The sequence below is a fragment of the Phyllostomus discolor genome, chromosome 6, assembly GCF_004126475.2.
Source record: "Phyllostomus discolor isolate MPI-MPIP mPhyDis1 chromosome 6, mPhyDis1.pri.v3, whole genome shotgun sequence".
NCBI classification, from domain to species: domain Eukaryota; kingdom Metazoa; phylum Chordata; class Mammalia; order Chiroptera; family Phyllostomidae; genus Phyllostomus; species Phyllostomus discolor.
The window spans coordinates 51,881,228-52,025,406 of record NC_040908.2 but is presented as its reverse complement, the minus strand read 5'-3'; the positions used below and the strand labels follow the sequence as shown (position 1 = coordinate 52,025,406).

General features: G+C 45.4%; 2 protein-coding genes across 2 annotated transcripts; both read right to left on the bottom strand.

Annotated features, from left to right (window-relative positions):
* Window positions 1–17,403: 17,403 nt before the first annotated feature.
* On the bottom strand, window positions 17,404–28,278 carry POLE4 (DNA polymerase epsilon 4, accessory subunit). Its single transcript, XM_028516021.2, has 4 exons — window positions 28,019–28,278; window positions 27,230–27,314; window positions 26,510–26,551; window positions 17,404–17,721 (listed from the first exon to the last, which is right to left on the bottom strand). Exons 1-4 carry the CDS (start codon window positions 28,232–28,234, stop codon window positions 17,708–17,710), a joined length of 357 nt encoding a protein of 118 aa, XP_028371822.1. The 5' UTR covers window positions 28,235–28,278; the 3' UTR covers window positions 17,404–17,707.
* Window positions 28,279–66,224: 37,946 nt separating this feature from the next.
* Window positions 66,225–130,572, bottom strand: HK2 (hexokinase 2). The gene is made up of 18 exons (XM_028516202.2): window positions 129,911–130,572; window positions 113,345–113,507; window positions 95,163–95,311; window positions 87,714–87,833; window positions 86,998–87,093; window positions 86,049–86,148; window positions 85,577–85,760; window positions 82,745–82,900; window positions 81,241–81,474; window positions 79,613–79,917; window positions 77,458–77,606; window positions 77,091–77,210; window positions 74,396–74,491; window positions 73,833–73,932; window positions 73,550–73,733; window positions 72,119–72,274; window positions 70,219–70,452; window positions 66,225–68,476 (listed from the first exon to the last, which is right to left on the bottom strand). Exons 1-18 carry the CDS (start codon window positions 129,971–129,973, stop codon window positions 68,332–68,334), a joined length of 2,754 nt encoding a protein of 917 aa, XP_028372003.1. The 5' UTR covers window positions 129,974–130,572; the 3' UTR covers window positions 66,225–68,331.
* Window positions 130,573–144,179: the final 13,607 nt, after the last annotated feature.

Sequence of the window (144,179 nt, the reverse complement as noted above, 5' to 3'; positions counted from 1 at the left end):
CCCAGCTGAAGCATCCTGATCAGAGTCCCTCTCACCATCCATCCCACCTCCCTCATTCCAGACCCTCCTAGAGTGCTTGCCTCCTCATGCCCAAGCCCCAGGAAGGATCATAGTGTTCCCTGGTGGCCATCAACTCTTCCTCTAGCACAGCCACGCTCACAGACCCAGAGCACCATCTGACACAGCCTTCTCAGCTCTGTTGGTCACCAGGGGCTAAAGCGCACCAGGAGCATCTCACTCCCCGGGTGCCTTAGCCTTCCTCCACCTGGGCCTGAGTGCCAACATTATCAAAGCACAGCCCTCAGGGTGCCTGCTCTAGGGGCAGTGTGGGGCCCTCTTGGGCATAGCTAAAGGCTCTAACACCAGTCATGGCTGCTGCTTAACCACTTTTCTTCCTATTTAGGACCTACTGGATACAATGAGGCACAAGGCACCTCTGTCAGCCAAGGCCCCAGCATACTAAGCTGAGATGGTGCATGCTGTTTTGGATAATTTACAGACAGTTTACTCAACGGACTGTTTACAAATGTGCAGGCAAGAAGCAGGGACCTCACAAGGAATATTGCAGGTCCCAAAGTCAGAAACAGCATCCATCTCACCCCTAGGCCTGAAAGGGTGAGGAAAGTGTGGTTAAGGGAGCTGGAAGATGAGGAGGCCACCCTGAGAGGAGGCCTCCCAAGAGCTGAGACCTTTAGTCAAAGGATAAAGCTACCTGTGTCAGTCCCTCAGGGAGGGAGAAATAAGTACACTGCCTTCACTCCCCTGTCCGTCTGCTGTGGGGCTCCTCGCTATTGAACACAACCAGCAGCTGGGGGACGGGAAGCCCGCTGAAGGGAGGGCATGCGGGTCAGCTTCCCAGAGCACAGGGCCGAGTGGAGGGTGGAGGGTGGATGGTAACCAGCACAGTGCCCCTGCCTTCGGAGCAGAGCACCACTCACGGGGATGGTGCTAGCTAACATGCACTGGGTAGGGTGGGGAGAGAAGACGAAGGCAACCTATGCCTTACAGAGTTTCAAACCCAGACATCTGGACACAAATCCAAAGAAGAGAAGGAAGGAGAAGAAAACGGATTAAAGATCTGAGCATGCCAGAGTTTTCTGCCCACGTTCTCACGTCGCTGGCATGAGGTACAGCTCACTGTCTCATTCTTTGGTCACTCACTACTGGCTGACTTCCCCCAAGAAAACATAGCTGACAACACAAATTTTTTTAAATCAATCTGTAAAGACATAACTAGGAAAATTTATAGAAAAATAAATAAAAATGACTTACAAATATATGAAAAGATGCCAAATCTCATTTATTATATATGAATTGCCAAGGTAATTTTTTTAACGTCACATACTGGAAAAATTAAAACATCAGATAATATACAGTATCTGCATGGTTATGAGGAAAATGTTGATAGCAATAGAAATTGGTGCAATTTATTGGAGATGTATTTTAAGATTTATACACTGGTTGATTTAGCAATCTTACCTCTAGGAAGGTATTCTTTTTTAAAATTGAATATAGTATATTCATTGTGATTAAATATACATAACATAAAACTTACGTTTTAACCACTGTTAAGATTACAATCAGCAGCATTAAGTGCGCTGACAGCGGGTGCGGCCACCGCACTGTTCATCGTCTCGTCAGAACTTTTCACCGTCCCAGACAGAAGCCCTGCCACCACCTGAGCACGCACAGTCTCAATGTAAAACCTTCCCGACTTTTCATGTTTGACCTTTCTAAAAAGTCTCCTAATTAATTTACAGCAGTTCCACCTACCAATGTTTCAGAAATATTTACATATGCCTGACCTTCCATCATTTATTTTATAAGACTTCAAAATATTCAAAGCAAGGATGTTAAGCATTTCGTTGCAAGTAACATAATGTGATTTTAGCTGAGTCCCTTTAGCTATGCGAAGATTAGTGATTAAATATTCAGTTGGGAAGTAAACTAGCTATGCCACGTGATCACTGGAAAGCCGGTGCTCCATTTACTGCAGCATAAATGTTTTACACGGTATTGTGAAGTAAATAGAAAATTAATAATGATGATTTAGGTTTCAGCTAATTAAACTCTCCCTTAGCATTTATTGATTTGAGGGTCTAGAGTAAAACTTTTCTTAAAAGATTTTATTTACTTAGTTTTAGAGAGAAGGGAGAGAGGGAGAAAGACAGGGAGAGAAACATTCACTGGTTGCCTCTCACATGCCCCCAGCTGGGGACCTGGCCAGCAATCCAGGCATGTGCCCTGACTGGGAATCAAACCAGCAACCCTCGGGTTCACAGGCCAGCACTCAATCCACTGAGCCACACCAGTGAGGGCTGAAGTATGACAACTTTGACAGTGATAACAACTGTTGTGATGGTTTCGATGCATCAACCAAGGAAGGACAGAATTGTGAAAATAAAATGTGTGTAACCAGTTATAAAGAAAAAAGAGTCCATTTCCAACTGTTTTCTTTCCCACTCTTTGTTCCCCTCCACCCAGCCCCGACCCCACCCCCATCACTACATTGTTGCCTGTGTCTGTAGGCTTTGTATATGTGCGCGTATGCTCTTTGGCTAATCTTTCCCAGTCCTGCTCACCCCCTCCCCTCTGAGATCTGTCAGTCTGTTCCATGTATCCATGACTCTCATCCAATTTTGTTCATCAGTTTATTTTGTTCATTAAATTCCACTTATGAGTGAGATCTTATGGTACTTGTCTTTCTCTGACTGGCTTATTTTACTTAGCATAAAAATCTCCAGGTCCATCCATGCTGTCCCAAAGGGTAAGAGTTCCTTCTTTCATATAGCCAGTAGTATCTATTGTACAAATGTACCACATCTCTTTTACACAAATATATTCATACAGGTACGCTCCCATGTGCATCCAAAAAACAACAAGGATATTCACTGCAACATTGTGAGTAAAAGCAAGAATTGGGAAAATCCTAGTTGTTTTCTATAGAGAAATGGCTAAATAAATATGGTTTGTTCATACGATATAACTACATATGGAATACTACATAACAGACCTAAAAATAGGTACGTTTGTGTGCTGGTAAGGAGACATTATCTCTAAGATCTCTATGTTACTAAGTGAAAAGCAAAGTACAGGATAGTAGGTATAACGTGGCTTTGTTTATGGCAGTTCTGGTGGGGTGGGGTGGGGTGGTGGCCAGGGGTCATAATCAGCTGGAATAGGGCACATGAAAAAAGTCCATTTTTCCCCACCATTTCTGTTTAAACTTACTCTATGGATTTGTTCTTTCCCTACTTGAAGATAACAGTACTGGGCGGCCCTATAGTCCTTCAGCCATTCCTAGATCATTGAAAAGCCCTCCATCACATTCAATTACAAGAAAACCTCACATGGGTGATTTAACAGTCCATCCAGTGTAATAGCTAAACTCCAGACTAGTCCAGGGTGAAACTCCTCCCTTCCCTGTCAGGCTAGGCCTGCTGTCTGGAGTCGGTGCTGTTGAGTAGGGGTGCGGCAGGGCCAGGTTGGCCCCTCCTCTCCTCCTCAATCACCCCCTCAATTACTCGCTGGCTTCGTGTTCTGACCCACCCACCCCACACCGGGGTGCAGGAAAACAGGGCCTGTAGAGAGAGGGTGGTCTTCTTTACGGAAGGGAGTGAAGTCTTGTTCTCTGGGTGTAACAGATGCAGAGTTTCCAGATGTTGGTTTCACAAAGAGCTGTTACAGCTTTTAATTTTTTCCCCCTGCCATTTTATAGTTTCTCCCGCTGGGGACTGGTGGCTATGCACCTTTGCTGCAGGAGCTGTCTGTTGTCTGGCTGTGGAAAACCTCTCCCTCAGGCCCACAGACTCACTCTGTTGGAATCACCTGGTCCCACCTGGAGATCCTCCTGGGTGAGATACAAGGCAACCCCAGGCTGCTTCCCAAACCTGACAGAATCCATATCTGGTCCCCCAGAAACGCACACCTTTGCCCCACAGCTACTGAAAACATAGCTCAATACAGGGTAGCCAACTCTCCTCACTCAACCCCAGGTAAAAAGTTTTAAAATAGCCTTTTCACCTTCTCCTGATGCCAGGCAACAGGGGTCAGCTTTCTGGGAGATGGTCTTGAAGCGCTGCTCACCGGGACAAGCACCCTGACAACACACTCCAAAGAAATCTCTCGGCCTCTGCACCTCCTATCGGCCAGAAGGAGGGTTGCTAACACATCCAATCCTTTCTCACAGTCAGCACAACCTACAAAGGTGGTTGAGCTGGTGGAAGTATAAGGCATCCACAACGTTGTTGCATGCCTTTGGCCTCACGCAAAAGGAGAAAGAAAACCATTTCCACCTCTTATTGCATATATATATATATTTCCATGTATAAGCAAAAAAAATAAAAAAGAAAGCTCTGGGAGGATTATACAAGAAATAATACACATGATAAATTCTGCAGATGAAAGGGAAGTTTATTTTTCATTGTATGCCCTTTTATATTTTAATGATTTTTATAATGTCATGTATTACCTTTTGAACTACTCAAAACTCCAGTTAATATATTCTAAAATGTTAGGGCTAGTATAATAGTGTACATCAACAGTAATTGAAAAACAATTTTAATATAAGAAAATAAGAGGGAAATGTATATACTTCGAGATCAAAAAGACTTCATTGATACAATAGCAAGAGAAACACCAAACAGTTACAAAGTATATTAGAAGACATGATCTCATTTATAATAGAAACCAAAGAGATAAAATATAAGACATGGGTAAAATCTGTCAGAACTAAACTTTAAAATTCTACTGAGGAACACCCTGGCTGGTGTGGCTCTGTGGATTGAGTGCCGGCCTGCAAACCAAAAGGTCACCAGACTGATTCCCAGACAGGGCACATGCCTGGGTTACAGGTCAGGTCCCCATGTGGGGGTGTGTGAGAGGCAACTGACTGACTGTCTTTTGCATATGAGGTTTCTCTTCCTCTTTCACCCTCTCTTCCCCTCTCTCTAAAAGTAAATAAATAATATATTTTTAAAAAATCTACTGAGGGATATAAAAAAGTAATTGAATAAATGAAAAAAACATATCTTGAAATCTCAATAATTTAAAGCTGTCAGTTCTCTCTAAATTGAACTATACATTTTATATGATCTCAGTAAGATGGCAGTGAGTTTTGGGGAGTACAAGGGGAGACACTAGGCAAGCTAATTATAAGTTCATATAAAAAATGAAGAATGGGCTAGGAAAACTCTTTTAGACCCACCAGACAGCAAAACATTTCATAGTATTCCGGAAATTAAAATCAGTTGGGAGACTTTTGAGCAAACACAACCATCAAAACACCATAAGATGACAGTGAAATAATAAACAAAAGTGTAAAACAAAAATCCAAACAGAACGGGAGGAACAAAACCATAACCTAGGTATCCTTTTCAAGTGGAGGAAGGTAAGAATGAGGAGGGGCTGCCCCTGCAGACCCCAGGGAAGCCGCGGAGCCCAGAGGCACGGTGTCTGAGAAGGCGGGGACGGGGCCAGGGGCCACAAGTGCAGCACTTGGTCGGAAGTCTATTTACAGGGAGGCTGAAATCCTGAGTGCCTGACCAGCCTGCCAAGGTAAATAATGTCCCCTGCTCTTCCACCAGATACTATTGATTCATTCTCTGGGAAAACAGAAATTGAAAATTAAAATGACTTTCAACCTAGCATCAAGCCTATACCCAGCCAAACCATCAAGTCAACGTGAGGCTCAAATAAGACATTTTCAGGAAAGACTCAGGAAACACATTGCCCTGAAGAAGTGCTGCTCAAACCCTCCTCAGCACAGGGACATGTGAGGACCTCATTAAACTGCCTGTTGTGAGTCAGAGGGCCTGGGAGCCTGAATTCCTAATAAGTCCCAATGATGCTGGTGCAGCTGGTCCCTGGATCCCACTCTGAGCAGCAAGATACCACGCACAGTAGCAGGATTCAAAGTGCGGCTGAGGGACATCTGGGGCCCCTGAGATTCTCTCAGGGATCAGTAAGATCTTTGCTTTTCCAACCACATGTCTTTGTCACAGCTAGATTTTCCTCATATATTTCACCTAATACAATACGTTGCAACAGGCATGAGCACCCAGCTGTCTTCTGTTAAACCAGACTTCAAAGAAATAATACCTCTCTTCTTAGCAATTTTTGTTTTAAAAATATTTTCTTCACAAAGAATGTTAGTTATATTAACATGTAATGTGTTTTATTATTGTTATTTTGAAATGAAGTAATACATATTTTAAAGATTCTTCAAATTTCTAACATGGTAAGTATCAATGGATATGCCAACAAGTGTCGTCTGGGGTCCCCAGTCACATTTAAGAATGCGAAAGGTCTAATGGGAGACAGGGAGCCAAGCACTGACTCAGCAGTGTGGAGAGCCCTGTGCTGGGAGCGATGGGCCATGGGGGAGCGCAGAGCAAGGGCACCTGCCCGATCCAGAGCGTGGCCAGGAAAATGAGTGGAAGCCAGGAGGCGAACTGGGGAGAGGAGAATGAGCAGAAAAGTACAGCAGGCAGAGGGAACTGCATCTGCCAAGCCCCAGAGACCTCGGCTCCCTCAGGAAATCCATAGTAGCTGGAGCTCAAGGAAAGGAGGGAGGGGAAACAGGAATGGGGAAGGGAAAACAGGAATAGAGAGGGGACAAGGTCTCACCACAAAGGCCTTGTGAAGTCTTGTTAAGCAGGTTGGACTTTTTACCCTAGGGACCAATAGGTAGTCACAAAGGATGTTAAGCAAAAAGGGATGATTGGACTTGACCTTTAACATGATCCTTCATCAGCATTTGTTCTGCCAGATTACACCAGCTGTGAAGCAAGGTATTCTTATTCTCAGTGTCTCACAACTGCAAGATTTTCTTTTATTTTTGAAAACACTGGGCAGTGTTTTCCTAGCATCAGCTGAAGGAGGACCATCCATCCATCCATTTGTCCTAGTTTGTGACACCTGGCCCTCACTGCCAACTTGAGTAGACTTTCCCCCAGAGCCGAACATGCCATCATTCCTAAACCACTAACTTTTTTTTTAAAGCCCTGCTGGTGTGGCTCAGTAGATTTAGTGTCAGCCTGAGAAGCAAAGAGTTGCTGGTTCGATTCCCAGTCAGGGCACACGCCTGGGTTGTGGGCCAGGTCCCCAGTAGTGGGGAGCTCAAGAGGCAACTACACATTGATGTTTCTCTCCCTCTCTTTCTCCTTCCCTTCTCCCTCCCTTCCCCTCTCTCTAAAAATAAAGAAGTAAAATCTTTAAATTAAAAAAAATAAGAATCACATACCAGGAAAAACCCAGCCCTTTCCAGAAACTTGGTATGGAGGAATTCCCTTGTGAAATACTGCTCATGCAGGTCTGTTCAGCCACTCTAGGCCTTACAGGGCCCCAGGTCTACATTCATGAACTTTGGGGCACACCATCACCAGAGCCTCAACTCATCCTTGTCAGCACAGTTACAGATTTGCTGGCACCTGCTACCTTGTTGGCTGTCCTCCTCCCATCCCCCAGTGACACCCGCTTAGGGCTTCCTCTTGGCTTGTTCCCAAGCATTTTAGGCCTCTGTCTATCTCTCAGGCTCTGAGCTTAAGGGCGTCGAATAACAATAAGCTCTCTTGGGAATTTTCTTTCCCAATTTTATGTTTGACATTTTTCTCTATTAGGACACACACTCTTACAGACCTTTTCATTTTTACAAACTGCTTGGTGAAATCACTGTGATTTACATCACTCATAATTAGGAATGACAATTAGCAGAAAATCAATTTTACTTCTTGCTTTTAACATGTACCATATAGTAACAGTGGCAAGAGGAGGAATCCTGAAACCATCCCCAGATTTTCATCCAGCACTCACCCGGGTGAGTATTTTACTATTTTGAAGCACTGAAGGCACAAAGTTTCTTTAAGCGGGTAAGACAAATAAATGTTATTGTCTTGAAATACAGTTTCACAGTTGTTTATTGTCAAATGATGTATTTCTTCAAAATTCACTTCACATCTTTAGTGAATTATCTTTACCAGTATAATTTAAAAAGACAGCATGGATCTCTGCTTCGTGATACTCCAAGTGACATCCTTGAGGTGAGGACAGAAGATCTCACCGGTGCCCTGTGGCACCCTGGTCAGTTTCTATCTTCTCTAATAAGGTAGAGCTGTGTTCATTATCAGTCTGTCAAGAAAACACCAAGAACTGGTTGGGCATAGACATCTTTTTAAAATCATGTCTTTCTGTGTTTGCTATACTAGACTCTAGTGGGGAGTGGGGAGTGAAAAGGGACACATTGTTCATCTCAGGCAAAAGCTCTCCAGTGTCTTCAAAAAGGTCCTCCATTAACAATCTCAGCGAATATGTCTCAGGCTAAGAAAATTGGGGTTATAGGCAGGTAAGTATGAACCTTTCTCTCAAAAGCAAACTCTTTTGAACTAAACTCAATATCTGATGCACAGGTGCGCCTCCACTTACAGTGTTTCTCTTCTGTGTGTTTGAAAGAGTCTTGATTTCAGGGCTCTGTTGCCGTAGGCGAGCCACATTCAGAACAGGAAGAGCTACAGTGCTCAGTGAGCACTACTGAAAGCTGACACCGGAGCTGACAAAAGCTACAGGAACCAGGCCCACTGTTGAATCAGCTCAGCTGACACATATGAAGGACCCATGAGCCTACGGTTTCTCATTTGTAAAAGGAAGGTAACAATAGTGTCTACTGCACAGGGTCGTGGGAGACACAATGAGATCTGTGCGCAAAGCACTTGGCACAGGGCCTGGTACACAACAGCTGCTCCAAGCGAATCCGCCATCATTACTTTGTCTCCCTCCTCGTTTTAGAGGAATGGTGGCCTAGGAAGGTTGACCGTCCTGCCCAGTGTGAACAGCTAGGAAAGAGAGGAGTGAGAGAGTTAACTCCTATCCGTAGAGCCCAGATTCTATGCTGTTCTGCCTCAGCCTGCTGCCTTCTTCAGTACACCAGACATGAGACAAGGAACACAAAGACAAAAGGGCAACCTACCCCAACCCACCTGGGTACCATGCACCTTGCATAGACAAGCGAGAAGAGAAGATCCTGTGGCTGGAAGCAGAGATCCTAGGGAGAATGCTGCTGAAACCACGGAATCAGTTCAGCACTTAGGACCTGAGAGAACTTTAGCTCTCTTAGTATCTCTGGGCCTAGTTCCTCTTCTGTGAAGTAGGAATAATCATGCATGAGTGCCTAGTAAATTGTAGCTGCAAGTAGGTCTTGTTGCCTTTGGGACCCCAGCTCCTGTACTGGTTGGTGCAGGGACGGATCTTAGCCCACAGAGTAGCTGTCACTTCTCAGTGCCCAGAGAATACAGAGAAGATGAAATATAAAGTGACTTCCAGGATATTGGGAGATTTTTATCACTCCTGGGAAATCAATAGGCAACTGGGGCAAGCCATCTCAAGTCCAGGTCAGAGATTTTAGTGGCTAGTCCTGACGCAATGTCAAAAAAACTTTTCAATTGCCTCCAAGTGCTGGTCCCCACCTCATAAAAACAACTTGCATCAGATAATAAGCAATGCCGAAAGAAAGAGGAAAGAAGAAAGAAAGAAAGAAAGAAAGAAAGAAAGAAAGAAAGAAAGAAAGAAAGAAAGAGCAGATGAAAGCTTTAAAAAAATTTCCACCACCTAGAAACAACCATTAACAACATTAGGTAAAAAATCACCCTATGCATATTTTCATGGGAGAAAGAAGGATAAGTAGATAGGTAAACACAAATACTTATATAAAATACAACTTCTATTTTAATTATAAAATACTAAAGCTTCTTTTGTTAAAATTTAACAGGAGGTGAAAACTCAAGTAAAAATGAACTTTAATTATGCTGGTATCAAATATTTCTTCAGCATAATAAAATCACTTTATTAATGTTATCATTTTACATAGTATAGATTGATTCCTGGCAATTAAAAGTGAGATCTGCAAGCTCCCCTTCATTTCTTTAATGTATTACTTAGCTTTTAAACTTATTCAATATTTTATTAAATGTATGTTTTATGTTAGTCTTAATCCAAAACACGAATGAGCAATTTTCTTCTGTTCCTTGAGCCATGTTTTCTTCTAGATGGAGCTCCTTGTGTTTTCAACACTATGTTTCTGGTTTTTGTTTGTTTGCTGTTGCTTTTTATACAGTTGTGCTATTTTCATTCTGCTCATGCTTGGACCTTTCATTTGCTCTGATATAATAACAACACTTAGCTACACAGCGCTTACTATATGTCAGTCAGTTATAAGTGCTATATTAATCAATTTAATCCTCACATGAATTCTGAGATATTACTACTGTCCCCACTTTACAAATGAGGAACTTTAGGCATAAAGAGGTTAAGCAACTTGTTCAAGTCACTTGTAAGTAGCAGAGGCAGATTAGAAAGTAGGCATTCTGGCTCCGGCGTCCATTTCCTTAACCACGGTATTTCCCACCATTTGTTCTCCAGGGAACTCTAGTTGCAGGGCTGGCTACTAGTTGCAGGCTGGCTACTTCCTTTCTGTGTACTTTCCCTGAAGCCTGAAGGTATAGTGAGTGGAGAGGGAGTGCTCAGCTTAGAAGGGGAGCCAACTCGGAGGGCTGACAGTCCTAGGATTCACTCCACCTCATGGAGGCTCCATGCTGATCTCCTTAGACAGAGTTCCCCGCCTTGGATTCATCCATCCTCTAGCTTAGCCTAGAGCCCACATAAAAAGAAAGGGTTCACTTGCATCCACCTCACCCACTTCTCCCAGCTACCGTTTCACTTCTTTCCAGTCAGAAAAGGAGATTCCTCCTTGGTTTTCTTTTCTTCTGAATGAGGGTATAAGTAAGAATTCTCAGAACTTTGGTGACTACTCACAGTTATGACTTCTGGAAGATGGGGTTCAAAACCTTTCTCTGTGATGCACTTCCTCTCAAGTCCTGGGTCCTCTCTGTTGTTCCTTATCGGCCACTTTCTGAAGCCTGTCGCCCTGCAATGTACCCTATTCCTAGTTGGATTATTGCGGTAAAATTTTTTGCTAATTTGTATGGACTTGGAGAGGGCAGGGTGATTGTTCATTTACCTAATCAGGTTGTACTAAAGAAGGGAGACTCTATGAGGGGTATTCACTCTGCCACCCTGGACCAGTTATGCATGCTCACAGTTGAGCATTCATTGTTTTTTTGTTTTTAAGATTCCAAGGTACCTAAATTTTGTATATCTGATAGGGGAAATAAGGTTCCTATGGGAAAGAAGAAAGATAAAACCCTAAAAAGTAAAATGATATCCAAGATGAGGTAGAATATTCTGACCCCATTAGTTGGGGAAATAAAAAATGCTTTAAGCACCGGGATGCTCAGAGATTTAGACTCAGATTAGCAATGTCAGATCCCTGGTTCAAACATTGAGGAAGAACAGGAACAAATTTTTAATTTTTCTGCTTTTTTTGGCAAGATTTGCTCTTATTCTTTTTGAATATTGGGCCTTCACACTGTTAACATCAAGTTTCAGTAGCTTTAGGTCTTCAACCTCCGTCATACCTGGTAACAGTCTCATTTGCCTTTCTCCAGCCCCAAAGGTATCTAAGGAAGCCACCAGGAATCTGGAAATGCAGCTTCCTATCCTGAACCCCTAGTGCATGACTGATAGACAAAGAAGGAAGGAAGCCCTGCTCCCCCTCAGACTGTATACAAAAAAAACTTAAAGGAGCAAGGGTCCCCTGGGAGCCACAGGTGCTTCATTTAAGTCATTTCACCAACACTACTGAGTGCAGTTAAGACTTATTTATAGGATTAGACATCACATCAAATAGGGCTTGGAGAAAATATTTGCATAACATGGATCTGATAAAGGACTGATATCCAGAATATATAAAGAACCCTCAAAACTTACTTTAAAAATCAACCTAATTTTAAAAATAGGAAAAAGAGCCCTGGCCAGGTGGCTCAGTTAGTTGGGCCAGTGTCCCGTATATCAAGAGATTACAGGTTCAATTCCCAGTCAGAGTATATACCTAGGTTGTGGGTTTGATCCCTGGTCAGGGTGAGTACAGCAGGCAACCAATCGATGTTTCTCTCTCTCTCAAATCAGTTTTTAAAAAAATAGGAAAAAGATGAGAGCAGACACTTCACCAATGAAACTATATAGTGACAAATATGCATGTGAAAAAGTGTTTAACATACTAGTCATTAGGAAAATGCAAATTAAAACTACAATGAAATGCCAGTACATACTTATTAGAATGGTTTAAAATAATTTTTAAGTAAATACCAAGTGCTAGCAAGGATGCAGAATAACCAAAATTCTGAAAAATTGTTCATGTAAATGAAAAATGTATAGCCATTTTGTAAAACAATTAGGCAGTTTCTTTAAAAAATAAACATCCAGCCCCAGCTGGTGTGGCTCAGTTTGTTAGGCATCTTCCCACAAACCAAAATGTTGCTGATTCAATTCCCAGCCAGTGCACATGCTTGGGTTATGAGTTCAGTCCCTGGTCTGGGTGCATACAGGAGACAACCAATCAGTGTTTCTCTCTCACATTGATATTTCTCCCCCTTTCTTTCTCCTCTCCTTCCCCTCTCTCTAGAATCAATAAAAGAAAAAAATAATAGAAGCAAAATAACCATTGCATTTACCCTTCAGCCTGGCAGCCCACTTCTAGCAATCTGTCACAAAGTATACTTACCTGCACAAGGACAAAATGACCCAGGCACATTGTTTAAAAAAAATTAAACATCCATTTATAATAAGATCCAACATTCCCATTCCTACATATTTGCCCAAGAGAAATGAAAACTTATGTTCATACCAAAACCTGTACAAAAATGTTTTAGAAGCTTTATCCATAATTACCAAAAACTGGATACAACCCAAATGTCCTTCAATTGGGAAATGGATAAACAAAATAATGGTACATACATTCTATACAATGGAATACTACTCAGCAATAAAAAGAAACTATTGGTACATACAACATAGGTGAATTTCAAATGTATTATGCTAAATTAAATTTAGTCAGACTCAAAACTCTACACACTGTCTGATTCCATTTAGGAAGGCAAACAATGAGGAACAGATCCGTGGTTGCCAGGGGCCAGAGCACCAGTGCTTTGGGAGAGGACCGCAACGAAGAGGCAGCAAGAAGAAATGTTTCTGGTGATATAACTGTTCTATACTTTGAATAACATGGTGATTTTATGCATTTACCAAAACTCATAGAACTGAACATTAAAGAGGTAAATTTTGCTGAAAAAAAAAAATAAAGCAGCTCATAAAAGAAAAATATGTCATGTGGGAGAAACTTTAGAATAACCCACTCAATTGACAAAACAGAAAACACCCCTGGATGGGGTGATTAACACAGTGTCACCTAAGGCAGGGGAGTGGCTAGGTGGGAATGGGTCTCTGGACCCCCATCCAGGATCCTTAACATTGCAGCAGTCTTTTTGACTTTTGTAACCTTGATGCACAATAAAAAATACATCATTGTCACAAATTCTGCAGGTTAACAACACATTTGTTTATTTATTTTTATTGAATTGGGATTACACTTGTTAATAAAATTATATGGGTTTAAGGTGTACAATTCTATGATATATCATCTGTGTGTTGTATTGTGTTCTTCACCCCAAGTCATGTCTCTTTCCGTCACCATTTACCTCCCACCCCTTTATTCCCTCCTGCTTCCCCCACCCCCGTTTCCCTCTGGTACTCACCATACTAAAACAACACTCCTTTATTATCTCAGTTCTACAGAAAGTCTGTCACAGGCTCCAGTCTGTGGCTGGATCCTGTGCCCAGGGTCTCATAAGGCCAAAGTGAAAGAAAGAATCACCTGACCTGGGCTCTATCTGGAGGTTCGAGGGGAAAAAAACCCATTTCCAAGACCATGGAAGTTTCTGGCAGAATTCAGTTCAAGGCAGTTGTGGGACTAAGGTCTTTTCTTTGCCAGCTGTGAGCTGGAGGTTGTTCTCAGTTTCTAAGGGCTTCCCACACCCCTTGTTCCAGGGCCCTCTCCATCTTCCAAGCCAGCAACAAAGTCTGTGTTATGCTTTGAATCTTTCTGGCAATCTCTTCTACACTCACCCAGGAGAAGGCTCTGCTTTTAAGGGCTTGTGTGGTCACTTTGGGGCTGCCAAGGTAATCTAAGGTAAACTTTTTTAAAGTCAACTGATTAGTAACCTTAATTACAGGAACACCTTGTTTTACTGCTCACTGTATTGCATTTCAGATATTACATTTCTACAAATTGAAAGTTTGTGGCAACATCATGTGGAGCAAGCCTCTGGGCTCCATTTTTCCAACAGCATTTGTTCACTTCATGTCTCTGTCACATTTTAGTAATTCTCACAATATTTCAACCTTTTTCATTCTCATTATATTTGTTATGGTAGCTCTTAGTGGAAAAAGTAACTGCAAGTATGGTGGAGATCACAAGAGAACTAGAATTAGATGTGGAGCCTGAAGCTGTGACTGACTGGCTGAAATCTCATGAAAACACTTTAACGGATGAGAAGCTGCTTCTTAGGGAAGGACAAAAAAACGGTTGCTTGAGATGGAATCTATTCCTCATGAAGAGGCTGTGAAAATTGTTAATATGACAACAAAGGATTTAGAAAATTACATAAATTTGGTTTGCAAAGCAACAGCAGGGTTTGAGAGGACTGACTTCAGTTCTGAAAGCCCTATTGTGAGTACAATGCTGTCAAAAAGCATCATGTGCTGCAGAGAAATCATTCATGGACATTAGAGTCCATCGATGCAGCCAGCTTCCTTGTCTTTTTTTAAAGAAATTGTCACAGCCACCCCACCCTTTGACAGCCACCACCCTGATCAGGCAGCAGCCATCAGCATTGAGGCAAGACCCTCCACCAGCAATGATTAGAAAGTGCTGAAGACTCAGATGCTAGCAGTTTTTAACAGTATTTTAAAATTCAGGTATGTACATTGTTTTTTAAATATAATACTATTGCACACATAATAGACTACAGCATAGTGTAAACAAACATAACTTTTACATGCCCTAGGAAACCAAAATCTTCATGTGACTCACTTTACTGGCAGTATTTGCTTTATTGCAGCGATCTGGAACTGAACTCACAGTACATAAGGTACACCTGTACATCATCCACAACATCCCCTTTGCCCCACTGTTATATGTAACATAACATATTCACAGGCGTGATAGCACAGGTGAAGGTCATGGAGGCCAAAATCCTGCCCACCACATGCACCTTACACTGACTTAGTATACACACATATACATGAAGCAAAAATTAAAATGCCCTTAATCCACACTCGGGTGCTTTTATTTTCAAATGCCAATAGCAACACACTACATCAACTCATGTCCTACTAATGGGCTGCAACCTCTAATATATCTTTTAAAAAGGCCAGTATGCCCTTTTAAATTCCCATTTGTGATATTAGGCTAATGAAAGGGCCTCAGGGGTCTGTGTAACCCCTGAAATTTTATGAAAAGTTACGGGACTAAATAATCATGAGAAAAACAGACAAACCCACATTGGGGACATTCTACAGGATACCTCACCACTGCAGGTCATGACAAATGAGGAAAGACTGAGAAATTGTCACAGCTCAGAGACTGGGGAGACATGACAAGTGCATGTAATGTAGTATTCTGGTTTGGATCTGGGAACAGAAAAATTGGGAAAAGCCAGACTGGAGTTTAGTGAATAGTAACATATAAATGTCAGTTTCTTCACAGTAGCCAGGATTTGGAAACAGCCTAAGTGCCTATCAGTAGATGGCAGATTAAAAAAAAAAAAACAAAACTGGTACATCTACACAATGGAATACTATGCAGTGGTAAAAAAAAAAAAGGAATTCTTAACTTTTGTGACAGCACAGATGGAACTGGAATCTATTACGGTAAGTGAAATAAGCCAGTCAGTGAAAGACAAATACTATATGATCTCATAAGTGGAATCTAGTAAACAAAATAAACTAATGAGCAAAATAGAACCAAAGGCATAGAAACATGGAATAGACTGACAGCTGAAGAGGGGAGGGGGTGGGAGGAACTGACTGAAAGACAGCAAAGGGATTAGTCAAAGAACATATATAAATGACGCATGGACATGGACAACTGTGTGCATGGACAATTGTGTGGGGATCAACTGTGCGATGGGCTGGGCAGAGGGGTAAAAATTGGGACAAAAATAGCATAGACAATAAAATATTTAAGAAAAGCAAAAATAACAAATAAGTTTGAATTAGTAAGAAAAAAATGTACTTGGTGACGTAAGATGTTAACGAGGGAACTAGATAAGGGGTATACAAGGAATATGCACTATCTTTGCAACTTTGTTGTAAATCTAGTGTTATTCTAAAATAAAGTTTATTTACAGAACATTCCAGGACTGAGTATCTGTGCATTTTTTGTGGGGATCTATGAACTTTCTATCTCCAATCCAAGATCCAAATACATGTAATTCCCACTATCCAAGGCTCCCTGCTACTTTCCTTAACCACTACTTCCTACACATTCTGCCTCCTTCCTGCTGTCACCCACACCTTCCTCTCAAAACAACAAAATTTGGCCAGAGACTGGAGAAGGGGAGAGTGGGAAGCTATTGTTGACCGGGTACAGAGTTTCACTTTGGGAAGATGGTAAGTGTTCTGGAGATGAATGGTGATGGTTGTACAACACCGTGAATGTACTAATGCCACAAAACTGTACACTTAAAAATGACTTCAAAGGGTTCTGGATGGGTTGCTCAGTGGCTGAAGAAGCATTGTCCTGTGCACCAAAAGGTGGCAGGTTCAATCCCTGGTCAGGGCACATATGGGAAGCACTCAATTAGTTTCTCTCTCACATCAATGTCTGTCTGTCTACCTGCCTGTCTGTCTCAGATCAATAGACATCCTCGGGTGAGGATTTAAATAAATAAATAAATAAATAAATAAATTTAAAATGGCTTAAATGGTAAGGCTTTAAATTAAAAGGCTTAAGTGGTAAATTTTATGTTATATATACTTTACAATTAAAAAATTAAAATAATGGAATTTATGCTGATACATACTATCACCTAAACACTGAAAACATTATCTACATGAAAGCAGTCAGACACAAAATGCCACATAGGATGATTCCACTCATATGACAATGTTCTAAAATTGTGGTGATAGTTGTGTATCTCTGTAAATATACTAAAAACTATTGAAATATGTACTTTAAAAGGGTGAACTGTATGGTATATGAATTATATCTCAACAAAGCTATTAAAAGTTTTAATTAGTTTTACATCTAGGATCACATTTATTTGAACTTACGAAGACCTTATGTGGTATCGAGTAAACTCTGGAACCAGATTCTGGTGGCAGGCTGGAAAAATGAAGAACAAATAAAAGACTGAGCTTAGGATGGCTGGCAGAAAATGTCAGGAAGGTCTGTGACCAGGCACGCTAGCTCTCCAGTCAGGGTGGTGAGAACAAAGGCAAAACCGTAAAACACACGAGCTTGATCAGACACCTTTATTCTGGTCCCTACCATTCATTAAGCAACCTACACAAATTATTTCCCTTTTCTCTGCCTCAAGCAGCAGTAGCTGCATCGAGGCCAGAAATGGAAGACACAGCAGTGGAAGACCTTGCAGAGAAAAAACTAACAGATGAGATCTGTGTTTATTCCGGCTTAGGTGAAGTGAGAACAGGAAAAGTATGTGTGTGACTTTCCAAGGACTCTTCTTCAAAGCTGAGGCCTGCAGAGGGCTAGCTGAAGGATGCAGGTAAAGGCTCACAAAAGTCCCCAGCTCAGCAATCAATCCAAAGTACCTAAAAAGACAAAGAGCAATGTATAAGGTAAGGTGCCTCAAGAAATGGATGAGTGTAATAAACTGGGCAAAGTTAAAGTGAAAGCTGCTTTGGTGCTGGCAGTTCTCTAAGACCAAAACACTTATTTTGAAGAATATCCATCCAAAAGATCCTTGGGGAAATCATGTCAGCACAGAGGGTGGGCAGTTGGGAATTAAGCATGCTGGTCTGGAGAGTTAGAATCAGACGTAGGAAAAGGCCTAAGAAATTGTCAGGTTAATGAGCATTTGTAGACACTGCACAAGGGATGAGTGATAAAAAATACATGAGAAGTTCTCTAAGCAAAGAGTTTGTAACTTTTTGAGAAAGTTCCAGTTTAAGATGTAATACCAAGAGCACAAGTTTCCATGCCCTCCCATCCAAGATTCCATTCAAAAGGAAAAATGGCTTAAAAATATGTAAATCTACAACGAAGAATGTGGGGACAGGCATCAGCATTAAGAGATTTCAAAAAAGTAACACTTAAGTATGTTAATAATAGTGTGGAAGAAAAATGAGCCCAGAATGAACAAAGAAGGAACTGCAGCAGAGGTGGGAGCCCATCTGCCTAGGAGCCCCGTGCAGAGGCTGCAGACTCAGATGCGGGGAATGACGGAAAGAGACAGAAACAGCTGGCCCCATCTCCCCACAACCCTCCCTGAGTGCAGCACTACCAGGAAACAAGGATTTAAACCTAATTTGGCAGGAAAGTATCAGAGGGCTCTCTTCTAAAAAACTAAAGGAATTATCTGGAGAAGGAGAACAGCTTCTGAAAATGCTAGCTCCCCACATAAAGCCTTCTGCATTCTGGCCTTTTGGGGACCCCACCATAACATCCAGTCCCACTCCTGCACACACTAAAATAAAACTACCAGACAAAACACACACATATACATACAGTTTCCAACAATGGCCATACTCCCTCATTTTAAAATAGGATGAAAATTACCAGGCATTTGAAGAAATCCTATACAGTGAGAGACAAAAATTTACTTTTTTAAAAAAGTGAGAATGTTAAACATCCAGGATTGCTCTATCCAGCAAAGCTTTCATTTAGAATGGAAGGGTAGATAAAGTGCTTCCCGAATGAGGTCAAGTTAAAGGAGTTCATCATCACCAAGCCCTTATTTTATGAAATGTCAAAGGGACTTATCTAAGAAAAAGAAGATAAAAAACAGGTGTAGTAAACTGACAACAAACTCACAATTATTAACAACCACACCTAAAACAAAAACAAAAACAAACTAAGCAAACTACTAGAACAGGAACAGAACCACAGAAATGGAGATCTCATAGAGGGTTAGCAACAGGGGAGTGGGAAGAGAGAGGGGGAAAAGGTTCAGAGAATAAGTAAAATAGATTGTAGGTTGAAAATAGGGGGAGGGCAAGAATAGTATGGGAAATGTAGAAGCTAAAGAACTTATGACACATCGACATGAACTAAAGGTGGAGAATGTGGGTGGGGGAGGGTGTGCAGGGTGGAGGGGAATGTAGGGGGGAAATGGGACAACTGTAATAGCATAATCAATAAAATATATTTTTTAAAAAGTGAGAATGTTAAATTCCTGCTGCGACCAACTGAAAAAGCTGATTAAACTATTTTTTTTAATCCTTTAGGCATTGAAGAACCATCAAGAAAATCAGATCCAAAATCCACAAAGCAAATCCAGCCTTCAAAGCTGCCTTTGCACTGAAGGTATCTGTCAATCCAAAAGACAGATTTGAGAAAAGCCGTGATTCTGGCAGGCTCAGTGAACCAGGAACTGAATCCCAGAGTCTCCCCAGGTGTGAGGGTCTAACAATCTGTCCCCAATCCTGCTTTTTTTTAAAAGCTGGAGTCCCAAATAAATGACTACACTCTCGAGTGAGGCAAAACCAGAATTAAATTAGCCCCTCACAGTCCTGCAATCAGGGTTTATATCACCATGGTGATCCAAGGATCCTCAAATCTTGGATTTGGATTAAGGAGATCCTGCACTGATAAAGCCTACTAGGTGTGTTGCAGAAGCACATGAAAATCTTTGAAGATTTTATAACATAAGCCTCAAATTATCCAACAAATAATTGTATCAAGTTCAATGAATGATGTACTGATATGACTAGACATATAGAGAAAAAATACCTTGAGACAGTACCAACAGGAACCATAGACAAAAAAAAAAATGCTTCAAAAGGCTTAATTAAGTATTAGACTAGACACAGACCATGAAACAATAGTGCTTACTATGTTTAAAGAAATAAAATACAAGCCTCAAAATCCCTGCAGAAAATACAGTGACAAAAATATATTTAAAAAATAACCAAACATTTTGCAGAAATGAAAAATATAAAAACAAAACTGAAACTAAAAAAATCAACAGAAAAGTTTAAAGGAGGTAAGACCACTGAAGAGAGAGCAAACTGGGAGGTCAAAAAAAATAGACAGAACACATCATGGAGGCAAAATTATGGCTGAGTTTTAATACCTGTTTAATGGGAATCCCAAAGAGAAAAGAGATAGAAAAAAACAAAGCACAGCCAAAATTTCAACAATTACTGGCTAAGAATTTTCCAGGACAGATCCACATATTTAACCCTAAGCAGACTATGTAAGAAATCTATACCTAAATACATCAAAGTGAAACTACAGAAATAGCAAACGTAAAGAGAAGATCTCAAAAGCATACAGAAAAAAAGGATGAACTAATTCCAAAAGAATAACAGGTTAACAGGTGATTTCTGAACAGAAACAACAGAAACTGCAGAAAGTAGGTAATAGCTGCAATGTGCTAAAATAAAAAAACAAGGCAGCTACCAGTAGACCCAAATTTAAGGAAGTTCTAAAGGATTTACTTCAGGAAGAAAGAAAATGATCACAAATGAAGGATCTAGGAATACAGAATGAAAAGAAGAGCAAGGATAGTAGTAAATATATTGGTAATTTTATATTTCATTAACTGTATAATATAGCAATGATAATGACTTATGTGAACTGACAAAGACAAAAGATGAAACAAAAATACGTGACAATAACACATGTGCGGCAGAAGAGACTTATAAATGGAGTTAATATATTCTAAGATCCCATTCTGCTGAGGGAAAAGGTACTAACAACAGACTTTGGTATATTAAGGATGCATGAAAGTATCTGACAGAGTAACAACTAAAAGAAAAGAACTAACTAGATCAACTAACTTCCAAAATAATAGAGGAAAAAAGTGGAATAATAAATTACACTAAAAAAGGGGGGGCAAAAGATGAAGAGAAAAAAATAAAACATCAGCAAGACAAACAGCACAAAATGAGAGATTTAAACCCACACACATCACTAATTACATCAAATATAAGTTACCTGTGTGTGTGCCAGTTAAAGACTGCCAGTCTGAATTTTTAAAAATAATCCAATTACACACTATTTGCAAAGATATAAAGGCAAAAATTAAAAAATTAAAAAGAAAGCTGGTACACTTTTATAACATTAGACTGAATAGACTTTACGGCAAAAAGCACTGCTAGAAATAACAATGGTCAATTTATAAATATAACATTCAAATACTAGTAATATATAACAACATTAAATGTATGTATACCTAATTTTATGGTCTCATAATATACAAAGAAAAACAGACCCAGAAATATAAGTGGAAACAGTCTACAATCATAGTAAACTTTAACACACCATTCTCAAAAACTGATTAAATAAGCAGACAAGAATTCCATAGAAACACAAAATCTGAACTCTGCAATAACCAAACCTGACAGTGCACCCAACAACTACAGAATACACCTTTTCTTTAAGAACACACAGAACATTCACAAGGTGGCCCATATATTGGGGCCATAACTCAAGTTTTGAATATCCCAACGGACAGAAATAATAAAGTACGTATTTTTAAAACAATGCAATTATTATTAACAACAAAAAAGTTAACTAAAATTTTCATATTTTTGGAAATTAAAAAATATTCATCTAAATAATACACAAGCCCAAAAAAATGAATTTAAAAACATTCAGCCCTAAAAACAAAAAGAGAAAGAAAAAAGCTCAGCCCTCGCTGGAGTGGCTCAGTAGACTGAGCACCAGCCTACAGACTGAAAGGTTGTTGGTTCAGTTCCCAGTCAGGGCACATGCCTGGGTTGCAGACTGGGTCCCTGGTTGGCAGCCTGCAAGAGGCAACCGATCAGTGTTGCTCTCCTTCTCTTTGGCTTTCCTTTCCCCTCTCTCTAAAAATAAATAAAATTTTTACAATTAAAAAATGTCAAACCAAATACTAATAAAAATATCTATTAAAAAGTGAGATACATTCAAAGCAAAGACTAGTGGGAAATTTATACCTTAAAATGTATAAGGTAGAGAAAAGGCCTAAACTTTAACAAACTAAAAATCTGTCTCAGAGAGTTGGGAAAAAACAGCAAACTTAAACTCCAAAAAAGTAAAGAGAAGAAATAATAAAGAGCAGAAACTAATAAAATATAAAATAGAATTATGTGTTAGCATCAACAAAGCCAAAGGTTTGTTCTTTGAAAAGACTAAGAAAATTGATAAACCTCTAGTGAAAGTGATCAAGGGAGAAAGAGAAAAAGTTCTGATAGCACAAAGAATAAAAAGGGAATGTTAATAAATTCCTTATAGACTTTACAAAGATAATAAAAGTACATTATGAAGAACTTTATGCCAATAAATTTGAAAATTTACATATACAAATATAAAATTCTTAGAAAAACTGAAACTCCTTGGGGAAGGAAGGGATGTCTCACAAAAATAAAGAGGAATAGAATAGTTTTAAAACCATTCCAAAAATTGGATCAATAATCAAAAATCTTCCCACAAAGAAAATTCCAGGCCCAGATGGCTTCCTTGGTTAATTCCACCAAACAGTCAAAGAAATCAGTCTAAATTTACAAAAAGTTTTCCAGAGAACATAGACAAAAGAGGTATATTCTCCATCTAATTTGAGTGGGGCCCACATATAGTAATATCAATCTCTCTCATAAACATGATGTAGTATTTGCATTCTGATAATCTATACTCGCAAAAAAAACCTACAGTAAGCCTAATTACTGGAAAAACACTAAAAGCTTTCTCTTTGTTGTCAAGATATTTGCTATCACTACTTCTACTCAATACTACTGGAGATTCTAGCCAGTGCATTATGGCAAGTAAAAAATTAAAAGATAAGAATTAAAAAGAACTTTGCAGAAATGTCATTACGGGCAGATATTACTGTGTGATTAAGGAAATCCAAAAGAAGAATAAACAGATAAATTACAATTAATAAAGCTGAGCAAGAGACTAGGTACAAAGTTAACATATGAAACCAGTTATATTTCTATATACTAGCAATATTTTAAAAATGATATTTTTAGAAAGATGTCACTAACACAATATTAAAAACATTAAGTACTTAGAGGAAAACATTTAACAGTATATGTCAAGATTTCTTCATGTAGTATAAAAACTTAATTAGAAAAAATTAAAGATCTAAATAAATGAAAACCATATCATGTTCATGAACTGGAAGATTCACTATAGTAAAAATATCATTTCTCCCCCAAAGTAATCTATAGACTCAATGCCATCCATATCAATATTTCTTTTTGTGAAATTTGACAAGCAGATTCTAAATACACATGAAAATGCAAAGAACCAAAAACACTTCAAAAACAAGGTGGGAAGAGTTGCTCTCTTGAATAAACTACTATAATCGAGACAGTATGGTGCTGCCATGGGAGTAGAAAAACAGATCAACAGGAGAGAACAAAAAGCCCAGAAACAACCCTGATTTACAACGAAGATAGAAATGTGAAAAAATGATATGGACAAGTGGATATCCAAATGAGAAGGAAAAAAAAGAAATTAGACCCCCACCTCAATCCAATAAATAAAAAGTCAACTCTAGTTTTATAAAAGACAAACTATAAATATTTTAGCACACAGGAGAATGTCTTCATGACCTTGGGTTAGGGAAAAATTTGTTATTAAACAGATCACAAATAGCATTAACTATATGGAGTAAAAAGGAAAATCATAAACCAGGAAAATACATTTTTCTCTCATATCCTGAACAAGATTCTATTCGGAATATTTATGTATTATTATAAATCGATAATAAAAAAGACAAAATATCCAAAAGAAAAACAGGACAAACATGCAAAAAAAGAAATGGACATGCATATGAAAAGATGCTCAACGTCACTTGTAATCAGGGAATGCAAATTAAAACCACAATGCAATTTACACTTACATTCCTACCAGATTGACAAAAATCAAAAACTCTCATAATATCAAGTGTTGGCAAGAATGAGGAGCAATGAGAATTTTCCTATATTACTAATATTAATGTGAATCAGGTTTACAGGAATTTCAGCAGTACCTACAAAAGGGAGCTACGTATAGCCTATGTCCTGGCAATTTTACACATACACATACACACATACCCCCCAAAGAAAAACATACAAGAATGTTCATAGCAAGTTGTTCATAATAGCACAATATCCAAAAAGTGATATGAAGATGGTTATAGTATTGTTATATAATGGCATGCCATACAGCAAAGAAATGAACAAAATAGATATATGTACAACCACAAAAATGATTCTCATAAATGAATTAACCTAAAGAAAAAAAACTATTGATGGATGCATGCTTATGTAGTAAAATTATAAAGAAAGTCAAAGAATTACCAAAAAATCAGGATACAGGTATGTCAGGACCGGTCATGGGAACACATATAATAAAGAGGGAATATATCCAGAACTTCTGAGGGCTGACAACATTCTACCTCTTGGCCTAGTTGTTGGTTACAATACTGTTCATTTTATTATTTATTGACTTTACATTTGTTCATGTTGTATTTCACAAGGAAATACTTACAAAAGAATATACATATATTAATTTATTTGCATAAAATATCTAGAAGATTACAGAGCCTAGTAAGAGTTGCCTGCAGGGAGGGACCTGTATGAGGTAGTAAGGGACAGAAAGCACAGAGGAGGGCTGTTTTTCAACTTCTACACTCAACTTACAGATGCAACACAGAAGATTCAATTCTGATAAGATGATATAAATGTTACCAGCCTCAACAATGTGAAAGAATAAGTATAGATGACACAGAACAAGAGCTGGAAGCTAAAAACAGGAAAGGAAAAGACAGGTGCAATAATAGTCACACCTTACAAAGTGGGGAGAAAAAAATATGTTAAAACTTGGGTACAATAAAAAATACACATTTTACTGTGTTATATAAACTATAAAAATAATGATACAACTACCAAAAAACAGGAAAGAGGGAAGGGACTTATGGGGTAGTATAGGTTAGCCAAATCTTCATTTATCATAGCAGGAACTGATAACAACTGTAGCTGGTAAATTAAGGAGGAAGCATACTACCTAGAAATATAAGTAACCTCCTGAAAACTAAAAACAAAAACAAAAGGGTGAAGGGCAACAGTTATTATCTCATTATATGCCATTAGATAACTATTTGACTATTAAGCATGGATATATATTACCTTGATTCAAAAAGAAAAAAAAAACAATTTTCTACTTAGAACATACACTTGTAAAGACATAAGAACATTTGCTTTACCAGCTACAAAATAATATAATACTGACTAAATCCACAAGGGCTAAAATGGCCAAAATTCTAATCTGTTAATGTGATACAGTACAGAGCATTCAATTACTAAGATTATTGAATCAGAACATGAAAGTGAACACATCTACCCCTCAATAAACGGCATTTATTAAAAATCCAAGCTAAGTACTATGCCATGGCAGAGACTGGGATAGAAAAGTGCATAAGATCTCTCCACTTCTATTCCTGGCACCCTCCAATTTATTATCTGAAGGACACTTGTGGTATATCTTTAAAATACAAATCTGATCATATTACTCACTCTGAAGAGCTGGTAATTAAATATGAGTAGGTAAAGCAGGCTCCCAACATTTCTGACTAGAAAACTTATAGGAAGTCAGGCACAAGAAGTTGCCTGCCTTAGGTAGGCAGCTAGCAAGTCATTTTTAAGAATAATAAGTAGACAAATAGAATGGCTTAAGAAAACACTACAAATTAAGAAATACTTGAAGCTGGTCATGGGAATTTATCTTTAAAGACTTTTAAAACAATGCATCAAAAGGGCCAGGGGCTTAGATTGATACAAAGATGCAAAACATAAGTATAAATATAATAAAATAAATCAAGATTTCTGAAGGTAATGAGGCTTTAAGGATGTAATGAGAATACCTCAGAATATGTGTAAGAAAGAGTAAACTGACCAGGTTTGGGGATCAAGTAGCAGAATAGTTCTAAGAGAAGGTAGCTAAAGCAAGGTATTTCAAGTATTTGCTAAATGACAAGATTTAGTTAGTACACAAGTTAATCTAAAATTCCTAAGAATAGATACAAGTACAGAATCTCTGCAGCAAAATAATCACTTAACAGACTATTTAAAAAAAGAAACAAGAAGTAACCCTTTAAATGTTGGTGATTATTTCTGATTTCTAGCACTTTGAGGGGAAAAATTTATATCTAGGGGTAGAGCAAAGTAGGAATTAAATATCAGAATCCACCTAACTCCACTGCAATCTTACTTACTTTCCCATTTCTTTATTATTAGCAATTCTCAAGTAGAAGTTCTAATTCCCCAAGGGAATTAGAATTTCTAAATCTTATCAGATTTAGCAAATTAGTTTTACCTATCTCAATAGAAAGTAGGGAGAGGTTTTGAAGTCAGATCATTAGCATGGAAAAGACAGATGAAAATAATTACCCATTGGTAGAGAACTTACCTTCCAGAAAAGCAAATTCATCCACAGCTTCTATTGCATTATCTGAAACACAAGGTAAAGGAACATCAGCCCCCTAAAAGTACAATGCACACACTGAAGGGGGCAAGAGACTTTGTGCAAACCAGGAAATTTATAAAATTTGCCCCTTTGCTATCTTGAGATCCATTTCCACTCCACCATCAAATCTTAACTCTCAGCTAGTGCGCGCGCTCGCCCTCTCTCTCGCTCTCTCTCCAACAGCAAGAAAAGCTGAGCAAATCCTGACTGTTCAGTGAAGGGAACTTCTTTGCTCTGAGAATCAAATGAGAAAAGTTGGGCAATATAGCAGGGAAAGTGAGAATACAATATACAAAAGCTTACACATGCATGACGGTTACCACCTAGAAAGAAGAGTCAGAAATCAAACCCCCATTTCTAAAGGAAACAGAAATGGCAAGCCTGGTACAACATAGCACACAGGATAAAGAGGTCTTGTCAGATTTGACAACAGCTAGACTCCTTTCGTTCTCTGCCCCTACATAACTCCATCCACTCAAAGCATAGAGCCTCTAAAGGTAGGGCTTTCTCCTGCCATGACAGTCCAACAGAAAATATCAGAGAGAGAGACCCTGTGGCACCAGACATCATTTTACTTTGATGCCTTCTTAACCAGGACGTGGGAAAACTTCACCCAGCCTCCCCTGTCAGCCCGGGGTACCAAATATCACAGTGACACTCTACCCAAATCTCTCCTCTGGAGGGTTTTCCTCTTTCCTTGTTGAGCACAGCAGTAGGCATCTTTTGCAATAGTCTCCACAAACAGTTCCTGCGAAGCAAACAGAAGTGTACAGTAAGCCCTCACTCAACCTGAGACTTTAAGTGACATACCATATAACAAAGCCAATTTTACCGTAGACTAGGTGGTATAAACAAGAGTTAAGCTCCCATGGCATCTCATCGTTACGTAGAAACGATACTGAACAAAAACAAAGTTATTTGAGGATCCGCTGTACTAAAGGGTACTAGCACAACTTTCGTGAGTGCTCCTATTTGTGAGTGGGGCAGGGGTGAAAGGAGGCTCAGATGCCTAGAGAGGTTCTGAGGGAAGCTGAGGGCTGTCCTGCACTTCCTAAAGGTCTGTTCCTCCCTGCCCTCCCGCAGTAGGCCAAGACCCGTCCCTCCTCCCTTCTTTGTAAATCCTCCACCCCTCACATTCACTTGAGATTCCTACAAATTCTGTGGTAGACACTGGAGATGCAAATTAAAGTTGCTGTCCACTCCCTCAGGATGAGGCGGGTGTGTTGACAAACTACTACAGTACTTTTGTATACAGCACTTGTCCTGTCTTCCCTTCCTACACCCACATCTCATAGTCGCGCCCCAGCACCCCTCACTTCCGGGCCTTCAGCACACCCCTCCCAGACCCTCCTCTTCCTCCTCCAGCTCCACCCCACAACTCCCGGCCCCTGCAGTCGCCAAGCCCCGCCCCTCACGACGCTTTCCGCCCCCCTTCTGGTGCTCCCCGCGCACCGCGGCTCGAGCCAGGATGAAGATGGCTTCTTGTCCCGCGAGCGTCACGTCGGGGTCTGCCTTAACCAAGGCTTTCACTCGCGCCAGAGGCAGCCTGGAGAGACGAGCCCCGGACCCACTCGTCGGGGCTTGTGGCTGCGGGGCCGCTGTCTCCCCACTAGACCCCTCCTCCTCGCGGGGTGTCCCGCTTCCAGTAGCAGCTGCCGCCGCCGCCATCCGGGCATTAAGCGTGCTGTGCGCGGCCGCAGACTGTGCATGCGCTTGCGGCGCCAGCCCCTTTCCCGCTCGCTGTGGAGGCCACGCCCTCTGTGAGCGCGTGGCTCCGCCCCTCACCCAGCTCGACTATGCAAGGAATCCTGAGTGGAAGTCCCGACAAGTTGGAATCCCCCGCGTTGTGTTGCAGCCTCATAAATCCGGCCGCACCCTTCTGTCATTGGAGTGTAGTGGCCTCCTTTTCGGTTTTCGGTGACCCACCGGTGCCATCCGGTCTAGTTGAGTCCAGGCACCGCCGCTTAGTTGTTGAATGTGGTCTGGGACGTGCTGGTCGCTGGAGGAGCTCCCAGATCTGGAGAAACACTGGCTGGACCCTCAAGAGTCTTTGTCAACGCAGATTGATAACCAAGGCTGCGCCGAATGGCCCACCGTGAAGAGAAGAGGGTATGGAGGAGGGCACGAAATTTGGACCAGCTTCAAAGAGAACAAAATGCTCTTGAATGAGGGATAGGACTTTGGCAGGCAAAAATGGAAGAAGTTCAGTCTAGACAGGAAACCACAAGAAAGCGATAGAGGCTGGAAAACGACGTTGTGACGATCACAAGGCACATAGATTTACTCAGTCAAGACTTACATCACAACTTTGTCTCTCAAACTTTTGTTGCAGGATCCTTTACACTCTTAGAATTTATTGAAGACCCAAAAGAGCTTTTGTTTCTGTAGGTTATATTGATATTTATTGTACTAGAAATTAAAACAAAGTTTTAAAATATTCACTTAATACATTACATGTTAACATTTTTATGAGAAGTAACTTATTTTTGTAAATTAATGAGAAGAGTCTCTTTATGCCTGACTTAGACAACTGGATTCTCTTGTGCTTCTCTATGTTAACACTATCGTTTTCCAAGTAGATCTCAAAAATTCCACTGCATCTTATTGAGGTAATGAGAATGAAACGGCAAATAACCTTTTCATATTATTAAGGAGACCGAACTTTAGCTGTTTCTTTTAGTGTATTTCTAGAGAAACCACCAACCTCCCTCCCAGCGCCCCTTTGGCAGCCAGGTCAAACAAGACCAGACTAGTTTCCATGGCTAGTCTGTGCAGAACCACCACCCTTCCTCTTCACCATAAAAGTCACTAATAGTTTGTTGGTGGGGGCAGACTGATTTGAGCCTTGGCTCTGATCTCCTTGTGTGGTTTTCTCAAAATATCTCTGCAAAAGACATCTGCCTCTAAGTTTGATTTTTCAGTTGTGCAGCAGGCAACAACCCACTTACCTGGATTGGTTACATTAAGAAAACAGCTTTGACTTCACAGACCCCTATAAATGGTCTCTGAGAATAATCACACACCCCCATTGGTCCCCACAACACACTGTAGGAAGAGTTGATGTTTAAAATAATAGGTTTAATCTAAGTCAATTCTGTTTTAGTAGCTCTCATTTTTAAACACTATGTGCATGGCTCACAGTGCTTTACATTTATGTAAGTCATATTGACCTACATCATTTTCATAATACCCTATTTGAAATAGGTAATATTTAGTCTTGTTTTACAACTGAGAAAATTGAGTTAATTCACTGAGGAATAGAGTGAAAAAATAAAACGGAGTCACTAATCAATCTACTAAATTACTAAAATCAAGTAGGTTCAGGTATGAGAAAACAATTCTATTCTTGTTTTAACTAGCCTGGGAACTTAAAATTTTGAACTCTGCAGTTCTGCCGCAATGTTCAGATATACATCAAACCCAGATTACTTCCGACTACTCCCTGAAGGACTAAGAATAGAATATTCATGTATACAGACTTCCTGATATCCATTATCCAACCCATCTGAAATCTATTATCCATACTACCAATCATCTAGAGTATTATTACCTTGGGCCAATCCCTAAGAATGCAGGATTGATTTTTCTCAACACTGTACTTTTTACTATAAGAACTCTTAGCTTTTCTTTCTTCTTCCAAACACTCTGGATATTGCCTAATTGTGATTACAGTTTGCCCAAGGCCCTTGAATAATCTTTATCACTTGTTTCTAGTCAAAGCCTCCTGATTTCATGTATGCTTGGTCCATGTCACCCACAGGGGAATGTGGGGAAGCCAAAATGAGATTGCATTAGATAACATCTGAAATCACTCTCCATTCCAAAGATGTAGTAAACTCTACTGACTGAATTTCCCGAACAAAAGGCTTGGCTGAGATTACAATCTTCAGAAGGGATCTGAGTCACTGAAATTTTCACTGCAGCCTCCGTTTAGTCCTGAGTCCATCTTCAGATCACATTTGTGGATACTTCTGTACTTGGAAAGCTCCACACAAAATTATAAAAGCATGACCAGATTCTTGTGTCACCTTTCAGGAGAACACTTCATGGAACAACATTTCAATTATGTCAAAGTAGGTAAGTACTAATGGCAGCCTAAATTCTAAGTTAATACAATACAAGTTTCCCACTGTGTGGACAGGATTCATTAAGACTTCCTGGGGGTTCTAAGTCAAATTGATTTTTGAAGGATTCTCTCTTTAATCTTCCCCTCTTCTCAATTTTCTCCCATTCATTTTTCCCTCCCTTTCTTTCATTTCTTCCTCTTCCCCTCCCTTTTCTCCCCACAATGCCTATTTTTTTCCTCATCTCATGAATATTTTATCACTTGGCCCAGCCCCATAGTCCTTTGCCTAGTTTTACTGTGACTAATAAAAACAGGTTTATATAGACCACGCAGGACTTTCTGACTATGAGCATTGAAAGACACTAAATTGTAAGCCCTGGCTGGTGTAGCTCAGTGGATTGAGTACAGGCTGGGAACCAAAGTGTCGCAGGTTCGATTCCAAGTCAGGGTACATGCCTGGGTTGCAGGCCATGACCCCCAGCAACCGCACATGGATGTCTCTCTCTCTATCTATCTCCCTCCCTTCCCTCTCTAAAAATAAAGAAATTTAAAAAAAGAAAAAAGAAAGGCACTAAATTGTGTTAAAGGAGAGTATCATGTTTTACTGTCTTTGAAGTTTGGTGGCAAAAGAGCAGAAGAAACAGACAAAGGTAAAAAAAAAAGCTACACATAAAACAAGTTTGCATATCAATCCATATGGGTCAAAAGGCTAAAATTATATTTTAAAGGCTACAGGAAGAAAATACAAAAAAGATGTCATGTGAACATTTTATGTAATAAATTAATGGTTAAGACAACTTACCATCTACCCTCCTGGGGTAAAAATTCTATCCAAGAAATGTGTACTCAAAGAAAACCAATAACATTTCATTTCTAAATTGTTTTTAAAATAATTATTATGTGTTGTGTGTTGTTAAAATATAAAAGTCAGCTAAATAAATTGTAAAGTTCTAATTGGCTTTATTTAACAACTCATGAATTGGCAGCATCCAACCTAGCAGATAGAAAGGAGCTCTGAGGAGCTGTACAAAATGAAGACTTTCATAGGCGAAAGGAAGCAGGAACAAGAAGGTTGTGCTAGGCCAAAAAACCAGTTGGTTATTGCATGGTTACTTTCCTCTAGCAGGGGTGTCTAACCCCAAGCCCACGGGTTTCTTGTGGCCCATGGCTATGAATGCGGCCCAACACAAAATCATAAACTTACTTAAAACATTATGAAATAATTTCGTGATTACATGTCATAATGTATTTAACGTGTGACCCAAGACAACTCTCCTTCCAGTGTGGCCCAGCGACACCAAAATGTTGGACACCCCTGGAGGGGATGGTAGGAGTCTATCAGGCAGATTACCTAACTAGTGCTGTTCAGGCAATTCCTGATTGACTAAGATTTTATTTCTGGGAGACCTGAAACTGTCTCAGTTTGGTGATGTGGGACTTAGCATAAGTGACTCCATTTTGGGCCTGCTGTCCTATTTTTAAAGAATAAAATTCAACTGGGTAAATTTTAAAGATCTTATTAGTTTTATTTAATGATTTATGAATCAGGGAGCATCCAATCTAGCAGACAGCAAGCAACTCTGAAGAGCTGTACAAGGCAAGAGATTTTTATAGACCAAAGTGAACAGGAACAAGAAAGTTATACTGGGCATTTGCTGATTGGTTAAAGCAGGGTTACTTACATGGAGCAAAGGGAAGTCTTGGAACCAGGTTAGGTAACTTATGCTGAACTGGCAAGCATTGATTGATTGACCCAGGCCTTCCTTTTCTGGAAGAGCCGAGCATCGAAACTTAGTTAATTTTGGTTTGCTGACATGAAGCTTAGCTTGAGCAACTCCATCTTGGGCCTAATTTGGTTACTTTAATATATGTACATATATGTATAATATATATTTGTGTGTATATATATGTGCATGTAGGTATACATCCGTATATATAGACATACATATTTGTAGGGCCAAATGTTAATTCAGAGGGATGACAGAGGACATGCTAAGGTAAAAAATAAACAATCCATAGGAGGTTTAAAAGGGAAAAATAAAGTATCTCCCCATGGGAATGGGAGAATGGATTATTCAAGATGGCCAAAATTCTAACAAAAAATGGCTCCACTTTTCTTTCATCATAATTACCACTTCAATGAAAATAGTTTGTGGACACTGTCAAAGTTCAGTCCAGACAGCCAACCCAAACTCCAAATTTCAGGTGAGAGAGGAGCTTCTGAGGGCCCTGATATCTCATGAGGGAAAGAGGGAAGGTGGAGCTGATTAAGATCTGGCTGCCAGAAGCTCATGGCATTGACCACAGACGTCGTCAGTGAGTGGGGCTAGGGTGATGAAGACATGGCTCCTGATAAAGAGGAACTATAATAGATGTTGCCTAATGAGCCCTGATGTTTAAGACTAGGAACGGTTTCCTTTTAGAAGTATTTGGCTTCGCTGGGAATTTACTTTGATGCTTGTCTCAGATACTAGTCTTCAGTGAACCTTGAACCCAGATCCTAGAGCAACTCCCAACAGCCATTTATAATATTTCAGCCAGGGCTCCTGCACCTTCCCAACCACCATTTCACCTGTGTCTCCTCACTAAACCTTTGCCCTACCTGACTTCCTTCCCATCTCATCTCATATCCCTTACCAATCTCCCCTATGGTCCTACATTTTTAAGAGTCAGATTCTTTTTTTAAGTATATTTTACTGATTATGCTGTTATAGTTTTCCCAATTTTCCCCCTTTATCCCTGCTCCACCCTGCACCCCTCAACTCTCCAGACTTTCACCCCCTTAGTTCCTGTCCATGGATTGTACATATAAGTTCTTTGACTTCTCTGTTTCCTATACCATTCTTAACTTCTCCCCGTCTATTATATTCCTACCAATTATGCTTCTTATTCCCTGTACCTTCCTCCCCATTCCTCCCCTCCGCCTCCCCACTGAACACCCTCCATGTGATGTCCATTTCTACGATTTTGTTCCTGTTCTAGTTGTTTACTTAGTTTTTGTTTTCATTTTTTTGGATTCAGTTGTTGATAGTTGTGAATTTGTTGTCACTTTACTGTTCATAGTTTTTAATCTTCTATTTCCCAGATAAGTACCTTTAATATATCATATAATAATGGCTGGGTGATGTTGAACTCCTTTAACTTCACCTTATCTGGGAAGAACTGCCCTTGCATTCTAAATGAAAGCTTGGCTGGATAAAGTAATCTTAAATGTAGGTCTTTGCCTTTCATGACTTTGAATACTTCTTTCCAGACCCTTCTTGCCTGCAATTCTTTTGAGAAATCAGCTGATAGCCTTATGGGAACTCCTTTGTAGGTAACTGTCTCCTTTTCTCTTGCTGCTTTGAAGATTCTCTCTTTATTTTTAATCTTGGGTAACTTAACGATGATGTGCCTTGGTGTGTTCCTCCTTGGGTCCAACCTCTTTGGCACTCTCTGGGGTTCCTGGACTTCCTGGAAGTCTATTTCCTTTGCCAAATTGTGGAAGTTTTCCTTCATTATTTGTTCAAATAAGTTTTCAACTTCTTGCTCTTGTTCTTCTCCTTCTGGCACCCCTATGAGTTGAATATTAGAACATTTAAAGTTGTCCCAGAGGTTCCTAAGCCTCTCCTGATTTTTTTTGAATTCTTGTTTCTTCATTCTGTTCTGGTTGGATGTTCATTTCTTCCTTTTGTTACAGATCATTGATTTGAGTCTCAGTTTCTTTCCCTTCACTGTCAGTTTCCTGTACATTTTGCTTTATTTCACTTTGGATATTTTTCATTTGTTCCTTCATTTTGCGACCGAGTTCCATCAGTTCTATTAGCATCCTGATTACCAGTGTTTTGAACTCTGCATCAGATAGGTTGGCTATCTCCTCATCACTTAGGGCTTTTTCTGGAGTTTTGATCTGTTCTTTCATTTGGGCCATATTTATTTGTCTCAGTGCACCTGTTATGTTGTAGGAGGGGTAGAGTCTTAGGTGTTCACCTAGAAGAGGCAACCCTCTTTGCTGCGTGGTGGTGCCATTGATCTGGTGAATGATTTTTTAACTCCTTGGTTGTCAAAGTTCCATGAAGTTTGATTTTCTGGCACTTCTGGTCATTTATTGTTTTTAGATTGGTTGGTATCCTCCTTTAGGTTATGTGGGGGAGTGAAAGGTTTCTACCTATGCCTCTATCTTGGCCGGAACGCCTGTTATTTACATTTTTCAAATGACCAAACATATATTATTTTTTTTACAATATAGAATCCAAGCCAAGCAAACAACTCCAGGTCAGCTCTCCCAAATGACTGCAGATAAATCACCTCTTTCTGACCTCAGACCTCAGATCAGCCCCAACCTCCTTACTAGTCCCAGGCACTGTGGCTCCAGGTCCTCAACACTGCACTTCGGCCATATTACTCCAGAAATGAAGAGAGTCAGATTCTGATAAGAGAAATCAAACAAATATAATTAAGAATAAACACTCAAATCAAATACTGATGTTCATAAATGGAATGATTTGTTCTTAACTTTATTTCCTCCACGAGCTTCTAGACAAGTAACTGTCAATTCTCTTTCTTTTTTTGGAAATCCTAGAGGACTACAAGGTCCTAGGTTGTCCTTTGATTGTATAACCACTTAGGTCTTCCCCAAAATACTAAGTTCCTTGATGCAGAGTTGAAATTCTAGGTCTTTTGAGCTCTCCACAGCACCTAACAAATGATTTCCAAGTAGTTGCTTAATATATGCTTACTGGTTGGTTGGTCTTTGATTAATTAATTTAGAACTCAATTATTCTTTAAGTCAAATCCTCTTCTCCTGTTGGGAACTGCCCTGCCTGGTTTCAGAAGCTGTAACCCACCCCCCACCCCCCCGCCACCCCACTCCATGGCTAAGGCTGAGTAAAAAGACCTTGGGACCATAAGCCACTAAGGAGACAAGGCTTATCCTTATCCTTCCAACAGGGGCACAGCCTCTGTCCACTTTATTTTACCCTGCTTGGCCCCAGGCAGATGACTGGTTAGCCAATGACGGGTAAGATTCCACAAGGGAGGGATGACCTAAGACAGGCACAGTCACAAAGGGGCCATCAGGGAAGAACTTAGAGGGCTGTAGAAAAAGGGGTGATGGACCTTCACCCCTCAGCTTTGTCATAGCCTGAATCCTCATTCTATCTGTAAAAAGTCTCCTAATCTCTTGGCTGCCCACATCCCACCCCTGACTTAAGCCTAAAACAATGCTGGAGGTGGGTGCAGCCCTGTGCAGGAAAGGGCGGTTCCCTGGGACATTAGGCCTAAGAAAGAAAGCATAAAATCCTGTGAAACCTGCTTTGCTAAGAATGCCCTCAATTTAAATGATAAGGGACCAAGCATAAAATGAGTTTGTTTCCAAAGTTTCATGGCCCTTCGGCTATCTGACCCTGACTCAGAATAAACCCTCATAGTTCTTTGAATGCTGTCTATTGTTTGATCGTTACTGCCTGACAATGACTGGTGTCATTGCATTGGAATATCCTGCATTCCTATGCAAATTAAACCCAATAAAAGCCCATTGAGGAACAGGCTCAAGGCCCTTCTCCTTTGGGAGATTGGCTACATTTCCTCTCCAAGCAGATCACATCTTGGTAAAATCATTCTCATCTGTGATGGGCAGGGGGCTCCGCTAGACGAAGCTCCACTGCACTCTCCATTTGAGGTCAAAAAGCAGAAATCTAGAGGGGTTAAGGAATTACTCAACTTTCCGAAAGACAATTATCTCCTAGGTTCTGATGTTTTAATTTTTAGTAAATTTTTATTCAATTTTTAATTTTATATTTTACATTTATAAGTTAAGTATTACATATTTTTACCATAATAATTTCAAACATACAATAAGGTTAAACGAATAGTACAATAAACACTCAGTTACCCTCATAGATGCTTGGGTGCCTCATAGGGATCTCAAACTCAACCTGATAACTTTTCCTCTATTGAGACTGAGACTATATCCATATGGTCTCCTAATCAGATACTTGAGAGTCCTCTGGATGCTCTTTTCTCTCCCTTCAAGGGATTTAGAACCTTCACCCCAACCCCCATCTCCTACCAGCACCTGTCCACAGCTATGCTAAACTTGCCACCTCTATCTGTAAGGTTTGCTTTCACTATGCTGGAGATTAGGATCACATATCCCTTCCTTGGTGAAGCTGATGGTACAAATCAGAGGATGGAAAACTTTGGTGCATGAGGCACATTGAGACTAATATCTTTTTTAAAAAATAAAGTCTTATTAAAACACAACTACAATGGCCCTTAACCAGTGTGGCTCAGTTTGTTTGGTTCCCAGTGGGGACACATACAAGAAGCAGCTGTTTCTCTCTCATATTGATATTTCACTTCTCCCTTCCTTCCCCTCTATAAAAATAAAATCTTTATAAAAAACACAGCTACAATGAACTATTGATACACACTAAGGCATGAACAAATCTTGAAATAAGTATGCTGAGTAAAAGAATACATACCCCCCAAAATACATACTGTATTATTCCATTTATACAAAATTCTATTAAATACAAATGAATTGATAGAGATAAAAAACAGATCAGTGGTTACCTGGGTAGGGAGTACTTGGGGTGGTACAGGTGCACATGAAATCTTGATGATGAATACATTCCCTATGTTCATTATGGTAATTGCTTCACAGGTGTATACATGCATCAAAACTTAGCAAATTGTACATTTCAAATATATGCAGATTACTATATATCAATTATACCTCAATAAGGGTGTTTAAAAATTGTAAAAGTGATAGTTTAACACTTTAAGAAAGTGATGAAGTAAGCTTTGTGGATAACTAATGGGAGATTATTTTTTAAATTAACAAAATAAAACCACAACTACACCCATTTGTTTATATATTTTCCATGACTGTTTTCATGGTATAAAGGCAGAGCTGAGTACTTGTGACAGACCACCCAGGCCAAAAACGCTTAAAATGCTTATTATCTACACTTTACTGAAAAACGTTTGCTGGAAAAAAAAATGATGAAGCAGCCATAGGGTTGTGAATTCAGGTTACAGGAACTTCCAGTCGTCCAAAACTTCTCATTTTGAAATGGCCCCATGGAGCCCTTGAGCTACCTGTTTGTGATCTCTGCAAGAAATCACACACTCCTAAAAAACAAAGGCTCCATCATTCATCTCTATATCTCTGAGCCCTGGCATGATGCCCAGCACATAACAGGAAATTATTGCTTATGTAGTAAATATGAGTGGGACTAGATTGTTTCTAGTTTCTCTCAGTTCTAACATTCTATGGTTTCTATGTCATCTGAGAGCTTTTGAAGAATACTTGAGTGACCAGTTTCCATGTCTAACCATTTTAGCAAAACATGGATAGTCCTACATGCTCCAGAGAAAAGTATTAATTTCCTAGGGAGCAGACTTCTTTCTTGAGCCTTCAGAAAACATTGGCTAAAACTCTTTCTTTGAACAAATGTTCTCAGAGTAGCTCCATGGTCTTTAGCAACTCCTACTTCAGCATCTCTCAGGACATTTCTAGGGTCAAGTTGATGCATTGAGAGGACATTGGCTGTTCACTCCAGCCAAGCCAGGTGACATGGGTGATACAAGAGAGGAAAAATAATCCTGGCTTTGCAGGTTTTACAAGCTTCCCAAGGTAGGAGTAGCACACAGAAGACAACTGGAGAATAACTTAAGTTGGTAGATTCTACAGAGCAAATTATAAAGACTATAAAGACTACACAGACCCAGAGAAGGGTGAGATGGTGGCTAAGGGAGGAGGTCAGAGAGCTTCAGGATAGAGAAGCAGAATCTGGACAATAGGTAAGATTTAGATAGAAGGATGTTCAGAGCTGGAGCATCACCAAAGAGGGGTAAGGGTGGAAAGGAACTTTGGTGTGAAGCCCCTTAAAACTATCAAGCAGCAACTTGACTTTTTGCTGAGAAAAACAGCCAGATATTAAACCAAGACAACTTTTGGTGACTCTATATTCTTAAAGGTGACTTTGACAGAGTTTTACCATCTGGAAAGAATCATGCTCTGTCTCATCATTGCCATTTGTGCTATCCTTATGTAATCTTGTGCGTCAAGAATTAGTGAGTTAATTCAAAAAATCAATAAGTGGTAATTAAGATGAAGATTATCTACACATGGAAGAAATTAGTAATTTGGCATAGTACAAAGATGGGACAAAGTGTCTCTGACAAGTGTCCTCAAATATTTTTTTAATAAAGATAGAACTACAAGAATAATAGAAACCTATCTGACTATTGTGGAATTTAGTGAGGTCTTTCTCAAGTAGGACTAAATTAAGAAAATAGGTTACCCTCTGAGAATTAAGCTCTACAACTGCACAAAGCTGGTCAAAGCTGAGTTGGTTGGCCATGAAAGCATGGGAAAAGGAGCATCATGATAGTGAGCATCAGCAGAGCCCATTTAAGAAAAGCTCACTGCAAGTGGCACCTCAACCAATAACTGTGAATATTCTGGTGCTATTTGCATTGCCATTCCTATAACAGAAATGGTAGTATCAAGATTTCCCAGCCTAAACCATTAAATGTATGAACCATCTAACTCACATCTTTCATTTTTAATCCATGCTGACTAAGCAACCTTCTGATAGTTTGCCTTCTTTGGAGGTCTGTCTTCAATGAAAAAAATGTGCAAGCCATGTGGAGACAAGCATTCCCGACACAGGCAATTCCAGTCCTCTTGTGAGTCAGTCAATTCTGGTGTCATGCATCAGCTCTCTAAGCTTAATTAATTAGACTTATAGCTAAGAGATGGACCCACACTCAGGATGCTGGCAGATCCAGTTTCTAAACCTGCAGGGTGGAGACCAAACCCTTGGCAGAGAAAGTGCCACCCTGTGAGGTCTCTTGGGAGACAGCCAAATACTCATCCTCTGATATCCCCACATTGCCTTTGGCGATGAAATCTCTCTAAGCTTTGTATCCATCTACTGACTCTGAGAGCATTCATCTATAGGAAAAGAAACAGATGTAGATTGACAAATCTCTGATCTTGATTAGAAAGAGGACACTGGAGTGAAGCCAGAGCCAGTATGACCCTTTTCACTAAGCAGCTAAAGCAACTCCTAATACAGCTGGTGCTTGAAAACGTTATTTCATCCTGGTCCACTTTCAATTAATTTTGGTTAATGAAATGCCATTTGTGTCTCTGGGTTATATTAAGCATCTCTTTATAGCTGGCAATTTTCTCCACTATAAAGGGAGGATAATAATACCTACCATCACATTCATTTTCCAATTATTCATTCATTCAACAAATATTTACTGAGTGTCTACCTGCTATGTGAGAGGCACCATGCCAGGCACTGGTGATACTAGGGAAATAAGGATGCATGGCTTCTAAGAGGGAACACATAATTTAATTATATTAGTCTGCTTGTGCTGCTATAACAAAATACCATAAACTGGGTAGCCTAAACAACAAAAAATTATTTCTCACAGTTCTAGAGGCTGAGAATTCCAAGGTTTAGTTCCTGGTGAGAGCCCTCTTCCCAGCATGTAGATGGCCACCTTTTCTTTTTTTTTTTTTTTTTTTTTTTTAAGATTTTATTTATTTATTTTTAGAGAGGGAAGGGAGGGAGAAAGAGAGAGAGGGAGAAACATCAATGTGCGGTTGCTGGGGGCCATGGCCTGCAACCCAGGCATGTGCCCTGACTGGGGATCGAAACCGCGATGCTTTGGTTCGCAGCCTGCGCTCAATCCACTGAGCTACGCCAGCCAGGGTGATGGCCACCTTTTCACTGTGTACACATGAACTCTTCTTTGTGCACATGCAGAGAGAGTGAGGTCTTTGGTGTCTTGTCTTATAAGGTCACTAGTGCTATGAGATCAGGACCCCACTCTTATGAGCTCATTTAACCTTAATGACTTCCATAAAGGCCCAAATGCAGTCACAATGGGGGTTATGGCTTCAGCATATGAATTTGGAGGGGACACAAACATCAATAAAGACAACTGGTTAATTAAACAATTACAGTGTGATTGGGTGACAAAGAAGCTAAGAAAACACTTTTTGGGAAAATTACATGTGATCACTTACCTGGTTTTCTGCCCCCTCCATTTCTTCAGGTGGTCCATTATCATTACCAGAAAGGGAACGGCACAGCCTCCTATTAACTTACCTAATGTGCTCCTAATTTTCTCTCTGTCCTTTAGAACCTAAACCTCAGCTGATCTATAAACAGAGCTACCCTTTGGAATAAAACAATTGATCACAATTGCACCAGTAGAAGATGCTTGGGTCCTTCTGGTTGCAGAACCTAGTATACCACTGCTCTGGCCTGGCTGCTCTTTGCAAACAGTAGGTCAGGACAACCTTGGCCACTGTGGCCTGTACACCCGCTACTCTTACCACTGCTGAAGCTGGCAGGGCATATCTCCTTCAATGATAACTCTTTTTTGTTTTTGTTGTATTTTCCTCTCTGCCTTGGGACCTTTGGGTAAATTCACCTAGGATCTGGACCGGAAGAACTTCAACTCATTTCTACCTTGAAGAGAGTTCCCTGTATAGTCAGAATACTCCACCTACCCCAGATATTGGAGGAAATGTCTCTCTCCCCTCATTTCTCAGGAGTGTTTATCTTAGTTGTTATGGGTTGCATTGTGTACACCAAATTCATACACTGAAGTCCTAACCCCCAGTACCCCAGTAGATGACCTTATTTGGATATAGGATCTTTATAGAGATAGTTAAATTAAAATGAGGTCATTCGGTGAGCCCTAATCTAATTTGACTGGTGTCCTCATAAAAAGGAAAACATGGAAACAGACACATACATAAGGATAACACTGTGGACAAGAAGATAGCCACTGACACCAAGAGGAGAGCCCTGGAGCAGGTAGGCCCCTTCCTCAGAGCCGTTAGGAGCAACCAACCACGCCAGTGCCTTCATTTCAGATGTCTAGTCTGTAGACTCAATTGATGGTCCCTTGTTAATACACTAGTGTTCTGGGCCCAACCTCAGAATCAATATCCTCTCTACCGATTTCACTTATGTAAGTAGGACGCCTGAAGGCCTGCTCTGAGACACCAGGACCCTTGGAGTCCTCAGATGGACCAGCCTTTCCCTCTGTCATGGCTGTCCCTTTATTGAGAACGCACCCCTTTGTGTCTGTATGAAAATCATTTCCTGAGGGACGAGGGATTAAGTATGAATAAGACCCAAAATTTTGAAAATATAATAAAATCTTGGAAATTTTTTGCTTTATTTTACTTTAGAGACTAAGATGATAGCAAGAAAAAGAGTCAGGTGGTGGTCGAAGTCATGTTCACAGAACAGGCCCTCAGCTGGGCTCCATGAGTCTTCTCATCCTAGGCCCCAGGCCAAAGGAGCAGCCACATCTGGGGCATGCTCTTCCATTCCCGTGGCAGAGGGCAAAGGCTCAAGAAGGATGAGTGGAAATATGTCTTGTCTCATAAATCTTTGCTTCGAAGTGCCACTCTGTTACTTCCATTCATGTTCTGTGGATAAAAGCAAGTGTCATGGCCAATACTCAAATCAATGTGGCAAGGGTATATGCATCCCTTCAGGAAGGATGGACAAGTCGCATGACAGGCAGAGTTGTGTCATTCGATTACAGAGAAGGAACTAAGAACTGGGAGCACGAGTCCATCCCACTGCAGTGAGGTGAGGATATTCTTTTGAGGAATTTGATTATAAAGGTAAACAGAGCAGTAACTAAAGGAAAGGGTCAAATGTGGGTTCTCCTTTGTTTCATTTTTCTGAATGGAGAAACTTGAACAGTTTATATGCTACTGGAGAAGAAGACAGTAAAGCAAGAGCAATAAAAATAAAGGAGGGGAAAGAAATAAGTAATGGTTATTGCTTCAACAACTCTTCCCATTCTTTCATGATCAAACCCACCCCAAACCTGGGGTGGAGCACCCAGGGATGGGGTGAACATGGCAGGGCACCCCTCCCTACCACCAGAGCTGAGGTCCAGAGGGCACAGCCTAGCTCACTGAGCAGTGAAGCCACTGAAGTCCCCATGGCGGGATCCACCAGCAATTCTTTTTTCTAACCAAAATTTAAACTTCAGATACACCACACATGAGTAGCACTTGTGAACATCACTCGTGAGTGACACTGGTGAACCCTTAACTGGTCTGTCCCACAGAACCCAAGAACGGGGATGTGACTGGAGCCTGAACACCAGAACCCTTTCAGAGCCAAAGGGTCCAGGAAGATCCCGTGCTGAAACCCCTTAAATCTTGCCCCGAACTTCAGTTTGGGAGACAATTTGAGCCTCCCATATCCTTGCCGGCCAAACTCTCAAATAGAAGTTCTTTCTTTTCTCAAAAGCTGCTGCCATAGATTGGCTCCTGGGCACGTGGGGCAGCGAGCACTTGCTCGTCACAGGTGCTCGTCTCCGAGGCCACCCCCTGTGCCTCTCTCCATTACACTGGGTCCCCATCCCCTCTTGTCTGCTCAAGGAAATCACTCTGGCATTTCTTCTTGCTCTGTCTCTCTCTCTCCCCACCCTCCACAGCACTGACTCTTCTTCCTCTGCTGGACCGTTCCTATTGGTATATAGCTTTAAAAAAAAAAAAAAAAAGACAACCCCACACACTCCTCCAGCTTCTGCCTCATTTATTTGCTCTTATTTACAGCAAAAGTCTTTTTATTTTTTATCCACACCCAAGAACATGTTTATTGATTCTGGAGAGAGAAGAATGGGAGAAAGAGAGGGAGAGAAACATCGATGAAAGCTGAACCTGCAACCTAGGCATGTGCCCTGACCAGGAATCGAACCCATGACTTTTTGGTGTACAGGATGATGTTCCAACTAACTGAGCCACACTGACCAAGGCACAAAAGTCTTTTTAAAACTTGCCTATATTCATTGCCTCCAATTTTTCTTTTCTCACTTCCTCTCACATTTTTCCAACAAGATATTTAGTAGCACCATCCACTGACACAGCATTTTCCAAATCACCAAAGACTAGAGCCACCCTTGGTACGCAAGGTCCTAGAAAAATATTTTTTGCAGGGCTCTTGTGTATCTAAACAATTTGGTTTAAGATTGTATTTCAAAATGTATGGGCCCATGAGAGGTGTTAATATTCATCAATTAAAAATTAGAATTATCAGTAGCAAAGAGGCATTTACATATTTGCTTACTGTTGTACCACTGCACATGAAGATTCTTCATAGAGTCTAGGCACCAATTGTTTCTGTTCAGATCCAGGAAACATGTCTTTGTGCTCCTTTGGCTAATATTGTATCTCTCACAGTGAAAAAAAAAAAAAAAGGTAGCAACACTGCTACTGCTCTCAATGTCCAGACTCTCTGAAACATGTTTGCATTAAGACAGTATGATTTGGGGCTTGGGATTTTTGTTTCTTTGATTTTTGTTTGTGTGCTGTGGTTCTCTAATACCATTTCTTTAGTGCTGTTTGCATCATTGCTCATGGTGCTGCACTATCATCGTGGGCGGCATCTACGAATACAGGCTCCCTAGCACTGTGCTAGGTCAGCTCTGTGCTCCAGTGATGATGACCAGAAATACCAGTCTTACTTAGAATATTCAGGAAAATGTGAATAATAATCCATTTTCTGCTTACGTTTTCTGTTTGGAATTTATGGTGCTAACGTAGAACAACACATCTTCAAATCATGTGTTCTCTTGAATTCTATAGGCTGTAATCACTGTATTTCTGCAATGCGATCACTTCTAATGTTGCCTGCACTCCTGCTTCTACAAACCACCACCAGCAGGGAAGAAAGGCAAAGACAGAGAGACAGGCAGACAGACATTGATATGAGAGAAATATCGAACAGGTGCCCCGACTGAGGAGCAAACCCACAAGCTAGATATGTGCTGTGACCAGGAAGCCAATCTGCAACCTCTCGGTGTACAGGACAATGTTCCCACCAACAAAGCCACCTGGCCAGGGCAAAATTCTCAAATTTCATGTGCCTAAAAATGGACTCTTAGTTGTACCCTTCATTCATATTAACGAGTTCCTCCCTAGTCTTCCAATCACAGGAAATGGCTCCACTATCCACACAGATGCATGAAACCAGAGACTCCTTCTTCTTACCTACCTTCCTTTCCATCACTCTCACATCCAGTCCATTAATGAATTCTTTCCATTCTTCCCATCATTTCTCAAGTGCATCTACTTCTTTTCATCTTCAAGGCCATCATTCTGTTCCAGCTATCATCTCTCCTCCAGACCTCTCCAGTAGTGTCCTCACCAGTTTTTCCTATGCCTGTATCACCTCAGTCCATTCCCTACAGAACAACAAAAGGGGAGTGTCCTTTCAAGATGTGAATATAAATCTTAAATCTTCCAATGGCTCCTACCACACCCAGAATAACGCCCAACCCCCTATGATGGCTCAGCATGACTCCATCACCTCTAACCTCATCTCATATACCACCCCCCTTGCCCACTGTGCTCCAGACTTGCTGGCCTTTCATTGCCTTCAACACACCTGGTTTTTTCCACCTTCAGGGCCTTTACATACTAGGACCTCTTCCTGGAATGCTCTTCCACGAATTTCTTCTGTAGGTCACAGCTTGTTGTGATTTTAAACACATCCACAAATTCTTTGACTTCAACTGGTCAAAAGATGGACTGTGCCCTGATTCATGCAGCTCAGTTGGTTGGATGTTGTCCCCCAAAGTGAAGGGTCACTGGTTCAATTCCCAGTCAGAGCACATGCCTGGGTTGTGGGTTCATTCCCCCAGTTGAGGCGTGTGTGAGAGGCAACTGATTGATGTTTCTTTCTCTGTCTCTTCCTCCCTCCCTTTCCCTCTCTCTAAAAATAAATAAATAAAATCTCTAAAAAACAAAAGATGGACTGAAATTTCTCCCCTCCCCTTGATTATAGACTGGCCTTAGCAACTTGCTTCTAATGAATAAAATGCGGCAAAAGTGACTGTGTGTAACATGTAAGACTAGATCAAAAAAGATGATGCAACTTCCAACCTGGTTCTCTCTGTTGTGAGGCTTGCCCCTAGAACCCAAGCACATGCTGTGACAAAGATAAGCAGCTACATGAAGAGGCCACAGGCAGGCATCTCCATTGATAGCCCCAGCTGAGGCCCCTGCCAACAACCAGCACCAACCACGAGATGGATAAATGAGGAAGTCTTCAGGTGTGTTCAGTCCCCAGCCTCCAAGTGCCCCCCCTCCCCCTGGCTGGTGCTAGGTAGAGCAGAGACACATCATCCTCACCAAGCTTTGCCTAAATTGCAGATTCGTGAACAAGATAATTGCTGTCATTGTTCTAAACCACTAAGTTTTGGGGTGCTTTGTGACACAGCAATAAATACTGGGAATACAGCTGATATGTGTCCTTCTCAGAACTGCCCTCCCTGATCATTGTAAGTGTCCACTGGCTCCATCCACCACTAATAAATGATTAATTATTATTATTAACCTCAATGCACAGCCTAGTGTCTGGCATACAGGAGATGCTCAGTGAGTATATGTAGAATGACTGGACAAGTGAATAAATCCCCTTGTCACGTGTGAAGTTACCAGTCGTTGATAGGATGGAGGTTTCTGTGATCACCTTCTGGATGGTGATGTCAAACATCAGTGCAGATAGAGGGAAAGGTAGGAGCATGTTCTGCTGGTACTGCTGTGGGGGAGGGTGGGCAGACTTGATGACCCAGATGACCAGAAGTCACTGGGTCCTGGGCAGGGAGGTGGGGCACCCCAAAGGCACTGGTCCTGGTGTGGAGGCAGCAGGCAGCCTTTCCTATCTGTTGTTGAGGAAATGACTCTCTTGGTTCTGTCACGCCTGCCAGCACATGTCTTCCTCAGAGGTAGGCATGTTCCTGATTTGGGAAAGAGAAGACGGGGGATTGAGGTGGGAGAGAATCATTCTTGCAAGAGATGCTGCACTTTCACAGAGTTGATAATGACAAGCATGTCAGACAATTGAGTTTCAGGCCGGTGCCTAGGGACACTGTTCATGGCTTTCTGCTCTGGTGCTTGGTTTCCTTGGTGACAGGATGGCTGCCTGGTGGAGAGCGGCTTTGGGGCCACCTGACTAGCTCTGATGCTAACTGGCTCTGACAGCTTTGATTGGGATGAGAAGATTGAGGGTCCCTTCTGGTTTCCTCAAATTAAACCCTCCCTCTTGGAGTGAGTTTGTTTAGAAAGGTTGCATTAGATTAGAGGACTTTTCCTGTGATAAGAGAGCTCTTTTACCATAGAGGTTGACTTGTCGGGGCTGTTGACAAGATTTCTGAGGTCAGGCTCCACAGAGCAGCCCAGCCAGGTAAGGCTGCAGCCTCGCCTGCTTTCCAGGCAATGTCTCTGAGAACCGTGCACCAGTCAGGTTTCAAAAGGAAAGCAAACCACACCAGTTACTTTAACAGTGAGAATTTAATCTAGGCAATAGCTGAAGTCAGTGTTAGAGGCTAAAAAGGGAATATCAAGATAAACAGAGGCAGTAACTACAGAAAGCAGCTCCATTTCTGGAGTGGGAGAACAAAGGGAGGAGACTGGGTGCTGATCACTTAGAAGCTTGGAAGGGGGGCCCTGCAGACTGGCATCCTAAACTCCAAGGAGGGCAATTGCCTGGTATCTCTGAGGCCGGTGCTGGCAGTGCAGAAAAACTGGAAACTGGAACACACTGCTATTGGAAGAAACTGTTCCTGCAAGGTGTAGAGTCATTGCCAGGGTGGTGCTCACAGGGACAGAGGCGGTGCAGAAGGAGCAAGTCCCTGCTGCCTCCTCCAACCTTGCAAACCACCTGGTTGGCAGAGCCTATCCGGGAGCCAGCTGGCCTCAGAGAACTGTGTTTGCAGCATCCCAGACCCAACATCAGAGAGTAGAGAAGAGTGGGTCCGAGGGACGCCACCTTCCTAACCAGCACAGGGTCTGAACAAGGCCGTCACGATAGATGAGAAGACAGAAAACACCAGACCAGGAACACTCACCTACCCTTTTACTGGTGAACATCACCCCATGTTTACTTAGTTCTTTGTAATTATAGAGAGATTCTGACATTGGCCTCTTTAAAGGCAAATAACAGTAACATGGGGGCAATTACCTGTGTGTTCTGGCACCAAGGAGAATGGGAGACAGTCCCAGCGTCCAGCGTTGGTCCCCTTGCTTCCACCTTGTCCCTGAGCTCCTGCTCCGTGGCCTGGAACAGCCTGGCACAGCCTGACCTGCGCGTCCCTCATCTAGTTCATCTGCCTACCTCTGCAAGTTTTCAACTTGCTCCTTGGAAGCAGGTTGGGGGGGTCACCAAGGAGGACAGTCATCCTGTCCCACAACCCTGTTTCAGCTGGAAGAGCTCCCCAGCATCTCTCTCTCATACTGCATTTGAGGAGGAGGTGCTGCAGGGAGCAACTGCTGGGACACCCTTAAGTTAATCTAGAGAGAGAAACCTCCAACGGCTCACTTCCACACTCCCTCCTCCGAGATGTCCTCAGACCTCGCCAGCCCAGCCGGAGGCAGGTACCAGTCCCCGTCTGTCCCTTTCAGAGACCAACCCTCCCCAAAACCTCTTAAGAGAATCTCCTCAAAGGCATGTTGGGGGGTAGCCTGCTGAGTTCATGGGTTATGCCCATTTGCATGTAGGTATAACTTGAAGTATTGTTTTTGTTCATTTGTTGGTTGGTGTGTTTTTCCACAAGAAGCCTTTTAATCCACCCCCCAGAGGGAGAGAAGGGTAGAGAAAGGGGTGACTGAGTAGGAAGAAAAAGTATCTTTCCTTTTCCAAATGGACCCCAGACCCATACCTGCCCCTACCTAACATTTGTAGGAGATGGGGTAAAGTAAGTTCACAACTGTATGTACATGAAACCCAGAGTTTATTCTCATATTATTATTTATTAATTACTGTATTATTTTCCATGCAAGCAGCTGTAAACCTTCTGCCCCACCCTGTACAAATGGAGGCAGCTGTCCACACCTGCACCTTCTCTTCCCACCTCCAGCTTCGCTCATTGAACAAACACCTCAACCCGCATGTGTAAACCCCACCTGAAGGCCTGCCACAACTGCTGCCCTCCGCTCTCCCTGAGGACAAGGGGAGACATCCAGACAGTGTGTGGGGGGATGCTCAAGCAGCCCTGGAAGAGGTGGGGCACTTGGGCAGAGAATTCTGATTTCCAGGTCCCCAAGCATGGTCTAAAGGGACAACTGACTTTGATTGGCACAGACTTGTCCAGAGGACACCAGAGCCAGAGCAGGTCTCCGGAAATCATGGCCCAGGGTTGCAACCTGAGAGAACAAAAGAGGCTGCCTGGGCAGAGCAGAGCCCAGGAGAAGGGGAGTCACCATGCAGTTTGCACCCCCCCTCCCTGCCCCAGGCACGCACCCCTCTGCCAAGGCAAGAAGCAAAGAAGTCAAGGTAAGGGGCCAGCACTCAACAGCATCATTTCTGGGAGACAGGACAGGAGCGGCCACAGCGTGCAGGCTGGCAGGGTGCTGCTGGCTTTGCTGGAAGCCTAGGGAGCTCCATTCAGTCCTGCAGAGGCCTCCAGATCCAGTAAGAGGCGTGAAGAAGATGGGCTCCCCAGAGCCCAGAGACAGACGGTGGGCCCTGCCCCGACTTGGCTTATGGTAAGGGATAGGGGAGGGGAGAATCTGTAGCTGGTTACAAGTTAATTCTAAAAAAACTAGAAATGTGATGTTTCTTCACCTTGTTGCACTTGACAATTTAAGGTCTCTCCACAGCTCTGCCCACCACCAACTGCACTCAGTTTTTGCATTGACTGTTCTTCACTTTTATGCCTAATATATATTCTACAACTTTCTCTCATGGAGAAGTTCACACAAAGGCAAAAGGAGATGGAACAGAACGATGTCGCACCAACGTTCAGCAATCCTCAGCTCACGCTCAGTCTTGCTCTATCCAAACTCCCACTTATTTCTCTCCACACCCCCACCCACCAATTATTTTGCAGAAATCCAAGATATCACTTGGTTTTATCAATTCATATTTCAGGGTATCTCTCTAAAAATGGTTCTTTTATAAATCTAACTTCAATACTTCTACCACAGACGGGCGAGTGCTGAGGAAGAGGTGACAGGTCCTTTCCCATTCCTTCCCAGTCAGAGGGAACGGGACGTTTGACTGGGAAGGGACTGTCAGAGAACAACAGCCAAGTGAATTTTTCTTCTAGAATGCTGGGTAGTTTTGATTGCCCATCGCAATCGAAGGTGAATAGAAGTGTCACCTTAGCAGGTTCTGTGGATGATACTGAATTTCTTCAGGAGATAATGAGAATGATGGGGATGAGGGAGAAACTGGGACAGGAAGAAGGATTGAATTTGGGTAGTGAACAAGTGTCAAGACCCATCCTGCCCCTTTGGAGAGCGAGATATGAAGCAGAGGTGTGACTTTGCCCTCACACCAACTTGGACTGAAAGCCTGCCGCTGCCAGTTACTAGCTATGCGACCTTGAACAAGCCGCGTAGCCTATCTGAGCCCACTCCCTCATCTCAAAAATTATAAAATGGGGAAAATAAAAGCTCCCTAAAGGTACAGATCCAGGAACACATGTGAAATGCCTCATCATTGCTTAGCCAGAGAGACAGCTCAGCAGCCACTGGTTCCTTTCACATCCTGTTGTTTTCCTCGAGGTCTATATGCAGTCACACAGGCAGCTGAGGAGACCAGCCTCTGAGTGGGGTCACTATGATAGACTCTTTTTTTGTCTTGGACCACCATGTCATGTGGTCCAGATGGTTTTCACACTGGTGGGAACTCCAGTCTTTTTCTTCCACCCAAGAAGCCCTCCAGAATGCAAGTGAAGCTAAAGGGAGGTTGTCTGGGACTGGAGTGTTAGGGCATAGTGGAGGGCAGCAGTGGTGGCTGGCAATGGAGAGGGTAGGGAGACAGCAGGTCTGAGACACTGGGTAACCAGGGAGCCCCAGAAGCTCTGCGAAGGTGAGAGCCATGTTTATGATCTGGCTCCAGGGCTTCACAGGTATGTGATCCGTGCAGTCACACAGGGTCCCTTGCTGAGAACGGCCCTGAAGTTGGTTAAAAGCTCTCCTGTTGCCATCTTGAAATTCTTAAAATTTTAAACAAGGAACTCCCATGTGCATTTTGCAATGGGCTCTACAAATAGTATAGCCTGTCCTACCTGGCACCAACCTTCCAGCTGTGTGAACTCCTGTAGCCTCTGTGAGCATTGGACGAAAGGGGTAGATAAAGCAGGTCTCAGCTGATCCAGCCTGGTGGACTCCCGCAGCAGGTGTTTACTAGGAGACAGAAAGGTTGAGGGGAGAGTGATTCAAGTGGATCAATGGCATCTAGGATGGGTTGGGGAGGAAGCAAAGCCAGCAGGGGACAGAAAAGGGAAGAGTCTGGAGTATACAGGTCTTACAGACACAGTTAGTTGAGGCGGGAGTGTGACTGAGCCAGAAAGATAAGGCCCTGGGGCTTGAAGTCTTCCTGGATGGAACAGGTAGATGGTAAGGCTGTACCAAGCCTTGGAAAGCAGAGTTAGTGGAAGATCAGGCAAGCTGCAGCCGTTGATGGCGATGGGAAAGTTTGGGGATGATGGAGTCAGTGTGCCTAATCAGGTGGGCCACAGTCCTTGATATTCAGAGATGTCGGCAACACACAGCACTGGAGAGGTTGGTCAGTAAGGACAAGGGTCCCAGCACCATGCGGGGACCCAGGGCAAGACTGGAGCGGGTGCAGGGTGAGGGGTCCATGATAACTGAGCCCTGACAGGTTTCCAGCACCAAGATTAGAACACTAGTGGACAGAAAAGAAGGCCGATAACAAGAATGGGACAGGCAAAGCCAGGTGGGCTCCCTTGGAGCGTAGTGAAAAGGCTGGGTTTTTTCCTTTCCTGCTGCTCTTCTCCTGGGCACCTGCTTGTATGTACACCCTTCTCCTCACACTTTCCTCTCCCTTCACAGCCTGGAGGCTCCTAAATGGAAACACTTTCTCTCCTTCACCTGTTCGAACACAAAGCAAGGTACGTGATACACACTAGCGGCTTCATAAATGTAGCTGGGCTGGCTGGACAGCAGCTGGCACTCAGCTCAGGGTCGCAGGGTGGAGAGCCTGCACACTCTGCACCGGGCTGCCTGGGCGCTCACGCTCCCTCTGCTAGCTCCATCAGCAATCTTGGCCCAGTTACTCAATCTCTGTACCTGGGTTTCCTCGCTATAAATTGAGAATTTTTATTTTATTTTTTAATCCTCTTATTATATACCTTTAAGTTAAGGTACATGAAGCACTTAGGACTTGAGAACTAGTAAGTGTGCTGGACAAGCCATGCACTTGCTGTTATTATTATGAGAAATAAATAAGTGTGTGTGTGTGTGTGTGTGTGTGCGCGCGCGCGTGCGCGCGTGTGTATCACCTGTCAGGCGCCAGCAGACGTGACTCCTTCAGTTGGTAGCATCAGAGGTTTTAGACATCTCTGGAGCAGCATGCAAAGGGAGAGCCACTTTCTCCCTCCCCAATTAACATTTCTGAAATATCGGCGAGAAGGTGCAGGAGCCCAGAAATGCGAGGCACTCCTGAGACAAGTTGCGCGTCTGCGCGGAGGAGGCAGCGTGTAGCTCCTGCCACACACTCCCGCGGGATCCAGCCCAGAGCTGCTGTGCTCTGGGCCTGTCAGGTCCGAACTGTACGCTCCAGCGCCGGCACCTCCGAGCGGCGGGCGCCACCTGGAGGCCACCTCAAGATCTTCAGGGATGCCACGTGAGTTTGGGAAGGTGGCGGGTTCTTTCCTGCTATCTTACTCTTCGCGGGTTCTTTCCTGCTATCTTACCCTTCGAACATTTATTAAACTTACTACTGTGGGTTAGGCTCTGGTGACTGGGTAAGTATAAAGATATCATCTCACCTACCGAGGCATTCATCTCGTGATGGAGAAGACAGACCCTGAACAAATAATTCAATGAGCAACGCGAAGGACTAGGAAAGAGATGAATACAAAGGAGAGAGTAACCAACACAGTCATTCCCCAAGAAGTTTTTCAGTGCCGGGCCTGTCTAAGGCGGGGCTGGGGGAGAGGGGCAAAACGGCTCTTCTGCTTGCCAGGAACTTATAGCGGGGAGAACAGCCAGGCAAACTTAGAGGTGAGGGACAGAGCTAAGAAGGAGCCAGCCCGGGTCCGAGGTGTCCGGAGAGAGGTCAGGGAAATCTTCCAGGAAAACTCGTTCTTAAATGGAATCTTGAAGAATGGTCAGGATTTCCCCAGGTTTGGGGGTTTGGGGGGTGGCGCTGGGGTGGAAGGCGGGAGAGTTGTCTTTTGTAAAAACTGGAAGGGAAAGAAAGGATACGGGTTGGAGTGTGGCTAGTTTCTGCGTCTGAAATAAAGAATTGCGGGAGTGCGAGGACAGGGGGCTGGAAAAGGCGATGGGGCAAGTTCGTGAAGGGCTTCGTTTGGCGGATGACGAAGTACGAACCTGATCGGGGGCAGCTGGGAGCCTCAGAGCTTCTAAAGCAGAGACCAGCGCTGTAGAAAGCTCACCGGAAACAAAAGGAGTGAGGACAGATGAGAATACTTAACAGCTCAAACTCATGTGTGCCAGGCATGGGCCGAGCACTGCTGTTTCAATCCTCTAAATAGGCCTATGGCGTAAGTACTATTTTTTAATTATTTCGATTTTACCAATGGGAAACACAGGCAGCCTTCTAGTGCCAGCTAGATTCAAGCTAGACCCAAACTGGAGTCCTCCGGGTGCCAGGCCTAAGCTCAGCTGCGGACTGAGCAGAGAAGAGCTTAATGAGGGCAGCGCTAGGATTCCGCCAGGCAGGGCGCTATAACCCGCTGTGTGGGAGAAATCAACAGTGCCGAGTGACACACAGTCCGGATCTGCAAGAAGATGTGGGACAGGAAAGAGCTGACGAGATTATACCGAAAAATTCATTTCGGAGATAAATATGTCGACCTGAAAAAAATACATCTGGAACACCCCCTGGCACTGCATCAACCCACACGTATCTGAGCCCTCAGTTCTGCCTCCCCCTGGCTGCGAAGGACTGGGCTGCAGGTTCCCAAGGGCAGGCCTCAGCTGGATCTCATCCTTTGCCTACCCAGCGGCACCCCTTCATCCACTAGCCCCCTCCCACTGGCCCCTCTTCACAATTTTATCTGTCTACGGAATAATGCTCCAAAAAAATACATGTGTACTCTAATTCTCTCATCTAAAAAAAAAAAAAGATGAAACGAAAAACACCTCCTTGACCCCAGCATCACCATTCTATTACATCAATACCCTTGAAACCAATTAATAACACTCAGAATGCACTCTCTCTGCTCTCATTCTTTCTTGAGCCCACTTCAATCAGCGTCATTCCTACAACGTCCCCCAGATTGCTCTAAACTGTTCTTGGTGCCCTCATGAATCCCTCCACATTGCAATCACAAGTCAGTTGAGAATTCTCATCTTTGGTGACCTGTCTGCAGCATTCAGCACAGTTGAGTCTCTTCTCTCAGTGCCTTGAGACTGTCTCCACCCTTATCTACCTGCACCCACTTCCTTGCCATCACACCTGGGCTCAGGCTGACAACTCCCAGGTGTACATGTTTGCAGGCTGACTTTTCCCGTGAAATTCAGATCCGTGTATCCAGCTGCTGACTCAACATTTGCACTTGAATGCCTGAGATGCATCTCAGGCTTAGCATGTCCAACACAAGCTCCTAGTCCTCCCCGCCACAATGTCTCCTCCCACACTCTCTGTCCTAAGAAATGAAAATCCCAGTCTGCAGATTGTTCAGAACAAACCCTCTCATACTGTGATCTGTGTTTTTCAGGATTGATTAGATTATTTGCAGTAGTTCAGAACTCTGAAACCTCAGGGGCTGAACGCAACAAATGTGTCTGTTGTTGTTCATGCCCACCCGGAGACGGGAGGAGCTCTACTCACCATGCTCACTAGAGATGAGACCAAATACTTCCATGACCTGTTAGAGCAAAGAAGGGGCACGTTTCAGGGTCCTGCACTCAGTCAAATGCCATATGCCTCTCTTCTGATCGCATCTTGTTATACAAAGCAAGTCATATGGCCACACCTAACCTAAAGGAGCAAGGGAAATGCAAACCTACTATGTGCCCAGAAAAAAACAACAACAAAATATTCTGAACACACAAATGACTACTACATCACCCTCAACCCCTCTCTTTCCCTCCCACTGCACACAGAATCCGCCAGCACACCTTGTCTTGCTTTCCAAAACCACCCAGAGCCTGACCTCTTCTAAGGCTTCCACAGAAGCACCGACATCATTCACCTGGGTGACTACCATAGCTTCCTTACTGGACTTTCTGCTTTTTCCCCCTCAACTCGTTCTTTACCCAGCACCCGAGTGATTCTTGTAAAATCTGTCACTCCTCTCCTCAGACCCTCCAACATTTCCTGTCCTAGTGAGCATAATGGCCAGAGTCTTAGAGCGATCATGAGGCTACATACCCCTGTCGTTACTTCTCTGACCTAATCCCCTACCACCTTCTCCTTCCACCACTGCTGTCCAGCCTCACGGACCCTGGGGGTTTCTGGGATACCAAGCACACTAAGCCTTACCCTTCACACCCGCTGTTCCTTTCGCCTGGAGTGTTCTTATCAGGTAACCATGTGTCTCTCTTTTTCAGATCTCTGCTCAAATATCTCTTCTTCGTAGAAACCTTCCCTGACCACCTTTAAAATCACACATACACACATACGCACACCCCAGCAGCAACAATCCCCACACCATCGCCTGTTTTATTTCTCTTCTATAACTTGTCACTGCTTGCATATTATATATTCTGTTTAATTTGTTTACTATATTTCTCCTCAACTAGAATATATGTTTTGTGTAGGCAGGAATTTTGTTTGGTCACTGCTGCATCTCCAGTGCCTGAAATGAAGTATGTTAAACCTGAGAAAGGGAGGCCCAGAGTCGGCCAGTGCAGAGCTTAAAATAAACTGTAGGTCTCCAGACCTTCCAACCAGCACTCTTCCCAATATACCGTGAAGTATCTCAAAAAGGCATATTAGGGTCCAAAACTGCTTGGAAAAATAAAGAGTTACCACTTACTCAGACCACAGCTAATACCAGGGTACAGGAAATCGGGGGGCACTTCACATTAAACCCTTCCCCTGGGCAGAGGTGTGGACAGTGGCTGGAGGAAGCCACTCTGAGCTCTGTTGCATGTACTGAGGCTTTTGCGTAGAGGAGCCACAAGGCAGCCAGGAAAGCTGATTCAATTAGCAGTAATAGATATGTCATTGGTGCCCAAGGCTCTACCAGGCTCTTTATTATTCACATAATGAAAATAAAATGAGACTTAATCTAGCAACTGTTTATGGGCAAAGAGGCTGTGCCCATCAAAAACACCTAGGGGCCGCAGCTCCTCGAACTACTTCACCCCCAGCTCCTGCTCAGGTTCCAGCTCCGAACCCCGCCTCATCTCTGGCCTCCTCCTCAGACCCAGAAGCAGTATCTAGATTTCCTGCCCTGGTAGAGCCTGGTTTCAGTGCTGACCAACCGGCTGGCCCCATGTCCTCCCCCAGCATGTAGCCTGTGTGGTCTGGCTGTACCTTGTCATTGTGTGTCGACTGTGGACAGAGCCTGAGTGATCGGATGCCACTGGAGACTGTGGATACACAGTGATGGAAATGGAAGTCATCAATTGCTTTGCACTGGACAGAGCTCCAGAAAGGCCACATCAAGGTCAAAGCTACATCAGCACTTTCACGGGACCCTTGGGAAGACCAGGAGTGATACCCAGGCCTCCAACAGAGAAGTGTATGTGTCATAACGCCAAATGCATCATACCCAACCTGATCGTGAACCTGTTTCAGGACCACGTGGGTTATCCCAGATGTCCAACTAGAAATTTCTCCTATGTCCCCATTATTATTTCTCTCTCTCTCTACTGTATAATTCCCATCGAACTAAAAACATGCTATAATTCTTCCTTCCTTGAAAAATAATCTGTCAGTCCCATACTCCCCTCACACCTCCATCTCATTTCTCTGCTGCTTCCTTGCAAAACTTCTCTAAAGACTCAGCCAGGCTCATCGCCTCTGGTTGTGCCCCACCCTCCCCCAAACTGCTCAGGTCCACGTCAGCAGCGGCCCCCTCTGCCAAATGCAGCCCTGCAGCTCCTTTCTGCCTCACCTTACAGACTCTCGATCGGAGACACGTTGACATTCAGTCTGTAACATTGCTTTTCTCTTATTTATACTTATTTTAAGGTGCTCTCATCCAGTTCCATTATGTTAATACATTTATAAATTTAGGTCTCCTTATTTTTTCTCTCTAGCCTTAACACTGTCCTGAACTTCAGTCCCACATGCTCAACTACCGACTCAGACTCTCTGTCTGGATATCAGATTAGCAGCTCAGGTGTGACAGCCCAAAACAAAACTTGTATCCTTCCTTTCCTGACTGCCCACCTCTCCTTTCTCCCCTGTCTTCCTTCCTCCTTCCTCTCTTTCTTTCTCTTTCTTTCTTTCTTCCTTTCTGTTTTCTTTTTCTTATTATCTTTTCTCTTTTTTAAAGTTTAATGAAGAATTTCAAACATCCACAAAAGTAGATAGACAAGCTGGTATCACGAATCCCTATGTACCCATCACACAGGTCCACCAGGTACTAACTCACGGCCAGTCTTATTTCTCATCACCTCAACCCTGTTTTACTTTGAAGCCAGTTTCAAATGTAGCTGTTGCATCATTTCATGTTTATGTATTTCAGTGTATATTTTTAAACATGATCATCATACCATCATTGCACTCATAGAAAATAACAAATTCTTAATATTGTCTAATAATAGCCAGTGAGTGTTTGAATTTCCAATTGTCTCATATTTTTTGTAAGCTTGTTTGTTTAAATCAGGGTCCAAATGAGACCTGTGTAGTGTGATTGTTTGATATATCTTTTAAGTCTCCTTTAATCTGTAGGTTCTTCATTCTTCTCTCTTTTTTTTCTTTGTTTGTTGAAACAAGGCCACTTGTCCTATAGAGTTTTTTACGTCTTGGTTTTTGTTGAATACACCCCATGGTATAATTCAACACACCTCAGCCTCCTCTGCATTAACTACAAATTGGCATTTGGATTCTAGAGATCATGGTGTGGCCTCCCTTCACAAAGCACAGAATGTCTGCTTCTGTCTTGTCGCATTCAGAACAGTTTTGGCTCACTGCCTAGGCCCATTACCTCATTCAGATCTACTTTTTTTTTTTCATTCATTAGCTGGGATACTTCTGTAAAGAGAAATACCCTCTCAGCTATTGTAGGGGAAAAAAGCCAAACACCATTTTCTTAAAGCAGATGCAATACCCCTACTCCCGCTTCTGTAAGCCCTCTTGGCACACCCAAACCGCAGACATCCACCTGCCCCAGCAGCCTTGGGCAGCAAACCCTGCAAAAAGGGCTGCTGAGCAAGCTAAAAGCCATTAGCCCCTCATCGCTCACCCTGCTTGTCCAGATGTATAAAAGGGAAATGAAATAGAATCTCGGGGCCCAGACTTTGGGAGGCTACTCCTCTGGGCCTGCATGTGTAACAAATTTCCCTTCATTACTCCCTGCCTCACTTGAGTTGTTCCCGTCCCTGGTTTTCTGCAACACTACTATTTGGTTAGCTTGAGGTATAACTGTAGGAAAGGCAGGATAAATGCTTGATTCTTTCCCTCTATTAACCAGTTTTCAAAATAATGAGTTCATTCCCTGCCATTCTCCAACAGAGAGCAAATAAGAGACCAATTTTAATATCATCATATACTCATGTATTTGAACATCTTTAATGATGTTTCAATACATTGCAATTTTATCCTTACATTGTCCCATCTTTCCTATGTGGCTTAGTCCTTCTGAGAGGACCCCAGCTGTCTTTGATAACAGCCTTGCTCTCTGGTGTCTCAAGATGCTCAGGGGCCCTCTGGTGCCTTTCCTGCCCCAGACCTCGGAGCAGCAACCCTGAGAAATGGTATTTTAAGACCACCACCGGGGTGCTGGAGTGATTGTTCCTTCTGGGTCAGTTCAGAATAGACCTCCTTACTTTCTCCTGCAAGCCTGCCACTCTCCAAGCTTTCCTCGTCTCAGTGGATGACAACTGCATCCTTCAGTGACTTGGGCCAAAAACTTTGGTGTCAACTTTGATCTTCTCGTTCCTTCGTAGAATGGACAGTGCCTCTGTCCATTCTATTAGCAAGTCTGTTGACTGTATTCTCAAAACGTATCCAGACTGATAGCTTCTCACCTCTGGCACTGCCACCTGCCTGGCCTATTATCTCTCACCTGGCTTGTTGCCACAGCATCATAACTGGTTTTTCTGTGACGGCCCATTCTCTACATGGCAGCTAAAGTGCTCTTTTTAAAAACATAACTCAGATATAAGCATGATTTTTTTTTCAAAACCAATTTTACTGACTTCTCATTTTATTTGGAGCAAATTCCAAAGACTCACAGTGGTTGGTAAGGCCTTCTCCATGACCTGGCTTCCAACTACCTTCTTACCTTGTCTCTTCCCAGGGCAGATGCAGGACATAATGGAGAGAAGATCCGGCTTGGCCTGGTTCGGGTGGTCTCTGCCCAGTGTCAGTTACACTCTGGGCCTCTGGCCTGTGCAGTGAGTGGCCTGGAGACCAGTCCGTTAGCCTTTGGTGGGAGTGGTGTTGACCCTTGACCTGACCTTACTGGTGAGGTGTTGCCAATGAGAAATATCATTTTTCTCTCCCCTGTCCCACACACTCTGATGAAAATGTTCCTACCTAGTCTTCTACAAAACTATCCCTCATCTAATATACAGGATTCCACATTGAACCATAGCAGGACAATTTATTGCAGAGAGCTGGAAGGGACAAAAAATATAAATACAAAAAAACAGTGTGAGCAGGAGAAAAATAAACACCTCTAGGTTTCCGTAGACACAAAAAAGTCAGAAGGCCGGCAGCCTCTGTGTTCTGCTCGAGGCCAAGCAGAGCTCAGCGAGGCCCCTGGAAGCGCCCCAGCATGGCCCCGGCTGCGTAGGCGCTCGCTTCAAGAGAGTGCGCAGCTTCGCCATCAGCCTGCTCTCTGTTCCCACCAGGAAATTTAGGTGGTAAATTTAAATTACTGATTCACAATAAACCTGATTACTGACTTACTAGATAACTGATTTATAGAAACAACTGTGGCGTTTACTATATTTAGACAGCACAGGGTGGGTCACTTGCCTTTGCAGATCTGGTGTCTCTTTGAGACGATCAGCTCTCTCTGGTGGTAGAGTCATGCTTCTGAGGATTCCTATGCAGGTTGGGGAACTGCAAGGTGGGGACTCAGAGATCCCGGGGTGGCGCAGGAGTGGGGTCGGGGTGAACAGTGCCCTGAACACCCACGCCCACCTAAGCCCTGTGCGTAGTCTCCCTGCACCTCACTACCCTCACCCTACCTCCCTGCTCGTCCTCCAGAGCGTTCTTAGCAGCTTCTCCCTCCACCTTGCCTTCCTCCTGTGAAATACTGCCTGTAAGGTAAGAAACAAGGGAAACACACATAATTTTAAGCTGATCTGCTTTCCGGGGGGGGAATATAAATAAGATTAAGTGGTAGGAAACAGGATCCGTTTATTTTTGCTACAACCTTCTTCATTTCTGTATCTTCCCAATTTTCTATAGCAAACATGCAGTTTTTATAATGCCAAAAAAAAACTATATATTAAAGGCTTGAATGGAAGAAATACCCATTCAGTGCCTAAGGCTGATTCACCCTAAATAGAGTGTCCAGCGAGGGATCCTGCATGGCAAACAATTCCCATATGTAGCCGTAAGAGGGCGCTCTGAGGCGGGGCTGCGGACAGCACAGAGATGGGTACTTGCCACATCGGCTGCCAGTGCCGCCTCCAGGGGCGCCATCTCCTGGCATCTCCTGCAGATGGTTCTGGCATTTTCCACTGCTCTATTAAGAAGAACAATGTTTAATAAAGCAGAGAGCACATGGCTGTCCCTTGGCTGGCCTGAAGTCCCAGCCCTGCCAAGGGTACTGACTCCTGTTTGTTTCAACGCTCTGATTGGAGCCATTCATGCCTGCTTTTCCTGGAAATGGGCTTGCAGCCTGGACAACAGACCACATGACGGAAATAAAAAACATGTTTGTCGTTAAATGGAAACAGGGGAAAGGCCAGCTCATCTCCTGATAATGCAGTGAGGAAGACCTCATCTCCCTCCCTCCAACCCCGGTGGTGGGGTCATGCACGCCCTCCAGGGCCAGGTTTGTGAGGCATCCTGAGACGCTGGCTGGCACCTGAGCTCAGACTGTGGCTGGTGGTGTCAGGATTTTCAGGCACCTATGCCAGCAGCAGATGGGGCTTACAAATAAATAACTGAACATAGATGTGCAAGGTGCACTGAAGTTTTCACCCCCTCATTTTACGGAGCAGTTGGCAGGCCAGGAAAGGGGATGTGTCCCCCACAGCATCTACAGTGGCAAATGTCACCCTCTGTCCATGTTGATGCTCTTACTCACCCCAAGGCAGTGGGTGCCATGTTCTAGAACATTTGAAAACAGAAACAGAAACAACTGCTGTCCAAGAAGAAAATAAAGGTGGGACTTTATTTGTGGGACTACAAATTTCTTAAGCCACTATCAAACACAGTGTGAAATTTCCTCAAAAAACTGAAAATGGAACTACCATATGACCAGCAATCCTGCTTCTGGATATTTATCTGAAGAAATCCAAAATACTAACTTGTAAAGACATATGATATATACCCATATGTTTATTACAGCATTATTTATAGTGGCCAAGATATAGAAGCAACCTAAGTGTCCATTAATACACAAATAGATAAAAAAGATGTGGTACATGTATATGATAAAATATCACTTGGCAATGTCTGAAGACCTTTTGTTACAACTGGGTAAAAGGTGCTACTGATGTGTGATGGGTGTGAGCCAGGGACACCGCTAACATCCTACACTGCACAGGACAGCCCTCACAACAAAGGAGTATCCCGCCCCAAATGTCAACAGTGCCAAGGCTGAGAAACCCTTCAATAACCAACCAGACAATATAAAGAAATCAAGGCCCATGCATAGCACGTATAAACTGCCTGGGGATTGACTTAGCGAAGAATTCACAAACCCTCTGCAGAGAAAACTCTGAAACTGAGAAAAGGCAGAAAAGATTTTATGAAAACACAGAGAGACATTCTGTGCTCTTGTGAACACTTGAAAGGCCAATTCCACTCCCAAAACTGGAAAATTTATTGCAATTCTAATCAAAATTTAAGCTGTTTTTTTAGAGATTCTACAAACATCTACTACAACTTACATAAAGGAATAAAGAAGAAGAAAAGTCGAATTTGAAGAAGAAAAGGAGGACTCGCCTGCTGGATGTAAGGCACACCAGCAAACCCTGGTAGCAGGAACAGTCTGTTACTGTTTCCAAATCAAGCAGAGACCAATGGGCCCAGAGGAGAACTCAGAAACAGACCCTTGCACAGTCAGTACTGTGTTTCAGAAAAACTGTCACGAATCAGTGGGCAAGGGCAGACTAACTCTAACATGAAAAAAAACTTGGACCCGGCCTGATATTACATAGAAAGATGGACTCTTTAAGGGTTTTACATTAGCCCTATAAAATACAAAGTAAAACTATACATAAAATTAATAGAAGACAATGTTAGTGGGTAAAAAAAGGTCAAAAGTACAAATCATAAAGCAAAAGGGATTGATGAATTGGATTACTCGAAAAGAAGACTTTCCTAGTCAACACAGGCTGTTGCAGACAAAATTAATAGATTGGGAGAAGATACATGCAATATACAATCCTAGCAAGGGGCTGATACCTAGAGCAAGGGACTCTGGAAAGTCAGCAAGGAAAAAGAATTCACTGAAAAATCAGCAAAAAGTATGAACAGGCAATTAACTGAAGAAAACCTAAAAGGCTCAGAAATGTATAGAGATGTTCAAACTCATTGTTACTTAGAGAAATGCAAATTATAACAACCATACACAGAGAAAAAGAAAAAGAAGAAAAGAAAAAAACACACAATCTCACTTTACGCCCAGGACATTAACAAAATTAGAAAGCTGGATGATGCCAGGCATGGCCAGAGATCTGCTGCTGGGGGTGGGGGTTGGGGCAGCCTTTCAGGAGACTCATCTGGCAGGAGGGAGAGGGGTCAAGTTAAGCAAATGCCCAACCCCTGATCCAGCTCTTCTGCCCCTGAGCACATGCTTAGCAAGATTATATCAAAGACAATTAAGAGGCTGTGTGCAAAGATGTTCCTGAGGCTATGTTTGTGTAGCCAGAGCTAAGGCAATTCACCTGTCCATCCATGGGAGCATGTGCACAATGGAATATTATGCAGTAACTACAAGGAATGGGTTATATGTGCACACAGCAATGTCTATGAATCTTTCAAAGCATGATGCTTAATGGGGAAAAAATAACAAGACCTTTAGCTAATAGTATTTTGTAAATTAGAAAACAATATGTAAACAAACAATATATGCCTCACAGAGACACACATAAATCACACATCAACCCAGCACCATGGCTGCAGATTGTGAATGGAGAATGGGAATGGGAAATGAGGACAAAATGCAGTAAGAAAGTAAAAAGACAAGAATGATCCTTGCAAAAGGTAGAAAATGCCTGAAATTGGGGAGGTGTATGAGTAATTTAGCCTCCTGAACCCCCAGCCCAAACTAAAGAAAACAAAGCAACAAAGAGAGACTAAAAAGAGCTGAGTGGGCTTGGCAGAAGCTGGAAAAGCTTCTTTTCCAAGATGCAGAAGCTGGAAAAGCTATTTCCAAGATGCAAGCAACTTGGGTGCAGGCTGTCCATTCGTTTGAAGGAAATGGGTCTACCTTTTGGTGAGGGACCCCACAGAGGTGAGGACTGGGCAGGGAGGTGGTGGCCCAAGGGAGACCCACGAGCACAAGTGGCCCAGAGGCTTTGAGGATCGCTAGTGCAGAAGCCAGTTTAAGTTGTACACTGAGAAACCTCCCTCCAGGGTGTCGTGTACAACTTGTCCAGTGGCATAACCTGTGGGGCATTAAGCGAAACCAAAGGTCCGGTCTTTATGACTTTGATGAAATTTAGTTTCAAATCTTAGCCCTAGAACACCTCTCTTTCTCAGATGCCTACCTAGCCTTTTCCCCCATGTAATCAGCACCCCCTTCCCCCAACCCCTGAAAAAGCAGAAGACAGTAGCTCAAACTGACTAATAAGCACCTCTGGCAGGTTAAAGATAGCATCTTGACCCAAGTTATGTTTCAGTACCTGAGCTGTAAGGTGGAACTACCCCCTGGCCACTTTCCCACGAGACCAGACAGATGCTTGAAAAAAGCCTCAGAGCTGTTCTCAAGAGCTGAGAAATGGTTCATTACCCTTACTTCACCTCCAGCCAACCAGCTCCCGGCACGGCCCAACCCGTAACCCAGTGTGCTATGATTTTGCCCCATATAATCTGTAACCTGCATGCCATGGGGGTGTCCAGGCTTTTGAGCATTCGCTTCCCATTCTCCTGGATGGCACATTCATAATAAAATAGCCAGTGTTTCTCCACTGCAATTCTCAGTGTCTAGTGTTGGCTCTGCTGGTGCATGAACCAGCACTAGGTGGATGAACTCTTCTGTTCTGTAACATCAGGGTCTGTGTCCACCAGGGAGCCCCCGTGAGAATGGCAGAGCAGCTCTTCCCCAAGGCTCTGCAGTGGTGGTGGCAGTGACCTGGGCGGGCGCTACCAAAGCTGCCCTGGGCAGCCTCTGGCTGAGGCTGGCAGGCCAGGAGCTGGGTGCTCCAGAGCCCCATGGAGGGTGTCCCACTCCCAGAGGGGACATCTGAAGGGCAGCTGCTGAGGAATGGGGCTGAGGCCATTACCCCCAAGGTGGAGACCTTATTCATGCCCACAGTCCAGCAAAGCAGGAGACATTCAAGGAAACACATTATACCTCATATGTCATATATTTTAATTAAAAAAAAAACAGGATCATAATATACTGTCCTGTCAGATAGTGTCAGCATGAAGCAGCATGCTGTCAATGTTTTCTTTCTATGATACTATTCTTGGCTTTATAGGATGCCTGCCAACTACTTACTGCTGAGCCCCAGGCCCCTCCCTCCCCTGCTTTGTATCACAAGCACTACCTTTTCCAGGTTCCCTTTGCCAGCTGGCTTCCCACTAGGTTCAACCAGTAGAGACCCTGCAGAAAACCAGAGGGTGGGGAAGCCAGTGTTTCAAACCACCCCCCTTCCTGCTCTGTGGTTCCAGCCCCTGCATCCCCTCCCCAGCCTTGGACTTTGGTCCAGCCAGTGGGATAGAAGTGGCTTTTTTGATGTTGCTAATCTCTGGTTTGTTTATCTAGTGTTTGACTTCTCAGCTTTCCCATCACCTGTATAACCAAGCTCCTGTTCCGAAGTGACTGAAGTAACTAGGTGGACCCTGATGCAGGGTGGGCAGACCCATTGTGTAGAGTGCCCCTTTTTTGCTATTATAAGTCATACGGTAGTCAATACCATTAAAACTAAATCTTAGGCCCCAATTATGTATATTTCTTCTGGATAAATTTCTAGAAATTTATTCAAAACATGCTTTTGATGCATATTGCCTTTTTCCCTCTTACATGGCTGTACTAATCTGCCCTCTCCCCAGTAGCATGAGAATGCTCCCACTCTCTCTCCAAATTGGTGTTGAAAAAACAAGGTCCAATTTTAACTTCTTTCACCACTAGTGAGAGCGATAGCATTTCGGCTATCTCTAGCCTCCCATGTATAGCCTGTCAGCTTCCTCCCTGTTATTGTCACTCACGCAGGGCCCTGCCAACATCAGTGGATATCAGTTGGGACCTGAGAGGAATTAATTTCCCAGGTTTGTGTTTTGCTCATTAAGAAGAGGGGAAAAGCTGGTGGGGAAAGCACGAAGCAAGTGCTTTTTAGATGGGCTTTGTATCTTCAGTGCAAGTCACATGTGCCTGCAGAAACCAGCCAGCACCCCCGAGGGTTCTGCTACATCTCAACCAAACTGCTTGAACAGTAGACAGCAGGGCCAGCTGTGGTTCTTCGGTGGCATTTGAAACCCAGGGGCTTAGAAGATGGCCTAGGAAAAGTCGTCTTCCTGTTGCAGTACTGGGTAGCTGGCGAGAGAAGTAATCTGGGGTAGAGACATGCCTACGAGGAAAGAGGGAAGAAACAAATTGGAGTCACTAGAGTCAACCACAAAACCACTCGAATCAGAGTGGGCTAAAACGTGAGGAATCAATTTTACATTACTTTCACCTGAGGACTTAAACTACGGAACTTTTCATCTGCGCATCAACGTCCAGGTGTAATAAATCCTCTGGATAATCCTCGGAGGAAGTTAGGGAAGAATACTCCATTGACCAGAACATTGGGTATCTGGAAAAGAACCACCTCGGCTCAATCCAGAAGCTAAGAATGAAGAAGTGATTCTTCTAAAAAAATATGCTTTTTATTATAAAAACTCTCAACTTTTTTTCTTCAGAACACTCTGGGTTTTGGGTGGTTGTGTTTTCTGAATTGCAATTCGCTTAAGGCCCTTGAATAAAACTTGTCCTTTACATATAGTGAAGCCACCTGACTCACTTGCACACCCGTCAAAGCACACAGTCAAACCGTGGCACCTGCAAATTATTCGCACTGGCCAAAAAGTACGGATGCGCCCAGACCGTGACTGCACTCTTCCAAGTACTCAGGAATCACACATGGACTATTTTGAAAAATGTTAAAATTTATTAATAGTTAACATCACATAGTTAATTCAACTAGTTCTTTATTGTACATGACAACACCACTAGACTGAGTGCTCAGGGCTCTGAGATCTGCCATTCGGCACGCCCCAGCCCAAGACTGCGATTCCCCGCATTCGCATCAGGCAGAGTGGCGCCGGCACGGAGCTGTCACCCAGTGTGGGAACACAGCGTGTGCCCGTTCTTCTTCAGAAACCAACAACACAGCATTCACAGCCACACACACAGCTCTACCCTTAAAAAAAAAAATGAGTGATTTCATAGTTGGGGCCCCATTGTCAAATCTAAAAAAGTTAAAATTCATCTTTACTTCTTGGGTTTCCTTCAGTTATATACAAATCTAGACACCGTTCTCAGTACAAGTTTGATAAATGTGCAAAAATTGGATGCTACCGAAGCGTGTCTTCCCATCTTTGTTTTGACACTCGTATCCTACTCAGTCATGTTGCAAGACCATTCCTTCTTTATATTTTAGTGTCTGGGGGTGAGGTGGGCTTAAGGATTCAGAAGTAACTTCATTCCTGAAAAGTAAGGTATGAAAGGTTTTGTGCTGCTTCTCCCCTGCCCTCCAGCGCCGAGCTGTTTAAAATAAATACCGTGTATAAAAACAGCTCAGGCGAGAGGAGCCCTCCACAAGCTTCTTGTAAAACACTTATAAAACCAGTTTTGCTGGGAGGACACAAATCTCCAAAAATGTTGTCCCTGAGGCTTCATTCCTTTGTTTGTTTCGTTGTTTTGGTTCATTATCAATGATCACACACAGTTCTTAAAAAAATGTTTTTGGTGGCTTCTTTTATCTTGTTAGAGAGTTTTAAAATTATACTGACGGCCTTAAGAATGAAGACTCCTAAGCAATGAGTCCAGGTCCTTTGGTTAACATCCCAGGTCACACTGCCCCAGGAAAGCCTCCACACAGCACGGCCAGTGGCTGTGGTTTCCTCCACCCACAGGCCCAGCCTCCTTCCCCCTCTCCCCTGCTCTCCGCCTGTCAGAGTCCGCAGGGGAAGAAGGACCTGGGAGGGTGTGCTTGGCCCTTCACTCACCATGAAGAAGCGTCCCTTCACTTCCCGCAGGCCAGGCGAATGAGGTATTTCTAGTAACCAGTCACCTTCCATCCTTTACCCAGCTTTCCAATGAGGCCAGGTCTGAGAAGCCCCTGTGCATCTATATACACAACAAACTAACATATAAATACATACACACACAACTGATTATGACACACAGTATCCAGATGAAGAAGCACATGTACTTCATGAGCTAAATTTCAAACATAAGTTAAAATGAAAATACAGTGTTTATACTTCTGCAGGAAAAATATTTTAAAAATCAGACCAAAAAGTCCCCCACTCTCTCTTAAAGGTCCAACGCTCTCGATGACTCGTGAGCCCACGAGGAGATGCAACAACTCCACGTGCACGACGTGCCACCTCGTGGCTTTGGTGCTGCGCGCCCAGACCCAGGACACTTTAATTCCAAGGACAGCGACCCTCCAGGTGATGCGTGTAGATGGGGCTGAAGAGGGGCTGCCACATGGCTATCCACGATTTCCCTCCGTCACACCCCGCCCCCGCCCCCAAGTTCTGCACATGGGAGAATCAGGCTCAAGTCAGCAGAGACCTCTCAGGTCTCTGAGAAACAGCATCAGCCTCCGTGCTTGGAGGATGCGTTCCACCTAGAAATGTCACTCCTGAGGTCCAAGGTGAAGAAGCCCAAGTTCAAGGCGAAGCAACTGTATCTTTTCATTAGTGTCCTGCAGGATTATATACGGACATGGAGTTTGGCCAGGGGGGTTTCTAAAGGTTAAAATCTGTTTTAAGTTTTAAGAGAACCAGGGGGAATGGTCGTGTGAGTGTGAACAAATCCTTAGTTCGAATTTATCTCAGGAAGGCCGAAGCTTGGGTACCAACATCTACAGCGAGGATACACAAAGACAAAATGCAGTCTGGCAGCGTCCTCTCTGCAGAGGAAGAGTGGAGGGATCTGCCTCTGACACAGGGGATGACGTCTTATAATTTAAAAGAGCAGGGAAGAGGGGAACCGGAGGAAGTCCGTCCCGACTTCAGGGGGTCTATCGCTGTCCAGCCTCACGGATGCGACAGGCCACCGCAGTGATGAGAGCCGCCCCCTTCCCGCTGCCGTCCTCTGACTCCAGGAAGGTCACGTCACATTTTGGAGCCAGGTCCTTGACCGTCGCTTGCATGACTTTAGCAAAGCTGGAAATGTTGGGGGGAAGACACAGAATAAAAACTTAGTCATGATCGATTTGTGTCCTCAGAGGTGAGAGACCCTATGAAGTGATGCCGGAAACCCGGGAATAATCGGATGAAGAAAAGAATGACAGCTACCGTGTATTAAACACTTGCTGTGTATTACCTATTAGAAAACGGAGCCTTGGAGCCACTAGCAAAACGCCCAAATTCTATGTCAGAGCAGGTGAGTGGAAAGCTAAGAGTCAACTGTCTGAGATGCTGGCAAGTTGTGTTCTTCAAACTGATCAGTAAAAGAGAAGTCCAACAGTCACAGTGTGCCTTGCAGAAGTGCACAACCTGGTCACAAACTCTGGGGGGAAGGACCAAGCCCCAACGTGCTCCATTTTCCTGTGGTACTGACTGACATCAACCCAACTCAGTCTAAAATGTCATTAAAGGCAAAAGGAGCAGGCTCTGGGGGTTGCTGTTGGGACATTACAGACACCAATATTCCTCATCTGTGAAGCCAAGGACAGAGGCTCCTAACACCAAGCCCCAGTGCTGGCAGCTGGGCTTCTATCTTCTTCCCGATCCTCACCCGGGACTAAGGCACCTATTTTCACAGTGACAGTGAACATCAACAAAAGGGACTTGGAACTTCTCAAGGGTCACTCTTTTCACTAACTGCGTAAACTCTGGGCAAGCCTCAACTCCTTGAAGCAACCCTGGTGAAAGCAGGGGGCGATGCAATTGACAAGTCTCTCCATCCTCACTCCACCCCACCTACTGCCCTGGCCAAGGGCACTGCTCTATTATTTTAACTTTTAGCTGAAAGGCTTCCAGGGGAGAAGAGCTAGGACATTCCCTGATGTCGAAATAATTTATTCAAAACATATGCAAACAAGTGAGGAAGGGAGAAGAGAAATGGTGATCAGGGTTGAGAAAGCAGGAAATAGAGAAAGACAGGGAAAAGAAAAAATAAAAGGGAAATCAGTGCTTCTATACTGGGAAAGGGTGCAGTAGGAAACCTTTCTATAAAGGGTCAGACAGCAAATATACTTTCAGCTCTGTGGGCCATGAGGTCTGTTGTTACTACTCTGCTTTGGTAGCTGAAGGCAGCCACAGAAAAACAATACCAATGAGTGAGCGTGGCTGTGTTCCAATAAAACTTTATTTATAAATAGTCATGGCTGTAGTCTGCCAGCCCCTGCTTTAGATTGTAGAAAAATCTTATACTCCAGAAACCTAGGTTTCAGCACGCATGTACTAGAATGTTCACAGCAGCACTGTTTGTGATAGTCAATAGCCCAGTATCCTCTAGCAGTAGAATAGCAACGGTACACTATACAGCTCTGAAATTTAATGAACTACAAAGGTATACTTTGGTGTGGATGGATGGCCAAGCCAGAAACGCTCTGTGGGAAAAGTCAGTCACAAAGGAAGAGATGCCGTAGGATGCCCCTACGACAGGTTCAGACTTAACTAAGACAGCGGAGATGCACACACAGACACTTACACGGGGAAATGGAAGCAAGAGACTGTGTCGCCACAGCACTGCCCCGGGCTGGACAGGAACGGAGCAACTGGGGAGGGGCTCACAGGGGCTTGGGTGGGCAAACTCAGGCTACTTCTGATCATTTATCTTTAATCTATACTATACACATTAATACACTCTTTGCAATGGCTGGTTGTTTGCTCTAAGGGAAAGCAAGGAAAGAGCAGAGAGAGGGGGAGAAAGATGTGCAGGGAGTATGGAGGTTACTCACTGAGGATGTAGCTTGTAGAGGGTTCCATCCACACCCACTGTCACTTTCAGAGTGTCCAGCCCACGGTTTTCTCGTATTTTGTCCACCACAGCGGCCATGCCTGCACCACAGAGCTGGGCCGCCCGCCGTGCCACCACGGTGCACACCTCCTTGACGATGATGCTGTCATCACAGGTGCTCTCAAGCCCCAAGTGGTGCAGGATGGCTCGGACCTGCAGCAGGGCCAGGCAGTCACTGGGGTGGGAGGGAGACAGCAAGTGGTCAGTCATGCACCAAGAGGGGCCAGTGGCCTGTTATTCTAGGAGCCCGGCCACTGGGAGCTGAGTGTAAAAGGCCACTGCCCTGCAAGGTGGCTCCTGCTCTGAATGCGGTTCAGGAGCCGGTGCTCATTGCACTGGACCACAGACTCTCCCTGAGTGTGCAGGAGCACAGAGAAACAGCTTCCTACTCCACGCCGCCTACGTGAGGTCAGGCAATGCTGATACACAAAACAAAAGGACATTCACTGTCTAGGTATTCCACTCATTTGGAAATAATAAAGACGAGATATCACTCGTACATGGCAGTAGTCTTCTGCAAAACTCTCGTGTCTGTTCTCTCAGTGCTGGGCACAGGTCAGCAGGACAAGCACTCGGTCTGTTTCTACTCCCCCACCCCGGGGGGTCCGAAACCCATTTGTGGGCTGCTCACGAAACAAATGTAAGTAAAATTGTAGGAAGAAAACAAACCCTATTATAAAGGGCACTGAGAACCCTGGAATCACCTCCTTGCACATAAACAGACACATAAACACGTCCTTTCTATTCACTGGTGCAGACAGCCTCGGGCCCACTCATGTCGGTTCCTGCTTTTCTGTTTGCCTGAGAGTAATGACACAGCGTTAATTTTTAAAGGGCTCTAAAATTCACCATTCTAATTTGGAGCTGACTTTTCTGCCTTAAGACTGGAGAGGGGAGGCTTCGCTTTAATGAGCTGCCTCACGGCATCCTTCTGCATCGCCTGACAAGCTGCCTTCGCTCTGTCCCGGTGCCTTATTGCTACAGCCAGCAGTTAGGAAGAACCCCCTGGCCAAGGATGAGTGCTCTAATAGGTTATCTTTCTAACTTTAATATTTTATCTAAAACCCAACATTACTTTGCAAGGGCTTATGCCAGTTTAGCATGATTTTTCATGAGACTATTATATATTTTCCCTTAAAATGACAACTGTCTGTAAGATACTTGAAATATATGCAGACGGTAAAGGACAAAAAAAAAAAAAAGGAATTCTTTTCTGGAGGGTGGGCCCATTGTAGTACAGATTTCCCCCTCTAGGTTACTATCCTAGGAGCCCGTCTGTATCAGTGGACCAGACAGCATTGTTATGAGAGGCTGAGTTCAGCTTCAGTGAATTTTTTTTTGAAGACTCTTTTAATGCATTTGCCCATTTCACAATGGGTGACTTACAAGCACACCTGCCCACACAGCAGCTGAGTGGTCAGTAGTTTTTTACCAAAACCAGGCTGATCCTCATGCCCCACCCTCCTGATTCACCTGATCTCACCCTGAGCGACTTTGTTTGTTTTCCCAGATGAAAAAAGTCCTTAAGGGACACATTTTGCATATGTGGAAGAGGTGAAACAATCCGACGGGCTCAAACACTGTTCTGAGCGTTGGAAAGAAACGTCTCAGTAGGTGTGTTGCATCAAGTGGAGAGTACCTCAAAGGTGACTGAAGTTTAAATGCGTAAGAATAAATATACTTTTTTTATAAATTAATTCTGGGGTGTTGTGGGTCCCCCCTCTTACACCACAGATATGAATGTGTCAGCAACTAAACTGACCTTTGTGTAGGCCACGCCCTGGTCTGACTTGAGCTGAGGAGGACATGGTCCCACCCTCGTCTGGGACCTAAATTCTCACCTCTCGATCTGAGACAGGAACTTGGTTTCAAAGATGCCCCTCGTCTTGAGCCTTTCTGAGATGCGGCCACGGAAGAGCAGCCCACGCTTGGTGAAATCGATGAGAATATTTCGGACAATCTCGCCCAAGTACATGCCACTGATCATTTTCTCAAACCTGCAGTGTGAGTAACATCCATGGAGATTAAGTGGGAAGGTGGTTGGGATGTGTCGAGTCAGCCCCCGCCTCCCCACCCAGGCACATTTGAAAGTAGAGGGCATGCAGAGTCCCCTTGGTGGGAAAGGAAGAGCTACTATGATTCACTTGGGCAGGATCCCTGGTGGTCGATGAAGCCGGCTACAGTGTCCAAGGCCCACACACGGGGTTCCCTGGCACTGACCCCACCTTCTGGGCTCATTTCCAAGGCTTAGTCCTGACTCCTCGAGAAACAATACCCAAAGCTACCCACACTTCCAGGAGAAGGTAGGATTCTTAGTCCTTCACCTCACTAGGCATTTAGCATGCTTTCTCTTAGACCTAATCAGGCCCCCAGTCCTGGTCCCAGAACTGAATGTGACTGCTCAGTAACTGAGGGCCTTTTCACCTTCAATAGTGCCTTACAAAAGTCGAAGTCCCCAGTTTCAATCAAGACCCCATCGCTACTCCATCTTGCTTTACCCAAGCCTGTGTCCCTCATTAACGCTGCCTGTGACCTCTATTCTAGACAAATGTTTTATAAAGTATGTTATGCAGTTTTCTGGTCCCAGATTAATTAGTTAAGAAACACTATATCCTCCTAGTGGGAAGCGTGCTGACCTTACACCATTGCCTCTCAGCTCAGACCCCCCCACAGCACAGTGGGGCTTTGTGGGGTTGGGGCAGGTCCCCCATCCAGTCCCGACCACAGAGGGTACTACATCCCAGACAGCGGGAGGAGGAGGAGGAAGAGGAAGCGGTCTGCTCCTGGCCGCCTCATCCCAGCAGTGCTTCTGCTCCCTCACCCTGGTGCCACCCGAGGTTCCCTACCACTGGCATTCTCCACCGTCCCAGACCTCAGTCCCAACACTCCCTCCTCGGCCTGTCCTCACAGTCCTAGCGGTGGGAGCTGCTCCCTACACGCATGAACTCTGTGCTCCTTGTGGCCCCCTTTGTCTTTTCACCCCCCTAACACCTGTGTGACCAGTCCCCCATGTGAAATTCTCCTTGCAACTTACTGTTGTCATTTGTTTTCCCAACCGAGGTTTGAAAGCATCACAGGCCAGCGGGGGGAAAAGGACTTGACCCAGAACTTTCCAGATGTATTAGACAAGAAACCCTTTCCAAGGAAATCTCTTCTATTAACATCTCAAGAGAAAGTGCATCGTGGGCTTTGGTGTTCTAGAGGATCCGATTACTTGTCATCACCAGTTCTGGGATACGTGCACCGGAGACCACACGCAGCCGGGTGCTCACCTCTGTTTGCCAGGGTTGAGGGAAAGCTTGTCCACAGCCACGTCGAACTCCGTGCGTAAGTCATCCAGGCACCCGTTGTCGCCGAAGGCCCCCCACTCCATGTTGACACACATCCGCCCCTCTTCCCCATCCACCAGCTCCACGTTCCGCATCTCCTCCATGTAGCAGGCATTGCTGCCCGTGCCTGCCAGCCACAGCAACAGCGGGGCCTCACTCAGCACCGTCTCCTGCCACCCACTCGAGGCCATGTGTCCCCAGGGGGAAGGGCAGCCTAGGTCCTTACCAACAATGAGGCCAACCTCACAGTGAGGGTCTTCATAGCCACAGGTCATCATAGTCCCGACGGTGTCATTCACCACTGCGACCACGTCCAGGTCAAACTCCTGAGAGGGCAAAAGCAGGTCCCCAGGCCACAAGTGAACCACAACATTCTCCCTTCAGGCACTTGCAAGGGAGGTTTACATGTCTATGAAAGTTGTTCAGCATGGCTCAGTCACTCTTTTCATTCAGGTCTCTGCACAAATGTCACCTCCTCAGAGACCTCCCCTGGTTATACTATTTAAAAGACTGCCCTTTCCCCACCTGGTCTGTCCTTACCCAACTTCACCGTTCTTCACAGCTCCATAGCGCTGACATTAGCTCAGGGCTTGGTTCCAAGTGCAGGACTGTGTTGTGGACATCCCCGAACCCCCGGTGCCCAGGGCAGGGCTTGACACCCAGAGGACACCCACGAATTGCTGAAGGACTGAGTTCACGCTCGCCCTAACCCACTCAACCCGCTCAACATTGCCCCACTTTCTGAACGCGCAGGCAGGTCACTGCGGGCCCGGGCCGCGCCTCTCCCACCTCACGCCGGTGGATGGCCTCCTTCAGCAGGGTGACCACGTCCTCGCCCTCGCAGCCAGACGCCTTGAAGCCTTTCGTCCACTTGAGGAGGATGCTCTAAACCACACAGGAGCAGTGATGAGGATATTAGGAAAGTGTTTCCCTTATTCAGGCCCTACAAGTTCTCTTCAGTACCAATCATCTCACCCACAGTGATTCTAAACTGGCTTCACCCACTTGAATTTCCTGAGTGCCTACAGTGTGCCAGGTAGTAAGCTAAGCACGGCTCATGTGTTACCTCATTTAATCCTCACAGCAACCTTGTGAAGTGTTTCTCATCATCATGCCCATTTTACAGGTAACTGTGGCCCTGGAGTAACCTGCCCAAGGCCTGCAGCTTGGAGAAACAGAGCAGGACTCACGCCCAAGCCCACCGACTCCACTGGATGGGCCGCACACAGCACACAACCACCCCTGCCAGGAACTAAGCTCTACATGCTTGTTTCTGTCACTGGGAATGGCAGTTGGCCCTGTCCCCACCCTGTATTTATGTCAGAGGCGTCCATGTGTGTCTCTTAACTTTCAGACTCCAGCGTACAGTGAACAAGTGTCCTGCCCTGAGTTGGGGTGACATCCACGCTTCACCACCATCCCCGTGAGGGGAGCAGCCTGTTATCCTTGGAGCCCCCCATAAGCCCCCTCACCTTTAATGTGGCCCTTTGCCATGTCACGGGGCCCTCTGGGAACAGATGACATGGTGGCTTTGAACAGGAGAGACGTGTTCAAAAAGAAAGGGTTCCATCAAAAAACAAGGGTGAAGGACACACAGGCCCCTCCCACAACGGCCGAATCACAAATGGGGTGTGTGCTCGCTATGCGCTCGCGCTTGCTGTGCGAATGGCTCCTCCAGCCTCGCTCGCTTGTCCGTGGTGCCCGTCAGCCGGCACTTCACGGCCCGGGAGTTTGGTACCGCTAGTCAGCCTGAATAGGCCGCACCGCGTTCTGATCCTGGGGGCCTTTTCTTAAAAGGATCCTAGGGAACATTTTCTTAAAATGTATATTTTTAGTCTTACCCCCAGTATTTTTCCATACCATTGAAATTTCTCCCAAAAAACTAGTCACTAGTACAAGGTGGTGAATGGCTCATAATTTATTATTTTCTGACCATGGAACAATTAGGTTTGTTTCTCATATCTTTGTAATAATAAATAATGTTTCATCAAATGTCACAAATATTTATCCACATGTTTGATATTTCCCTTTGCCAAATTAATGCAAATGTGAAGGCTCTGAAAATCCAATGCACTAACACCAAAAAAAACAAATGTGTTGACACAAAGACAAAGAAACTGGAAAAGCTACAAGCAACACTGGAGTAGTTAACACCAGACAGACGTTAACAGTATCGGGGGAAACTGGATTAGGCAGGGCTCTTAATACAAGACGGCCCCAAACCTTAACCATCACAGTGCACATGGTGAATCTAACTCTCAGAGGGGAGCGGTGGGAGGTATTCACAGAACTCGGCTGAGCGACACGAGGGCTGCTGTTCCGGGGACCCTGTGGAGAACGTGGCCTTTCCTCGCCACTGGGCTGAGCTCACTGAACCTGTGGCTATTCCAAACTCCGCGCCCTTCTCCACACTGCGGGCCTGTATGTCCATCTCCCCTATCGACTCGTTCTTCTGCCTGAGATGATGCAAGGGTCCCTCATGCCCCCACAGATGGGGGGCTCAGAATACGTCACACACCCTCAGGGCTTTCACACTCCACTGGTGCCACATTCCAAAGCAGCTCTGCCTTTTCTGAGTTCGCTCCATCAGTCCAGTGTATGTGTGAGAACCTAAAGCAGGAACTGTGCCTTCAGTGCCCTGGCAACCCACCCACAGCACAGTATCCACTTGTGCTCTGCACATGAGCTTCACAACGACAAAGACAAGAACAACTGCTAAATGTCAGTAATGTGACATCTAATGTACCAAGTATGGGCCCTGATCAAGCCCGACAATCACCTACTCAGCTCTGACACCTCTCAGCACACCCACGTCCAGCACATCTGAGAACGCTAGTCTTCCGCACTCGCTCCACTCCGTGCATCCCAGGGAACGAACAGCAAAGGTGAGACTAAAGGACAGCGAGGGCATCCCAATGATAGGAGGTGAATGGAAAATGCCCTGGACTTAAAACACAGACCTCAGGAGCAACTGAGCTTAACTGAGAGCATGGGCTTAGGTATTAGAAAACTAGAATTCAAATCACAGCTTAGCCATTCCCGAGCTATCTGAACTGGTCTAGGTCTTGCAACCTAAGAAACAGCAGGTTTTGATAGCTGGCAAATCTCTAAAGGCCTATTTTTCTTTCTGCAAAATGGGTACACAAAACCTACCTTACATGTTGCTGTGAGGTTAAATGAGATAACGCATGGAGGAAGCCTGGCACAGTTATTGGCATAAACTGCATTAAAATGTTAGCTATTAATTAAAATTTTGGTTAGCATCATCTATGTCATCCCAAAGATTGATTATTACACTGAGCCAGCCTGTTTAACCTCCACCAGCTCTGACCTAACTCATTCCCACTGACAGGCCCCTCCTCACGAGTGGTCACTCTTGCCCTTCTCTTCCTCCTCTCAGCTCAACTCTCTCACCAGCTCCAAACCCCGGCTGCCATAGAGCCAATAAAGCCCCTGCGAGAGCCCTCCAGAAAGGCCCTGTTACCTCATTCAGGCTGTTCTGCTGGCAGGGGAAGGAGAAGGTGAAGCCCAGGGGCAGGGACACGCCCTTCATGCCCATGTACTCGAGGAAGTCGGCGATGCACTGGACGATATGGTCAAAGAGCTGCAGGGAGAAGGTGGGCTCTGAGGGAGGGGGCCCTGACCAGGGCAGGCTTCCCCCAGCAAGGCCTGGGCACAAGTGAGGCCTCCACTCAGGAGAAATACAAGATCAGGTATAATCCTAAAGCTAGCCCTGGGTCCTGGCCTGCCTAGCTCTCCCCAGGACCATGGTGAGCAGAAAAAGCACTCTTCCCCCAGGCAAAAAGTGGGTGTCTACTGGGGTCCCCTCCCAGGGGCACCACCTGCCTCACCTCATCCCCTGTGCCGTGCATGGCCTCCTGTGGGATGGCGTAGATCTTGTTGTGCATCTCCACCCCACGCCGCTTCCCATTCCGCACGCGCACCAGCAGGACCCGAAAATTGGTACCCCCAAGGTCCAAAGCCAGGAAATCACCTTTCTCTGAAAAATAAACCCAAGGAGATGATGGCTGGGGCATCACCACTTGACCACATCAGACCGTGACGGGGTCTCAATCACCTTCCCCTAATGGGGAGATCTCCCGGGAGGCCCTAGACAACCTCAGGAGAGATGGGCTGTGAGCTCCACCTAACAGTAAAGAAGATAAGATCCCAGGACCAGAGAGGCCTGCTGGCTCCTTGTGGTTCTCAAATGAGTTCACGTGGCAAGGACCCAGAAGTCACAGTGAGCTCTGCAGAACAAAGATCAGGGTAACACAGCACACTCAAAAACATCTAAACCTGCCATTTATTATAAATAAAATGCCACTTTATGTGAGGTTCTAGAATAGAGAAGGAATGGCAGTCCGGCACCTCCTTCACTGGGCAATCACCGTGTGCTTCGTGCCTCACACAGCGCTCGCGCAATCGTCAGCCAGCCCAGCGGGGGAGGCGCTGCATTCCCCTCTGACGAGGGAGTAAGACCCGGGCGAGCTAGGCTGAGTCACTTGCCCAGCAGGGCCACGCAGGCAGAGAGGGCAGCGCTGGGACCAAGTCCCAGACTCTACTGCCTCTGGAACGTGTACCAGTTGCCTTACACTGGCCTGCTCAACGATTGTTTTCTGTGAATTGGGAAAAAACTGCCATTTCTTTGGTTGTGTGGCATAGACCCAGAGGTCCGCAATATTTTTCTGTGAAGGGCTGGGTGGTAAACATTTCAGGCCTCGTAAGCGAATCTCTGCTGCAACCACACAGCTCTGCCATGGTAATGCAAAGCAGCCATAAACAATACATAGGCAAACGTACATGGCTGTGTAAAATAAAATTTATGTACAAAAACAGATGGTGGGCCAGATTCAGTCTGTGGGCCTTAGCGTGCCAACCCCTGACCTAGGGCTTAAGAGAACAGGCCCTGGAACCAAAACCCCCGGGATCGAATCCCAGTTCTGCTGTCCTCCAGCCAGGTGAGCCCGGGCAGGTTTCTTCATCTCCGTGCCTTCGTTCTGTGTCAGCTGTGACAACTAACCTCTGTTCACAGGCAGAGATTACATGCATTGAAATGTGTTAAATGCTTAAAGAAGTGCTTGACACTGGGTAAGCATTCAGCCAAGTATTTACTATTATCAATGTTCAAATTCTATCAGAGGAAGCCTTGATCAAGCTTCCTCTGATGAATTTCCTGTACACATGGTCCCCAATTTAGGATGGTTTGACTTAATGATTTTTCTTAATCCCCACCTGAGGACATTTTCATTTGCTGTTTTAGAGAGAGGAAGGGAGAGAGAGAAACGTCAATGCGAGCGAAGCACTGATTGGTTGCCTTCGTGTGCGCGCAGACTGGGGATCTGCGCCGGACCGGGATCGGAAGCGTCCAGGCGGGGAACTGCAAAGGCCCGTGCCCGGGATGGGGGTGAACTCGCAGCCTAGGCCTGTGCCCCAACCCGGGATCATTCCTGCAACCTTTCGGTTACAGGACGATGCTCCAACCACAGAGCCCACGGGCAGGGGCTGACAATGATTTTTTGACTTTGCAAAGGTGTAAAAGCAATTTGCATCCAGTAGAATCCATATCTTGAATTTTTATCTTTTCCTGGGCTAGTGACATATGGTACAATACTCTTGTGACATCGGGAAGCAGTGGTGAGCCCCAGTTCCTAGTGAGCCAGGTGACCACCAGGGTCAACACCCAGCACCCCATGCTGTAATCAATGTGTCCGATGATTTTGCCCAGCTGTAGGCTGATGTACGTATGTGTTCTGAGCACATTTAAGGTATGCTAGGTGAAGCTGTGACATTCAGCAGGTTAGGTGTGTTAACTGCATTTTCAACCTATAGTTGAACCCATATTTTATTGGGATGTAACCCTATTAAGTTGAGGAGCATTTGAACTATAGCTGAAGAAATATGTTCTGGAGCAAACATTCGATGCTAAGGCTAGAGTCCTCCCAGAGAGTCAACACCAGGACAAAGGCCCACAGTGGTGAGCTAGGTGGCAACTCTGCCACGTACCTGTGCCGTCAGGGGTGGTGCACACGTAGGTGGGTAGCATCTTGACGGTGGCAACGGCATGAGTCTCCTTGCTCAGACCTCGCACTATCTCTACCTTCATCCTCTTCTTGACTTCCAGCAGCTGCTCGCGGCTCAGCTTCAGAGACTCCAAGATCTTCTGCCGAACTCGGCACTGGTCAGCCAGCCGGTGGGCCACTGCTGTCACCATGGCTGCCCCCTTGCCACTGCCATCCTCAGAGCGGAGGAAACGGACGTCGCAGTCAGGCACCAGGCGCCGCACAGTCTTGTGAAGACGCTTGGCGAAGCTGCAGTCACCGAGATGGAGTGAGAAGTGAGTGTCCACAGCTAGAGTCAATGGCGCTAATGGGTGGGGCGTTCGCTCACCACCTCAGCGCAAACGCCAAGAGGCGCCTGCAGAAGCAGGTGCTGCCCTGAACATCCCCTCCCGTTTCCCAAGGTAGGGGTCACTGTGCAAAAGCTCACATATTCAACTGTGTCCACCCTGGCTGGGTCCTGCCTAGCCTGCTGAAAGGAAAGGACCCTTCTAGGAAGCCGTTGTCTCCTGCAGAAAGTCACATGGGCCCCCCTTCCCACAGGCCATGGCTCCTGTGCCCCATATATCGGCCTCTTCACTGGAGCAGCACAGTGGAATCAGGTGATGGTGACACCAACTACTATTCATGTCTAATCACTCATTTCATTAGATGCTGCCTGGGAAAGACCCAAACTGGAAAAAATTGAAATGTCTTTCTGGACTTTGGCCTTTCTTTAGCCAATGCCTGCCAAAGATGCCAACGATGCCTAAGATGCCTGAACAGGTACACTCAGCAAGAAATTCTTGGGTGGCAGCTGCTCTGAGCCATGGTCTCCAGGACCTCGCCCCTGCGGTCTGTGGGCCCGCAGCACCACTGGGGTGAACCCAGAACTCGTGAATCAGAGCCAGCCTCTCTCTTAGCGAGATGCCCGAGCGATTCGTGCGCACTTTAAAGTGTCTGAAGCACTGAACTAGGAGGCCAGGGAGTGGGAGGGCTGAGACCTTCAGCATCAACCAGTTAGGTTAGCAAAGGCCTACTGAGCAGGCAGCCGTAACAGGCGCACGGGATGGGACAAGTGAGCACAACAGAGACAGGTGTCTTCTAGGCCCCAACTGAAATTGGCATGTTTGGGCACTTCTGACCTGAGGGATTAGAACGTGAAGGGCAGGGCTGGATCATCCCACACCCAGGTCAGCCAGAGAGGCTGACAACCCACTGGGCTGAGGGGGTCCCTGGCAGAGGACACAGCACCTGAAGGGCCCATCATCAATCCTGAGCATCAAAGAAACAAGCAAACACTAACTCCTAAACAAGGGGTGGCAACAAGAGCCCACAGGGGCCAGGAGAGCTCTGAGTAAACCCCGCCCCTGATGGTCAGGGGGCTTCAGAAATCGCCTCCATTCACGCCAAGAACAACACCCTCCCGGCTCCCACTTCCTGGCTGGGGACTTTCATTCTGCAAAGATGCTCAACTCCACAGCCCATCTCCACCACCCAGAACGCAGAACGGAGCTGGGCCCCCAGGGCCACCAGGGTCTCCTCTCTCAAGCCTGTCAGGAGCCCCATCACTATGGGTCCCAAACGCTGACTCACTGAGGGTGTTTCTTGTAGACGGAGCCGTCAACCCCAATAGTGGAACGCAGCCGCTCCTCGCCCTTGTTCTCCTTGATGCGCCTGAGCACAGCGGCCAGGGTGGCCGCGCACAGGTTGGCTGAGCGCGTGGACACGATCTGGCAGATCCGGTGAGTGGCTACGCAGTCCTCCTGTGTCGGGTCTACGCCCAGCCGCATCAGGACCTCACGGGCCTTCCGGATGCCATCCTTGTCCCTAGGAAACAGAAAGACAGGATGTGGGCATGTGTCCAATCCACTGCGGCCACAGTGGGAGAGGGGGGCGTGGACTGACAAGGAAACCCCTCATCTTCAGCAAACACCATCTCTCAGTGAGGGCAGACACCCGCTTCGCTGCTCCGCCCAGTGGGGGAGGGGTAGAGTAAGGGTGGGAGACGGGTTTGAACAAAGAGGAGGAAACCCAACTAAGGCTCCTCCCCCAGACAGACAAATGTACACACCCAGCACTACTGTCACCTCTCTTTCCAGGCCCCATGAGAAAAACTAGTATTTCTCATGCACATACTATGTAAGTCCCTGTTCTCAGGGCTCTATACACGGAGTTGTATATGTGGGAGTTTGTGTGTTTTCTTGTGTCGTGGGGTAGAGGGACTGGTGTCCCTGCTGCCCACCACCCCTGACCGTGTGAACCAGCTGTGGAGCCCACCCTACTTTCTAGAAAGCGGTCAGTCTATTGCATTTCACGAGGCAGAGGGCGCTGCTTCAGCTCGTGCTAGCGACTATGTTGAAGGGCTGTGCTAGGAGAGCGGCGCTCTTCCTAGGGGAACTATGTGCCTCACAAATTTGAGTATTTTCATCTCACAACTCCTTCAGCAGTTTCCATTTCAGTCATTTGAACTGTTTCACTGCTCCCATGACCCCAAGTCACTCCTCTCCACCGTCTGCCCCTGAACCAACAGGGCCTCCTCAAGCCACTAGGGAAGTCTCGAGAACAGGAACAAGCCCAGCTCTGGATATCGTTAACTGGAAAACAAAAATTAGGCCACCCCTGCTGCTCCATGAATTTCAGGCCTTGGCTCAACCCAATGGAACTAGACGGGTATATTTCGGGGCTGACCAAGCAGGGTTCAGAATGGAGCCCTTTCTGAGAATCACCAATGGAGCTTCAGAAGAAGGGAAAGGAAATAGAAGCAAAGCTGTCAGTAAGGACCACTGGGAGCTTCCAGCATTAAGCCAAGCCCCCCGCCCCCGCCCCAGGCCAAGCAGGAATGTGAATGTGACGTCTCTGAATTTGGAGGTCAGTCAGTCACAGTACCATGAGTCACCCTGGTCGTCAGGTCAGCACGCTCAAAATAGACAGGAGCGGAAACTATCTGGTAAGTGACATCAAGCCACAGGCCAGCATGGCCCGTGTTGGGCAAGACCCTCTTGCCGTCCACATTTGAGGCATCAAGGGCCAGTGCCAACGGTCATTCTCCAACTTCCTGACCATTCTTCAGTAAACCTCGAGGAACCCAAAAGCTTACCCTTCGATATCCGAAACGTCTTTGGTCTCAAAACGGCCCTTGGCGAGGAGTTCGGGGCTGAGCTTCCCCCTGAAAAGCAGCTCCTCCTTGGCCATCTTCACCAGGATCAGCCTCACCAGCTCCCCCATGTACATCCCACTGATCATCTTCTCAAATCTGCAGGAAGACACAGACCAGAAAACAAATGAAGTCCCTGCTGTCCGTGAACTCACAAGGTCCCCGTGAAGGCAACTTGCACACTCGTACACTTCAACGATTGTTAGAGGCTGACGCACAACGAAGCACTAACTTGTGTGGCACTGACTGGGAAGGAGATGTGTGAGGTGCCAGCTCAGGGCAGGGTTGGAGGAGCTGGGGAGCTCGGGCTGTCTCTGCAGGCAGGTGGCCCTGGAACTACAGGGAAGGGTGGGCCATTAGCAGGCATACAAAACATCCCAGAACTATGGGAAATCCTGGAATAGTCTAAATTTTAGGTCAAGTAAGTTACTTGTAATGCGTTCAAAAATTTTTTTCCTGTAGCAAGGAAGTGATTTTTGAAAATAAAATTTAATGTAGAATGAACCTCAATATTTATTTACAAGAGAAGGTCACTCTAATTAAATGGGGAGGGGGCTTGTAATGAAGTTACAAGTTACTCATAGCTTGTAGTGAAAGTTACAAATAAATGGTGGTGCAGGCCCAGCAACTCGCCACTGTACACTGGCCCTGGCCCCTTGCAGGCAGATTCCCAAGAAAAGTGTGAAAACCACCAGAGGTGGTGGTGGAGGAGGGGTGATGGGGCAAGATTAGAAAGGCAGGTTGGGACAGCTGAGAAGGGACTCAAAATGTCACGAAGTCTCTCAGGAATATGGGAGTGAGATATGCTGGAAGTTTCTGAGCCAGCAGGTAATAAAATAAAGGTATGTTTAAGAATGGCCAGCCCCAAGCTGAGAGGGCACACAGGTAATTTATTTCTTCAACACTAGATGGCACTGTTTTCTTTAGAAGACAGTCTTTTCTGTCCCCGAGTTTGTGACAGGAGAAACCAAGTCTTTACCATTCTTTTTGGCAGAGAAGGGTATATCCTTACTTGATTATCTCAGAAAGGATCTGGGTCCTGGGGAGACGAGGCCCCCAGGGCCTGCAGACACTAACCAGGCTAGGATTCCTCAAGGAGGCCCACAGCAGGGGTGAAAAAGGGACTCAGTTTTCTCCTGGTGCTACCTGTGAGAAGGGAAGTTGGGCCCTCAGGAAGTGACTAGCTCAAGACCCAAGGTCAAGTATGGCAGAATTAGAGCTAAGTGGAGAGCTGGCTGAACTGCTTGAGCAGAGGGTGCATTTGAAAGCGCCCACACAGCCAGCTGCCTGGGAGGCAGGCCCTTCAATGGCAAGGAACTCGTGCGTCTGTTACAGCGGCTTCTCTGAAATAGGTGGTCCTATAGAAGTAGCAGAGGGGTCCAGCGGCGCTCTGAAGTGTGCGCAGTTTTTAAAAGTCTTAATACAGTTTTTTAGAACACTTTCTTCCTGTCAACATTTGGAAAGTAATTATTTAGAAACATATAAAGAATCAAAAAAGTTCCTACTCAAGCCCCAAAATGTCTTTGGGGTTACCACAGCTGACACTGGCTTATGTCCCTCCAGCCTTTGATTTGATAGGTGGGTTGCCAAGGCTGGGCTAGCAATTCTGTCTTCTGACCCCTCAAAGGGCATACAGCTTCTTGAAATGGCGTGGGTGTGCCTCATTGACGGAGACAGGCACTGAGGGAGTGACTTTCAGTTCAGAAATTCCTCACCAGCATAGCAGACACAGCCAGTATGTTCCTACAAAAGTTACAAGCTAATGGACTCCCGTTTCCACGTGAGAAAGTTTGTGCCTTAAATAAACCATGTGCCCTTGAGGAAGCAAGGCCTGCCTCTGTAAAGAAACAGGCGCCCCGGCCGAGCTGGTTTGTAGGGTTGGGTTTTCCTCTCCAGGCAGAGACCAGCACTGCAAGCTCTCCGCCCAGGCCCAGAAACAAGACCAGAGAGGGCCTGAATTGCTCAAAACATTTTGTAATTGCTCTCAAAGCTTGCAGCAATCCCTATTTCAAGATCTTTAAGGGACATTTAGCAAATGTTTGTGAGAGTGAACCAATGTTTTGTAAGAGCCAAAAGTAACTAAGTACCGTACCAAGTCTGGCCAGGGTGGAGAGTATAACATTCAGGGTCCAAATGTTGGAGCCGTTCCTCCAGCTCCTGCCCCCAGGGCCCCAGCTGGGCCACAGGTTCAGGGAAGGAGGCCAAGGAGGCACCTTGGCCAACTTGTCCTCCGGCCTTGGGTCTGGGTACTGCTGGGCTGAGAGGCACTGGGATTCATGAGGTCAGCCCAGCTCCCAGGCAATGCCACTGCTGAGCCAGAGCCTCCGCCAGTCACTGGGGGCTGTCTGTCACAGCCTCGGTATTGTCTGGACAGTGATGGGTGGGAGCTACAAAAGGAACTTTTGGAGACCCAAATCTCAGCCATCTCCACATTTTCTATGTGGCTCACAAACTGTTTCTAAGGGCAACCTACAAACTAAAGGTGGGAAGAAAGAGCAGGATCATACTTACACTCAGAATATGACCTTCTGAAACTATTGTTCTGAAGGGCAGTCCAAATTATTACCTGGTGTGTCTGCTTTTTCTATCTTTCTCAGAGCTTGCTCTGAAATTTGCAGTCACAATGTGTGTAATGGGCACAAATCCCCATAACCAACGGGCGCCTTGGCAACGTTTGTGGGGCATAAGTCTATAAAGCAAAAATGAGAACCACCCCCCAGCCCTGGTCATGCCCCAACTCAACTCCTGAGCCCATGCCCCAAGCCCTCTGCTCACAGTTGCTTCCCGGGGTTCAGGGAGCCCATGTCGATCTCCTGGTCAAATTCAGTGCGGATGTCATCGAGCACGCCGTCGTCCCCGAAGGCCCCCCACTCCATGTTGATGCACATCCGCCCCTCGTCACCCTCCACCATGTCAATGTGGCGCATCTCTTCCATGTAGCAGGCGTTGCTGCCCGTGCCTGGCCGAAACAAGGGCTGCTCAGTATGCACCCACACCGTTCTCTCCCCTGGCCCCCCCATCCTAACACTGCATGGGGTGACTGGGATTCCTCAGAGCAGACTCCTGGGGTATCCATTCTGCTAACGCCCCCAACTCCACAAGTACTGGCTTGGTCCTCCAAAGTGACCACACCACTGCCTTCCAATATGAAGTACAAAGGAACACCCGGGCCAGGGACCCTGCTGCCTGTCCAGCCCACGCCCCACGTGCCGGCCAGCTCCGGCCCTCACGCCTGGTGCTCACACACCCACAATGAGACCGATCTCGCAGTTCTGGTCATCGTAACCACAGGTCATCATGGTCCCAACTGTGTCATTCACCACGGCCACGATATCGATATCAAAGTCCTGCGGGGATAAAAGGAGAGATCTGACCTTCGCTATCACACAAAGGTCACGGATGGGAAGATGGAGAGAAAGAGCAGCAAGACACACAGCTCGAGAGTGACAGGGCTGCCTCCCAACTAGCCCTACTGAAAACCGAGGAAGGTTATTGCTGGAAAGCAGGTCCACAGCCAGTCTAGCAGCTGCGTCTCACTCCCCACCCTGCGTGTCTTTGTTGGGGAGAGCTTCCCAGCAGCAGCCCTGGGCTCCAGCTGACAGTCATCACTGCACTAAGAGCAGCCCATCTTGTCATCATTGTCGTCTTCTCCTCTTTCTTCTTCTTTATCTTTCTCCCCCCGCACCCACCCCCCCCCCCGCTCCCTCCCCAAAGGTCGTATTCTTCAGTGACCCTTATCTTGTCCTCTCTCCACCCCATTCCACCCTGATGCCAACAACATCCCAACTTTCTTACTTGAAAATGATATTCAAGTCTTCAGGTTAAGAACTACAGAGTTTTTCTTGAACCAAGGCTAAGAATATTTATTTATCTATCATGATCATCTGGGACCCCAAAAATCTAGTCATTTATAAAATTCTTGGCATAGTAATTATTTTACAATGTATGTGTATCCATTATGCAGTATATCTTAAACTGATACAGAACTATACGTCAATTACATTTCAATAAAACTAGAAAGAATAAATACATTATTGGGTAAACATAGCAGGGAAGAAGGAAAAAAAACCCCACTTTAAGAACAACAATAGGCCCTCGTGCTGTGTTGAGGACAGGCTGGGGAAGACTTCAGAGTGGACCCCAAAGGGCCTCCAGAGCCCAAGCTCCTACCTCCCCACCCGGCCACCCCGACTCACCCCTCTCCTCTGGATGGCCTTCCGGATCAGGGTAACCACATCTTTGCCTTCCACACCACTGCACTTGAACCCCTTGGTCCATGAGACCAGGAAACTCTGGAAAAGGACCGAGGACTGAACATTAATTCCTCATAAAACTCAGACCACGCTTGTCAAACAACCATAGTGGAGCCCGCTGCCACGGCACTAAAGTAAAGCCATGATCGAATGTGTATGTTGCTTCCTCACTAGCCCAGGAAGAAGTCGAAGCCCCATCAAAGTCCCAGAAAGGAAGTTAAATGAATGATTTCTTCATGATCAACTGCCCCCAAAAGTGAAAAGGGTAGGCTATAGAGCTGCCAAAATCACATACTTTAACCTCCAGCTTAACTCCTCAGGTGTCTTTCTTCCAAAGATCTTTGTCACGACACTAGACCAAAGGATTCCTGACTAATTCCCACTCCTGCTTCCCTGAGAGGGATAAGGGTGACGTGCAATGCATGTGGGGTTGTGTGTCGTCCTTTGAAGGGTGGGGGAGAAAGACCCCCCTCTCTGATACTTCCTCACCACCCCCCACACCCACTCCCACAAAAGCACAGAACTCTCAACATTTAAACCTTGTTCACACAACCATCAGAGCCACCTCTGACCCCACAGCAGCAGGCAGCTCAGAGTTCTTCCTCATCCTCCCAGCCCAAATGATGAAGCAACCAAAGTGTCTGAAGAACTCATCTTACCTCGTCTAGTTTCGTCTGGATGCAGGGGAACGAGAACGTAAATCCCAAGGGGAGCTTCTTGTCCTTGATTTGTAGCTTATCCATGAAGTTGGCCAGGCATTCAGTGATGTGGTCAAACAGCTGAGGGCACACAGCGCAGGAAGATGAGCACGGAGGCAGAAGAGGAGAGCGGTTAAGAGCATGGACTTTGGGCTCCGAAAGGAACCGGCTGAATGCATTCGAGATGTGTTTCCCCGTGAAGTCCTTATGGGCTCAGTCTATAAATGGGGATGCTAATCGTATCTGACCTCACAGAGTTAACAAAAGTTAAACGAGTCAATATGTATAAAGGCTCAACACTAGTTGGTGCTCATTACATACTGTCTTCCACTTAAACCGTGTGTCCATACCACTATCAAAACATAGCCAGAGCTGAGCAGAAAGTCACTGCGTGCCCTAGCAACAGAACCTCCTTTGGTGGCCTTGTTGACACATCCCCACACCGACACTGGTGCACAGCTAAAGGGTAGCACATCTCATGCCACACAGCACTGTAACACTCCTGTCTCCTAGGACTGGGGGAGTGGGTGAGACAGTCTCTGTTGGCATTCTGTGATTGGACTTAAAAACAAGTCACTTCTATATTTTTTCTCCATCCTAGAAAACTAATTGCTTGTGTGTATGTGTGTTAGGGGGTGGAATTCAAAGAAGTTATCTTTGCTTTCTAAATTCACAATCGAACACCCAGTGAGTCCATGAAGAGCACTGAAAATGAACAGGATTTTATGGATGGGCAGCTTCACAACCGTGACTACGCTAAGTGGGACTCGCAGGCTTAGGAAAAGTCCTAACCCTAAGAAAAAGCTGTATTCGCACTTGCCCACGCTTGTGATCAGTCTCAAAGCCCAAGGTTCCACGGCCTTCCTCTCTGAAGCATTCTCAAAAAGAAGTCGGTGGCCTCTCCAGATGCTGAGGGGCTGAGGCCAGGGCTTTCTGGTACAAAAAGTAAGCAGAGACCAAAGAGACCAAGCACATTCCAAGGGCCAGGTTGACCAAATGTCAACATGAAAAGCCCAGGGACTGAAGCAGAACCATATTCATTTTCTCTCCAGGCAGAAGTGAGGAAGATTCCACTAAACCAGGGGGTCCCAAAGTGTGGTCCTGAACTGGCAGTATCACCACCACCAACACAAATTCTAAGGCCCAAACCAAACCTGCCAAATCAGAAACTGTGGGGGTAGGGCCCTTCAGCCAGTCCTGAAGCCCTGGTTAGAAAACCACTGCACTAAACCACAAAGAGCATTTGCATTTTTAAAAGAACTGAGAGGCTGGGGAAGTGGCAGGCTAGGGAGAAAGGCCAGCTGGCTCCCCAGGTGTCTGGGGCATCTCAGTGGCAGGAATCCCAGAAGACAAGTCCACCCCATCTAGAAGGGGCCAGCTTCCTGCATGGGTCCCGTCCCTCTTTCTGTCTGATCACCAGCAAAAGGCACTTCGGCTGATTCTGAAACTCTCAATCTCTAAACCAAAACAATCTCAAGGGCAAAGTCAGGGCCACTTCCCCAAAAGATTCACCTGTGCACAAGTGCTAACTCCTTTGAGCAGAGGTCAAGCATTTTAATATGTAAATAGGGCTTCTAACAGCTATTTAGAAAGTTCTGTTCTCCTGCTGGAAAGTGGATCAGAGACAAAATTTATGATATAGTTAAGCAATCCCCAGCACCTTCTTCCTGGTACTCTAATCAAAATTATCTTTAATGCAAATAGTCTTTATCCAAAAAAAAAAAAAGTTACAGAGGCTGGGAAGAGGTAAGGTCAATCATCAGAGATGGGGGAGGGGAGCTTTAGAAGAAATCAAAGCAAAACGGCTTCCTCCCACCCAGGCCTGATTACTGCTCCCTTTCCAACTGCCCTGCCAGCAACGGGAGGCAGAAGGAAAAGAGGCAGTGACTAGGCATCAAGTAATGCCCTTCCTGACACAGCAGCCACTGACCATCTGTGGCCATTTAGAGTAATTAGAATTCCAAAAATTAAAAATGCACTTCCTCAGTCATGCTAGCTACATTTCAAGTGCTCAGTGCCACAAGTGGCTCGTGCTACAGTATTGCACAGGCCGATAAAGAACAGTCCCACTGCTGTGAAAAGTTCTCTCGGACAGTGCTGGGTTAGGAGAACCTGCCTACACCACTGTGGAAGTGGGAAGGCCCAACCCCGGTGTGGCTCGGTTGGTTGGACATCGTTCTGCACACGAAAGGTCACCAGGCCAATTCCCGTGAGGGCACGTGACAGGGTTGAGGGCCTGGTCCCTGGTTGGGGTGCATGCGAGGGGCAAACACACATTGATGTTTCTCTCCCTCTTTCTCCCTCCCTTTTCCTCACTCTAAAAATAAAGTCTTTTAAAAAAAATTGAAAGTGGTTCACCACTTCTATTCAATATAGTACTGGAAGTTTTAGCCACAGCAATCAGACAAGAAAAAGAAATAAAAGGCATCCAAATTGGAAAGGAGGAAACAAAACTGTCATTGTTTGCAGATGACATGATAGCGTACATAGAAAATCCTATAGACTCCACCAAAAAACTGCTTGACCTAATAAATGAATCTGGCAAAACAGCGGGATACAAAGTCAATACCCAGAAATCAAAGGCATTTCTGTATACCAACAATGAAACAGCAGAAGCAGAAATCAAGAAAAAAATCCCATTTGAAATAGCAAAAAGAAAAATAAAATACCTAGGAATAAACCTAACCAAAGAGGTAAAAGACCTATATTCAGAAAACTACATAACACTGAGAAAAGAAATCAAGGAAGACACAAACAAATGGAAACATATACCATGTTCATGGATTGGAAGAATTAATATCATCAAAATGTCCATACTACCCAAAGCAATTTACACATCCAATGCAATACCTATTAAAGTACCAATGGCTTATTTCACAGACATAGAACAAACACTTCAAAAATTTATATGGAACCATAAACGACCCCAAATAGCTGCTGCAATTTTCAGAAAGAAGAGTAAAGTAGGAGGGATCACAATACCTGACACTAAACTATACTACAAGGCCACTGTAATTAAAACAGCCTGGTACTGGCATAACAGGCACATGGACCAATGGAACAGAACAGAGAGCCCAGAAATAAACCCAAGTCTATACAGTAAATTAATATTTGACAAAGGAAGCAGCAACATAAAATGGAATAAAAATAGCCTCTTCAATAAATGGTGTTCGGAGAACTGGACAGCCACGTGCAAAAAAATGAAACTTGAGCACCAACTTCACCTTATACAAAAATAAATTCAAGGTGGATAAAAGACTTAAATATAAACCGTGACATCATTAAAGTCCTAGAAGAGAACGTAGGTAGGAAAATCTCAGATATTTCACGCAGAAACTTTTTTACTGACATGTCTCCTAGAGCAAGGGACATAAAGGAAAGAGTAAACAAATGGGACCTCATCAAAATAAAAAGCTTCTGTACAGCTAAAGAAAATAGTATCAAAATAAAAAGAGAACCAACTGTATGGGAAAACATATTTGCCAATGATACCTCAGACAAGGGTTTAATCTCTAAAATATATAAAGAACTTACATGACTCCACTCTAAGAAGACAAGACAAGCAACCCAATTAAAAAATGGGCAAAGGACTTGAACAGACACTTCTCCAAAGAGGACATACAGAAGATCCAAAGACACATGAAACAATGTTCAATATCGCTAGCTATCAGAGAGATGCAAACAAATTAAAACCACAATGAGATACCACTTCACACCAGTCAGAATGGCCATCATAAACAAAGCAACAAACAACAAGTGTTGGAGAGGTTGTGGAGAAAGGGGGTCCCTAGTGCACTGCTGGTGGGACTGCAGACTGGTACAACCACTATGGAAAGCAGTATGGAACTTCCTCGGAAAACTAAAAATGGATCTGCCTTTTGACCCAGCAATTCCATTGCTGGGATTATATCCTAAGAACACTAAAACACCAATACAAAAGAACCTTTGCACCCCAATGTTCATAGCAGCACAATTTACAATAGCTAAATTGCTGCTATTGTAAAGCAACCTAGATGCCCCTCAGTAAATGAATGGATCAAAAAACTATGGCACATTTACACAATGGAATTCTATGCAGCAAAAAGAAAGAAGGAGCTCCTGTCCTTTGCAACAGCTTGGATGGAGCTGGAAAGCACTATGCTAGGCGAAATAAGCCAGGCAGCAAAAGGAATATACCATATGATCTCACCTTAAACAGGAAACTAAACAACGAAACAAAGAAAAAGCAAAATATAAACAAAGTCACTGAAATAGAGGACAGACTGACAGTGACCAGAGGGGAAAGAGGGAATTTCAGGGGAGAATGGGAAGGGTTTACAGGAACAAATTTAAAGGACACATGGACAAAAACTAGGGGGAGGGTGGTGATGGGAGAGAAGTGGGGAGGGTTGGGTGGGTGGGCTGGAATGGGAGTAAAAGGGAGAAAACTGTACTTGAACAAAGATTAAAATTAAAAAAAATTTTTAAAAGAAAAAGAAAAACTCATGTAATTAAAAAAAATATATGAAAGTGGAAGAAGGGAACATCTGCTTGCTTAATTAAAAGACTATCTCCTCTTTTGTTAGCTGATGACCTAAAGATAAGATCCTGGGAGAAAGAGCCAACACCTTTCTGCCATAAAAAGCTCAAAGGGCATCATTTTATGCAGTTATGAGATGTTTCCTTGTCCTTATTGGTCTGAGAATCTGCTCACTTCCCTTCCCACGAGATACACTTAACAAGTCTAAAGTGGCTGCTGTTAGGATTTGTGATTCACTGCTCTCAAGTGGAAGTTCATGCGCTGGAGACAGGCTTTATCCAGGGACCCACACTGCCCAGCTTCACAGATCTTCAGACACCTTTGCAAGTTTTGGGGTTGGTGATTTCATCTTGATTTTGACTAAATTTTATTTTTAAAACCCATTCGTTTTCCTCCAGTTAAAAGATTGATATCTTCAGTGAAGAGGAGAGGGCACCAGTAATTCCAGCCTCTTCACCACATTGTTTTCTGCAGTTTTTAGACGTATCATTGTCTCCCTTCCTTCAGGTGAAATAAACACCGATGCTCTCATTTTATGTTTCATTTTTTGTAGCATTTTTCTGTTTACGCAAAACGCTTTTCACTTCATAATAGTTTCACAGTTTTTTCCAGGTGGGTCTCACAGATTTTCTTTTTAATTTGGACTAAAACATTGTGTCTATCTATGTCCATTGGACCTAGTGACAACCTCGGTAGCTAAAACACTCACTGTCCTGGCAGCTCAGCCCCCCTGCCCCAGCCCCAGCATTAAAACAAGGAAAACAAGTTTACCCTCTGGTCGCCCCCAAGGACATATTAAGGGTCTAAAACTATCTTCCCCACATGTTCTACTTATAGCCCACAGTTCCTTTCCCAGGAGGTGGCCTGGTGTGGGTAAAACTGGGCACCAGGAGTGAGAAGGTTCCACCTCTTCTGAGCCCCGATTTCACCTCCTCCATTCACTATTTCAGTGAGTACATGCAGGCACAAAATACAGCAAGAAGAGCCACCACTCAGGCCGAGAGTGATCCCTATTGCAATGCCAGTGTGTGGGAATGTCTTCAGTGTTTCCTACCCATGGACTGGGAGCCTCTGGAGTAGCAGAAAAAACATCCCAAGAAGAATTCTGTACAGCAGATGAAAGGGAGCGACACCAGCTTCCCTCGACATTCGGGTGCAGAGAATAATGGCTGGACCTGTAGCTGTCACCCACCATCCAGAAAGATACTTCGGGTGTGGTGGCAGTGAGTGCCCCCTCTGTAAGAGGGCTCTCCTGGGGGAATTCTTGAGGAAGAACCCCCAAAGGGCCTGCCCCACAGGATTTCATGTCTGCAAGAAAACCAGCCCCTTCAGGGGCGCCTCCAACTCTGGAAGCGCAGGGGGCAGGTAGCCGAGCCCCAGGACCACCGTGTGGCCTAGTTCCAGGGAGCGCCCCTCATGTGGACCATGTCAGGCAGCCTATAGAGCAGATGGAGCCACCCGCCACCCCCACCCCCAGAGCTGTGCAAACACAGGCTCTGGTCATATGGCTCTGGCTTTGTGTCCTGCCTCCAGCCCCTCCCACTTGTGTGATCTAAGGCCAGGTCATTCAGTCTTTCAAAGCCAATCCCACATCTATAAAGTGGAGATAACAGGCGCACCCAGCCTCGTAGGGTTCATCTGAGGATACAATGAGAAGATCCATAAAAGTGCTTTTGCTTAGCCCGACACACATACCAGCTTCTCCCCCTGAGGGTTACTCATCCCCTTCAACACATTATTACTGTTTTCTAGGGGGGACGGGGGATGCTCCCCTGGTCCAACCAGACTTTAAGCCCTGGAACAAAAGAAGCAGGACTTCAATTCCCAACAAGGATCAGCGCCCAGTGCACAATAGGTGCTCAGTACATGTTTGGAAACCACCTTGAAGACAATTCCATCCTTCCTCATTTTTTTCTGACTATTACTGAGAAGATTCTTACTTGGATTTCACATTTCTTCTCCAACCACTTCTTTTATTTTTTAAAAGATTTTATTTATTTATTTTTAGAGAGAAAGGAAGAGAGGCAGAAAGAGAAGGAGAGAAGTATCAATGTGTACCAAGAGGTAACCCCCTCTAACCCCCAAGAGGGGGCACCTCTTGTGTGCCCCCCTACTGGGGACCTGGCCTGCAACCCAAGCATGTGCTCTGACTGGGAATCGAACCAACAACCCCAACAACCCTTCCATTGACTTATCTTATTGTGTAGATTCTGAGTACAAAACATGGCCATAGGAGCCACCAAGATATGAGGATGACTAAGAATGATTTGAGGTCAATGTGGAAGCACATGGTGCCCACTGTGATGCCAGGTGGGACAGACTCCCCAAAGCTGGATTTTGATGTTTTCTTAACAGGCTCCTGTCCCTGTGTGCAAAACCCCTTCTGTTTTGGAGCGTCAAGAAGACAGAGCACAAATAACCACAAAGGCAATGGGGCAGGTCTCCTTTTCACACAATGCTATGATAACTATGAACCAAAGGGGCTACAGAGTGGCCAGTGACAGTGTCAAACCACAATCAGGGATGCTATTGACTGGCCATTCAGCAGCACCACTAACAACCAGGTGTCCAGGAATGTGGGCCCAGCCTCCTGACAGCGGGCTTCCCTCAATAATCAGCATGTGCAAGCAGACCTCAAAAGAGAGGGCAACTCAAAACTCCTCCTGCTGCTACATGCCCAGACCCCAGCGCCTGCTCTCTGGCCCACGTGCATCTCTCCCGATGGAGGCCCTGCCCTCAGCTTCCAGGCATGGCGGGGTTTCACCACACAGAGAGAGGTCAGAAAATGCAAGCTTCTGCCGGGGTCCCCTCCCTCCAGATCACAGAGGAGGAGCGACGCCTACACCTGCAGGGCCCAGACCCCCGAGGCCACTCTGGGATAAGGCTCGGACCTGAGTGCCGCTGCCTCGCATGATGTCCTCGGGGATGGCGTAGATCTGGTTCTCCATCTCGACCTTCTGGAGCCCGTTGTCGGTCACTCTCACCCGGAGCACACGGAAGTTGGTCCCTCCGAGGTCCAGAGCCAGGAACTCCCCGTGTTCTGCGGACAGGAAGGGCCACTGTTAGTTTGAAAAAGACGGGATCAAACTGCTTCACAGCGACCAGGACCGAAAACCCACGAGTCCTGCCATAAGCAAGTCCTTAAGACCCATGAGACCAAAAACACTGGTCGTCTCTGGTAGTAGGTGTCCAGTGGGCCTTAATATCTTCTATGCACATTTATGTGTTGCCTGGTTCTTTTTCCTAATGCTAAGCACTTTCATATTACTTTTATAATTCACACAAACAATGAGACAGTTTCACATCCAATGATGGGGCACCCACCCCCTTACAAAGCTGTTTCCCAGGTGCTCCCAGCCAAGTCCCCGCCAAGCTCATGAGGCCCGTCCAGCCCCCCACCAGGAGTCCACGCCTCTGTTTTGTTCTTCGTGCCCCCAGGACACCCAGTGTGCTGCCACAGGCCTGTAGGCCCCTGGGCCCGCCGCCACATTGTAACCCCTGTATAAAATTCACTTTTAATATTCGCATATAGTGACAGTGATGGGATGGAGCAGACTAGCATCCAAATGGCTATAAATTAAGGGGCCTAGCAAATAAACTACGCAGGTGCCCCTCAAAAAAAAAACTTCTAGGCTTATTCAAATGCGGAAGAATGCTGACCCAAGAGTATGTACGACAAGAGTCAGGCCTGTCTCTTTGTTCCACTCAAACAAGCCCAGAGCTCAGGCAGAGCAAGAGACAGATTCTCCACAGACACAAGCAGATTGAGATCTTCAGGTGCCACCAGGAAGGCAAAGTCCCTTCCCCGCAGGAAAAAGCAGTGCAGACAGAAGACACGCAGACTGCAGATGGTAATACAGCTGGCTGCAGGGACAGCTCCGTGCATGCACAGCATGCAAGGGCTGAAGAGACGCAGAGGCCAGAGCCAGGGCTGGGGGAGAAGTTGGGCGCGTCCCCTCAGCAGCCTCCTCCAGCGGCAATGGCTCCACCAGTCTTCCTCGGCCCTGCTACACATCTTCTAGAGGGATACAGGATTATTTCCTTGGGGATTCACTGATCGGCATATTTGTCAACACAGCCCTTCTCCCAATGGTAAATTGTCACTGAAGTGAGGTCACTGAAGTGAGGTGAAATGTGTCAGAGGGTCAGGGAAATGCTCTAGGTGAGTGACATCCAGGGTTCGTTCTGAGTCCAGGTCCCCTCGGCAGCTCCTTCTCAGGCCCTGAGAAAAGCCATGTCTGCCTGGCTCCCTGAGGGCACTCCCCACACCCGCTAGTCCACAGGGGCAACTTGGGGCAAACGTTGTCCACCCAAGTTTCCGTGGAGACTTGCCTCCATACAACTGTGGGCTGGTGGCCTGACACACAGAGAATGTCAGAACTGGAGCCCACTTTACCTATGTCAGAACTCTGGCCATGGCAACCTCCTGAGCCTCTGAGCCTCAGCTGCCTCACCTCTAAAACGGGAATGCCATACATTGTGTGGTTGTTGTGAGGAAAAAACTAGAAAACGTGCCTCAGGCACCCAGCCAAGTACCTGAGTTCTCAGTGCCAAGAACTTAGGACACATTCAATAAGTAAAAGAAACTTTCCATCCAGGCTGTCGGCAGACACTGCATGATGCCCACAGTTGAGCCTTCCAGGCCCCATGTTAGGGCTGTCTCTCAGACTGAAAAGCAAAACCAACATCGAGCTCTGGCTGGTGTGGCTTAGTGGATTGAGCGCCAGCTTGCAAACCGAAAGGTTGTTGGTTCAATTCCCAGTGAGGGCACATGTGCCTGGGTTACAGGCCAGGTCCCTATCTGGGGACATGTGAGAAGCAACCAATCAATGTTTCTCTCCTTCTCTTTCTCCTTCCTTTCCCCTCTCTCTGAACATAAACAAAATCTTTTTTAAAAAAATCAACATTGCTCGAGGAGACTGAAGAGACCCATCCAAGAAAAGCCGCTGGAATCTACTCCAGTGACTGCAGCATTCCTGTACAGGGACAAACTTTCTGTTCCCTCCCAGGCACCTGGAGACACCCCCCCAACCACCACCACCACCACCCCGCTTTACTAGCTACAGTTGTTAGAGAGCTGGGACCACCTCAACCCCACCTAGGGTGACTCTGCTCCCCTCATGGTCTTGGGCAACTTTTCCAGGCACTCCAGCTCTGATGCTCCCCGGGTATTGGAACCTCAGACAGATTGTAGGAAAAGCTATGTGGTGGTTGTCGTAAGGGATTAAAAGGAAAATCAAAGATGAACTGCCTGCATCAGCACTCTGCAGCCCAGGACACATGCAATCCGCTGAATTGGCAGCCACCAGGGACTGAGGCGGCTGAGGCTGCTGCTGGTTTGTCACAATTCCGGGCCAGCCCTGCTCAGTTCACTGGAGAGGCTCAGCTCCATCAAGAATGAAGGTTTTGCAGTAGCATTTCCCAACGGTCTGAAGGGAAACCACAAATAATACACTTCTGCCTATAATTCCGTTCCCAGTATGGAATGTCATCTTTGCTTTTTTTTCAGACTCCACCAAACAGACATTCCTCTGCACCCCTCCTCCCCAGCACCATCTGCACAAATACATGAGGAACCCCCCAAACCTAATTATCTTCTGGAGGGTGGGCCCCTGGTAGTACAGGCTTCCCCCACTGGGTGAGTGTTCTAGAACTCATCTGCATCACAGTACCACCTGGCATTGTTGTGAGAGGCTGTGTTTGGCTTCAGTGAGTTTTTTTTTTTTTTTTTTTGAAGACTCTTTCAATGCGTTTGCCTGTTTCATGAAAGGTGATTTATGAGCACACCTGCCCGCACTTCGCTGAGTGCTCAGTTTTTGACCAAAAACGGCATGACCCTCAAGCCCCTCCCTACTCACAGGATCTCACACCAGCAACTTTTTGTTTGTTTTCCCAGATGAAAAAAGTCCTCAAAGGGAAACGTTTTGCCAATGTGGAAGAGGTGAAACAAAAAACAGCAGAAGCACTAAGAGGCATGAAAGTCAAAGAGTTCAAAAACTGTTTTGAGCAGTGGGAAAAATGTCTCGAGAGGTGTATTGCATCAAATGGAAAGTACTTTGAAGGTGACTGAAGTTTAAACATGTAAAGAATAAATTCACAATTTTTTATAAATAAACCTGGGTTGTGGGGCCCCCACTGGTACACACGAGCATGACTACCACAGCCAAGAACTGTCTTCTTTCCAAAGTCCATGATCTCTGAGGCAGGCTCAGCACCATGATTCCTGGAATTAAATCTTGAGGTGACTCCTCGGTTCGGTAGACAGATCCCTGCCCTCGTGTTTACCTCCCCGGCGCACGTGGAACTGCGGCACACGTGGAACTGCAGCTGCGAGCTGCACCTTAGAGGCTGTGAGGCAGCCTTCGGTTTGAATGCCCGCTCAGCCGCTTCACCCGCCGTGTGCTCTCTGAGCACTGTCACCGCACGTGGAGGACGGGGCTCATAATGCTGACCTCTCCTGGGGGTCATGAAGCACCCGTGAGATACACAACATGTTACATGTGAATACATTAGTACATCGTAAGTTGTCCATAATTGTCATCATTACTTTTCAGGACTATGTAGCTCCCTGTCTAGTTCTTCTCAAACCCTCCAATCCCTACCCAGTCCTCCCATCCCTACTCCTGGCTCCAGTGCTGTCTCCGACCCTTCCTGGACACGCCAGGAGCCCAAAGCAGACAGTGAGAATGTGATGGTGTGTGAAGGAAGATCGCATCTACAGACCCAGGACAGTCGCCCTGGACGGGAGGAGCAAGGTTCTGGGGCAGGAAACATGCCTGTAGCAAGTTTCCTAGGAAAGTACAGAGGCACATGGCAGAAAACCCAGGGAGGTCCAGAGAGATCATTCTGCTGAGTGATTTCAGTTAGTATTGGAGGACAGTACTAAGAAAACATCTCATATTGCATTTGCTCATTGGCAAACACAATGTAATGCCAATTGTGGGGTTTATATGAGACCCTAAGGTCAGAAGTAAGGTTTCTTCTATCATTAGCATGCTGCCGGGTTTGGGAAACAATTTTACTTTTAAAAAAATAACAAAATACAAACATCTGATAAGAAAAAGTCCGAATGGTATGAAGCTGGAAAAAATGAGGCACAAACACCCAGAAAGTAACCACTATTAGTGTTTATTGGATATCCTTAGGTATATTTATTTATCAGGACAGGGAAGGCTGTTAACTGATACATTCCAAGAAAAGAGTTTGAATCTCTGGTTCTAAGGATGTGTTTTTAATTTGGAAGATATTATCTTCCAGAAAGTTCTCATCAATTTCCACACAAACCAGCAGGTGGGACTCACTCTCACCACTATCCAATGTTAGACAGCACTTCATCTTTGCCAACCTCCTAGGTCAAGTGGTGTCTCTGTTTTTAAACTTGGTTACTTTCTTATTTTCTTTTCTCATTTTAGATTTATTTATTTACTCATTTAAAAAAATTTTTAGAGAAAGAGGGAAAGGGAAGGAGAAAAAGGGGAAGAAAAACATCAACATGTAAGAGACACATAGGTTGGTTGCCTCTCACATGACCCAACTGGGGACCTGGCTGGCAACCCAGGCATGTGCCCTGACTGGGAATCAAACTGGCAAGCTTTCGGTTCAAAGGTAGGTGTTCAATCCACTGAGCCACACCAGCCAGGGCTGGTTATTTTCTTTGTTATATGGTTAGACATTTTGAATTATTGACTAGCTTTTAAAATTCTTTTTTCTGTGGATTTTCTATTCACAACTTTTGCCTTTAAAAAAGTCATTATTTTCTTAATGACCTAAAAGAGCTCCTTGTATATTAAGGAAAATGGTTTTGTTGGTTGTATATTTGCAATTATTTTTCCAGTGATATGCGTATTTTAATCTTGTTTGTGGTATTTCAGCCATGTAGAAATGTTTAATTTTTACATTGTCAAAATATTTATGATTTCTGGGTTTTATGTAGTCTCTCAAGAAATTCTGAAGAATTACATTCATTCAACACTCCCTCGAAATCTCTCTGATTCCTCCTGATGTGGTGGCCACCACCACTGCTAAAATAAAGGATGCAAATTTCACCTTAGGCTTATTTAAAAGATCAAATTCATCTTCTACTTCACGTGACTGTTTTCAAAAACTGAAGCTCGGAATGCTGTCTTCATCTCCCTTGTCTCAGGACAGAGCCAGACTCTTTCAACAGCATCTGGATTCTTGAGATAATTAAACCATGAAGACAGGCAGGTGTGAGGGAGGTTTAGTTAGGACCCTACACACAGAAGATTTTAATGGACGAGAAACTAACATTTGTTAAGTGACGGTCACTTTGTTTATAAACATTATCTCATTAATCTCCAACAACCCTGTTGGGCATTACAATCCCAATTTTATGGGTAAGAAAACCAGTATTCAAATCGAGGTCTGGCTCTCCAGCGACGTTGTCCACTGCAGTGAGCAAGGCAGCTGCTAAGTGAAAGTCATAAACCCTTAAATAAGGGATTCTTGGCTCACAAGAACAAGAGGACAGAATCCAGAGGTTACCAGCAGTCTCCAAGCTGGCGCGGGTGTCAGAGGAAGTCACACTGTGGTTCACTTGTGGTTCACTCAGTTGAGACACTTAGTGAAGGTTATTCAGGGCTCACAACTACTGGCTGACCCCAAACCCCGAGCCCGCCTCTCTGCACCACACTCGCACCTCTCGTGGCCTTGGTTCCTGGAAGCCGAGGGCGGCCTATCGCAGAATCCAGGATGGAAGCAAATAAGCCATAAAGTGGTAAAAATGAAAACAAAGACACCCTAATCTTTATTGGCAATCATGGCCCATTTGGGTGGCCAAATGCTCTCAGACTTGAGTGGGAGATAGCATACGTACATTCTCTGATTAGAGGTGACACGCCCTTCCCAGAGAGATGGACCCAGGACCTACACAAGCTCACTGATGCAAACTTTTACCATAGTGACAATTAGGTGTCAACTCGTGCAATTTTGCCAAACCTCTGTTCCTGCCTAACTGGAGTCTCCAAGCCCTCTCAGCTGAAGGTCCTTCTAATTAAAAGTATCCCCCTCCAAAAATAGTGAAAAGAGAGGGTGTAAGGAGGATAAATGGCAATGGGAAAAGTACAATAAAAAATAAACTATTAAAAAGAGAGAGAAAAGAAAAAAGGTACCAACTCTTTACTAAAAGGAAACAGGACTCAGAAGAGATGCTGGCCCACAGTGAGGAGGAACTGGCAACAGGAGCGTTGCTAGGCCCTCCACCCGCCCTCAGGCCACCCAGCAGTTCAGACTCAGGTTGATAGTTGCTTTGCTGACTCATTTCCCATCCTGAACTACCACTCTGCCCACTTTCAGTGAGGCTCTTATCAAACCCATAAGGTCAGCAAGATAAAGGGGTTTCCATTTCTCCCGGGAACTCACCTGTCTCTGAGGAGGACTCAAGTGGCATTTGACTGACTGCCTGAACATGACAATCACCGTCATCTTAGTTGACACAACACCCGTCATGTATTGGAGCAGGCCACACTCCAGCACCGGCAATATCACTAAGAGGTGGCTGGTGCCCGACACTGTCTGCGCAGGTTTTGAAGAGTGAGGGGCAAGGGCCAGTGGAATTTTCTAACAGGGTCTATTTTCAATCATTAGATACTTGCCACTAATTAAACTAGATCTCCACCTGTCCCTCCCATCGGGCACTTGGAGCCATGTGCCAGCCACGGCTCCAAGAGTGACATGCGAACAGGTTTGGTTTGGTTTTGTACTTGTCAAGGGCTGGGCCCATCTGGCGAAGGCAGCTGTGCCCAGAAGGGGCAGTGCTCTGCCTGGCAAAGGTTGGGGCCAGAGCCCAGCCTCTCCCCCCAGGACTTCTTTAGGTGACTAAATTGACTTCTCCAGAACCACAAGCTCCAGGAGGCTCCTTTTAAATAAGTGGCTTTTATGCAGCATTCCCAGAGTTCTAGGGATCCTTGAAGGTGGTAAGGTCTGCCTTGGTGAAGATCACGGGTGGCCAATTAAGGCACAGCCTCACCTCCCACCTCCTCACTTCCAATCTTATTTCTTTTTCCTGCCCTTAACTATCTTACAGATGGTATTCAACATAAAAGATTTCATTCTGTTTAAAGTTGAGAGTGGAGTTCACTACTTACAAATGTTTTAAAAATCACTATTTTGAGAGTCAAGCACTGAATCTGTTCTAGAATGTGCCAGCCAAATACTTCCCCCATTCTGTGATTAGTTATTTCGACACTGAGCATTGGAGATAGTTACCTGTCCCTGACTGGACAGGGAGAAAGGGAGCAGTTAGACACACGTGGCAAGTTGAGGAATGGGGGTGTTATAAGAGAGGGCACCCCCCCCAAAAAAAAACAGAATTATCTTCTGGAGGGCAGGCCCCTTGTAGTACAGGCTAACCCCTCTAGGTGAGTATTCTAGGAACCCATCTGTATCAGTGTGCCACCTGGTGTTGTTGTGAGAGGCTGTGTTCAGCTTCAGTGAATTTTTTTTGAAGACTCTTTCAATGCGTTTGCCCATTCCATGGTGGGTGATTTACCAGCACACCTGCTCACACCATGCTGAGTGTTCAGCAGTTTTTGACCAAAAAACACCATGACCCCTATGCCCCACCCTCCCTATTCACCTGATCTCACCCCAGCAACTTTTTTTTGTTTCCAAAATGAAAAAAGTCTTCAAAGGGAAAGGTTTTACCCATGTGGAAGAGGCGAAACAAAAAATAGCAGAAGCACTGAAAGGCATCAGAATCGATGAGTTCAAACACTGTTTGAGCAGTGGGAAAAAAGTCTCAATAGGTGTGCTACATCAAATGGAGAGTACTCTGAAGGTGACTGAAGTTTAAATATGTAAGAATAAATACAAGGTTTTTTATAAATAAATTCCAGAGGTTTGCGGGGGTTTCCCCCTCATAGAAGGAATGGCTATTTCTGCTCAGATGAGGAAGGCTGCTCTGAGAGCAACAGAGACCGCCAGGCCTTAGTGCATGGGTGTGGAGTTACCGGAGAGAGAAAAGGAGACATGTACAGGAGTTCGTGGCTTGCTCACAGAATGTAGCTACATCTAGAGTGGCTACAACCCAGAGCTCCTACGACATGGCTACAAGGACGCAGTAAATGCCAATGCCAAGGACTTCAGTTTTGAACAGAGGGTCAGGTGTGTGTTTCCAAGCAGACTCCAGTAGCACTGCAGATGAGGGCTCTAGAGCCAGGGGCTGGAGGGGGGCTGCCGCGATATAGTCAGGTCAGGCGGTGATGAAGACCAGGCACCCAGGGCTATGTAGGGCGGCCAACCACTCTGGTGGGCCCCGGATCCACATGGGACTTCAGTGCTGAACTAGGAGACTCCTGGGCAAATTGGATGGCTGGTCACCTGAGAGCCATGTCAGACTCAACCGGCAGGGCATCAGCCCTTCCTTCGTTCGCACCCACTGCCCCAGGCATGCAGCCTTGAACTTTGATGTAGGTCAAAGACACACAGCCATCGTTCACATTGAGTTCCTGAAGTGACTTTATAAAAACTCAATGTCCCCAAAGGGACCTCCTCCCTAGCCTGCAAAATACAAATGTCTCAGGGGGGCACCAGGAGGCTACAGTGAACATTCTACTCTTCCTCCACTGGGTGGCTCTGGGTTGAGAGACCTTGTTTATCCTTTAGATTTCCAGTGCCTGCCAGGGCACCTCTATGGACTGCTCTGAGAGTGCACAGCATGGACTCTGATTAAGAGGAGAACTAAAAAAATAAATCTCCTGGTCCTGGGTAGGTAATTCAGCAAAACTAACTTTTCCAGACACAGGTTCCAAGGCACATGTTTCCCATGTACCTGGACCCGCCATGGTCACTACCACATCTGGCAGCCTCTTCTTAAGCTCCAAGGTCCCAGCTACTTGTTATGATATAATGCCAGTCTCCACTCCATCGTTCAGAAATAAAGTAACTCCACGCTATTAAAGGTATCAAATCACACAGTCAGTTAATGCTGGCGTCTGCCGCAGTCAAGGAATAGGGAAATCTGATCTTCCCCGTCACTGGTTTCCAAACTATTCTAAGCAACAGGATGCCAAATGCCAAAACAGAGAGAAAGAGACAGAGCTGCTCTGGTTGGAGGAAAGGGCCTGCAGTGCATAAACACGTTATGAATGCCTCCCCACCCCCTGCCAAAAACATCCACGGCACCATCGGAATGCACCTTCCTGGTACTTCTATATCGGGAAATGTTTCTTAAGCTTAAAATACGTGCCAGTCACAGAGAGGTACTTATTCCATTAGCTCCACAGATGTGAAACCACTCTTCAAAGTATTAAAACATGATTATGTTTCAATATTGTGTAGGTGCTGAGTGTGTTAAAATTTTCAGCCAGGCAGAACTGGGTTCAAATCCTGTTTTAACCATATGCTTGGGGTAAGTTATTAGAAATCTAATACACAGATTTCATCATCTGCTAAAAGGGGATAGTAATAACCTAGTCTAGCCAGCACCACCCCCACCACTCCCCAGGACACAGACACACACACACACACACACACACATACACACACGCACACAGAGTTTTTTATCAAGATTCAAGGCAAAGAAAGCATAAGGTGTTTGGCACAATGCATGTAAATGTTTCATAAACTCTAGCTACTATTATATGGAGGCCATTTATCAATACAATCTCCAGTTCATATTGTAGACACCATATATACCCACTTATTAATTTGTGTGCATGCTACTGATCTATCTCCACTGTCTGGCTGTGGATACAATGCTGAGCGACCGAGATAAGGGCTCCTTTCAGGGTTTTACCAGCATCCACACAATCTATCACCAGGCTAATCTCTCTGTATCCCATCAAGTGCTTGTGTTATGTGACTCATATCACTCTGTAATCACTCTATCTGTGTAGGCCTTATCTTCCCAGCATAATTTTCACTTTTCAAAGGCAAGGCACAAGACAGCTCAGCGCACTGCTGCCACACAGAGGACCAGCCTCGGGGGTCTTTACCAAGTAAGCTGAACAGCCAAGCCTGCATTACTAAGAGAAAAAGTAATGCCTTGTGTTAGCAGTGGGAGGAGGGGTAGATAAGCTTAAAATACACCACTAGTGGTGTGCCCAAGAGTCCGGGCATTGGCACACAGCTAGCTGGGTTCAAATCCCAACACTTCCACTTGCTGGCTCTGGGACTTTGGGCAAGTTGCCTAATCCCTCTAAATCTAGTCTTTACATACAATGGGGTTCAAACTGCCTAGTATCGGGTCATGGTGAGAATTAATGAAACAGCTCAAATGCATTTCTTACCACAGTACCTGGCATTTAAAAAGCCTGCAATTCTCCACTGTCATCACGATCACCATCATCTCTCCCTGTTCCCTAAGCGGGGCTAAATCCGGCTGGAGGGTGGAGATACACTCACCCGTGAAAATAATTCACAACTGATGGAACTAGGGAAGTGTCAAATGATTGATACAGCAAAGTCTTCATCTCACTCTGCCTATGAGACATCGTTGTACCTTAAGTGTCAAGACGAGGGTGATAAAGACACTACAAAAAGAATGTATTTCTAAGTTGGAACATGAAGTTAGACTCTTCAAGTACTTTTGGTTGGGTTCTTATTACTTGAGCTTCTTATTATAATGGTACGAAGCCAACCCATATTTATGATCTATTGAAAAAGATCATCTGATTTGCTCTAGCAACTCTTGTTCAGCAGCATGAGCCGATGTAAACTACGACTCTTAGGGCCACGGAGTCAGAGCTACCTGTGCTTAAATCTCAACTCTGCCACTAATTGGCCACACATGACCTTGGCACCAACCCTTAATAGCTGCCTCATTGTTAAATTGAGAAATGCCTCTCTTGTAGCTTACATGGAGGGCAAAACAGATTATTTAGGCAAATAGCCTAGTACCGACATCATGGGTGCTCCTTAAATGGTGTCAAGTATGCCTACATTTCCTCTTAAGATGAAACTGTCCTCTGAGAGCCAGATCCCTGAGCTGTGTGGTGGCCCCTGCGGACTGAGGACTGTGGTTGGGGCTGGCACGACAATCCCATGCACAACCGTAGCTGAGGTTAGGGCTGCCTAGAGAGAAGTCAGCATGGTGGGATTCCTGGCAAGTACAAAGGAACACTTGACTCAGCCCTGAACTGCCAAAAACAAAAGGATGGCGGGGTGGGGTGGGAGGGAGCTAGAAAACAAATATTGGTGATATGGGGCCAGTGGAACTCTCATACATCATTGGTGGGATTCTAAAATGGTTCAGCTACTTTTGGAAAAGATCTGGAGTTTATTATAAATTAAATATACCCTAAACTCCATGACCCAGCAATTCCATTCCTAGTTGTGGACCCAAGAAAATGAACACTTGTGTTCACAAAGAGGACATTCTCATGCAAGAATGTTTACAGCGGCTGTAGGCAAAAATTGTATGTCAATATTCATGTCATATAGGATTCCGATCATACCGTGGCATCAGCACCCAAAAAAGGAACGAACACACAATCTGGATAAAGCCTAGGTTACAACAGGTAAGTGATGCCTTCCATAAAGCCAAAATATTGTGTGATTATAGTTACAGAGTGTTCTAGGACAAGGAAAACTAACACACGTGGGAAAGCTTAAATAGCATTTGCTTCTGGGGACAGAGGTTGCTTGGGACGGGGCAGGAGGGAACTTCCCAGGCTGATGGCAATGTCCTCTTCTATTTAGTGGGGGCGGCATTAAACAGGTCTATGTGTTTGTCAGTTCATCAGATACTTAATATTTGCCATCTCACCATATGCAATTTTGCACCAAAAGAAAAAAAAGAGAAAATACTGAACTCTAGTTAACAATGCACATGCTGAAGTTCTAGAGCGGAACTGACTTCTGCAATTACTTTGCAATGGTTCAGACGGAACAACGGAAAGGTGACTAGAAGGATGCAGGAGCGTGAGAAAGCAAGCCTAGTAAATAGTAAACACTAATGTAAAATCTAGGTAGTTTGTATACAGATGTTTGTCACACAGTTCTTCAACATTTTTAAACTTTTTGGTGGGAAAAAATAGGTATTTTTATTTTATATACATACCCCAGATGACACCAAATTCAGTCATCTGAGTAAGACATTCTTGGACCCTCTATGCATATTTCATTTCCATCGGTACCAACTACATTTGTTCCCACTGAGTGGCCCACACATCTGTGAAGCATGGGTATTTTGAAATCAGCCCTGACAGGGCTCAGTGGCTGCTGACACTCCCTTCCTTCTCGCCAAGAACTCAACCCATAACGAGGGGTTCATTTTCCTCCAGAGTGATGGAAGCCTCCATCACATACGTGAACAGCCTGACACTTCCTGACGCCTCTCCCACAGGTTCTACTAGGACTTCAATTACCATGAGATGGTTAGGACCTTCCTTCTCACCAGGACTGGAGCCATAACACAGGATTCATTTTCCTTCAGTGTAATGGGCTTGGTCCTCACTCCAAAATGCAGGGCGTCTGGTGATGGGGATGAACTCTCAGACTTCTCCCTCCAAAAGAACCTCAGGAGGCTCACCGATCCTCTCTCCATAAAACCCATGCTGGGGCGTGTCTTGCTGTGGTGAGTGAAAGAAAGTCACCTGATTCTCCATTAATTCTCAGTTTAGCCAACCCTCTGATGATTCCTTTTCACAAATAAGAAAATGGAGGATCAGAGCATAAATGAAATGCTCTAAAGCAGCCAGAATTCAACCCCACCTAAACCTAGAATTCTGATCTTCACCCCGCAGCACACACGGGCCTGAAACCACCTCTCACCCCCGGAAAGAAGTAGCCAATGTCACAGGCGCCCATTCAGGACGAGACTGGGTGGGGCGCACTGAAGGCAGTGACTGGGTAACTGCAAGCTGAAAAACATTTAGTGGGTCATAATTAGCAACTTTTCTAAAAACTAGAAGGTAATAGATCTGATTGCATCATATTTAAGAATATATATTGGCCCCTGAAATATGTATCAGTTGTATACCAGTGTTTAAACATACGCGTTTCTTACTGTGAGTATGTAGTCCAGAAAAGTTAGAGAGCCACTGATTTGAAGATTAGGTCCCTCTAAGATCAGAAATTGAAATCTGAGGTTTAATTTCCCAGATTTAAAAAGTAACACTGAAAAGGAATGCGCTGAGAAAGGTTCTGAGAAAGGCCAACGTGGAGTCGACACCGGCTGAGCAAGTTCTCCAGCCTTCCGTGGAAGAGAATCTCCAGTGACAGCAGCAGCGCCCAGACTGTGGCTGGGCCAGGAAGCAGGCGACCAGCAAGGCCCACGGGCTGTGTGACCACATCCCGGGGAAAGTCCACGGTTCCCACACACTGTGCTCCTCACAGCACTTTACCGGAGAACCACCAACAAAAGAGAATTTTTATTTTTAAATACAGGACCCCAATATAGAAAACAGATATGAGTGAAGACGTTTCATTAATGGAGGGCACCGGGAAAATCCCTCTCTGGCCCAACTCACGGCCCCAGAGGCACTTCTACTTTATTTGATCTTTCTTTAAGAGCTTTTCAGAATTTTTATTTTTTACAGGCTTTATCTATTGAAGCATCTCTGGTCCTTGATGTCATCTCATAGCTCATCACCCCAGCGAACAAAACAGAAAACTGGAAGCCTTGATGCCGACCACTTTCAGTCACATGCTCTCACGTTCCCCTCTGCAGTTCCCTGTCTCCCCCAAGACGCAACCTCTCTCATGCACCTGGTGTGCGTTTCCCAGTTTACATAGTCCTATGATGCGTGTATGTCCATGAGCAATGCGTAGCATTGCTCTGAGTGACTTTTTTTCATCGACATTCCACTACCATGCGGTCCATGGCCTTCTACAATCCATCACTCCTTGTTTTTGAGACGTGCCCGATTTACACATGCTCACAGATGTGCCATGCTGTATAGCATGCCACCACGTGACTCTTCCATAAACTATTCCCAAAATGCTGTCATAAGCAACACTGCTCTGAGCATTCTTGGACACGTCTCCTTGAGTTCGTACGGGAGTCCATTCAAGTTATAGCTGGAATTGCTGAGTTGTCATACACACACCTTCCAACTTAACTAGTTATTGCCAGCCTCACATCCCAGGATAACCAGTTTCAGTAGTTCAATATACTAGTATCTGCTTGGAACATTATACACCTGTGCACACGCAAACGTACACGTGACTCCGCAGAATGTAAACGCAGATAAATCTATCCCATGCCTTGGGTCAGTTGCAGAGGGCTGTTTTCTGCATTAATTGACCAGTGCCCAACTAATGGACTTTCGGGTTTTTCCCTCTTTACAGCATTGCAAAAAACTTTGTGTGTAAATACTCGAACACTAGTTCTAGTACACATGCAAGCAGACTGGGTCTGCTGGGTCCACCTCTCACTGTACAAAGGAGAAAATGTTGAGTCCCAGGGAGCGGAGATAAAGAGCTCAGCCCTGGGCCCTCCCGCCAGTGAAAACCCACGGGGCTGGGTTTCCTGTCATCTGGTCTCCAGTTCTCTAAGGGGCACTTGCTCTGCTTAAGTGAATAAAACATCAATGCACAGTATTCTTTTTACACACCATCTCCATTCGCACTGTAGAATTAGCGATTATAAAGAAGCACTCTGGGTTTCACAAACACCGTGTAAAGTCTCACTGTTTCTGTATGGAAAGGTCAGACAGACAAATCCTACCCCAGACCCTTCAACCCCAGACAGACACAGGAGTTGGCCTCTGGCTCCCATCCTCGATCCAGGCAACTCACGCTCACAGAGGCCAAACGCATGCCTGCCGCTCCACACTGGGCAGAGGTGGGCACAGATGGGCTCCCGGGACCCCGCCCTGAGACCAGGGAAGGAGACTAATGACCACACAGTGCAGCCACCAGGGCAAACCTCAAGAGACAGAGGTGGGCTCTGCGCCTCCAATCTTAGGAAAGCGACAGGGAGAAAAAAAGCGGGTCCCATACCTTGTTCTCTCCAGCAAACTTATTCACCTGCCTGCACTACAGTTCAGACATTCAAACCCAACCTGATGTGCTGGCGTGCTCTGATCATGCTCATACGACATGATGTCCTAATGCTTGACCTTTGACATAGATGAGTTTGAATCTTGACCAGGCCTCTCATTAGCTGTGTGGCCTTAGGCAAGTGATTCAAATTCCTCATCTAAAAAAGTATATGTGTATATGTATGTATGTATGTGCGTGTGTGTGTGTATGAATGTATAAAATTGGTACCCACTTCCTTGTAGGGTTTTGTGAAAGTAAATGAGTGAGTGCATGTTGGAGCTCCAAAAAACCCCTTACCCATGATATACATTTAGTAAATATTCAGGTACTGGCTTAGTGCTAGGGCCTGAAATAAAGACAAGGTCCTTGGCCTTAAGGAACTGGTAGATTTATCAAAATGTCAAATAGAAACAAGCGTGGCCGCCAGTCAGAGGGAGTGGCAGGTACAATAGGTGCCAAACTCCAGGACATACAAGGGACACTGGAGAACTGGGGGAGGCCCCTCACCCCACGGAGCTCTTTGAAGGGCTGAGACACACACAGTCAGAGGACAATCCTGAACAAGGTCACGCATGCCCTTGGGTCCAGGCTGGGTCCCAAGTCTTCAGCAAACACATACTTACTTTAGGAATTACAGAAAGGTACAAATTCTTGTTAGCCAAACTAGGTCCCTAGCAGCTCTCAGGCAGGTAAGCCTCAAGGATGCAGGCGTGGTGGAAATACTGAAGGCACGTGGCATGTGAACAAGCCCGGGGTGTCCCAGGCCCCACCCCAACCCCCAGGACTTCTCTGCAGATGCCTCACTAGTGACCAGCTCCTCGGGGCTGTCTCTCCTCCCTCAGGTTCTGGGACTTCCTGGTTCTTCAGCTGCCCTGGCTCTTGGGCTCCTTCTCCCACCCTCTAGAAGTGGGTGGCTGTCCGACACCCCTCACCCTTCATGGCCCCACAGCTCCCTCATCTCCAAAATGGAAGGTGTTTGGGAAGGTTAAATGAAACCAGCCATGTGACACAACTTGGCTCCTTACCCCTCTCTCTCTTTTAAGATTTTATTTATTTATTTTTTAGAGAGAAGGGGAGAGATGGAGAAAGGGAGAGAAACACCAACGTGTGGTTGTCTCTCAAGCACACCCTACTGAGGACCTGGCCCGCAACCCAAGTGCGTGCCCTGACTGGGACCTGATCCAGCGACACTTTGGTTCACAGGCTGGGACTCAATCCACTGAGCCACACCAGCCAGGGAGACTATTTCCTTCTCTGAGGATATTGCCACCCCCAAGCAGCTGGGCTTAACATCCTGGAATCACCATAGAATTCTCTCTCAGCCCTGCCGACCACATACCACCCGGGTCACTGTCCTGTGCTCATCCACCAGCTGCATCACGCCTCTTCCACTCTGCATATACTGCTGATGATGCCTGTTACACCGAGACAGCTCTCCTCATGACACGGCCACTGACCGGCAGTGACTGCGGAACGCTGCGGATGGCTCGTTGAAACACGAGAAAAACATGCACACGGACAAATGAGTCCTGTGGAGAAATAGGGACGGAATGGCCACTCTCTCTAGTGGGGAGTGCCTTGGCCACCCTCCCTAGGGGAGAGCGTCCCGTTCTCCCACCCCAGCAGGCTTTTATTGGGTTTGTTTACACAGGAATTCAGGTGAAGCTCATTAAACATTGCCAGGAAGTAAGGATCAAACAATAGATAAAAAGGACCTCCGAGGGCCTATTTTGAGTCAGGGTCAGATAGCTAAAGAACTGTAAAACTTTGAGGAAAAACTTACTTCTTGCTTGGACCTTTATCATTCAACTGAGAGCATTCTAAACAAAGCAGGTTTCACAGGATTTTACATATTCTTTCTTAGGTCTGATCACCAGGGGAACCCGCCCTTTCCATTACAGGGCTGCACCACCCTGTCATTGTTTCAGGCTTAGGTGGAGCAAGGGAAATAGGGCAGCCAAAAGATTAGGAGATTTCTTGCAGACAATGAGGACTCAGGCTTGTCAAAGCTGAGGGGCGGGGGTCCATCACCCCCTTTTGCTGTAGCCCCCGAAGTCCTTCTTTGGGGTCCTCTCACGTGATCATGCCTGTCTTAGATCATTCCCCCCTTGGGGAATCTTACCCATCATTGGCTAACCGACCAAGCATTGGGGGCCAGGCGGGGTGAAGTAAAAGGAGCAGAAGTGGTGCTCCTGCCAGGGAGATAAGCTTTTGTCTCTTTGGTGGCTTACGGTCCAAGGTCATTCCCTCAGCCTTAGCCTTGGCGGGGGTTACAGCTTCTGATAACAGGCAGGGCAGTTCCCAACATCCTCACACCCCTCAAAAGCTTTCGGTTATTCGCCAGTGGTTACTGAAGAAAGACTCAAAGTTTTAGGCAGTCATGCAAGGCCTTCTGTGATCTGGCCCCAGTCCACCCTCCAACTTCAGTCTCCACCATGCCCTTTGCTCCATTTTGATTCATCACTTGCCTGGTGGTACACCATGAAATAGGAATGCTGAATCCAAATAACGGGATTAAACAAAGCTTGAAGTTATCGTACAACTTCAGAGCCTTTAATATCTTAATATGCACTGTGACTCTTCGCATTCTCCCAAGTCTATTTGGACATTTAATACTCTTTTTTTTTTAATGAGTTCAAGAACAACCTAGGACGATCTGTACCGTACTGTTTCTCCAGTAAGACTGTGGAATGTGCTGGTGAGGTAGGCCAGAGGCTGCCATGGCCTGTGGCCATGACCATCTGAGGCACATTTGTTGTTCACCACCATCACTGAGAGCAATCTCAGCAGAACCGTAAAATCCCAAACTGAGCCAAGCAGCCTTCCTCAGCACAGGAACGGGAACCAGATACCTGACAGCAAGGCCCTGCTTAGCCTGACAAGGATATACCTTCTACCTTGACTGCCTTGACTGCCAACGCAGCCTCTTTGCCAGTCTTCCCGTCTAACCTGCCCCACAGACTTCATTAAATTTAATTCATGCTTAAATTAGCCAGGCTGCAAACCAGAGAACCTTCACTGATATACAGTTCTTTAGGTCCCTGAGCAAAGCCACCCAAGTCTCCCACCAGCAGTGGAGCAGCCAGAGCCATCTCCTCCACCACGCTGCCCCACGGTGCAGTACCTGTCCCGTCTGGAGTAGACCTCACAAAGGTGGGCAGCATCTTCACTGAGGCAGTGGGGTGGGTGGTAGCACCCAGCCCTTTCTCCATCTCCTTGCGAAACCGCTTAGATATCTCCAGAAGGGTCTCATCAGAAAGACGCATGTGATAGAGATACTGGTCAACCTGCAAAAAGGGGAAAACAAGAGTGGAGGCCTGTAAGTTAAATAAATTATGGTATGTGTCTATATCAGAGAACACCACTCAACCCTTCAAAAGAACAAAATCTGTTATACATAGGTTATGTAAGACCATTCTTCAACGAGAATCCATTTGACAAGACTTTGTCGTTTAAAAGAAATTAGGCTAAAAATTAAAATTAGAAAAATAGCCCTGGCTGGTGTAGCTAAGTGGATTGAGTGCCAGCCTTCGAAGGGTAGAGGGTTCAATTCCCAGTCAGGGCACATGCCTGGGTTGCGGGCCAGGTCTCCAGTAGGGGACACATGAGGAGAACACACATTGATGTTTCCCTCTCTTTCTCCCTCCCTTCCCTTCTCCAAAAATAAATAAATAAAACACCTCTGAAAACTTTTGAAAAAGAGGCCTAATTTTAAGACACCCCTTGAACCAGAGTTCATTACTGACCCTCATCTCTTAATCCCTCACACACATGTCACAAGGCCAGTCATGTCAACCCTATTAACCCCTCAACCTAGGCCAAGCAGCTGCCACCTCTTGCCTGGGCTTACACAGTCCTCAATTCTACTTTTATGTCTTCCACCATTTTCCACCCCCAGCCAGACTCTGCTATTATTTCCCTGCTTAGAACCTTTCAGTGACTTTCCATTAGAACCAAACCCCTTGGAAATCCTTCCAAGGCCCTGTACTGTCTGGCCTCTCCCCACCTCCTAAACTCAATGCATACCTCTGCGCTTCTATGCAGTCTTTACCTTTGGTTCAGTCCCCAACTCACCCAACACGTCCTTCCACCCCACAGCCTGTTCACAAGGGCCTCACAGCTCCTTACCCCACTCTTCATCTGCCACTGACCACCTGTCATCTGACCTCTTACCAACCCTTCAAGCCTCTCTCCAGAGGCCTCCCCTGGCCCTTCCCATAAAATAGTCAGTCCTCCCGCTATTCTGAGAACTCAGGCTTTTCCTTCCAAAACACCATCCACATTTTTGCAATATACATTTATTAGTGTCCAAATATAACCACCAAGGGTAAGAAGAGCCACGTCTATTTGCTCCCCGCATCCCTGGAGCCTAGCACAGTGCCCGACGCATAACAGAGACCTACACAAACAGTAATGCAACCTATCCTCTCTTCAGAGATGGGGGCAGCTTTCCATAGTTATGTCAGTGATCTTGTTCCCAAAATAAACTTACATGGACTTCTCCCAAACATGATACCAGGAGAAGGAGAAGTATCGGGAGTCCCTCTAAGGCAGTTTCCTTCTGGAAAGTACCCATCTGCCTTGGCCATAAATATTGACAATTTTCTACTACTAAGAAAAGATCAGATAGCAATCCATCTGAAGAGGCACAGATTTCCCCGTTCTCAACAGCAGTGTCTGTGACAGGGCAGTGTCCATGACAGGGGAGGCTGCTGGTCGAGGAGAGTGGGGGTTGAGAGAGTCAGGAGCCTTGGGGCCAGGCCCCTGCTGTGCCCTCAAGGTGTGAAGACCATGGTCCTCCTGCTTCTCCCAGCTTCGGAACTCCGGGATTTCCAAAGGCAAAGCTCGGCTGATAGCCATAGCCACGGTTGTTCCTGAGGGTAACGCAAGTCAGTGCCCACGTGTTCTTTGCCCTTACCCAATTCTGACAAAGAAGTGTACATTTTTATTAGCTTTCCCAGACAAATGTCCTCATTAATATAGCCTATTATATTTTCCAGTCTTTCAGTCAACTCTTGTTAGATTCTCTTTTAACCAAATGTGTGGCCTAGGATTTCCAAGAAAACAGCAGGAGGACAATCCCAGTGTCTCCCGCTGTGTCTCCTTCCTCACATCTACTCTCTTCCCGGCTGTATCCTAACTCCCTGTGGGTTTGGGGCGTGTCCTTCTCTTCGGGCCTGTTTCTGCCTTTATAGAATAATGAGATTGGCCCTTTTCAGATCATTTCAAATATCCTGATCAGTACACTCAATCTTTCACCACTCTTATAAAACCCCAGAAAGTGAAAGATCAGAGTCTGGAGTGAAATGCGGAAAGCAGCTGTGAGCAGGATGGACTCCGGTGGATCTGCCCAGCCCCCTCCACCACAGCCGCATGGTGGCCACACAACAAAGCTGGCCGCACCATCCACCCACCAGGTGAGGAAGGGGGAGTGGAAGCAGAGAAGTGGTAAAGCCCTAGGCCACTGCTCCTCTGCCCCCACTCCCCGCCAGAGAGACCAGGCTTGCCATGTTGGGTTTCCAATTCGCAGAAGTGACGATTTCCCAGAACTCTTTGTTGTCAGCGTTTATTAAAGAGCTTCCCCAGACTGAGCCCACCAGTCTGAAGCAGGAAGAATCCAATGGTCCATTCTGTTTTCTGATTTCAGGTTCCTGGCACCTTACTTGCCTGGAGCCCACCGTCTGCCTCAGCCTCCCAGGTGGTGGGACACCAAGCCCAGCCCAAGTTGGGTCACTGATGTGGGTTTTCTGCAACATAGGGGGAGCCAGAGTGCTCCCAAGGAGGCCTGGCCTCCCCCACAATGTTGTCTGAGGCTCCCCAAAAGGTCAACAAGTATAGCTTCAGACAAGGCCCCTCTTGGCTGGTGCAGTGGGAGACAAATCTCCAGTGATCCCGGCCCAGGGCAACTTTAATCACGGCAGGGGCAGCCTGTTTCAGATCCGATGACACCTGGGCTGGTCCAAGAAGGCTGCCTCGTGGCTTACGCATCTTGATGCGAATGTACAAAGTCCAGGACCACCAGGCCAGGCTACATCCAGGAATAGCCTGGGATGCCCTGTGGGCAATAGTAATACCAGCAAACCCTCTGTGGTACTGACCTTGTTCTCAAGTTTCACACCCATTAACTCATTTAAATTCTCACAGCAGCCCTGTGAGGCGAGCAGTGTTATAACCACCTTCTACCAAGAGGGAAAGGAAATGTGCCCCAAAGTCACACAGATACAAAGGACCAAGCCAGGATTAGACTGGACAGCCTGGACCATCTGTGTTCCTGTCCACTCTGCTAGATGTTCTTGTCCCCTCTTCTGTTGAACAACAGGGTCTATATAGGCCAGATGGCATGATGGTACACTCAGGTTAGCCATGCCCATCAAAAGGCCATCTTCTCTTCCTGTCAACCCCCAATGCAGACACGAAGGGCACACTTCGGCAGGCACGGCCCATGGAGCTGACCCGGCAAGGCATAGGGAAGCAGGGGCAGCAGACATATCTCTGGCCATCATCGTGAGTTTGATACACGGCAGAGTTGAAGCTCCCACATTACTACTTTTCCAAAGATAGGAGAGGGCTAGGGCCTCACTGACACCCACTCCCCACTGGGCAGATGGCCCTGAGTGTTGCAAAGAAAGCAGGAGAATACCCACATGGGGCAGCAGAGCCTTCTTAGGAGGTTGTACCATCACTTCTTGGAGTGTGAGGTCACGTACACGGAAGAGCAAAGGCGGAGTGGAGTGGCCCCAGTTCTGCAGTGGCCATTCTCAGTTTAACTTTCATATTTAAGCTGAGAAGGCTTGTTGGAAACAATCCAGTTGACAATTCTCATTTTTAACCCTGAAAGACTCTAACAAGTTAAACAGTCGACCTTCACTCTGTCAGATGCCCTTTACCCAATAGATTACAATCATCTTTCAGTGTTCAATGGCAGATGAAAGTGATACTGATAGTTACAGCAGCGAACCTTCTGTCAACCATTTTTTACCTGTAAGACACCAACCTGTGGCTTTACTGACTTCACCCCCACTGTCCTTTCATAATGGGTCACTTGGTGGTGAGGGGCGGAGCTAGAAGGGAGGTGTGTCTGGCTCTAAAGCCAGGCCCTTGGGACCAGCATTCTTGCCTGGCCTCCCAGGTGGGCAGACCTTCTCCGTCCTGTGGTTTCTTGGGTGGCCCCAGGGCCTCAGTTTCCTCTCCACCACATGGAACTAAGAGAGGATATGAAATGCAACTATAGCACCTTGGCCGAAACTTTCTCTCTTACACAGCATAATAGTGTCTCTGCCTTGAGTTTATTAGCGCCATTCAGGAAGGGGTGGTTAATCACCTAATGTCACAGATTCCTAAACACACCACTGGGGCCCACCAAGCCTTTGCCAGCCCTGCTGTGCTGGGTGAAGGGTGGCCAAGGGAGACAGAAGTCCGAAACGAGAAGCAGCCTCCATACAAAGAAAGTTTTCCTGGAATGGGAAGGAAGTGAATGCACTTTGCAGAATCCTGCCAATTTTACCCACAGTGCCACCAGAGAGAGGGAGGGAGAGCCAGGCCCAGAGTCATGGGGGAAAGTCATTTAGGACACGGGACAGTAGGATCACGCCTAAAAATATTCACTCTTAGAAAAGAAGACCCTTGGGGAAACACACTTAATTCCACTGAACACAGACAACATTCAAGTTTGTCTCTCTCACCGCAATAAGTCACCAGGCCTCAGTTCATTGAATGCTTCTAAGCATGACAGGCTCACTACTTCTCTAAGTTGATTAGCTCCTATTGTTGGGTAGTGCTAGTTGTTAGAAAGCTTTTCTTCAGTCTAAGGTAAAACTATTATTCTGGTAACTTCTGTCTAGTCTCCATTCTGCCACTCGGGATAAGAGTTACTAACTTGGAGGCACATCAGAATGACATGAGGAATTTTTTTAAGAAAACATTAAGAATTCCAAAGATCCATCCAGACTAATCCAGCTGACACCTTAGGGCAGGGTGATCAAACATCTTCCCCTCTCCTTGGGCTGGTGTCTACCACGCCAACAATGTGATAATGGTGAGAATGTCTGATCAACATTCTTAAAGTCATTTTTACCACTTTCCTGCCTGGGGTTTCTGAAAGTCAGTAGTGAAGCTATTAGGCTAAGTGTAAAATAATCCTCGGTTGATCCTGGGTATTGGGAATTGGAAAAACAAACCTTGTACTTAATTGGAAATTATCAAAGCAGAATCATTCAGGCCAATCCTCATTCTGCAGCTGCTAATGGTAAAGGACAGGCTGTGGCACCAGAAAAATCAGTGGTCGAATCCCAGCTCTAGCATTTGCACGGGTGTGTAATAACATCGGATGAATCACTCTGTCTGAGCTCCAGTTTGCTCCCTATGAAACGGGATGAATAGCCCAACACCACAGAGTCATTGGCATAAATGGGGCAATGAACATAAAGCTCTATAACCCTTCTTTTCTTTGCAGCCCTTCTCTTCTCCTAGGCTGCCCTCTGCCAAGCAACACCCTGGGATTAAGGACACTTCTTAACCCTACTTACTTAGTCACATTCAGGGTTAACAAAACAGAGGCTGTTTCCCCAAATTGTCCCTTCTCTTTCTGCAGCGGGGGAGTAGCCTATCACACTGGGCCACTTCTCTTTAAAAGGGTAAAGGAGGGGTCATTCTAGGCTGGGGAAACACACGCAGGCCAGCAGCAAAGCCTGGGTGAAGTACGGGGAAGCCATCTGCCTGCATGGACAAGAGTGTGTATTAAAGAAAAACAGATAGTAGTTTCAGAGGACACCTATGTAGCAATCTTGAGATTAGAACTTCCTCATTGGGCAATTTTGATCAGTTTCTTTCTCAACACACCACTTAGACATGCCACTTCCTCTACAAAATCATGGGTAGAGGCAGGAGGAGGTCTACAGGGAAATTAACCCCTTACTTTCTATGAAATACAGTAACACCCCAAATGGGAAGCCCATCTCCTTAAGGGTCTACATTTCCCTCCAGACTAGCACTAAAAGGAGAGGAAATCACGCCATAGCAACAATGCAAGGAATGGAGGGAGCAGAGGGTCGCTCTGGTAGAGGGGCCACTTGAAAGTGCACAGTGGCCTGGTGGGACAGCCCCAGCCCCAGCCAGGTATGGGGAAGCCCCAAAACGGATGGTCTGGAGGAGAGAGCCAGAAAGGGACCTCAGAGAAACTGAGGCCAGGGAGTAGCCTTGGCCTGGGAGTAGGCCAAGGCCACACACGTGAGACTAGAACTTGGATCCCCAGACACCTTACTCTATTGTCAAAAACAACAAATGGCAATCCCACTACAGGTCGGGAAGGTCCTGTGTCACCTTGCAGTAACTTCTGGTAACTTCCAATTGAATGGCCGGCGGCTACTGCCAAACTAGAGTCCCAGCAGGAGAATGGTCCTGATCAAACTGTTTATGTGTGAGAGAGAGCACTATTCCAACTTAGACGGTTTGTTATATAAGCACTGCAAGTTCAACCTTGAATATCTTAGGCAGTTTCAAAGGGAAGTGTTAGAAGAACCCGTACATTTCAACATCCAAATCTTATTCATACTATTTAATCCCTGAGTCTCTGACCACTGCTGGGACCCCAGCTTCTCCCATTTTATAGCCTTTATTGAAAACCAGTTATGCAAAACACAAACTACAACACAATTTTAAAAGAAATCAATTCTGGAAATGGATAGTGGTGATGGTTGTACAACACACACAAAACATCCAAAAAAAAAAAAAAAGAACTAAAGAAATCAAGATTCCTGCTCCCTAGGACTTTGTAACAGCACAGAAGCCCTGGCTGGCGTAGCTCAGTGGATTGAGTGCAGGCTGTGAACCAAAGCATCACAGGTTCAATTCCCAGTCAGGGCACAAGCCTGGGTTGCAGGCTACAGCCCCCAGCAACCGCACATTGATGTTTCTTTCTCCCTCTCTCTCTCTCTCTCTCTCTCTCTCTCTCTCTCTCTCTCTCTCTCTCTCTTTCCCTTCCCTCTCTAAAAATAAATAAATAAAATCTTAAAAAGAGAATATATTTCTTAAAAAAAAAAAAAGAGCACAGAACTCAGCTCATACTATTGACCCAATAAATGTCTCTGAGATAAATGGAAAGGATGGGTCTCAGTAGGATCAGAAAGGCAAGCTCAATGCCTGGCACCCATGGGAAGTGTCACAGGTGTGAATAAGTGGCCTGTGAGACCAGTATTCAGAGGAACTTGCTTCTGGGCTAAGAACCTATGGTACATATACAAGTCAGGGAATATATGTGAACCTGGAGACATTAGAGAGATCACATGAAAAGGCTCAGGAGGTGTGGGCAAGCCCAAGATCCTGGAAGAAGATTATGAATTCTATGACCAGAAAGCTACTCACCATTGCTACATGACATTACCTCCTAAATGCAGTGCCTTCAAAATGAGCATGATTTAATCCTATCGCTTTTAATCAAGGGATCAAGAGAAGGAAGGATAATAAAGATACTCCACTGTCTAAAGTTGCTACGTTGTTCACTGTTGCTCACCAGTCAATTCTCTGCAGGATTAATGCCAGGAGAAAGTCTGGCTGCCCGGACGTGCTGTGCTTCCTGCTGTGGGAATTAAAATGACTACTGACTCCAGGAGCACTGTCCTTTTTGCCTTGGCTGTCAGGAAGCTCAGAGCTCGGTACCCACTCCCAAGAACTATCCTTTGTCTTAAATTGTTTGGTAATCATCCCTGCCTGTTCCAAGACTCTTGTCCTAGGGATTATTTCTACCAGAAGCTGAATCATATCACCTAATCCTTTTACTCAGCACACATAAAATACTTGACCGAGCAAACGCTCATTTCTACAGGACACACCCTCCTGGTAGAAGGATGAACTCAAGTGTACTGAGTTCAAAACGGCCAAATCAGATAAGAAAGCAACTCCACAAGTATATAGTCGTCAGGGCCAAGGAGACAGAGGCACCACTGAACTTCCTTTCTCCACTCTTTGGGTATCTCTGATTCAATAACTAGAGCCACTCTCCAGGAGGTGCTGGATGAACACTAGCTAATTCCTACCTTTTAGCTTCTTCTAGACCCCAACCAGACCAACTGATTGAATTTCAGTTTTCTCAGTACCCGTGTTCTTGTCCTAAAGATATATATCCAAGCCTCCAACCTAGCTCCCTCAAAATAATTTTAGAAAGCACCATACCCTCTGGTATAGTCTCATCTGCTTTAATTCAACCCGTCAAAACAGGGTTGGAGGTACAGGAAGTACCTGGAGGTACACAGTGATGAGAAGGCATCACTGACCACCACCTGTAACAACATACTTAGGTGAATCTCACAACATAAACTTGTGTGAAAAAGCCAGACATGATGGAGACACACCACATTTAAGTCCATTTATATTAAGTACAGAAATAGATCTATGCTGGTACAAGTCAGCATAGTGATTAAACTAAGTGATGGTTATTGCTGGTGCTGATTTATTACTGGATCTGGGTGGTAGTTACCTGGTATGTTTGGTTTCCTGCATATATTATACTTCAACTTAAAAATATAGGAAGAAGAAAGGGCAAGGCACTGACTAGGCCCCACTCTGCCCACCTTGCACGGTCAGAGAGCCAAGAGACCAGAGTTCAAAAGAGGTCAAACCAGAAGGGAGAGCCATAATCTAAATGCCTACCAGTGACTGGGTGCTCACAGCTGCTTGCAACTTAGTTCTGAAAGAATTTCATAGTTTTTGCATTATTCCTTTGCCAGTGTTTTACCACAAATCTTTGATGAGGAAACCAAGGCTTGGAGAAGCTTCCCCAAACCACAAGCCAAGTCCCTGGCAGGACCCACGCATCCGGTAGACAGCTGAATGCCCTAACCTGGAGCACAGGTGTGCCCATCCCAGGAAAGCCAGGTAACTGCTGTCAGTGACTTCATTAATATTAATGCCTTCACAGACTCCTGAGAAGACTAAGGTTGTACAAAGAGCAACAAAAGATGCTGGGGAGGAAAAAACAGCAGATCCTGGATTCTTTAAGGCTCTTGTCTTCTGAAATGCAGCTAACCAAAGGTAACAGATCTGCCACAACACTTTCTTCAGGTGGGACAAGGCAGACCCTGACTGGGGACTAGGGCCCACCAGGCCACCTCAAGGAGATTTCAGCTCTGAAGCACTGTATACTAACAAGCCTGGGGTGGCAGGTAAGTGTGGGGCTGACAGGCACTCCTCCAGGATCCTGTTGCACCGTTGTGAGTCACACAGGGTTTCCTGTTCTTCCAGTTCTTGCTCTCGGCTGCATCAAATTACAGCCAGACAGACCTCGGGCAGCAGGCCTTGTCCGCGGTCCAGAAGATGGGCATTCGGCACACGAGTTCCAGGACCCTCCCATCCTCAAACATTTTGTTCTGTGTGGGGGGCAGCAATGCAAAGAACTAATATGTCCCAGATGTGCATGACCCTGGCACAATTCACTTTCCTACACATATTGGATGAAAACTACATTGAATGTGCCAGGGACAGGCACTGAGGATATCGGCATCAAGGAGACCCTGGCATTGGCCTGCAAAGGGCTCAGTCTATTGGTGGGAGACAAATATGTCAGCAAATCATTCCAAACTGAGGGTAAGGGCAGAGAGCAGGCAGCTTCTTTCACCGTAATAAAATCCTAATTTGTATTAACTAAAATTATACACATCAATACAATTCTGAGGGGTGTTTGTCTTACAAAGGTTAGAAACACGTGTATGTGCTGACCTCATGCCTAGAATGTGCTCCTCCTCTGGCCTAACGAACTCCCACTTGCCTTTTCGGGGCCCAGCACAAATGGTCTCTCCCCGAATGCCTTCCCAAGTGCCCCAGCCATGACGTCAATGCACTTTTGACACCTTGAGTCTCTTCCCTCACTGGTACCAGAGGACTAAAGGCACTGACTGCCTGTTCTCAACTTTGTACGTGTGATGCCAGCAGCTATCTCAGTACTGAGATATAGTAGGTGCTCAAGACAAATTGGTTATGGTTACATACAAGGGGCCACGGAGAGCCAAAGAAAGGAGGAGGGTAACTTGAATGAAGCGGAGGCGCCAGCTGTTCCAGACTGCCCAGGGACTCTGAGCTTGACCTTGTTCTTCAGGGCTGGGTCCTTGATGTCCATGATCCTGGCAGCAGCACAGTTTCCTCTCTGTCTACCTGTCTGTCCTGGCCAGTATCCCAGGTCCCCTAGGGATCAGATTCTGCATCCCCTGGACAGCCCCCACTCCTGTCTGGTGCCCACTGTCCACCTGCTGAACCAAATCCCTTTGAGTCTGTGCTTCTGCATCACATTCAGAGTCTGCTCTATCAACCCCATGGTCATGTCCACCATTGGCAGGGCAACCACAGGTCCCGTTTGCCCAAGACAATCTCAGTTTACACTGTCATAGTAGCATAACTATTAATAGAGCCCCCTTTCCCTCTCAAAAGTGGCTGAGTTTGGACAAAAAATTACAGGGTCACCCTAGGTACAGGCCACCAAGCAAACCCTGCCTCTGTTCTCGGGGAGCCCACAGCTGAGTGACAGATGAGGAGAGCTCATGCTGCGCCAATGGTGCTGAAAAGAAACGGGATGGGGGCCGAGAGACTGGGTTCTTGCTCTGGAGCTGTCCTGTGTAAGCTTCGGCTGGTCCCCAAGGACACAGCACTAAGGGACACTTTTCCTTACCTGTAAAATGGAGGGTTTGGACTAGATAATCCCTAAGGTCTTCCTTCTCAACTGGCACCTGACACATTATTCTGTGAAACTGAAACACAAGTGGCCATCTCCGGTTGTCCCGGGGAGCCCCATTCAGGGCCTGGGCTCTGGTGTCAGACGGTCTGGGTGTGAATTCTGACTTGCCCTTGAGTAAGGTGCTGTCACTTTCTGGGTCTTGGTGTCTTCATCTGAATAGCAGGCTAATAATGTCTGCCCTGGAGGGCTGCTCAAGGAGGGCCTGAGTTATAGGAAAGCACAGGGACAAGGCCCAGCACTTAGGAAGTAGTTTTAAGACCTTCAGGAAATGCAGGCGAGCGGGCGGGGGAGGAACTTCTGGGACAAGGCTGGCTGCAGGCTTCATGGGGAAGGGCTGATTCAGGAAAACTAGGGAGGAAGCAGGTAGCTGGAGGGGAAAGTCCCTCAAATGGGAAAAAGAATAAGTGGCAGCTTCAGATGCCCTCACTTAACCCTAATTAAAGCTGCCAGATGGCTTATCTGGCTTCATTCCCTATCAGACAATATGCAGATGCCAGAAGGAAGAGGTTGGGAATGACTTTCAAGAACAGGGACCGCCTCCAGGGAGGGGCTACTGAGCAGAGGGTGCAGAGGGGCAGGAAGGCTGGGTGGGTCAGTGCGTGGGTGCCATGGGCTCCCAAGGCCAAGTTCTCTGTCCTGATTGAAAGTGCCGTCTAGGAAGCAATGTCAAGGAAATGCCTAGAGATCCACAGGTGAAAGTGCAGAGAGCATGGCCACCACAGAAAGAGGGCAGCGCTCCAGGAGAACGGGGATTCTCTGGCTCCTGCTCCCCAGGGAACAAAGTCAAGACTCCCCACTGGGTTTGGACAAGACAAGGCTGCACAGGGCTGAGGGGCGTGGGGTGTGGGTTCCACACAAAGGGCCCCCTTGGCTTTGTCAAGAACCCCAGGTATCCCTGTTAGGAGGAGCCACAAGGGACAGCCCAGCGCCTCTGTATGAGGGGCGAAAATGTCTCTGCTGAGGCCCAGAATGGCCAGGGACCCTCCACCCAATGTGCCAAAAGAATGTGAGAATGACTGTTCCCTCCAGTGAAACCCTATGGGGTCAGTGAGGCCAAAACCTCCCACGACCTGGACCTGTGGCAGCACTGAGCTGCTCAGTCTCTCCCACGGGAAGCCAAACTCTGGGGCAGATGTGAAGAAGGATGAGCCAAGTGTCTCGTTGGCCAACTCCAGCAAAAGTGGCCTCAGCAACTGCCCTGGGAGCCTCTGTCCTTCTGCCCTCTGGGGCAGGTACTAAGGAGGTGACTAGGTTTCTACAGTGAGAAGAGGTTGAACTAATGCTGCAATTCGTCAGTGGAGCTGTGTCTCTCATGGAGGTCACTTCAGCCTGAGGCACACCAATAACCACAGCGTCCCAGAGACTCCCAGTAGGGGTGGCTAGCTCGTCAGAGGACCAGAAGGAAAGCAGCTGGAGGAAGAGCTCAAAGACAGATCTCCTCTGTCCACAAAAAAAGGTTTCAGAAATTGAAGGGACAATAAGTACACTTCCTTAATACCTGGGCTTTAGGAACTTTCCACTCTTCCGCCCTCCCTGTCCTCTGCTCCAATCTGGCATCAGAGAGCGTAAATGGGTCAGAACCTCACTCCAATCTGACATCAAACAGTGTAAAATGAGTCACAACCTCTGTGCCCTAAAAGCCCTTGGGAAAAAGCAGGGTCTCTTTTGCTTCTGCCCCGATGAATAGCGCAGCAGAGTATCTCAGTATCTTCCTTTATGTACTAATCCTGAACACACAAAGTACTGATCATGTGTCAGGCACAGTCTAAGAGTTTCACATACGTTAATGCACTCTTTCATCCCTACACCAACCCCAGTAAGGTGTTATCCAAACACTCTCCATTTTATAAGAGGAACAAACACGCCTAGAGAGGTTACATTAACCAGCCCAAGTGCACACAGCTGATTCCGCAGTGAACTAGGATTCCACCCCAGGGAGCCTGGTCTTACTCCTCCCCACACAGCCTCTCCTGGTGACTGCTGGACTGTCCCTCACTAGGAATCAGTGGCCCCTCTTTTCTGCTCCTAGGTACAGGAGCTTCCGAGCTCATGTTCATCCGCACACATGCCTGCCTCGTCAGAAACCTGGCGGATGCCCGGCCTCCATGGAAACCCCAGCAACAGCAGGGTGAGACTCTCCGGGGGACAGCTGAGAAGACTTCTCTCCCGCTGGCTTCTTAGAGTGCTTCTGTCACTCACAATCTTCTGGGTGAGGACAGAAAAACTGTAACCCAGGTAACCCACCCTTCAACCAGGGGTAATGGACATCCACTGACTGCTGTGGATCTGTAGACCTCACCTTAGATTCATCTTCTGTAAAAAGCCACCATGACTGTCCCATGATGTGGCACACTGAGAGCTATGGTCCTAACTGACCCCCGTAAAACTGAAGGGGAATGGGCCATATTCTTCTAATGCAGTTTCTCAACCTATACATGTTTTGGGCCAGAAAAGTCTGCTGTGGAGGAGCTGTGCTATGCATAGCTGTGCTATGCAGGATGTTGGCTGCATCCCTTGCCTCCACTTACTGGATGCAATAACACATCACCACCCACCTGCCTTGTGATAACCAAAAATGTCTCCAAATATTATGAATGTCCACTGGGGGGAGGGGAGGATCACTAAGAGTTGAAAACTAATTCTCTAAAGGAAGAGTAAAAACAAAAACAAAACAGCTTTTGCCTCTGTAAATTTGGGTCTTTAAGATAGGCTGGGATGGCCCCTCACATGGGCTAACCCATTCCAAAATGGCAATAGTGCTGAGGTGGAGAGACCTGCTTTAGAAGTTAACAGAAACAGCCACTCGTAGTGCAGGAAGCATGCCCTGTGAGCCATGGGGTGTGCTGCTAAGACATAGCCAATGAACTCAGGGATCTGATTTGCCACCGCCCCCCACCCCCACTGCTTTGGGAAGGCGAAGGCAGACAACACACAGTGTTGGAAAACAAACCAAACTTGCTGACTTCAAAACTCAACAATGATAATGAGAAACCCGTTATCAAGAGTTGTCTTTTAAACCAGAAGTATGTGAACAAAGGAAGCCAGTTTTCTGGGGTTCTTGAGTTCTTAGTACATTATATCTCCTTATTCTGACTGCCAGATTTTTCGAGAACACTGTTGTGGTTTGTGTTGTTTTGATTCCCCCTGGAAAAGGGCCCCTAACTGCCCTCAAACTCCTTGGGGTGCTGAAGAAGTTTCACTTTGAAAAATAAAAATGTTTTTTAAAAAAGTTGGCTCTGTCTGAGGAGCCTCTGAGGGAATTTTATTCATTCAGGGTAAAGAAAAAAAAGTGCTTCCCAAGCTGTCTGAAATAGAAGTTCGACAACACAAATCGAATGGTTCGCAAAAGCTACAAAATATTCCTACTACCAACAGTTACATTCTGAGCAGGGAAGAGACAGTGTTAGGATACAAGTTGAACACATGAGACAAATTGTACTTCTTTAACTATGTAATATATCATTTAACTTAAAGTCATAGAGCCTATCATTAAGTGAGGACTTGCTATAATCGTATCTACTTCAAGGAGCTGTTGGGAATGTTAATGAATTAACGTATGTAAAGAGCTTAAAATAGTTCCTGGTACACAGTAGTTATCATGTGTTTGAGTTTCAAAGTGTCAATGGGCAAAAAGGAACAAATAACCCTTCCTCCTCTTTTAATGGCACAAAACACTGGGCTTGCACATCAAGAGACAAGTGACTCTGATGGGGCTAGTGCTGGGCAGGGGAACCTACGCTTTCCACGCCTCAGACTACACCCCAGAAGATGTAAGTGGGGGATTTCTGAAGAAACCAAATCAAGGTCTTTTCAAAAGACTCTAAAATTAAACAGGTGTCTTCCTTCTCTCCTAATTCTTCCTTCTGGCAGCAACGTGAAAAGTTGCTTCCAAAATATTCTGATTCTCTTCCTATTTCCTACGTAATTACAGCTGGAATTAGCTGGGCTCTCCTAAGTCAGGAGACAAAGTCCCAGGTTCTGACACCTGTTCAACTAAAGGACTGACTCAACTCTGCCCCCATTGGTAATTTGGAGAAAATACACCCAAGTGTCCCTGAGACACTTCACAGAAAGGAAGTTGCAAGGGTCAAGAAGCCTATGAGAACACCTTTTCTCATTGCTGTGCTTAATCATCACAACTCCATAAGATGGACAAGGTTGCTACTGTCATCCTCATCCTACAAAAAGAAACCGACAGTCCAAAGAGGCAAAGCGACATGCTCAGGGTCTTGTGTTTTTGGGGTTTTTTTTTTAAGGGCCCACAAAACAGAGATTAGAACTCACTTCCAGATACCCTGGCTCATTCTCTTAACAAAGAGATGGCCCCCTTCCAGGACAGGAGGGTGGTATAACTCCACAATTCCCGACCTACCCTCCTTCCTCTGGATTGGGGAAGAGTGAATCTGTAAAATAATAAACTGTCCTGGACCCGATACTCACCCAACGGAGAAGACCCTCAGTTTGGATTCAAGATACTACAGTTTTGAATTTGAGAACCTGCCAAGGGATGACAGTCTTCCAAGTGTTAACTCATTTCTTGGGTGGAGAAGCCCAAAGAAGTTGCCAAGATGCTGCCAGCTCAACAGACATGTTCTTAAATAAACTGAAATAAAGTGCAGAGCAGAGCTACATCCCAGGAGTGAGAGAGTAACAGCCGTGGATAAACAGAGTAGACAACTGTTCCCTACCCTGAGGCTGGGTAACAAATGCCATGATTCTAGCCTTTGCTCTGAGGATCCGCAAAATGGGAGTGCGAGCGGGTTGTCCCTCCAAACGAAGCCCAGACATTTTCCGCCAAAAAATAAAGTTTCCCAGAAACTTCAAGTATGTAATTGAGCAAAGCTCAGACATTGCCTCACAACACTGGACATCCCCGACCCCCGCCCGTGCTCTCTTCTCAAATCCTAGCTGCACCCCGTGGCGGCGCCAATCCTGAAATCCCGAGCATTTCAGAAAATGCTCCCCAAAGAGAGAGCGCCTCGGGCCCAGCCGGGCCCCACCCCCACCCCATTCCCGGAGGCACAGGGCTAGGCTGCGGGCCCGGCCAGAGGCTCTTTCTTATGTAAATGACCGGCCGCAGATAGAGCGGGGGCGGGGGGGGGGAGTAGCTGCTGGAGCGAGGTGGTCACAGACAGGTCAGGGCCAAGGACGTAAAAAGCTCGTTTTCGGAAAGACAAAAATCTCAAGGGAGAAGGGAGGAGCGGGCGTGGGGGGAGTTGGTCCTGTCCGAGTAACTAACCCGAGTGCCAGAAACCATATTCCAAATCCGCCCCCCACTTGGAGGCGGTCCCGAGGCCGCGAGGTGGGGGGAGACGTACGCCCCTCGCGGAGACTCAGTTCCGGGCACCTCAGTTCCGGGGAGGGGGCGCGGCGGGCGGAGTTTCTCTGTCTCTTTCCCAGCTCCCTCGCAGGTTGGTCTCTCCGCTAGCCCACCTCCGCGAGGCCTGTGGAGCTCCAAAGGGAACGCACTGCCCCGAAACGCCGTCCTTTAGCGCGGGAACCTCCTCTCCCCACCCCCCGCGCCCACGCGGCAGCGGAGCCTCTTCCCCCAGCCACGATTCTCCCCACGTGCTCTCGCCGGAACTCGGACTGCTAAGGAGGGGATACTCCCGCGTGGCCCATCAGTCTAAGACTACTAACCAGGTGACCCGCCCCTCAAGGACTCAAGGAAAAAAAGAAAAAAAAAAAAAAGCGCGAGCGCGCTAGAGTGGCAGGCAGGGAGGGAAAGCGGTGCGGAGCTGGAGCCCTAGCGCCTGCACGCGCGCACAAGCCTGCCCCTGCCTAGCGGACGTGGCGCCTCGTACCCACGAGTTTCCCAGCCGCCCAGACTTCTCACCCGTCCTCTCCCCGGAGTGGGGGAGAAGAGTGTTCCCGCAGGGGGAAGGAGAGTTTCGGCTGAGACACACAGAGAGGGTCAGGGACCACGCCACTTTGTCAGAGGCAAGCCAGCCACCCCGGCCCGCGCTTCCTTACCTTCTGCACTTGGTCATGGTTGAGCTCCGTGAAGAAGTAGGCAAGCAGATGAGAGGCGATCATTTTGCCAGGGACCGACGAAGCGGAAACCAAGTTGGGAAACCAAGGCTGGAGCGCGTGCGGGAAAGGAGGGCGGAGTGGTCAGGCACCTTTTTACCCGGGTTTGGCGGCGCGACCGGGAGCAGTGAGTCCGAGCGACCCACAAAGAAGTCTAACGGCGATGTTGCGCCCGTCCGAAGGGTCTCGGGTGTCTAGAAACAGGCTTGGGGAGTCACAACTGCCAGAAGGCTCCCAAAAATTACTCCTGGCGACTTGTCGGGTTGCCCGGCTGTCAAGCGCTAACTTCAGCCACAGGATCACTAAGACTCAACTTGGGAACAATCGCAACCGGGCGCCACTTGGGTGATCGGACCTCTCCAGCTCACAGGCACGCTGCTCTCGTCCGCGGATCTTCTGGGTGACTCGTGGTTGCTAGCGGCGGCCGGGGACTCCTGCGCTAGAGTTTCGTGCAACAATGTGGCTTATTGAGGGGCTGCCGGCTCGCGGGCCGCCCAGTCAATGACGCGCGCACACCCATTGGCTGCACGAAGAGGGTGTGTGCGCCCCCGGACCGCCTGCCACCTCAGCTCAGCCAATCAGTGGCCACGGCCCGTGGGCGCGGCCGCTCCGACACCCGAGCCCGCACGCCAGAGGGGCGCGCCCGGGGCTGGGGGCGGGGCGGCAAGGCTAGGATGAGACGTGAGGTCCGTGGCGAGAGGCTAGGGAGGAAAGGCGCCTGAGCCGCCGCCGCGTCAGGCTCAGCTATGTATGGGTGGGGGGGCGCGTGATTACAGACACGGCGTGTGGGGCGACTGGAAAGACGGGTCACCAGACCGGCACACGCCCTGTGCGGGGAGAGAGATACTGTCTGACATCTTGCGGTCATGTGAGGGGCCCCACTGGCGGGTCACACCGAGGAAGCATATTAGTTCTCACCTATTGTGACTCAACTATCCTTTCAACGCTGATGCAAAGGGAGCCGCCGCAGCTACTGCTTACTTAATTCCAGGCATCGCAAAACGGATAGGAAGTGGTTTTACTAACTTCATTTATAGGTGAGGAAACTGAGGCACTGGACCGTTGAGAGATAGGCTTGCCCAAGGTCTCACTGATAATAAGCAGCAGATGGAGGAAAGAACCAGTATACATCTGACTTTGAGGCCCTAACCTTTTCCCTGTTACCCCATCCTGCCACTCTACTAGCTGGGAAAGTAGAAGGAAGGATGAAATGAGCTTTGTCTGTAGCTGTGGAACTGATGCGTGAATGAAACTGGGTGAGTGGTAAATGGGTAACTGAATGATCCTGGACACGTGTGGGGTGGGGCGGAGTGGCTTACAGATGCTGAGAGTAGCAGGAACCCCAGTCACAGCTACTGCCTGGCACCACACTCCAAATGTTTGCATATGGTGAACGCCAGTAAGAATGAAATAACTGCAGCAGACAAGACATTGGTGCTTGTGAAGAAGAGTGAGCCTGGAGTTGGAGAGTTTGCAGTAGACAGATGAAGGTGTGCCTTGTCCTACTAGGAATGTCTCCTTTTCTCATAAGTGGAGTGTTATCTGCAATGTGCATGTGATAGAAGTAATAAATGGCCATTGTTGGAAAATAAGAATATAAAAACAGGAAAAGCAAAGGCATCCATGATTCAGCCTCTGAGCAAAACTTCTTGAAAGCTATGTACCCTTGCCAGCTATATTTTCTCACCCTTTCTTCTCTGTACTCCAGTACAGTCTGGGTCCCAAAATACTTTTGTCATAGTCACCATAATGACCCACATGCTACCAAATCCTGTGTTCTCATCACTTTTCTGCCATTGTCTTCCTCCACCTCTCAGGGTTGCAGTTGACTGCAATCTCCACCTGGACGCACCTTCTTCTGTTGGAGCATGGAAGCTCCACCCTCCTGCTTTCCCTCTAACCTCACTCTCCGGGCAACTCAGCCCAGGTTTTTTCTACTGGTAAGGAGGGCTGTCCTCTGCCCTCTTCTCTGATCTAGTTATACTCTCTCCCTGGTAAGTCCTCCCAGCCCCATGACTGTTACATCATCCACACACTGATGACTCACACAGGTGTATCTATAGTGAGGACCTCTCCCAGTGCTCCAAACAAATCTCTCCAACCACCATTTGTCATCTCCACTGAAGTGTCTACCACTTCACACTTAATATGTCCAAAGTTGAACTCAATTTTTCTTTCCCAAATTCATTCTTTTCCCAATTGTCTCAGCAAAGGGCATCACCATCCACTCTAAGTCATCCTTCCTCCCTGCCGCTTACCCTCATATCTAGTCACTGCATCAGCAAGCAGTCAACCTGACCCATAAAATAGATCTTACAATTGACCACTTTTCTCCATACCCTTGGACACCTCCTAGTCACACTACCGACAGCTCAGCCAGAGCCAATACCACACGGTCCTACCTTGCCCCTTACATCCATTCATGCCTACTTCTACCCTGACCCCTATAGTCTCTCCTGCATACAGGAGCCAAAGTGACTCTTTTAGTATATAAACATTCTATGTCTTTTCCTGACTCAAATTCACTTAATGGCTTCCAATCTTAGAAGAAAACTTAAGCCCCAGACAAGGACCACTAAGTCTTTATATAGAAATGGCCCCTGCCCCGTCTTTACCCCATCCCATACTACTTTCCCAGCACTCTGCTTGGCGCTCACACTGGCATGTTTTTCTTGAAAATACCAAACTCTTTCTCACCCAAGGGCCTTTACCCTTCATTTTTATTTTTGTCTGAAATGTTATTTTCCAGTTCTGCTTCCAGCTCATTCTCCCTCCTCTCCTAGGTTCAGCTTAAGTAGCACCTCCTCAGAGGACTTTCCCCTGACCAGTTTATCTCAGTTAGTTCCCCAAGTCACTATCCCATGGCCCTGATTGATTGCCTATTGATTTTCTGTATATTCTTTCTCTTCTCAGTAGACTGTGAGCTACAAGAGGTCAGGATCTGTTTCTTTGTTGTCCCCTCACACCTGCAATGCCTAGAATGGTGTCTGTCACATGGTAGGCTTGCAATATATACTTGTTGGATGAATGAATAGAAAAAAATCTTAGGGATAACGATGTTTCACAGTTTGTTTAATAATACAGAGAGAGTTAGTTTATCATTTTATCTGTTATTTCTCAAGTCTTTTCCTGTTTCCCCATCTACCCTAGTTCACACACCCAACATCTCTCACTTGGCTACAGCAGCCTCATAACTGGGCTTCCCCCTTTAGCTATAGAAACACCATCAATATATAGATCTAGATATGCAGCAGAGCTCAGAGGAGTGAGATGATCTTGCTTTTTTGGAGCAAGAAATGCCTCCATGTGGATGGGAGGAGAAGGTTAGAGACCAGAGGCTGAAGATGCAGGAGAGGACCAGGGCCTGAACCCAGGGGAGGGTGGGATAGGGCATTGGGCTTTGGGTTTAGATATTTTAAAGTATGAGGTAGAATTGATGGCTTTGGTCAGGAATGGCTGATGAAGAGGAGGATTCCTGCTCCCTAATATACTTGGAAACCCAATAGTCCGGTGCTACAACATCTGTTGGACCCAGGAAGGTGGGTCCAAACCAAATAGGTCATGTCAGCTATGATCCCTTCACCACACAGTAATTTTAGAGTCTCTTGTCCACTTCCTTCTCTGGTCCCATTTCATGTGGACCAGATAATAATCACAATATACTTAAGTGCACATTATGCCTCCCAGCCCTGTGAGGTGGTTAGAGTCAGTATTGTTTTAGCCCCAATTTATACGTGACAAACTAAGGTGGGTTACTCACACAAGGCTGAGATGTATCCTCAACACTCCTGGTTCCAAACTTCATGCCTGGAGTTTATTATTTATTGATTCTCAGACCTCTCTCTCATTCTGTCTCTCTTGTTGAAGACTAATGAGACATCCATGCAATTTAGAGTCCACAGCCCCAGGAGAGAAATAAATCAGCAAATAGTTATTGAACAAACCCTTACAACATTTAGACAGTCTTCTCAGTACTGTAAAAAATGCAAAAGAAACACAATATGCAGTTCTTGCCCTCGGGGATTAACTCTTTAATCAGAGAAATAAAATCCATACATAAAACAATGATCACAGAATAGAAAAGTCTATCATTGAGAACCAAACTTGTATTTCTCTGTATGTGATGAAGTTTTGCAGGAGGGAAAAACAGAGCCACAAGCCAAAGTCAGCCAAGGATAGTCTGATGAATAAAAATTCTAGCCTTTATACCAGGCTGGGTCCGGCCTCACGTAGGGATGACCTGCACCTGGCAACTAGGCTTCAGGGGGCTGCCCTGGAAAGATGCCTCTTTACTAAAAGACCTCCACTTGCCAAATATTCTTTTTTCTAATTAGGATTTATCAAGTCTGCAGCATCTTATAAGTGTGGAATTATGTAGAGAATATGAAGACTAAGGGTGAGCCTACCCTAAATGTAAATACTTAGGACTCCTTACATTATATTGTCTTTAATATTGGGTCTTAATGATCTGCATAATCTCTTGTGCTTCATAGTTTTATTATAATGTATGAATTTTGAAGGATCAGAAAAGAAAGGCATTGAAAAGCAGTTAAAATAGAAAAACAGAAGCCACAGGATAAGGAACAAGCTCATTTTATCAGTCAGATTTGCAAATAGAATCCATTCAAGCTAGTTTAAGCAGAAAGGGAGTTTGCTAAAGAATATTTAGTCCTTTTCAGGATCTTCAGGAGAGCCAGAGAATCAGGCTCAGAGGCTACTATCCAAGAGTGATGTCTAAATCATACCATTAAACTCCACTAGTGGAAATGCTAGCACTATGGCCACTGGGCTTAGGCATCTCTGCCCACACTCATGATGCCGGGCACAGGATTTTATAGCTGGGATATGCTACAGCCTTTAACAGCTGGATTCTGTCTCTTGGCATCCTTGCTAGAAGGAATTCTGCACAGCACCTCCTTCTTTATGGTACTTACTTCCCACCTGACATCCTGCAGCTGGTTGTGAGAGGCTGAGCCACATTCTTTTGCCCTAGCTGCAAGGGATGTGAGGACAGCAAGCCCAGGCAACCAGGTGTCATAACTTAGAGAAGTCCTCAAATGTAAGAAGGGTGTTCAAAGGTACTGGGCAGGTCAAGAGCTTGACAAACATCTACCACACCCAGTAGTCACTGAATATGCTGCATCAGAAAGTTTAAAGTGCCCTTAGACAAATTGGTTTCCTAAAATTCCAAAATATATCAAAAAGATTTAGAAATAGGACATCTGCCCTCATTGGGGGCTATACTAAAGAGAAAGTAGTCAGTAAGCTAAATGACACCAGAAAAACGTACTATCAATGACTTGACGTGGGCTGGATGATTAACCCTCTCCACACACATTCTGCAACCCAGAGTCTGTCCACAGATGTAGTCAGTGTCACAGTAAATGAGGAAAACATGACTGTGAAATATTGCCAGAAGGCCCCCCTCCAATGCCATTCCAAACACTGAGGGCTATCCTGTCTGATTCTGTCATTCTGGGGGCCATGGGGCCATATAACCCCAAATAGTTTGCTTGAGAAAAGCATTGTGGCATGCTGAGGTTGGCATGGGAACATCGTGTGGCATTGGGCCTTTCTGAGCCCCGTTTTCCTCTTCTGCAAAGTGGTGATCATGAGATGGAATACGCAAAACCTTTAGTTCAGAGCCTGGTACATAATAGACCCTAAATACTAGTTTCCTAAGCACTTCATTCATTCATGGTATGAAGTCTTCTATGCAATAAGAACTCGGTGGTTAAAGAAAATTCCAGGTGTCAGGAACAGCGAATGCAGAGTCTCAGGGACATGGAAGAGACTGGTTTGTTCCCAATGGCCTACAGTGCTCTGATCTAGAGAGATGATTTCAAGGGAATGGCAGGAGGGAAGATGGGCAGGTAGGCAGGGAAGGCTCAGTGATAAAGAAAGTGACAGGATCACACTAGCACTCACAGGCACAGCACCTGGGCTGGATGTAATGTGGAGGACAGACTGGTAGGGACTGAGACCAAGTCCTAGAGATGGATGCTGAAGGCCTCTAGTGAAGACTTATGGAAGAAGAACAAAAAAGTGAAAGAAGTGAGGAAAGTAAGAGGTAGCCCACACAGGACTTGTTAAATGATTGAATGTGAGAGTTGGGGACAGAAAAGACTCCATGACAGTGGTTCTCGCCCTTGGCTGTTCTTTGAAAGATTGGTGTACCAAGGGTTAAGGCAGTTGGCCCTGAGTACAAGCTATAAGGAGTGTCTTGCTGTAGAGAAGTTAGAAACAATAATAAAACCTTCAGTAGGCCTGGTTTTTTATTATCACCATGGGCTGGCAATTCTAAACAATGCCAGCGATGAAATAGCCCCTCCTGGACTACAGCCAGAGGTCCTCCCTGCATCCTCCCTTCCTGCCCTTATATATCCACTACGTTAGAATCAGCTGGGAGCTCTCACAAATCCTAGTGCCATATAAACAATCAGGAAATGTTAATGGTATCTTTTCTTCTATTGTAATAGTGAACAAAAAGACAAAATGTCTAGGAACTTAAATGTACAAGGAATTGGATGACGAGAGCAAGTAAGGAGGCTTAACAGTGCTTCACTGAATTTCATTTCTTCTTAGGTAAACCTGTAAGTTTTAAATGTACTCCAACTAAAAATTATGGGTTAAAAAAGGCTGATTCTAACATTAATAGGAAAAGGAAAGACTAGACTATCTTCCCAAATTCTGCAAACCATAGAAAGAACCTGGTTCATTTGCTAAGAAAGACTGAAAACATAAATTTCATAAGAGGCCCATAAAGGAGACTCTATTAAACAAAGTCAAGAGTAAACCTAGACAAAAACATATATCAGATACAAAAGGTTCATTTTCCTACTAGATAAAGAGCTTCTTCAAATTAATAAGCAAAAGAAATCAAGGACCCTTCAGTAAGAGATACAGAGAGTTCACAGGAAGAGAACAAATAGCTGTTTCGTGTATGGAAAGATGATTAATATCACTCATAACAGTGAAAATGAAAATTTAAAATATACTGACCCACCATTTTTCACTCATGAGCTTGGCAAAATCAAATCATGATAATACACCTTACCTTACCAGGGGGAAAGAAGTACCCTTTCTCCCAGCTCATTGTTGATGGGAGAATACAGCCCCCATGAGGTTAGTATGACGCTCTCCATCAATTACAAGTGCACTTGCCTATTGACCCTGAGATCCCATTTTTCTTACAGGTACACCTACACATGCTGTGTAAGGTTTTCCCTAGGACATTGTCATAGCAAGACTGGGGCCGACCTGAATCCTATCATTTGAGGACTGGTTAAGTAGGGTAAAGCACATCCGTACAATGAAATAACTTGGCGGCATGTTTTTTAAAGCTCTCTAAGTATTAATAGGAAAGACCTGCAAGATACAGTTAAGTCAAAAATGCAAGATATTGAAAAGTGTGCATACAAACCATTATTAGTATGTTGACCTGTATCGGTCTTGACATCTAAATCTGACTCTTCTCCTGCTACCAGCTTTCCCCTTGCACTTCTCTGATCTTTGTATCTGTTCCTGGCTCAGCAGCACCTGGTCCTTATTTTTGCAGTGGCCTCCTCCCTCCCCTCTCCACAGCAGGAGCTCGGTTTTCTTTTTCTGACCTTGCCAAAAACCCAACTAACCTTCCTAACCTGCTGTCATTTTAATACTTTGGTGGTGGGAAATGTATTACAATACTTATAATAAAGAAGGCACTGGTCCTAGCAGGGATGAGGGGGGGCCCTACCTCGCTGTGCCACACTCGCCTGAGGACTTCAGTTCAGAAGGGTTCAGGTGCAAGAAACAGAACACTGCGGCTCCAACAATAAAGATAATTGTTGTTTCAAACAAAAAGCTGCCCGGTAGTGGGCCAGGCTCCAGGTTAGGTGCGGCAGGGCTCCGGCCCTACTTTCCTAAGAATCTCCTGGCCCTGCCTTGCTCCTGAGCTGCCTTCATCTTCATGATGATAGTGAGATGGCTAAAACATGTCTAGATTTCATCCACAAACTACAAGACCCAGAGATAGGAAAAGGAACTACCTCCTCCTGGTTCTCTTCCATAAACAGAAAAAACATTTCCTAAAACTCCCCAGCAGCCTTTTTTTCCCTTGATTTCATGTGCCAAATTGTCACTTACCCATTCCAACAGTTATCTAGAAAGAAGAATAGGATTATCATGGTTGGCTTACACTGTGATTTTCAGCTGGGGGTGATTGCGCCTCCCATGAGACACTTGACAATATCTAGAGACATTTTTGCTTATTTCAAGAGGAGTCAGAGGTGCTACTGGCAGAGATGTGATACAACATCCTATAATACACAAGACACCTCCACAACCAAGAATTATCCAGCCCAAAATGTCAAGAGTGCCAAGGTGGAGACATCCTGCCTTAGACTAATCGCAGCTCACTCCTAGGTCTGAGGACAATGTCACCTTCCTCTGGCCATTTGGTGAATCCCAAAAAGTATCAGGTTTTTTTAGGGAGAAGAAGGGATGTGGTAGGCAGCCAACAATGTGCCCTACATTACCGCTTCATGGGAGCTAGGGTCTAGCATCTGCCTCCTGCAGAGTAATCCAGATGGGACAACTACAAATTGGTAATCCAACCACAATTGATTACATGGATCTATAGTCTCAGATCCCAGTGGGGGCTAACATGCTAATTTGATAGTTATATTTCTGCAGGACTAGAAGGCTGGCACTCAAAATGACCATAAGACATTGTTCATTGATCAGTCCAAGAACATTACAAATATGCTTCTCTAAATCTTAATAGAGAGACAAATGTGATATTACTACTGGTAGGATTTTAGCCACCAGAGAAAATGGCAGTTTGGCTGCTCCCGTCTGCAGCATTGGTGGGTCTCTCAAGGATACATGGGAGTTCAGGGAGTGGAGATTAAAGTATCAGCTAAAACATCCAGGAGAACAATATATCCCTGTTCTCTGGTTTTGCTGAGATAACTATTTGCACAATATCTCTTTGGCCTAAAAACAAAACCATTAATTACACAAACCAACTTTTTATGGCAAAAAGCAGGGTCGACACGCCATCCTAGGAATTGCGTATCCATAGATTTCTGGTTACTAGGCCCCTGGGAATATCTTGAAAACCTTCCAGAACACATACAGATTTTGGTGTCCTCAGGACTCAACCCCCCACCTCCCTTGCATGGCAGCTGGTTTCCATGCCAACAGGACTCTGTCCCAGAGTTCCGTGTTCAAATTTAAAGTAGGGTTAATTCACCCTACGGCTCACATTCTTATAAGTTATAGTTACTACTGGTAGTAATCATTAGTTCTAGCCATCAAATATTTCTGGTACTCCTAAGTTCATGGCATGATTGTATAACCCTGTCCCTTTGAATTGAGATGTGGTCATGTGACTCACTTTGGTCAATGAAAACTCCAGCAAGTATGTACAAACATTGAGCTTTGGCTGCAGGGAAGCACGGACACAGCCTCTGCAGCCTGGATCCCTAAGTGAGGGTGACATAGAGCAGAGTCTCCATCAACCTGTAACGGACAAGTAGTATAAGCAAGAAATAACCTTTGTTGCAGTTTTAAGCTAAGATTTGGGGGTCATTTATTATAGCAGTATAACCTATTTTGTCCTGACTGACACAATTCTCAAACCTCTGGCTTCCCTCCAGTCTTTTGTTTCTTCCCATATCTCCTCCCCATGTTGCTCCAAGTTTGCTCTCCTCCATCTAATTTCCAACTTCTCTTTTCACATCCCAGTATCTACAGCGTGCCTTCTAGAGCCCCAGTTTTGAGCCCAAGAAATTCCCATGCACCATCGGCTTCTCCACAGAACGTGTCCTTCATTCCTGGGCCTTACCTGTGTCCTGGCTCTCCTCTGGAGGTTTCTCCTCCCACTAACCTCCACCCTGACGGCTGGGAGGTGAGATTTGTATGTTCAGGTCAACACTGCTTCTGTCCTTGTGTAAGAGTCCTTTAAGACTCGTGACCTCCAGCTGGATCACCCTAGGTCCTTTCTCATTTTACTGACATCTGGTCCTTCCTTCTCTTTCACTGCCCCCTGGACACCTGATCATAGATTTCCCCTCTTCTTCAAGTCCTGAAGAATCCTGGGTGGCTTCAGTGGCATTGTGGATAACCAACAAACACCCTGGCCTCACAGCTTCTCAGCCACTCCAAATCCAGTGCCCTTCACCTTCTTTGTACTCTGGCCACTCTCTCTCGGGCTACATCCTAAATCTTGTCACCTTCCCTTCTACAGAACCGCTTCCCTTCTACAGTCAAAGCTATGATAACCACTGTGAAGGGACAATGAGATGGCTGAGTGGCCGAGCTACACTAGATCCTAAGCAACATTCTACTTCCAAGATTACATATGTCCTAGAGCAGAGGTTCTCAAATTTTAATGATTTATTCTAATCACATGGGAATCTTGTTAAAAGACTGACACTGGTTAGGCAGGTCAGGAGTGAGACCTAGACTCTGCATTTCTAATGGACATGCCTCTAATCCATGGGCTTTACTTTGAATCACAGTAGCTAAGTGTCCATGAGATCTAGCTGCCTTGTGCTTTCTATCGTTCTTATGAGAAGAGCCCACCACTACCTCTCTGAGTGCTAACCAATCCCCATGGAAGCTGCCCAACACCCAGAGACCTGTCTCAAAGAGTCGAGTGAACTGTGAGTTCTGCCTGGCCTCTTACATTTTGGCATTTAATTGTTTTAAAGGATCTTAGATATAAATGGTTTGCTATTCTTTAATGCATAGCAAATACTCATCCACCCATGAAAGGTCCCTCTACTTGTAGTTTATTTCTTTTCATTTTCATTTTTTAAACCGTTCAACCCTGATTTCTGTACTTTTTTCCTCCCCAGCCCTTGTCATAGGCCAGAGCTCTAATATGTTTGATAAATCTCCTTATATATGCAGGTAGGTATTCACCCTTGTAAAGTGAGGTTTGTATGCTTACGTTTTTAAAGTACATAAATGCTGTGCAATTTGAAAAGAAGAAAAACAGAACCTTCCTATGAGGTCTTGTGTAGCTTCTCTTGACAAGGTGGCTGTGATGCTTGTCTCCTTATTTCTGCAGGAGAACAATGCACCACTTATTATCCGAACCTCCCCCAATGAGCCTCTGCTTCTTGCAACCAAAATAACCCAAGGAACTACTACCTCGTAGGGTGGTTGTGAGGCTTAACTGAGAGCAGGATATGGTGTCTAGACGTCTCTGGCCCATTGCTCCGTTAAGTGTCAGAGCCGCTTTGGTTGTGGTTAGCAAAGGGCTGAATGAAGACTAATATGGGCCAAGATTAAGGATTTAGTCTCCATAATGCCCAGGTCATTTTGCCAGATATCAAGAGCATCCCTAACACTAGCTTAAGATCTTGTGGTAACCCCTTTGACATAATGATAGAAGTTAAAGAGTTTAAAACATGCAGCCAGATTTTACTGGACAGACAGACCAGTGGGCAGAGTAACAGGCTCAGAGACAGACCCAGAGGCACATAGGGGTTTATATACTAAATATGCCAAATGTAGTTTTTCAAACCAGCGAGGAAAAGATGGATTAATAAATGGTGTTGGAACATCAGAGTGGCCATTGGGGAAGAAAAAATAATTTGGATCCTTATCTTATTGCTTATAACAAAATAAACTCCAAATAAGGCAAAACATGATGTGTAAAAGAGTTTAAATTATTTGAAGAAGCCATGGGATACTTTTGGTAATGACCACCAATTAAAGCTTTTTGAAGCATTACACAAAAACCCAGATGACTCCAAGGAAAGATTAATTTAGCTACATTAAGATTGTTTAATTCCTCAAGAAAGACCCACCATAAGCAAACTTCCTTAAAATATAACTTTTACAAATCACTAAGAAAAAGACCATTGTCCAAATTGGAAAAAAATGGGCAAGAATGTGAAGAGTTCATAGTGAAGAAAATATAAATGCTCTAAACATATGAGAACTCAGAACACCATATAATAAGAAAAATTAAAATTACAATGGCAATACATTGTTCAATTCACAGATGGACAACATTAAAAAACATACTGACAAAAATGTATGGAAACAGGCACTCTCATAAATTTCTCCAGTGGGCAATTAAAAATCTTTATCAAGGGGAAGAGTCATCAAGGAACATGTGTAAAGGACCCACGGACAAAGATAATGCAGGGGAAGGACTGAATGTGGGAGGTGGGGGTGGGTAGTGCATGGGAGAGTAATGGGGAAAATGGGAACAACTGTAATTACATAACAATAAAAAATAAATTTAAACAAGTTAAAAATCTTTTTCAAATTTTAAATGAACATACCATTTGACTTCTAAGAATGTACTCACAAATATATTTAAATATATGTGAAATTACATGTATCATTTCATTAATGTGAATTGTGATGTGTCCAAACAACGCAATACTGTGCGGCTACAAAAAGTTGTAAAGCTTTTAGATTATTGATGCAGAACATATCCCTGCAGAACAATGTAAGCTGGGGGCAAAGGACAGTGAAAATGTATGCATGTTTGGAAGTGCCTAGAAGATCTCAGGAAGGTTACACAAGAAACTAACAGAGGGGAAGTGGGGAGAGTGTGGGCATGGGAGGGAGACCTAACGTTTCCTGTTTACCTTTTATACCCATTGAATATTTTAGCATGTACATCATTATGAAGGAGAATAAAAATTTAAATAACAATAATAAATATTATCAAATGCTACCAGTTTTTCTGGCAGAAATGTGATGTCCACTGAGTTATGGTTCTAAATTCTGTTAACTACAAACAAACAAAACAGAAAAGTTTTAAAAAGGAAGTAGAAAGAGACTATAGAGAGAAGGTCTGTTTTCACTCAGGGACTTGGTTTTTCTAGGCACTTAGTGATGAAGTAATACCTGCTTTTTCAAACCACAGGAGCATGAGAAATGGCTCTTCCTCTCTCTTGAGAGAGAGCTACACGCAGCCCCGGAGAGTGGGCATCAGGTCTCCAAGATGACGTACTGATCAGTGAGAGCCAGTGCAGGTTGGGGTCGGGGGCTGGCAGGCAGTTGGGGGTCTCTAGCCAAGACAGTCAGCAAGGCTGGGGGAAGGACACAAGCACAGGGGTTGTTGATTCCACAGTCATGTCCCAAGTCAAGGGCCAGAATACCTGAAACCCCTCAGGAACACTGGGACCAAAAAGAAACAGCAGACTTCTAGCATGGAGAAAGGAGCACCCCCAAAATAAGTGAGGAGCAGAGGCAGAACACATCAGCTTAAAAGGGCAAAGACCAACAGGGTATGGAGTAGGAAAATAAGGGAAGACAGAAAGTCAGCATTTTGGCACGGCTGAAGTAGAGACTACAAATCTCTCCGTATTTTGCACATCTGGTAATCACATCAAGAGATAAGGCCTTCAATGAGTACAGCGCAGGTTGAGTTCACATTCAGGGTAATGATAGTGTGTTAATATTTATCCCCACTTAGAGAACACTCAGCACACAGTTCTAAGAGCTTTGACAGGTGAGACTTTCAGAGAAACACCCGGCACGTCTAGCTTCAATTTTTCTCAATACTGATGCTGTACTACTGTTTAATTCTTCCTTACCCAGCCTTGTATGACCCTGTCCCTTTTGGACATTCATTATTCATTCATTCATTCATTCACTCATTCATTCAATGAGAATTCATGGACTACCTATTATGCCAAGCACCACATCAAGCCCAGAGAGACCGTGGTTAACATGACAGATGTGCAATCCTACTTCCATGGAGCTTATGGTTTAAGGAAAAAATGGATAAAAAGTTATAAATCCAAATAAATATACAATACAAATATGTTTCATGCTATGAAGGAAAAAATCTGCCCTGAGAGTGAGAAGCCAGCAGCTCATTTTAGACCGTGAGGTCAGGAACCTCAAGGCACAGCCCCCGGTGCAGGCCTGGCACCCCCAGATGCCAGCCAGGCAGAGTGGGGCCGCAAAGACTTCCAGACAAGGGACAGGCATGCTCAAAGGCACAGGAGTAGGAAACATTTTAGCAAGGAGAAGCCACTGCTAGAAGTACAAACTAGAGGCAGCGTAGAGGAAGGATGGGGGTGGGCGGTGTGAGATGAAGCTCAGATTCCTGGAGAATTGTGGAAGGCCATGAGAGGAAGGTGAGATTTTCATTCTAAATTCAATGGGAAGATCCAGGTATATTAAGCAGGTGAGTGACACCGTTCAATGTATACATACATTTAAGACACTGTCTGGAGCATGGATTAGA

Bases quoted from the DNA above. Each gene is read 5' to 3' on its own strand.
- HK2 (XM_028516202.2), bottom strand. From the start codon at position 129,973: ATGATCGCCTCTCATCTGCTTGCCTACTTCTTCACGGAGCTCAACCAT. The intron at 81,475-82,744 runs GTAAGCTTTTGG...TCTGTTTCCTAG, and splicing joins GACGTTTCGGATATCGAAGG to GGACAAGGATGGCATCCGGA. The intron at 77,607-79,612 runs GTACGTGGCAGA...TTTATTTTTCAG, and splicing joins CACCACCCCTGACGGCACAG to AGAAAGGTGATTTCCTGGCT.
- POLE4 (XM_028516021.2), bottom strand. From the start codon at position 28,234: ATGGCGGCGGCGGCAGCTGCTACTGGAAGCGGGACACCCCGCGAGGAG. The intron at 27,315-28,018 runs GTGCGCGGGGAG...TTTGCTTCGCAG, and splicing joins TCATCCTGGCTCGAGCCGCG to GAACTGTTTGTGGAGACTAT. The intron at 26,552-27,229 runs GTAGAGTGTCAC...CTTGTGTTTCAG, and splicing joins CCTCCAGAGGAGAGATTTGG to ATAATGCAATAGAAGCTGTG.